Raw genomic sequence first — 144,179 nt, forward strand, 5'->3', positions numbered from 1 at the left:
ACCAGGTTTTCATTTTTTCCTGAAGAAGGAACTGAAACATTAGCTAGGAGTACCGTATATGGTGTAGTCACCAACGGTAGAGTTAAAATTTGTGTAACTTTGGTCTTTGTGTATCACCCGTACTCTCGGTGTTGTGTCACATGCCTGACTATCACCCAAATAATTTTTTGTTCTTCCTATAGATTTTTTCTTTTGTTACTTCCCCTGACCAATGTCGCATCATGCTTAGTTATTGAGATTTTAGCTATGTCCTAGTCCCATTTCTCTTTTTCAAATTCCTTTCACCAGTCAGACCTTTTATTATTATTGATGTATTGTTCAGGTTCACATTTCCAGACTGCAGTGATGTACCAGGGACCCCCATGTTATGTATAATTCCCTTTGATATGACCAGACTGGTTTTCAAGAATTTGCCTTAGGCCTGCTTCAATGTTTTCCAGCCTGACTGTCAGGGTAGCGATAGACATGCCACAATATCCTGCTTAGGAGCTTTTAAAGGTTGTTCCCAACCCTCCTTTACAAGTGTGAGTGGACCCCTAACAGGGTGTCCAAAAAGAAGTTCAAAGGGGCTGAAGCCCACTCCTTTCTGGGGTACCTCCCTGTAGGCAAAAAGGAGGCATGGTAGAAGGATATCCCATCTCCTGCGGAGTTTTTCAGGGAGACCCATAATCATGCCTTTGAGAGTTTTGTTAAATCTCTCCACCAGTCCATTTGTTTGTGGATGATAGGGTGTTGTGAACTTGTACGTTACACCACACTCCTTCCACATGGCCTTTAAGTATGCAGACATGAAATTACTTCCTCTGTCTGATACCACTTCCTTTGGGAAGCCCACCCTGGAAAATATTCCCAGGAGGGCCTTTGCCACTGCAGGTGCTGTAGTGGTCCTTAAAGGAATAGCTTCAGGATATCTTGTGGCATGGTCCACTACCACTAAGATGAATCTATTGCCTGAAGCAGTTGGAGGGTCAAGGGGGCCAACTATGTCAACCACCTACCCTTTCAAAGGGAACCCCAACCACAGGCAGTGGAATAAGGGATGCCTTTGGTGTGCCACCTGTCTTGCCACTGGCTTGACAGGTTTCACAGGACTTACAAAATTCCTTTGTGTCCTCAGACATTCTAGGCCAATGAAACAGGGGAACAAGCCTGTCCCAAGTTTTCATTTGTCCTAGATGCCCAGCTAAGGGAATGTCATGTGCCAGTGTTAGGAGGAACTTTCTGTACTCCTGAGGAATCACTAATCTCCTGGCAGCTCCAGGTTTAGGATCCCTATGCTCAGTGTACAAGAGGTTGTCCTCCCAGTAAACTCTGTGAGAGTCACTGACATCCCCATTAGCCTGTTTGACAGCTTGCTGTCTGAGACCCTCTAATGTGGGACAGGTTTGCTGTGCCACACTCAGCTCCTCCCTGGCAGGCCCCCCTTCACCCAAAAGCTCAGCAGTGTCTGCTTCCAGCTCCTCTGGTGTAGGTTCTGCACAGGGAGGGAATTCTTCTTCCTCAGAAGTAGAATCCAATGTAGAGGGAGGGATAGTAGGAAGTGGTTTGCTTCTACTAGCCCTAGCTTTAGGGAGCACTTGGTCCATTGTTCCAGGTTCCAAGCTTCCCTGTCCTTTTTGCTTTTTGGCCTGAGCCCTTGTCAAAGCAAAAATATGCCCTGGGATGCCCAGCATTGCTGCATGGGCCTCCAACTCCACATCTGACCAAGCTGATGTCTCCAAATCATTCCCTAATAGACAGTCTACAGGTAAATCTGAAGCTACCACAACTTTCTTTGGACCAGTAACCCCCCCCCCCAGTTGAGATTTACAACAGCCATGGGGTGGCTAAGTGTGTTGTTGTGAGCATCGGTTACTTGGTACTGGTGACCAAGTAGGTGTTGTTCAGGGTGGACCAGTTTCTCTATGACCATAGTCACACTGGCACCAGTGTCCCTGTAGGCCTGAACCTCAACACCATTTATTAGGGGTAGCTGCTTGTACTTATCCATATTAAGGGGACCAGCAACTAAGGTGGCTAAATCAATAGCCCCCTCAGAGACTAACACAGCCTCTGTGGCCTCCCTAACAAAGCCAACCCCAACTAAGTTACCAATAGTGAGCCCAGCTACTCCCTTGGATTGGCTATTAGTAGGTTTGCTCCCACCACCACTGCTATTAGTAGGGACACTAGGTGTAGCAGTAGGGGTTGTAGTGGTAGGAGGCTTGGTGCCTTATTTTGGACAACTGGGATCTGTTGTCCAATGGCCTTTTATTTTACATAAATAGCACCATGGTTTCTTTTCCTTGTTTTGATTAGAAGAGGATTTGGGCCCACCACCCCCACCAGAGTGTTTTTGTGGGCCTGATGAAGACTCATTTTTAGATTTGTCCCCACCCTTGTCAGAAGACTTACCATCCTTCTTTTTGTTGCCATCTTTGTCACCCCCTGTATGAACTTTCCTGTTCACTCTTGTTCTGACCCATTTGTCTGCCTTCTTTCCCAATTCTTGGGGAGAGGTCAGATCAGAGTCCACCAAGTACTGGTGCAACAAATCAGACACACAATTATTAAGAATATGCTCTCTCAGGATCAAGTTATACAGGCTGTCATAATCAGTAACTTTACTGCCATGTAACCACCCCTCCAAGGCCTTCACTGAATGGTCAATGAAATCAACCCAGTCTTGTGAAGACTCCTTTTTGGTCTCTCTGAACTTTATCCTGTACTGTTCAGTGGTTAAGCCATAACCATCCAGGAGTGCATTCTTAAGAACTTGGAAATTATTAGCATCATTTTCTTTCACAGTAAGGAGCCTATCCCTACCTTTTCCACTAAATGATAGCCATAGGATAGCAGCCCACTGCCTTTGAGGGACATCCTGTACAACACAGGCCCTCTCAAGTGCAGCAAACCACTTGTTAATGTCATCCCCCTCCTTATAAGGGGGAACTATCTTGTGCAGATTCCTGGAATCATGCTCTTTTGCAGGATGACTATGGGGAATACTGCTGCTGCCACCATGGGTTTCTAAACCCAGTTTCTGTCTCTCCTTCTCTACTTCTAAAGTCTGTCTATCCAAATCCAGCTGTTGCTTCTTGAGCTTCAGTCTGGTTTGTTCCACTCTCAGTCTATTGAGCTCCCTTTCTAACAATCTGTCATCAGGGTGGGTGGGAGGGACATGCCTTGAAACAGAAGTATGGTGAGAATGGACAGAAGGAGACCTGTCCCTTACAGAAGCCACCCTAACAGCTTGGCTAACAGAAACATCACTACCAGTATGGTGAGAATAAATGCTTTTGCTATGATGTGAGACAACACTATTTCTATGGTGTGGCTCATCATCATTACCAACTATGCTAGACTGTCTAGTAATGGGCAGGCTAGGAAGTTTCTTTCCGGAATCTTTTCCTGGGGGGTCCCTGGATCAGATTGAGAACCATTAGCTACTTTTTCTACAGATTGGGCATTTATGGCCTTATCCTGTACTCTAAGCATGTTAATTAACAGTTCTAAGGAAGGATTCTTCCCTACACTCAAACCTCTCTCTATGCAGAGATTCCTTGCTCCTTTCCAGCTAAGGTGATCATATGCAAGTTTGGACAGATCAACATTTTGGCCTGTGCCAGACATTTTTAGAGAGAGTTAAAGTGATAGTAAAAGATAAAAAGTTTGTCAGAGCTTTTAGAAAGACAGAGAAAAAAAACTTTTTAAACTTTTTGAAAGTTTAGAAGTACTTTTCAGCACTTAGAAAAGAGTGAAAAGAGGAAATGCAAAACTTTTTGGCTATGTGTATATATACTGACCTTGTTTTGTATATTTTTCTCTTATGAAAAGTACAATGACAAGAGTGGTAAGTAGTCTCAAAGCACTTATCCCACCGCTGCACAACCAATGTAGGAGGCTGGACTGGCTTGTAGTGAGTACCAAGGGGTACTTGCACCTTGCACCAGGCCCAGTTATCCCTTATTAGTGTATAGGGTGTCTAGCAGCTTAGGCTGATAGATAATGGTAGCTTAGCAGAGCAGCTTAGGCTGAACTAGGAGACGTGTGAAGCTACTACAGTACCACTTAGTGTCATATGCACAATATCATAAGAAAACACAATACACAGTTATACTAAAAATAAAGGTACTTTATTTTTATGACAATATGCCAAAGTATCTTAGAGTGTACCCTCAGTGAGAGGATAGGAAATATACACAAGATATATATACACAATAGTAAAAATATGCAGTATAGTCTTAGAAAACAGTGCAAACAATGTATAGTTACAATAGGATGCAATGGGGAAACATAGGGATAGGGGCAACACAAACCATATACTCCAAAAGTGGAATGCGAACCACGAATGGACCCCAAACCTATGTGACCTTGTAGAGGGTCGCTGGGACTATTAGAAAATAGTGAGAGTTAGATAAATAACCCTCCCCAAGACCCTGAAAAGTGAGTGCAAAGTGCACTAAAGTTCCCCTAAGGACAAAGAAGTCGTGTTAGAGGAATAATGCAGGAAAGACACAAACCAGCAATGCAACAACTGTGGATTTCCAATCTAGGGTACCTGTGGAACAAGGGGACCAAGTCCAAAAGTCACAAGCAAGTCGGAGATGGGCAGATGCCCAGGAAATGCCAGCTGCGGGTGCAAAGAAGCTTCTACTGGACAGAAGAAGCTGAGGTTTTTGCAGGAACGAAAAGGGCTAGAGACTTCCCCTTTGGTGGACAGATCCCTCTCGCCGTGGAGAGTCGTGCAGAAGTGTTTTCCCGCCGAAAGAACGCCAACAAGCCTTGCTAGCTGCAAATCGTGCGGTTAGCGTTTTTGGACGCTGCTGAGGCCCAGGAGGGACCAGGAGGTCGCAAATTGGACCAGCAGAGAGAGGGGACGTCGAGCAAGACAAGGAGCCCTCTCTGAAGCCAGTAGCACCCGGAGAAGTGCCAGAAACAGGCACTACAAGGATGCGTGAAACGGTGCTCGCCGAAGTTGCACAAAGGAGTCCCACGTCGCCGGAGACCAACTTAGAAAGTCGTGCAATGCAGGTTAGAGTGCCGTGGACCCAGGCTTGGCTGTGCACAAAGGATTTCCGCCGGAAGTGCACAGGGGCCGTAGTAGCTGCAAAGTCGCGGTTCCCAGCAATGCAGCCCAGCGAGGTGAGGCAAGGACTTACCTCCACCAAACTTGGACTGAAGAGTCACTGGACTGTGGGGGTCACTTGGACAGAGTTGCTGGATTCGAGGGACCTCGCTCGTCGTGCTGAGAGGAGACCCAAGGGACCGGTAATGCAGCTTTTTGGTGCCTGCGGTTGCAGGGGGAAGATTCCGTCGACCCACGGGAGATTTCTTCCGAGCTTCTGGTGCAGAGAGGAGGCAGGCTACCCCCACAGCATGCACAAGCAGGAAAACAGTCGAGAAGGCGGCAGGATCAGCGTTACAGAGTTGCAGTAGTCGTCTTTGCTACTATGTTGCAGGTTTGCAGGCTTCCAGCGCGGTCAGCAGTCGATTCCTTATCAGAAGGTGAAGAGAGAGATGCAGAGGAACTCGGCTGAGCTCATGCATTCGTTATCTGAAGTTTCCCCAGAGACAGAGACCCTAAATAGCCAGAAAAGAGGGTTTGGCTACCTAGGAGAGAGGATAGGCTACTAACACCTGAAGGAGCCTATCAGCAGGAGTCTCTGACGTCACCTGGTGGCACTGGCCACTCAGAGCAGTCCAGTGTGCCAGCAGCACCTCTGTTTCCAAGATGGCAGAGGTCTGGAGCACACTGGAGGAGCTCTGGACACCTCCCAGGGGAGGTGCAGGTCAGGGGAGTGGTCACTCCCCTTTCCTTTGTCCAGTTTCGCGCCAGAGCAGGGGCTAAGGGGACCCTGAACCGGTGTAGACTGGCTTATGCAGAATTGGGCACCTCTGTGCCCAACAAAGCATTTCCAGAGGCTGGGGGAGGCTACTCCTCCCCTGCCTTCACACCATTTTCCAAAGGGAGAGGGTGTCACACCCTCTCTCAGAGGAAGTTCTTTGTTCTGCCATCCTGGGCCAGGCCTGGCTGGACCCCAGGAGGGCAGATGCCTGTCTGAGGGGTTGGCAGCAGCAGCAGCTGCAGTGAAACCCCAGGAAGGGCAGTTTGGCAGTACCAGGGTCTGTGCTACAGACCACTGGGATCATGGAATTGTACCAACAATGCCAGGATGGCATAGAGGGGGCAATTCCATGATCATAGACATGTTACATGGCCATATTCGGAGTTACCATTGTGAAGCTACATATAGGTAGTGACCTATATGTAGTGCACGCGTGTAATGGTGTCCCCGCACTCACAAAGTTCAGGGAATTGGCTCTGAACAAGGTGGGGGCACCTTGGCTAGTGCCAGGGTGCCCTCACACTAAGTAACTTTGCACCTAACCTTTACCAGGTAAAGGTTAGACATATAGGTGACTTATAAGTTACTTAAGTGCAGTGTAAAATGGCTGTGAAATAACGTGGACGTTATTTCACTCAGGCTGCAGTGGCAGGCCTGTGTAAGAATTGTCAGAGCTCCCTATGGGTGGCAAAAGAAATGCTGCAGCCCATAGGGATCTCCTGGAACCCCAATACCCTGGGTACCTCAGTACCATATACTAGGGAATTATAAGGGTGTTCCAGTAAGCCAATGTAAATTGGTAAAAATGGTCACTAGCCTGTTAGTGACAATTTGGAAAGAAATGAGAGAGCATAACCACTGAGGTTCTGATTAGCAGAGCCTCAGTGAGACAGTTAGTCACTACACAGGTAACACATTCAGGCACACTTATGAGCACTGGGGCCCAGGTTACCAGGGTCCCAGTGACACATACAACTAAAACAACATATATACAGTGAAAAATGGGGGTAACATGCCAGGCAAGATGGTACTTTCCTACACCTCGTGGCTCCCATATTATACACGGCAGCCATTTTTAAAAGTTGCCCTCACATAGGCTTATAATACAGTCAGATTTGATTCCAAGGACACGTACACCTTGATTGACTTTTCTCTGACCTGGGCAAGCTGGAACCATTGCCTCAGGCCAAACCTGTTTGGTCAGTCCCTCTCCCAGTGGCCGAATCAGATAGCATCAAGGCACACCATGCCATAAAACCCTTATCGCTCACACACCCTGCCTAATCTTGCTCACACCTGCACCTGCTCTTTTCTTCTTCTTACTTTACGAGGTGGAGGTGCCCGTTTTTATTGGGGGTCCACACTTATCTGATGTAAAATACTAGGCCTTGCCGGGTAATTTATTATGGGTTGGATGACATGAAATATGAGGTTTCATCATGACACTGTTTTTTCCTTTGTAGTGAAAACATGTGAATGACCAACCAAAATGTCAAGAATGTTTGCCTGAAGCTTAAAAAACTGTATATAAGGAAACCCGACTTTGCATTTAAACACAGTCTCCTGAGAACATACAAACCGTGCTGTTGTACTTCTAGGACGCTTGTCATTTGGTTGCAGCCAATAAATTCGATCTTTGACTTCACCTAGAAGACTCTGAGTTTCTGTGGTCTGAATCAGGAAAGTACCCGAGGTCTTTGGGTGTACCCTGGCACCACTGGGGTACCGGATCAGTACCGGTTCTGAAAAACCCAGTACCTCACTTATATTGTATGCAGAATATCATAAGAAAACACAATACAGAGAGTTACTAAAAATAAAGGTACTTTATTTTTATAACAATATGCCAAAAGTATCTCAGTGAGTATCCGCAGTAAGAAGTTAAGATATATACACAAGTTATATGTACACAAACCAAAAGTAGGTAAGTAATATCAAGAAAAGTAATGCAAACAGTGTAGAATTACAATAGATTGCAATAGGAGCACATAGGTATAGGGGCAACACAAACCATATACTCCAAAAAGTGGAATGCGAACCACGAATGGACCCCAAAGCTATGTGAGCTTGTAGAGGGTCGCTGAGACTGTAAGAAAACAGTGAGGGTTAGAAAAATACTCCACCCCAAGACCCTGAAAAGTAGGAGTAAAGTGCACCTACTATCCCCAGAGAGCACAGAAGTCGTGATAGGGGGATTCTGCAGGAAGAACAAACACCAGCAATGCAACAACAGTGGATTTCCGGACCTGAGTACCTGTGAGACAAGGGGAACACGTCCAATAGTCGCGACAGTGTCCAGGGGGGGCAGGAGCCCAGGAAATGCCAGCTGAAGGTGCAAGGAAGCTGCCACCGGTTGGAAGAAGCTTGGAGTTCTCCAAGAAAGAAGGGGACTAGGAACTTCTCCTTTGAAAGACGGACGTCCCACGTCACTATGAAGCTTGCAGAGGTGTTCCCAGGCAGAAAGACCGCAAACAAGCCTTGCTAGCTGCAAGGGTCGCAGTAGAGATTTTTGGGTGCTGCTGTGGACCAGGAGGGACCAGGATGTCGCCCTTTGGAGGAGGAGACAGAGGGGGTGCTCAGCAACTCAGAGAGCCCTCACAGAAGCAGGCAGCACCCGCAGAAGTGCCTGAACAGGCACTGAGAAGAAAAGTGAACCGGAGTCCACGTGAAGTCACAAAAGGGCGTCCCAAGACGCCGGAGGACAACTCAGAAGGTTGTGCACTGCATGTAGGAGGCTGGACTGGCTTGTAGTGAGTACCAAGGGGTACTTGCACCTTGCACCAGGCCCAGTTATCCCTTATTAGTGTATAGGGTGTCTAGCAGCTTAGGCTGATAGATAATGGTAGCTTAGCAGAGCAGCTTAGGCTGAACTAGGAGACGTGTGAAGCTACTACAGTACCACCTAGTGTCATATGCACAATATCATAAGAAAACACAATACACAGTTATACTAAAAATAAAGGTACTTTATTTTTATGACAATATGCCAAAGTATCTTAGAGTGTACCCTCAGTGAGAGGATAGGAAATATACACAAGATATATATACACAATAGCAAAAATATGCAGTATAGTCTTAGAAAACAGTGCAAACAATGTATAGTTACAATAGGATGCAATGGGGAAACATAGGGATAGGGGCAACACAAACCATATACTCCAAAAGTGGAATGCGAACCACGAATGGACCCCAAACCTATGTGACCTTGTAGAGGGTCGCTGGGACTATTAGAAAATAGTGAGAGTTAGAAAAATAACCCTCCCCAAGACCCTGAAAAGTGAGTGCAAAGTGCACTAAAGTTCCCCTAAGGACAAAATAGTTGTGTTAGAGGGAGAATGCAAGGAAAACACAAATCAGCAATGCAACAACGATGGATTCCTGTCTGAAGGTACCTGTGGAACAAGGGGACCAAGTCCAAAAGTCACAAGCAGCTCGGAGATGGGCAGATGCCCAAGAAATGCCAGCGGTTGGTGCAAAGAAGCTCTTACTAGGCTGAAGAACTGTGAATACTGCAGGAACGACAAGGGCTAGAGACTTCCCCTTTGGAGGATGGATCCCCCACGCCTTGGAGAGTCGTGCAGAAGTGTTTTCCCGCCGGATGGACGCCAACAAGCCTTGCTACACGCAAATCGTGCGTTTGGCGTTTTTGGACGCTGCTGGGGCCCAGGAGGGACCAGGAGGTCGCAAATTGGACCTGCAGAGAGAGGGGACGTCGAGCAAGACAAAGAGCCCTCACTGAAGCAGGTAGCACCCGGAGAAGTGCCAGAAACAGGCACTACGAGGATGCGTGAAACGGTGCTCGCCGAAGTTGCACAAAGGAGTCCCACGTCGCCGGAGACCAACTTAGAAAGTCGTGCAATGCAGGTTAGAGTGCCGTGGACCCAGGCTTGGCTGTGCACACAGGATTTCCGCCGGAAGTGCACAGGGGCCGGAGAAGCTTGCAAAGTCGCGGTTCCCAGCAATGCAGCCCAGCGAGGTGAGGCAAGGACTTACCTCCACCAAACTTGGGCTGAAGAGTCACTGGACTGTGGGGGTCACTTGGACGGTGTCGCTGGATTCGAGGGACCTCGCTCGTCGTGCTGAGAGGAGACCCAAGGGACCGGAGATGCAGCTTTTTGGTGCCTGCGGTTGCAGGGGGAAGATTCCATCGACCCACGGGAGATTTCTTCGGAGCTTCTGGTGCAGAGAGGAGGCAGACTACCCCCACAGCATGCACAAGCAGGAAAACAGTCGAGAAGGCGGCAGGATCAGCGTTACAGAGTTGCAGTAGTCGTCTTTGCTACTATGTTGCAGGTTTGCAGGCTTCCAGCGCGGTCAGCGGTCGATTCCTTATCAGAAGGTGAAGAGGGAGATGCAGAGGAACTCGGCTGAGCTCATGCATTCGTTATCTAAAGTTTCCCCAGAGACAGAGACCCTAAATAGCCAGAAAAGAGGGTTTGGCTACCTAGGAGAGAGGAAAGGCTACTAACACCTGAAGGAGCCTATCACAAGGAGTCTCTGACGTCACCTGGTGGCACTGGCCACTCAGAGCAGTCCAGTGTGCCAGCAGCACCTCTGTTTCCAAGATGGCAGAGGTCTGGAGCACACTGGAGGAGCTCTGGACACCTCCCAGGGGAGGTGCAGGTCAGGGGAGTGGTCACTCCCCTTTCCTTTGTCCAGTTTCGCGCCAGAGCAGGGGCTAAGGGGTCCCTGAACCGGTGTAGACTGGCTTATGCAGAATTGGGCACATCTGTGCCCAACAAAGCATTTCCAGAGGCTGGGGGAGGCTACTCCTCCCCTGCCTTCACACCATTTTCCAAAGGGAGAGGGTGTCACACCCTCTCTCAGAGGAAGTTCTTTGTTCTGCCATCCTGGGCCAGGCCTGGCTGGACCCCAGGAGGGCAGATGCCTGTCTGAGGGGTTGGCAGCAGCAGCAGCTGCAGAGAAACCCCAGGAAGGGCAGTCTGGCAGTACCAGGGTCTGTGCTACAGACCACTGGGATCATGGAATTGTACCAACAATGCCAGGATGGCATAGAGGGGGCAATTCCATGATCATAGACATGTTACATGGCCATATTCGGAGTTACCATGGTGAAGCTACATATAGGTAGTGACCTATATGTAGTGCACGCGTGTAATGGTGTCCCCGCACTCACAAAGTTCAGTGAATTGGCTCTGAACAATGTGGGGGCACCTTGGCTAGTGCCAGGGTGCCCTCACACTAAGTAACTTTGCACCTAACCTTTACCAGGTAAAGGTTAGACATATAGGTGACTTATAAGTTACTTAAGTGCAGTGTAAAATGGCTGTGAAATAACGTGGACGTTATTTCACTCAGGCTGCAGTGGCAGGCCTGTGTAAGAATTGTCAGAGCTCCCTATGGGTGGCAAAAGAAATGCTGCAGCCCATAGGGATCTCCTGGAACCCCAATACCCTGGGTACCTCAGTACCATATACTAGGGGATTATAAGGGTGTTCCAGTAAGCCAATGTAAATTGGTAAAAAATGGTCACTAGCCTGTCAGTGACAATTTGGAAAGAAATGAGAGAGCATAACCACTGAGGTTCTGATTAGCAGAGCCTCAGTGAGACAGTTAGTCACTACACAGGTAACACATACAGGCACACTTATGAGCACTGGGGCCCTGGGTTACCAGGGTCCCAGTGACACATACAACTAAAACAACATATATACAGTGAAAAATGGGGGTAACATGCCAGGCAAGATGGTACTTTCCTACACTGCAGGTCGGAGTGCTGGGGGCCCAGGCTTGTTTGTGCATGAAGGAAATCCTGGAAGAGTGCACAGGAGCCGAAGCAGCTGCAAATCACGCAGTACACATCTTTGCTGTCTAGCGTGGGGAAGCAAGGACTTACCTCCAGCAAACTTGGACTGAAGAGTCACTGGACTGTGGGAGTCCCTTGGACAGAGTTGCTGTGTTCCAGGGACCACGCTCGTCATGCTGAGAGGGGACCCAGAGGACCGGTGATGCAGTCTTTTGTTGCCTGCGGTTGCAGGGGAAAGATTCTGTCGGCCCACAGGAGATTTCTTCAGAGCTCCTGGTGCAAGAAGGAGGCAGGCTACCCTCAGAGCATGCACCACCTGGAAACAGAAAGCTGGCAGGATGAAGCGATACAAGGTTGCTAGTAGTTGTCTGGCTACTTTGTTGTGGTTTTGCAGGCGTCCTGAGCAGTCAGCGGTCGATCCTTTGGCAGAAGGTGAAGAGGGAGATGCAGAGGAACTCTGGTGAGCTCTTGCATTCGTTATCTGGTGAGATCCCCAAAGCAGAGACCCTAAATAGCCAGAAAAGGAGGTTTGGCTACCTAGGAAGGAGGATTGGCTACCAAGAGAGGTAAGAGCCTATCAGAAGGAGCCTCTGACGTCACCTGCTGGAGTGGCCACTCAGAGCAGTCCAGTGTGCCACAGACCCCTCTGTTTCCAAGATGGCAGAGGTTTGGGACACACTGGAGGCGCTCTGGGCACCTCCACTGGGAGGTGCAGGTCAGGGGAGTGGTCACTCCCCTTTCCTTTGTCCAGTTTCGCGCCAGAGCAGGGCTGGGGGATCCCTAAACCGGTGTAGACTGGCTTATGCAGAGATGGGCACCATCTGTGCCCATCAAAGCATTTCCAGAGGCTGGGGGAGGCTACTCCTCCCCAGCCTTCACACCTATTTCCAAAGGGAGAGGGTGTTACACCCTCTCTCAGAGGAAATCCTTTGTTCTGCCTTCCTGGGACAGGGCTGCCTGGACCCCAGGAGGGCAGAAACCTGTCTGAGGGGTTGGCAGCAGCAGCAGCGGAGACCCCGGAAAGGCAGTTTGGCAGTACCCGGGTTCTGTGATAGAGACCCGGGGGATCATGGAATTGTCTCCCCAATGCCAGAATGGCATTGGTGTGACAATTCCATGATCTTAGACATGTTACATGGCCATGTTCGGAGTTACCATTGTGACGCTGTACATAGGTAGTGACCTATGTACAGAGCACGCGTGTAATGGTGTCCCCGCACTCAGAAAGTCCGGGGAATTTGCCCTGAACAATGTGGGGGCACCTTGGCTAGTGTCAGGGTGCCCACACACTAAGTAACTTTGCACCCAACCTTCACCAGGTGAAGGTTAGACATATGGGTGACTTATAAGTTACTTAAGTGCAGTGGTAAATGGCTGTGAAATAACGTGGATGTTATTTCACTCATGCTGCACTGGCAGGCCTGTGTAATAATTGTCAGAGCTCCCTATGGGTGGCAAAAGAAATGCTGCAGCCCATAGGGATCTCCTGGAACCCCAATACCCTGGCTACCTCAGTACCATATACTAGGGAATTATATGGGTGTACCAGTATGTCAATGTAAATTGGTGAAATTGGTCACTAGCCTGTTAGTAACAATTTGGAAAGCAGAGAGAGCATAACCACTGAGGTTCTGGTTGGCAGAGCCTCTGTGAGACATTTAGGCATCACACAAGGAACACATGTAGGCCACAAACTTATGAGGACTGTGGTCCTGGCTAGCAGGGTCCCAGTGACACATCACAAACATACTGACTACATAGGGTTTTCACTATGAGCACTGGGCCCTGGCTAGCAGGATCCAGTGAGACAGTGAAAACTCCCTGACATATACTCAGAAACAGGCCAAAAGTGGGGGTATGAAGGCGAGAAAGAGGCTACTTTCTCACAGTAACTTTGCACCTAGTCTTCAGTAAATGAAGGTTAGACATATAGGTGACTTATAAGTTACCTTGTGCAGTGAAAAATGGCTGTGAAATAGTGTGTGCCCTATTTCCCTCAGGGTGCAGTGGCAATCCTGAAGAAAGGTTTGTATGAGCTCCTTATGGGTGGCAAAAGAAATGCTGCAGCCCATAAGGATCTCCTGGAACCCCAATGCCCAGGGTACTTAGGTCCCATATACTAGGAACTTATAAGGGGGATCCAGTAAGCCAATCCTAATTGGAATATGGAGTCACTAAACTGTAGTGACCAATTTGGTAAGTAGAGAGAGCATAAGCACTGGCGTTCTGGTTAGCAGAACTTGAGTGACAAAGTCAAGCATACTGACAACACATATAGGCCACAAACTAGGAGCACTGGGATCCTGGGTCGCAGGATCCCAGTGAGAAAGGCAAACACACTGACAAACCGGTAGATATTGGGGGTAATATGCCAAGAAAGATGGTACTTTCCTAAAGGGACACCACGTAAGAAAGTGGCCAGCTGCTTCAGTCAACTTAAGTACCGCTGTACTGCGTCCCGGATCAATTACTACACGCTGTATATTTTATCTGCGTCAATACGCTCGCTTCGTTTAACAGTGAGTCCGTGTCTGTGCCATGGTCACCAATCAGTGCAGTTGTCATCTGACCGTATTATTTCTAGCCCAGTCCGTGTAATCCTCCCCTATGCAGAGCGTCGCTTCCCGCCTCCTTCTCCGGATCGCTGGTAGTAAGAGCTGCTACTATTAATAAAAGGAGACTCCCTGAGAGCCAGGCCTAAGAGGGATTCCCTCTGACGTCTTGCTAGGTTACCAAACAAACACACAGCAGAGACAGCACCATATATGGCTATCTACGTCACAGGAACTCCAACAGTGGGCGGGGTTGGGGATCCCTTCTCGGACGCGCCCCTTGTCTCCCGAAAGCCACTGGATACTCTAAATATTCCGTTTCTTCCCCAGCGAAAGCGCAGTATATGTGTAGTGAGTGCATGGCCAGCATATGTTCTCTATACACAAGTCGCGCCATACTCCCAGTTTCCTCGGGTTCCACGGGGATCAAGGAGTACGAAAAATAAAGTGTTTGACGTCACATGGACGGGGGTGTGTTCAGAGCAGTGCATATAAACCCAGGCGCGCCGACAAGATTCATTCATAAGCTTTACAGAGAAGCTACGCCGCGCAACGTGCTGACCTCAGATACAAATTACTACAAATAATAGGCACCGGGGAGTCCACCACTAGAATCCGCAGTCCGAGATTCGGCCTCCACCTCTTCCCACTCCGATGGTCTCAGCAGAGTACGCAGCTGCATTTTTTTAACTGTGCTACTGGATATAACTTACTCCTTGTGGGGAAATTTCAGTTTATCGGATCTTTACTGGGAGGCTAAGCACGTGGATCTGCAAGCCGTTTGTACGACGCTGCTGGGTATCCGATGAGTCTTGGACAGCAGAAAGAGCTGCTCACTCCTTTCTGCACTTGGCTTGAGCACATGACCTACGCGGATACACTGTAGACCATGGAATGAACTCTGCATTTCAATCGTGGGATTAGGAGTGGCACTACTCTGCTATCCACGCTACTTGCAAACTGTAGGAACCGGGGTGGAAGTTCATATTTGCGGTCACCTGACTCATGTAAAAGAAATTACTCCAAGAGACAGGAGTGAAAGTGGACTTCTTGGCTTTGCACATTACGCACATCTGACAGGAAGCTAATCAACATGCCCCAGACAAGAAACCATCAAAGCTCTAATAAGAAATGAGCGATGCTGGGTCACACGAAACACCGCTACCTTTGTCAAATCTAGAGTGACTTGCCATCTGTGATAAGATAAAAAAAAGCCCTTCTTTGAGGTAGGAGAAACGCTCCTGCCCGAGTAAATGGTCCTGTTTATCTAGGATTAAGAGGAAGGCGTGAAGACTTCACATAAAGCCGCACCTTTCAGCTACACGCCTTTCCTCTATTTATCGGTCCACTGAAGGCTAAAACAAATGCAGAGTATCTACCAAGTATAATCAAGACTCCATTTCGATCACTCGGACACCCTAAAATATCCCCTAAACATAGTGGTACTTCGGACACTAACACAAAATAAGATAAGTGATTAACTTTTTTTTTTAATTGAATGTTGACTGCCAGGGAGAAAGTGATCACTGTAAAAATTGAACCGCGTTCTTTGAAAGTAGGCAATATTCTTTCTCAGAGGCAGCTGCTGTACCCTTGGATTCTGCGGCAGCTGGTATACCTGGGATTGTGCATGGCGAGGCAAATGGCAAGGAACTGAGACAGGTACCTGGAAAAACAGATCCAAACAAGTGGGTGCCTCTCTCTGAAACCCATTCTACCACCGGCAAAGGACCCACCCCAACACTTCTCCAGAGTTGGCTTCCGGCAGGCGCCTTCGTCACCCAACCCCCCCGCGCCACCTGGGGACATGTATCAAGGATTTCCCGGAGATTACGACTCTCCTACCCGCTGCAGCTCGTCACCTTCAGCCGAATCTCAGTACCTGTCCTCGGTGGACTCTTTCAGCAGCCCCATCGCCACCGCTGCCTCACAGGTAAGACAAAAGAAAACTTGGTAGGGAAGCATTTGGTACACCTTGGTTCCAGTTGGGAAGGTTTACTAGTGCGAACGTACAGAAGCCTTATTTAGATTAAACTGTGTAGTGAGAATAAATAGCGCGCATCATAGTTCATACATGCCATGCTACGATCAAGCTAATGCTGGAGGCATTTGTGGCCCTACAAAGTCTGTTATAAACATGTCCAAAATAAACCACGGGTAAGTAATTCCAACAGAAAAGGAAAGTTAATTTCTCATCATTTCGGACTGTATATTAGCAGCTTTTCTGCACAGAGGTTAGAATATAATACGCTATAAAGTTACTCCCTCACTTGTACTGTTCCGTTTAGCCGACAATTCCAGAGGGGTAGGTTGTTCATCATTTTACGTAGCGCACGGGGGGTGGGGGGGGGGGCGGAGCGGAGAGTAAGGTTCTGTTTGGTTACGTGGGTCCCCTGCAACACCTCTTTGCTCAAACCTACCGGCGTTATTCATGTTTTGCCGCTCGGGAGACTGTGCGGAATGTGGGGGCTATGCGTAACGGCTGACGTGCTGGAAGTCTCCAAGTGACGCTGGCACGCACAGTGCGCGCTGCCTCCCACCTTTCCGCTGCGCCGTGACGTAGCGCGTTTATTTTGGGCTGTGGTTCTAGTTGCTATAGAGACAGAGCGGATCTAGGAGAGAGGCTGGCCTATGATAACATTACAGTCAAAAGATGGGGTATAATGTGAGTTTACGGGAATCAGTATTTCGCAGATACTCAACAAGCGAAGCTTCTTTAACTCCGTTATCTGCTTTGCAAAGTTTAAACCAGGGCGCTAATTTGAAAATAAACTGTCCACCTGCCCCTGATTCATGTTCGAAATTGAAAGTACTTAATCGCTATCAGTGTCACAATGTATCCGATATACTGAAAATGCAGGTACTATCGCAGACCCCGGAAGTAATGCACATACCAGCCTTGCACACACTTTCTGTTGCGTAGTGCTTATGTTCATGCACGCAGCGCCCATGGGGCTTAAAAGGACTTTAGTTATTCCCGCCGGGAACGTGTTATACCACCCACCCAGATTTTGGAGGTGAGGGGGCACAAGGGTAGTGTGGGGTGAGGGGATCAAATGACACTGAAGTTCAGAAAGAGACAGCGATGCAGTCCCTGTTCAAACTTAATTCTTTTTTCGGAGCATTAAAAGCATGTGGACTGAAAAACCAATGAAGTTTAAACAGGTTGCTGCCTTAAGTTCAGCTTGTCTCTTTTCCGTAACCCAAGCTTACCACGCCCATTGCGCTAAAAGGACTTCAGATAATTGTTTTTTTTGTTTTAGGTCGAGCGTGCAAGCGCTCTGGCCTGTTGTAATCTATCTGTGGGCTTTTAACCACGCCCACTGCACACCCATCAGTATCACTCGTTCATGAGCTTGCCTTTAAAAAATCCTTTATTATTGGTAAATGCTTTAGGTTTGCCCCTCCTTTGGGCAGTTTTGTTACCTACTTGGCCATCAACCCTGTTACATGGATAATTGCACATACGTTTGACTGTGTGCAAACTTTTTTCCTTTTGTGTCTCTCCTTCACGCTCATGCTCATGGCAGCCGTGGCGCTTTGAATCGGCTTGCTTGTGTCAACTGTTTTTAATTTTAATTTTCAATTTATGTGGCAAGAAAATTTCAGATAGGATTTTACAATACTAGTTCTATCTCGAGCAAATGCAAGACCCATTGCATTGCAAATGCTTGTTCCTCTTGCAGACTTCAAATCACCTGCCTCCTGTGTTGTAGACCTTGCTGCTGCAGCCCTCATGACACAGAGGATATGTGTCCTGGACACGAGACCTTCGCATGTCATTCAAAGGCCTTATAAAAATGGAGAAGGCTTTGTTTATAAATTGCTTTCTGAACCCTCTGCGTCTTGGCTTTCTTCAGCCCACTGGCAAGGTGTAAATGAAAGGCTTGGTGGGGACAGATAAACAGGGATGAATGGCTCCATTAGCATATCTATCACCATTGACAAATACACTACAGTAGTACCTTGCCATACTCCAGTACTACAGAGGAGAGGTTATGCAAGTTTCCTATAATATATAAATGAGCAACATAGTTACATCGTATTATTAAATTGGCACTTCAATAGCGCTTTCCTTACCATTGTGAGTCCCAAGGAACTGTTACATAAATATTTATGACAGAATATAAATGTTAATGACTTCTTTTTTTAGTTTCTTAGGGTCTGGGGCAGAATTAGCAATATTTTATGCAGTGCGGCAAGGCACCTTGCTGCGCTGCGTGAAAGGGCAGGAATGCGCTGTATTTATCATTATACGGCGCATTCCTTTCCTTTGCTAGCGCTGGTGCACTTTTGGCTGCCTAGTGCAGGCAACCTTGCAACAGATTATGTTGCAAGGTTGCCTGCAGTGTGGACAGGATTGTTTTTGTGCAGCAAAGGACACCTTCCTGCACATAAACAATCCTAAGAGGCATTTTCCTGCAGAATGCAACACACTTAGAAAAAAAACTGAGAAAAAAAGATATTTATCCTCATCACACCTCACCTGGGGAGGCGTAGCATTTTTATGCATTCCAAGATCTACCACTAATGGTAGCCCTGGGAATTTGCCAAAATCCATGGGTGGCTACACCAATATACAATCCATGGGTGGATACACCCAATTTACTAGACATGGGTGGACACACCCAATTTACTAGACAGGGGACAGGCAGGATCCAGTCACCTATTGCCTCATTGCCCTCCTTGATAGTGACTGTGGCACTGTCTTATGATACACACCTGCATCCGCTGTCTGAGCAGCCGTACCTAAAGTGTGGGATTGGGAAAGCCTGCTTGTCACAAATCATGGCTGTAAGGCTGATGGTCCATGAGATTATAGAGATTAACCCAAAATGGCACTCCCTATCCATGATTACTAATTGAAGGCTATGTGGATACAAAATTAAATCATTTAACCACTTACTCTGCTGCTGCCCTTCGTTGAGGAATGCATGCCACACTTTTTTAAAACCATTTTTGTAAGACATGGTGTAAGAACCTGCGATGAGGCCCGGAATTTGGTCTTAAGTTTGAAAGAACCATCTGACCTGGCCAAATTTAGAAAGTTCTCCTATCAATTACGAAAGCTGTTGAACAATAGTATCAAGATTGGTTAGATTCTGGGCAGACTTCCCTCTATCGTTCTTTGGGTGGTCTCTTTAGACAAGTTAAGTGACTGTTGGGTAGTGGTTGTAGGAAAGTACCATCTTGCCTGGCATGTTACCCCCATTTTTCACTGTATATATGTTGTTTTAGTTGTATGTGTCACTGGGACCCTGCCAGCCAGGGCCCCAGTGCTCATAAGTGTGCCTGAATGTGTTACCTGTGTAGTGACTAACTGTCTCACTGAGGCTCTGCTAACCAGAACCTCAGTGGTTATGCTCTCTCATTTCTTTCCAAATTGTCACTAACAGGCTAGTGACCAATTTTACCAATTTACATTGGCTTACTGGAACACCCTTATAATTCCCTAGTATATGGTACTGAGGTACCCAGGGTATTGGGGTTCCAGGAGATCCCTATGGGCTGCAGCATTTCTTTTGCCACCCATAGGGAGCTCTGACAATTCTTACACAGGCCTGCCACTGCAGCCTGAGTGAAATAACGTCCACGTTATTTCACAGCCATTTTACACTGCACTTAAGTAACTTATAAGTCACCTATATGTCTAACCTTTACCTGGTGAAGGTTAGGTGCAAAGTTACTTAGTGTGAGGGCACCCTGGCACTAGCCAAGGTGCCCCCACATTGTTCAGGGCCAATTCCCCGGACTTTGTGAGTGCGGGGACACCATTACACGCGCGCACTACATATAGGTCACTACCTATATGTAGCTTCACAATGGTAACTCCGAATATGGCCATGTAACATGTCTATGATCATGGAATTGCCCCCTCTATGCCACCCTGGCATAGTTGGCACAATCCCATGATCCCAGTGGTCTGTAGCACAGACCCTGGTACTGCCAAACTGCATTTTCAGGGGTTTCACTGCAGCTGCTGCTGCTGCCAACCCCTCAGACAGGTTTCTGCCCTCCTGGGGTCAAGCCAGGCTTGTCCCAGGATGGCAGAACAAAGGACTTCCTCTGAGAGAGGGTGTTACAGCCTCTCCCTTTGGAAAATGGTGTGAAGGCAGGGGAGGAGTAGCCTCCCCCAGCCTCTGGAAATGCTTTCATGGGCACATTTGGTGCCCATTTCTGCATAAGCCAGTCTACACCGGTTCAGGGACCCCTTAGCCCTGCTCTGGCGCGAAACTGGACAAAGGAAAGGGGAGTGACCACTCCCCTGACCTGTACCTCCCCTGGGAGGTGCCAAGAGCTCCTCCAGTGTGCTCCAGACCTCTGCCATCTTGGAAACAGAGGTGCTGCTGGCACACTGGACTGCTCTGAGTGGCCAGTGCCACCAGGTGACGTCACAGACTCCTTGTGATAGGCTCCTTCAGGTGTTGCTAGCCTATCCTTTCTCCTAGGTAGCCAAACCCTCTTTTCTGGCTATTTAGGGTCTCTGTCTCTGGGGAAACTTTAGATAACGAATGCAAGAGCTCATCCGAGTTCCTCTGCATCTCTCTCTTCACCTTCTGCCAAGGAATCGACTGCTGACCGCGCTGGAAGCCTGCAAAACTGCAACATAGTAGCAAAGACGACTACTGCAACTCTGTAACGCTGATCCTGCCGCCTTCTCGACTGTTTTCCTGGTGGTGCATGCTGTGGGGGTAGTCTGTCTCCTCTCTGCACTAGAAGTTTCGAAGAAATCTCCCGTGGGTCGACGGAATTGTCCCCCTGCAACCGCAGGCAACAAAGAACTGCATCACCGGTCCCCTGGGTCTACTCTCAGCACGACGAGCGAGGTCCCTTGAATACAGCAACTCTGTCCAAGTGACTCCCACAGTCCAGTGACTCTTCAGTCCAAGTTTGGTGGAGGTAAGTCCTTGCCTCCCCACGCCAGACTGCATTGCTGGGAACCGTGACTTTTGCAGCTACTCCAACCTCCGTGCACTTCTGGCGGAAATCCTTTGTGCACAGTCCAGCCTGGGTCCACTGCACTCTAACCTGCATTGCACTACCTCCTAAGTTGTTCTCCGGCGACGTGGGACTCCTTTGTGCGACTTCGGGTGAGCACCGTTTCACGCATCCTCGTAGTGCCTGTTTCTGGCACTTCTCCGGGTGCTACCTGCTGCTGAGAGGGCTCCTTGTCTTGCTCGACGTCCCCTCTGACTCCTGACGCAATTTGCGACATCCTGGTCCCTCCTGGGCCAGAGCAGCATCCAAAAACCCTTACCGCACGATTTGCAGCTAGCAAGACTTGTTGGCGGTCTTTCGGCGGGAAAACACTTCTGCACGACTCTCCACGGCGTGAGGGATCCGTCCTCCAAAGGGAAAGTCTCTAGCCCTTGTCGTTCCTGCAGAAACCTAAGCTTCTACAGTCCAGTAGCAGCTTCTTTGCACCCACAGCTGGCATTTCCTGGGCATCTGCCCATCTCCGACTTGCTTGTGACTTTTGGACTTGGTCCCCTTGTTCCACAGGTACCCTCGACTGGAAATCCATCGTTGTTGCATTGCTGGTTTGTGTCTTTCCTGCAGAATTCCCCTATCACGACTTCTATGTCCTTTGGGGAACTTTAGTGCACTTTGCACTCACTTTTCAGGGTCTTGGGGTGGGCTATTTTTCTAACCCTTACTATTTTCTAATAGTCCCAGCGACCCTCTACAAGGTCACATAGGTTTGGGGTCCATTCGTGGTTCGCATTCCACTTTTGGAGTATATGGTTTGTGTTGCCCCTATCCCTATGTGTCTCCATAGCATCCTATTGTAACTATACATTGTTTGCACTGTTTTCTAATACTATTACTGCATATTTTGGTATTGTGTATATATATCTTGTGTATATTTGCTATCCCCATACTGAGGGTACACTCTGAGATACTTTGGCATATTGTCATAAAAATAAAGTACCTTTATTTTTAGTATATCTGTGTATTGTGTTTTCTTATGATATTGTGCATATGACACTAAGTGGTACTGTAGGAGCTTCACTCGTCTCCTAGTTCAGCCTAAGCTGCTCTGCTAAGCTACCATTATCTATCAGCCTATGCTGCTAGACACCCTATACACTAATGAGGGATAACTGGGCCTGGTGCAAGGTGCAAGTACCCCTTGGTACTCACTACAAGCCAGTCCAGCCTCCTACAGTGGCCATAATAAAATGTCATTTTAACAGATTAGATTTTGCCCACTTGATCTGCTCTGCTCACACCTGCTCTCTTATACTATAAAATAACCACAAGCTGACGATCTGCACCGTTATTCTTCTTTAGCTTTTCATTTTTCTAGTTTTAAAATAATTTTTGTTTAGCTTTTCATCTTTTTAGTTTTAAAACCACAATCTGTTTAATTGCACTGGTTTTATGGGTTGTTTTTAGTTAATTAGATATTTATGACTCATTGCAAAATGTCTCTTATTGGCGATTATTTCCCTTTGGAAAGATTTTGATTAATCATACAATAACAATTTTCACATCACATCTTTTCACTGTGAATATGTGGGACAATTAAAACATTTATTACAGGCCACACATAGTGTAAGATAGACTGTCAGAAAATGTGCAGAAAGACTCAAGAGGAAATTTACTAAGTTTTTTTTTCACCAGGTTTGCCTCAGAAAAAAAGTGGATCAAACCTGGGTAAAAGTGTTGTGCTAGAATTTACTTTGCACCACACATCTGATTTGCGTTGGAAAGCTACCGAACGTTGAGAAAAGTAGAGCTAAGTGCTACTTTGCGGCAGGAGTACTGTAGGAAAGTACCATCTTGCCTGGCATGTTACCCCCATATTTCACTGTATATATCTTGTTTTAGTGTATGTGTCACTGGGACCCTGCCAGCCAGGGCCTCAGTGCTCATAAGTGTGCCCTGTATGTGTTCCTTTCCTACAATGACTAACTGTCTCACTGAGGCTCTGCTAACCAGAACCTCAGTGGTTATGCTCTCTCTGCTTTCCAAATTGTCACTAACAGGCTAGTGACCAATTTCACCAAATTCACATTGGCATACTGGAACACCCTTATAATTCCCTAGTGTATGGTACTGAGGTACACAGGGTATTGGGGTTCCAGGAGATCCCTATGGGCTGCAGCATTTCTTTTGCCACCCATAGGGAGCTCTGACAATTCTTACACAGGCCTGCCACTGCAGCCCGAGTGAAATACCGTCCACGTTATTTCACAGCCATTTACCACTGCCCTTAAGCAACTTATAAGTCACCTACATGTCTAACCTTCACCTGGTGAAGGTTGGGTGCTAAGTTACTTAGTGTGTGGGCACCCTGGCACTAGCCAAGGTGCCCCCACATCGTTCAGGGCAAATTCCCCAGACTTTGTGAGTGCGGGGACACCATTTCACTCGTGCACTATACATAGGTCGCTACCTATGTATAGCGTCACAATGGTAACTCCGAACATGGCCATGTAACATGTCTAAGATCATGGAATTGTCACCCCACTGCCATTCTGGCATTGGGGAGACAATTCCATGATCCCCCGAGTCTCTAGCACAGACCCAGGTAGTGCCAAACTGCCTTTCCTGGGGTTTCACTGCAGCTGCTGCCAACCCCGCAGACAGGTTTCTGCCCTCCTGGGGTTCAGCCAGGCCTGGCCCAGGAAGGCAGAACAAAGGACTTCCTCAGAGAGGGTGTTACTGTGAGAAGGTGACTCTTTCTAGCCTTGTTACCCCCACTTTTGGCCTGTTTGTGAGTGTATGTCAGGGTGTTTTCACTGTCTCACTGGGATCCTGCTAGCCAGGGCCCAGTGCTCATAGTGAAAACCCTATGTTTTCAGTATGTTTGTTATGTGTCACTGGGACCCTGCTAGTCAGGACCCCAGTGCTCATAAGTTTGTGACCTATAGGTATGTGTTCCCTGTGTGATGCCTAACTGTCTCACTGAGGCTCTGCTAACCAGAACCTCAGTGGTTATGCTCTCTCTTTACAAATTGTCACCTACAGGCTAGTGACCAATTTCACCAATTCAGATTGGCATACTGGAACACCCTTATAATTCCCTAGTATATGGTACTAAGGTACCCAGGGTATTGGGGTTCCAGGAGATCCCTAGGGGCTGCAGCATTTCTTTTGCCACCCATAGGGAGCTCTGACAATTCTTACACAGGCCTGCCCTTGCAGCCTGAGTGAAATAACGTCCACGTTATTTCACAGCCATTTACCACTGCACTTAAGTAACTTATAAGTCACCTATATGTCTAACCTTTACCTGGTAAAGGTTGGGTGCTAAGTTACTTAGTGTGTGGGCACCCTGGCACTAGCCAAGGTGCCCCCACATTGTTCAGGGCAAATTCCCCGGACTTTGTGAGTGTGGGGACACCATTACACGTGTGCACTATACATAGGTCGCTACCTATGTATATCGTCACAATGGTAACTCCGAACATGGCCATGTAACATGTCTAAGATCAAGGAATTGTCACCCCAATGCCATTCTGGCATTGGGGAGACAATTCCATGATCCCCTGAGTCTCTAGCTCAGACCCGGGTACTGCCAAACTGCCTTTCCCGGGGTTTCACTGCAGCTGCTGCTGCTGCCAACCCCTCAGACAGGTTTCTGCCCTCCTGGGGTCCAGCCAGGCTTGGCCCAGGAAGGCAGAACAAAGGACTTCCTCAGAGAGAGGGTGTTACACCCTCTCCCTTTGGAAAAAGGTGTTAGGGCTTGGGAGGAGTAGCCTCCCCCAGCCTCTGGAAATGCTTTCAAGGGCACAGATGGTGCCCATTTCTGCATAAGCCAGTCTACACCGGTTCAGGGATCCCTCAGCCCTGGCGCGAGAACCTGGACAAAGGAAAGGGGAGTGACCACTCCCCTGACCTGCACCTCCCCTGGGAGGCGCCCAGACCTCCTCCAGTGTGCTCCAGACCTCTGCCATCTTGGAAACAGAGGTGCTGCTGGCACACTGGACTGCTCTGAGTGGCCAGTGCCAGCAGGTGACGTCAGAGACTCCTTCTGATAGGCTCCTTCAGGTGTTGCTAGCCTATCCTCTCTCCTAGGTAGCCAAACCTCCTTTTCTGGCTATTTAGGGTCTCTGCTTTTGGGAATTCCTTAGATAACAAATGCAAGAGCTCATCAGAGTTCCTCTGCATCTCTCTCTTCATCTTCTGCCAAGGAATCGACTGCTGACCGCGCTGGAAGCCTGCAAAACTGCAAAAAAGTAGCAAAGACGACTACTGCGACCTTGTAACGCTGATCCTGCCGCCTTCTCGACTGTTTTCCTGGTGGTGCATGCTGTGGGGGTAGTCTGCCTCCTCTCTGCACTAGAAGCTCCGAAGAAATCTCCTGTGGGTCAACAGAATCTTCCACCTGCAACCGCAGGCACCAAAGAACTGCATCACCGGTCCTCTGGGTCTCCTCTCAGCATGACGAGCGAGGTCCCTTGAACTCAGCAACTCTGTCCAAGTGACTCCCACAGTCCAGTGACTCTTCAGTCCAAGTATGGTGGAGGTAAGTCCTTGCCTCCCCACGCTAGACTGCATTGCTGGGAACCGCGTGTTTTGCAGCTGCTCCGGCTCCTGTGCACTCTTCCAGGATTTCCTTTGTGCACAGCCAAGCCTGGGTCCCCGGCACTCTAACCTGCAGTGCACAACCTCCTGAGTTGTCCTAGTTCAGCCTAAGCTGCTCTGCTAAGCTACCTTTTCTATCAGCCTAAGCTGCTAGACACCCCTCTATACTAATAAGGGATACCTGGGCCTGGTGCAAGGTGTAAGTACCTCTTGGTACCCACTACAAGCCAGTCCAGCCTCCTACAGTTACACCCTCTCCCTTTGGAAAAAGGTGTCAGGGCTGGGGAGAAGTAGCCTCCCCCAGCCTCTGGAAATGCTTTGATGGGCACAGATGGTGTCCATCTCTGCATAAGCCAGTCTGCACAGGTTCAGGGAACCCCCAGCCCTGCTCTGGCGCGAAACTGGACAAAGGAAAGGGGAGTGACCACTCCCCTGACCTGCACCTCCCAGGGGAGGTGCCCAGAGCTCCTCCAGCGTGTCCCAGACCTCTGCCATCTTGGATTCAGAGGTGTGCTGGCACACTGGACTGCTCTGAGTGGCCAGTGCCAGCAGGTGACGTCAGAGTCTCCTTCTGATAGGCTCTTACCTGTGTTACTAGCCTATCCTCCTTCCTAGGTAGCCAAACCTCCTTTTCTGGCTATTTAGGGTCTCTGCTTTGGGGAATTTCTCAGATATCGAATTCAAGAGCTCACCAGAGTTCCTCTGCATCTCTCTGTTCACCTTCTGCCAAAGGATCGACCGCTGACTGCTCAGGACGCCTGCAATACCGCAACAAAGTAGCAAAGACGACTACTGCAACCTTGTATCGCTTCATCCTGCCGGCTTTCTAGCCTGTTTCCTGGTGGTGCATGCTCTGGGGGTAGTCTGCCTCCTTCTTGCACCAGGAGCTCTGAAGAAATCCCCCGTGGGTCGACGGAATCTTCCCCCTGCAACCGCAGGCAACAAAAGACTGCATCACCGGTCCTCTGGGTCCCCTCTCAGCACGACGAGCGTGGTCCCTGAAACTCAGCAACTCTGTCCAAGTGACTCCCACAGTCCATTGACTCTTCAGTCCAAGTTTGGTGGAGGTAAGTCCTTGCCTCCCCACGCTAGACTGCATTGCTGGGTACCACGTGATTTGCAGCTGCTCCGGCTCCTGTGCACTCTTCCAGGATTTCCTTCGTGCACAGCCAAGCCTGGGTCCCCGACACTCTAACCTGCAGTGCACAACCTTCTGAGTTGTCCTCCGGCGTCGTGGGACTCCCTTTTGTGACTTCGGGTGGACTCCGGTTCACTCCTCTTCTAAGTGCCTGTTCCGGTACTTCTGCAGGTGCTGCCTGCTTCTGTGAGGGCTCCCTGACTTGCTGGGCGCCCCCTCTGTCTCTTCATCCAAGTGGCAACATCCTGGTCCCTCCTGGGCCACAGCAGCATCCAAAAACCCTAACCATGACCCTTGCAGCAAGAAAGGCTTGTTTGTGGTCTTTCTGCATGGGAACACCTCTGCAAGCTTCTTCACGACGTGGGACATCTATCCTCCAAAGGGGAAGTTCCTAGTCCTCTTCGTTCTTGCAAAACACCAAGCTTCTTCCATCCAGTGGCAGCCCCTTTGCACCCTCAGCTGGCATTTCCTGGGCATCTGCCCACTCTCGACACTGTCGCGACTCTTGGACTTGGTCCCCTTGTTTCACAGGTACTCCAGTCCGGAAATCCACTGTTGTTGCTTTGTTGGTGTTGGTTTTTCTTGCAGAATCCCCCTATCACGACTTCTGTGTTCTCTGGGGGTTGAAGGTGCACTTTACACCTACCTTACAGGGTCTTGGGGTGGGCTATTTTTCTAACCCTCACTGTTTTCTTACAGTCCCAGCGACCTTCTACAAGCTCACATAGGTTTGGGGTCCATTCGTGGTTCGCATTCCACTTTTGGAGTATATGGTTTGTGTTGCCCCTATACCTATGTGCTCCTATTGCAATCTACTGTAACTTTACATTGTTTGCATTACTTCCTTTTGCTATTACTGCATATTTTTGGTATTGTGTACATATATCTTGTGTATATTTGGCATCCTCATACTGAGGGTACTCACTGAGATACTTTTGGCATATTGTCATAAAAATAAAGTACCTTTTATTTTTAGTATATCTGTGTATTGTGTTTTCATATGATATTGTGCATATGACACCAGTGGTATAGTAGGAGCTTTGCATGTCTCCTAGTTCAGCCTAAGCTGCTCTGCTATAGCTACCTTCTATCAGCCTAAGCTGCTAGAAACACCTCTTCTACACTAATAAGGGATAACTGGACCTGGTACAGAGTGTAAGTACCCCTTGGTACCCACTACAAGCCAGGCCAGCCTCCTAGATTGGTTGTGCAGCGGTGGGATAAGTACTTGCAACTACTTACCACTTTCTCATTGTGTACTTTTCATAAGAGAATAATATACAGAACATGTTCAGTGTATGTACACCTAACCAAAAAGTTTTGCTTTTCTTCTCTTACACTATCTGCTAAGTGCTGAAAAGTACTCCTAAACTTTCTAAAAGTTTGAAAAAGTTTTTTTTCCTATTCTTTAAAAAGTCCTGAAACTTTTTCTATCTTTTATCTGTCTCTAAACCTTTTTCTATCATGTCTGGTGTAGGAACTCCTCTTAATTTGGTCAGTACAGCTTATGACCACTGTAGGAAAGTACCATCTTGCCTGGCATGTTACCCCCATTTTTCACTGTATATATGTTGTTTTAGTTGTATGTGTCACTGGGACCCTGGTAACCCAGGGCCCCAGTGCTCATAAGTGTGCCTGAATGTGTTACCTGTGTAGTGACTAACTGTCTCACTGAGGCTCTGCTAATCAGAACCTCAGTGGTTATTCTCTCTCATTTCTTTCCAAATTGTCACTAACAGTCTAGTGACCATTTTTACCAATTTACATTGGCTTACTGGAACACCCTTATAATTCCCTAGTATATGGTACTGAGGTACCCAGGGTATTGGGGTTCCAGGAGATCCCTATGGGCTGCAGCATTTCTTTTGCCACCCATAGGGAGCTCTGACAATTCTTACACAGGCCTGCCACTGCAGCCTGAGTGAAATAACGTCCACGTTATTTCACAGCCATTTTACACTGCACTTAAGTAACTTATAAGTCACCTATATGTCTAACCTTTACCTGGTAAAGGTTAGGTGCAAAGTTAATTACTGTGAGGGCACCCTGGCACTAGCCAAGGTGCCCTCACATTGTTCAGAGCCAATTCCCTGAACTTTGTGAGTGCGGGGACACCATTACACGCGTGCACTACATATAGGTCACTACCTATATGTAGCTTCACAATGGTAACTCCGAATATGGCCATGTAACATGTCTATGATCATGGAATTGCCCCCTCTATGCCATCCTGGCATAGTTGGCACAATCCCATGATCCCAGTGGTCTGTAGCACAGACCCTGGTACTGCCAAACTGCCCTTCCTGGGGTTTCACTGCAGCTGCTGCTGCTGCCAACCCCTCAGACAGGCATCTGCCCTCCTGGGGTCCAGCCAGGCCTGGCCCAGGATGGCAGAACAAAGAACTTCCTCTGAGAGAGGGTGTTACACCCTCTCCCTTTGGAAAATGGTGTGAAGGCAGGGGAGGAGTAGCCTCCCCCAGCCTCTGGAAATGCTTTGTTGGGCACAGATGTGCCCAATTCTGCATAAGCCAGTCTACACCGGTTCAGGGGACCCCTTAGCCCTGCTCTGGCGCGAAACTGGACAAAGGAAAGGGGAGTGACCACTCCCCTGACCTGCACCTCCCCTGGGAGGTGTCCAGAGCTCCTCCAGTGTGCTCCAGACCTCTTCCATCTTGGAAACAGAGGTGCTGCTGGCACACTGGACTGCTCTGAGTGGCCAGTGCCACCAGGTGACGTCACAGACTCCTTGTGATAGGCTCCTTCAGGTATTGCTAGCCTATCCTCTCTCCTAAGTAGCCAAACTCTCTTTTCTGGCTATTTAGGGTCTCTGTCTCTGGGGAAACTTTAGATCACGAATGCAAGAGCTCATCCGAGTTCCTCTGCATCTCTCTCTTCACCTTCTGCCAAGGAATCGACTGCTGACCGCGCTGGAAGCCTGCAAACCTGCAACATAGTAGCAAAGACGACTACTGCAACTCTGTAACGCTGATCCTGCCATCTTCTCGACTGTTTTCCTGCTTGTGCATGCTGTGGCGGTAGTCTGCCTCCTCTCTGGACCAGAAGCTCCGAAGAAATCTCCCGTGGGTCGACGGAATCTTCCCCCTGCAACCGCAGGCACCAAAAAGCTGCATTACCGGTCCCTTGGGTCTCCTCTCAGCACGACGAGCGAGGTCCCTCGAATCCAGCGACTCTGTCCAAGTGACCCCCACAGACCAGTGACTCTTCGGTCCAAGTTTGGTGGAGGTAAGTCCTTGCCTCACCTCGCTGGGCTGCATTGCTGGGAACCGTGACTTTTGCAGCTACTCCGGCCCCTGTGCACTTCCGGCGGAAATCCTTTGTGCACAGCCAAGCCTGGGTCAACGGCACTCTAACCTGCATTGCACGACTTTCTAAGTTGGTCTCCGGCGACGTGGGACTCCTTTGTGCGACTTCGGGTGAGCACCGTTTCACGCATCCTCGTAGTGCCTGTTTCTGGCACTTCTCCGGGTGCTACCTGCTGCTGAGAGGGCTCCTTGTCTTGCTCGACGTCCCCTCTCTCTCCTGGTCCAATTTGCGACCTCCTGGTCCCTCCAGGGCCACAGCAGCGTCAAAAAACGCTAACCGCACGATTTGCAGCTAGCAAGGCTTGTTAGCGTTCTTTCGGCGGGAAAACACTTCTGCACGACTCTCCACGGCGAGAGGGATCCGTCCACCAAAGGGGAAGTCTCTAGCCCTTTTCGTTCCTGCAGAAACCTCAGCTTCTTCTGTCCAGTAGATGCTTCTTTGCACCCGCAGCTGGCATTTCCTGGGCATTTGCCCATCTCCGACTTGCTTGTGACTTTTGGACTTGGTCCCCTTGTTCCACAGGTACCCTAGATTGGAAATCCACAGTTGTTGCATTGCTGGTTTGTGTCTTTCCTGCATTATTCCTCTAACACGACTTCTTTGTCCTTAGGGGAACTTTAGTGCACTTTGCACTCACTTTTCAGGGTCTTGGGGAGGGTTATTTTTCTAACTCTCACTATTTTCTAATAGTCCCAGCGACCCTCTACAAGGTCACATAGGTTTGGGGTCCATTCGTGGTTCGCATTCCACTTTTGGAGTATATGGTTTGTGTTGCCCCTATCCCTATGTTTCCCCATTGCATCCTATTGTAACTATACATTGTTTGCACTGTTTTCTAAGACTATACTGCATATTTTTGCTATTGTGTATATATATCTTGTGTATATTTCCTATCCTCTCACTGAGGGTACACTCTAAGATACTTTGGCATATTGTCATAAAAATAAAGTACCTTTTATTTTTAGTATAACTGTGTATTGTGTTTTCTTATGATATTGTGCATATGACACTAAGTGGTACTGTAGTAGCTTCACACGTCTCCTAGTTCAGCCTAAGCTGCTCTGCTAAGCTACCATTATCTATCAGCCTAAGCTGCTAGACAACCTATACACTAATAAGGGATAACTGGGCCTGGTGCAAGGTGCAAGTACCCCTTGGTACTCACTACAAGCCAGTCCAGCCTCCTACATTGGTTGTGCAGCGGTGGGATAAGTGCTTTGAGACTACTTACCACTCTTGTCATTGTACTTTTCAGTTATACTAAAAATAAAGGTACTTTATTTTTATGACAATATGCCAAAGTATCTTAGAGTGTACCCTCAGTGAGAGGATAGGAAATATACACAAGATATATATACACAATAGCAAAAATATGCAGTATAGTCTTAGAAAACAGGGCAAACAATGTACTGTATAGTTACAATAGGATGCAATGGGGAAACATAGGGATAGGGGCAACACAAACCATATACTCCAAAAGTGGAATGCGAACCACGAATGGACCCCAAACCTATGTGACCTTGTAGAGGGTCGCTGGGACTATTAGAAAATAGTGAGAGTTAGAAAAATAACCCTCCCCAAGACCCTGAAAAGTGAGTGCAAAGTGCACTAAAGTTCCCCTAAGGACAAAGAAGTCGTGTTAGAGGAATAATGCAGGAAAGACACAAACCAGCAATGCATCAACTGTGGATTTCCAATCTAGGGTACCTGTGGAACAAGGGGACCAAGTCCAAAAGTCACAAGCAAGTCGGAGATGGGCAAATGCCCAGGAAATGCCAGCTGCGGGTGCAAAGAAGCTTCTACTGGACAGAAGAAGCTGAGGTTTCTGCAGGAACGAAAAGGGCTAGAGACTTCCTTTGGTGGACGGATCCCTCTCGCCGTGGAGAGTCGTGCAGAAGTGTTTTCCCGCCGAAAGAACGCTAACAAGCCTTGCTAGCTGCAAATCGTGCGGTCAGCGTTTTTGGACGCTGCTGTGGCCCTGGAGGGACCAGGAGGTCGCAAATTGGACCAGGAGAGAGAGGGGACGTCGAGCAAGACAAGGAGCCCTCTCAGCAGCAGGTAGCACCCGGAGAAGTGCCAGAAACAGGCACTACGAGGATGCGTGAAACGGTGCTCACCCGAAGTCGCACAAAGGAGTCCCACGTCGCCGGAGACCAACTTAGAAAGTCGTGCAATGCAGGTTAGAGTGCCGTGGACCCAGGCTTGGCTGTGCACAAAGGATTTCCGCCGGAAGGGCACAGGGGCCGGAGTAGCTGCAAAAGTCGCGGTTCCCAGCAATGCAGCCCAGCCAGGTGAGGCAAGGACTTACCTCCACCAAACTTGGACTGAAGAGTCACTGGACTGTGGGGGTCACTTGGACAGAGTCGCTGGATTCGAGGGACCTCGCTCGTCGTGCTGAGAGGAGACCCAAGGGACCGGTAATGCAGCTTTTTGGTGCCTGCGGTTGCAGGGGGAAGATTCCGTCGACCCACGGGAGATTTGTTCGGAGCTTCTGGTGCAGAGAGGAGGCAGACTACCCCCACAGCATGCACAAGCAGGAAAACAGTCGAGAAGGCGGCAGGATCAGCGTTACAAGGTCGCAGTAGTCGTCTTTGCTACTATGTTGCAGGTTTGCAGGCTTCCAGCGCGGTCAGCAGTCGATTCCTTGGCAGAAGGTGAAGAGAGAGATGCAGAGGAACTCGGATGAGCTCTTGCATTCGTTATCTAAAGTTTCCCCAGAGACAGAGACCCTAAATAGCCAGAAAAGAGGGTTTGGCTACCTAGGAGAGAGGATAGGCTACTAACACCTGAAGGAGCCTATCAGCAGGAGTCTCTGACGTCACCTGGTGGCACTGGCCACTCAGAGCAGTCCAGTGTGCCAGCAGCACCTCTGTTTCCAAGATGGCAGAGATCTGGAGCACACTGGAGGAGCTCTGGACACCTCCCAGGGGAGGTGCAGGTCAGGGGAGTGGTCACTCCCCTTTCCTTTGTCCAGTTTCGCGCCAGAGCAGGGCTAAGGGGTCCCCTGAACCGGTGTAGACTGGCTTATGCAGAATTGGGCACATCTGTGCCCAACAAAGCATTTCCAGAGGCTGGGGGAGGCTACTCCTCCCCTGCCTTCACACCATTTTCCAAAGGGAGAGGGTGTAACACCCTCTCTCAGAGGAAGTTCTTTGTTCTGCCATCCTGGGCCAGGCCTGGCTGGACCCCAGGAGGGCAGATGCCTGTCTGAGGGTTTGGCAGCAGCAGCAGCTGCAGTGAAACCCCAGGAAGGGCAGTTTGGCAGTACCAGGGTCTGTGCTACAGACCACTGGGATCATGGGATTGTGCCAACTATGCCAGGATGGCATAGAGGGGGCAATTCCATGATCATAGACATGTTACATGGCCATATTCGGAGTTACCATTGTGAAGCTACATATAGGTAGTGACCTATATGTAGTGCACGCGTGTAATGGTGTCCCCGCACTCACAAAGTTCAGGGAATTGGCTCTGAACAATGTGGGGGCACCTTGGCTAGTGCCAGGGTGCCCTCACACTAAGTAACTTTGCACCTAACCTTTACCAGGTAAAGGTTAGACATATAGGTGACTTATAAGTTACTTAAGTGCAGTGTAAAATGGCTGTGAAATAACGTGGACGCTATTTCACTCAGGCTGCAGTGGCAGGCCTGTGTAAGAATTGTCAGAGCTCCCTATGGGTGGCAAAAGAAATGCTGCAGCCCATAGGGATCTCCTGGAACCCCAATACCCTGGGTACCTCAGTACCATATACTAGGGAATTATAAGGGTGTTCCAGTAAGCCAATGTAAATTGGTAAAAATGGTCACTAGCCTGTTAGTGACAATTTGGAAAGAAATGAGAGAGCATAACCACTGAGGTTCTGATTAGCAGAGCCTCAGTGAGACAGTTAGTCACTACACAGGTAACACATTCAGGCACACTTATGAGCACTGGGGCCCTGGGTTACCAGGGTCCCAGTGACACATACAACTAATACAACATATATACAGGGAAAAATGGGGGTAACATGCCAGGCAAGATGGTACTTTCCTACACAACCCCCCCCAAACGAAGGACAATAAGACTAGCCATGACCTGATGAGTCTTCATTGTCTAGATAACTTGGCCTGGTGCAAGGTGCAAGTACCCCTTGGTACTCACTACAAGCCAGTCCAGCCTCCTACATCCACCTTAACTTTAAGAGTCTAAGGAGTCTCTGCATTGATCGAGGTTTAGTGGTAGGAAAGAACCCTTCTAGAGAATTATTGTCTAACATGCTCATTGAGAATGATAAGGCCTTAGCTGGCAGTTCAATTGAGAAGTTAGGAGATAGCTCACACTCTGACTCAGGGGAGCCCCTTGAGAGAGTGGTACAGGGTTCCCTTCCTAATCTGCCCCTTAGCAGAACACCTAGCATAACTGGTAGTAATAGAAGCTCCCATCATAGTAGGGATGGTTTTATTCCTGTAGGCCAGGTTGGTAGGGTGCCAACTGTTAGGGACAGCTCTCCCTCTGCTCATTCCAATTTTTCTTCTGTGTCAAAATATTCCCAACCCACCCACCCTGATGACAAAATGTTAGAAAGGGAACTCAATAAGTTGAGAGTGGAAGAGACCAGGCTGAAGCTTAACCAGCAACAGCTGGCTCTAGACAGGGAATCCCTAGACTTAGAAAAAGAGAGACAGAGGTTGGGGTTTGGACCCCATGGTGGCAGCAGCAGTATTCCTGATAGCAATCCTGTTAAAGAGCATGATTCTAGGAATCTGCATAAAATAGTTCCCCCTTACAAGGAGTGGAAAGGCATTAACAAGTGGTTTGCTGCACTTGAGAGGGCCTGTATGGTACAGGGGTCCCTCAAAGGCAGTAGGCTGCTATCCTATGGCTATCTTTCAGTGGAAGAGTAGGGATAGGCACCTTACTGTTAAGGAAAGTGATGCCAATAATTTTACAGTTTTGAAGAATGCACTCTTGGATGGATTTGGCTTAACCACTGAACAATACAGGATTACGTTCAGAGAAACCAGAAAAGAGTCCTCACAAGACTGGGTAGACTTAGTTGACTATTCAGTGAAGGTCTTGGAGGGGTGGTTATATGACAGTAAAGTTTCTGACTATGAAAGCCTGTACAATCTAATCCTGAGAGAGCATATTCTGAATAACTGTGTGTCTGATTTGTTACACCAAAAGTGGAGTCAGATCTGACCTCTCCCCAAGAATTGGGAAAGAAGGCAGACAAATGAGTCAGAACAAGAGTGAACGGAAAAGTTCATACAGGGGGTGACAAGGATGGCAAGAAGAAGGATGGTAAGTCTTCTGACACGGGTGGGGACAAATCTAAAAATGAGTCCTCATCAGGCCAACAAAAACCCTCTGGAGGGGGTGGTGGGTCCAAATCCTCTTCTAATCAAGTAAAAAAACCATGGTGCTATTTATGTAAAGTAAAAGGCCATTGGACAACTGATGCCAGTTGTCCAAAGAAAAGCACCAAGCCTCCCACTACCACAACCCCTACTGCAACCTCTTGTGCCCCTAGTAATAGCAGTGGTGGTGGGAGCAAACCTATTAATAGCCAATCCAAGGGAGTAGCTGGGCTCACTTCTGGTAATTTAGTTGGGGTTGGTCTTGTTAGGGAGACCACAGAGGCTGTGCTAGTCTCTGAAGGTTCCATTGATTTGGCCACCTTGGTTGCTTGTCCCCTTAATATGGATAAGTACAAGCAACTTCCCCTAATCAATGGTTGTAGGAGGCTGGACTGGCTTGTAGTGAGTACCTAGGGGTACTTGCACCTTGCACCAGGCCCAGTTATCCCTTATTAGTGTATAGGGTGTCTAGCAGCATAGGCTGATAGATAATGGTAGCTTAGCAGAGCAGCTTAGGCTGAACTAGGAGACGAGTGAAGCTCCTACAGTACCACTTAGTGTCACATGCACAATATCATAAGAAAACACAGTACACAGTTATACTAAAAATAAAGGTACTTTATTTTTATGACAATATGCCAAAGTATCTCAGAGTGTACCCTCAGTGAGAGGATAGGAAATATACACAAGATATATATACACAATACCAAAATATGCAGTAGTAGTCTTAGAAACCAGTGCAAACAATGTATAGTTACAATAGGATGCAATGGGGACACATGGGGATAGGGGCAACACAAACCATATACTCCAAAAGTGGAATGCGAACCATGAATGGACCCCAAACCTATGTGACCTTGTAGAGGGTCGCTGGGACTATTGGAAAATAGTACGGGTTAGAAAAATAGCCCACCCCAAGACCCTGAAAAGTGAGTGCAAAGTGCACTGAAGTTCCCAAAGGACAAATAAGTCGTGATAGGGGAATACTGCAGGAAAGACACAAACCAGCAATGCAACAATGATGGATTTCCAGTCGAGGGTACCTGTGGAACAAGGGGACCAAGTCCAAAAGTCACAAGCAAGTCGGAGATGGGCAGATGCCCAGGAAATGCCAGCTGTGGGTGCAAAGAAGCTTCTACTGGACAGAAGAAGCTTAGGTTTCTGCAGGAACGACAAGGGCTAGAGACTTCCCCTTTGGAGGACGGATCCCTTACGCCGTGTAGAGTCGTGCAGAAGTGATTTCCCGCCGAAAGAACGCCAACAAGCCTTGCTAGCTGCAAATCGTGCGGTTAGAGTTTTTGGATGCTGCTGTGGCCCAGGAGGGACCAGGATGTCGCAAATTGCGCCAGGAGACAGAGGGGACGTCGAGCAAGACAAGGAGCCCTCTCAGCAGCAGGTAGCACCCGGAGAAGTGCCAGAAACAGGCACTACGAGGATGCGTGAAACAGTGCTCACCCGAAGTTACACAAAGGAGTCCCACGTCGCCGGAGACCAACTTAGAAAGTCATGCAATGCAGGTTAGAGTGCCGTGAACCCAGGCTTGGCTGTGCACAAAGGATTTCCACCGGAAGTGCACAGGGGCCGGAGTAGCTGCAAAAGTCGCGGTTCCCAGCAATGCAGTCTGGCGTGGGGAGGCAAGGACTTACCTCCACCAAACTTGGACTGAAGAGTCACTGGACTGTGGGGGTCACTTGGACACAGTTGCTGGATTCGAGGGACCTCGCTCGTCGTGCTGAGAGGAGACCCAAGGGACCGGTAATGCAGCTTTTTGGTGCCTGCGGTTGCAGGGGGAAGATTCCGTCGACCCACGGGAGATTTCTTTGGAGCTTCTAGTGCAGAGAGGAGGCAGACTACCCCCACAGCATGCACCACCAGGAAAACAGTCGAGAAGGCGGCAGGATCAGCGTTACAGAGTTGCAGTAGTCGTCTTTGCTTCTATGTTGCAGTTTTGCAGGCTTCCAGCGCGGTCAGCAGTCGATTCCTTGGCAGAAGGTGAAGAGAGAGATGCAGAGGAACTCGGATGAGCTCTTGCATTCGTTATCTAAGGAATCCCAAGAGACAGAGACCCTAAATAGCCAGAAAAGAGGGTTTGGCTACCTAGGAGAGAGGATAGGCTAGCAACACCTGAAGGAGCCTATCAGGAGGAGTCTCTGATGTCACCTGGTGGCACTGGCCACTCAGAGCAGTCCAGTGTGCCAGCAGCACCTCTGTTTCCAAGATGGCAGAGGTCTGGAGCACACTGGAGGAGCTCTGGGCACCTCCCAGGGGAGGTACAGGTCAGGGGAGTGGTCACTCCCCTTTCCTTTGTCCAGTTTCGCGCCAGAGCAGGGCTAAGGGGTCCCTGAACCGGTGTAGACTGGCTTATGCAGAAATGGACACCATGTGTGCCCATGAAAGCATTTCCAGAGGCTGGGGGAGGCTACTCCTCCCTTGCCTTCACACCATTTTCCAAAGGGAGAGGGTGTAACACCCTCTCTCAGAGGAAGTCCTTTGTTCTGCCATCCTGGGCCAGGCCTGGCTGGACCCCAGGAGGGCAGAAGCCTGTCTGAGGGGTTGGCAGCAGCAGCAGCTGCAGTGAAACCCCGGGAAAGGCAGTTTGGCAGTACCAGGGTCTGTGCTACAGACCACTGGGATCATGGGATTGTGCCAACTATGCCAGGATGGTATAGAGGGGGCAATTCCATGATCATAGACATGTTACATGGCCATATTCGGAGTTACCATTGTGAAGCTACATATAGGTAATGACCTATATGTAGGGCACGTGTGTAATGGTGTCCCCGCACTCACAAAGTCCGGGGAATTGGCCCTGAACAATGTGGGGGCACCTTGGCTAGTGCCAGGGTGCCCACACACTAAGTAACTTAGCACCCAACCTTTACCAGGTAAAGGTTAGACATATAGGTGACTTATAAGTTACTTAAGTGCAGTGTAAAATGGCTGTGAAATAACGTGGACGTTATTTCACTCAGGCTGCAGTGGCAGGCCTGTGTAAGAATTGTCAGAGCTCCCTATGGGTGGCAAAAGAAATGCTGCAGCCCATAGGGATCTCCTGGAACCCCAATACCCTGGGTACCTCAGTACCATATACTAGGGAATTATAAGGGTGTTCCAGTAAGCCAATGTAAATTGGTAAAATTGGTCACTAGCCTGTTAGTGACAATTTGAAAGAAATGAGAGAGCATAACCACTGAGGTTCTGATTAGCAGAGCCTCAGTGAGACAGTTAGTCATAACACAGGTAACACATTCAGGCACACTGGCTGGCAGGGTCCCAGTGACACATACAACTAAAACAACATATATACAGTGAAAAATGGGGGTAACATGCCAGGCAAGATGGTACTTTCCTACAAGTACCCCTAGAAATAGCTGGGTCTCTTAGTTGGAGAAGGACAGTAGTCAATGCAGACCTTCCCCCCGACTGTCTCCTTGCAAATGACCTCCCAGAGGTTGGTCAGAGCCCAAAACAGGAATTGGTCAATATCCAGTCCTTTCCTAAGGGTTCTGGAGGTGTTGAACCTGTAGTTAGTGCATGTAGGCCTCAGAAGAAAAGTAAAAGGAGAACATGTAGAAAAGGTAGGCAACTTTTAGCCAAAGCTCTAGTAAGCCAAGGAGTTTCTGCTCCAGTAAGGAAGAACTCCAAAGTTGGTACTGGTGAAGCCCGACCTGATACACAGGAAGTCCTGACTAGTCAGGCAGCTGTTAAGCATGAGATGGTGGCTCCTTAGCTAACAGAAGGGAGTAGAAGAAGGGTGTTTGCTACAGGATGTAGTAACCCCCTACTCTAAAACAGCAGCCAGGCCCCCTGAACCCAAAGAAGCCTGTAGGTTAGCCCCTTCGCCTGTCACTGAAGAGCTAAAGGTGTGGTTCTGGGCACTGACCACTGTAAGTGGCCTCTGCTGGGTGTTAGCCGTTATGGCTGCACTGTCCCTGGCATGGTGATCTGACCCCATGTAAAACAGCAAGTAAACCCCCTAACCCTGTTAGTCATGGTGGAGTTGCTCAAGTTGTGAGTGACCTTTTTAGGTAAGCTAGGGGTTGCCCTGGCTAAGATCTGGTTAGCAAAAGTGAACACCTCTCATCTCAAGTCTCTAGTAAATGGTATCTCTGGTACCTAGGGCACAGGTACTAAAGAATGTCCCTAAAAGCTGCAGCATAACGTGCGCCACTCTAAGGGACGCAGCACCAACTCATACAGACTGCCACTGCAGGCTGTGTGGCAAGGTGCTCCAAAAAGTGAAAACACAACATGGCACACACTTGTGTGCCATGTCCCCTGACATTGCCTGTAATATTTGTCACCCCTATAGCAGGCATTACAGGCCTAAGGCAGGATGCATTATATTACAGGTGAGGGCATATCTGCATGAGAAAAGTTGCCCCTGCTGTTTCTTTGTCGGTTCTTAGACATGGTAAGTTAACAGGGAAACCATTTTAAATTAATGTGCTGGACACTGGTCAATACGAGTTCCAGAGCTACATGATGGCTTCACTGAAAATAAGGATGTTTGGTATTAAATGTTCAGTAATAATAAACCCTCACTGATTCCAGTAATGGATTTATTAATACATGCACCCAGAAGGCACCTTAGAGGTTACCCCTGAAAACCTACCAAATGCTGTTTGGCTGACTGACTAGTTTCCACCAGTTTTTCACCAACAGATGTGTTTCTGTCCTCCAAGGCTGAGGGCCTTTGCTCTTGTGTGGTCAGGAACAAAGCTTGCTCTGGCAGGGGTGTTAACACATCCTTCCCAACAGGATGACCTGCTAATCTGCATTCCAAGTCAGGAGAGCTTCAAAGAAGCCCACTGCCCTTTGTCTGAAGATCTGACTTCCATCAGAAGGGAAATGCCAAACCACCTTCCCCAGGCCCCATTTGGCACCTAGACAGTTGGGAAAATTAGCTATGTAGGGGGCATGTTGCATTTTCAGGCTGGACACACCTCTAGGGTAACCAGCCTGAAATGAACACAGCTTTAGTAATTCCGCCATCTTCTGTATGGTGGAATTAGGAATTTTGAGACCGGGTGATGGCCACTCCCCAGAGGAAGTGGTCATCTTTGGGGCATAGTGACCCCAGGAGTAAGTAGCCCAATGGCTACTACCCTTTACTCTCCTTAACACATGTAAATTGAGTATTAAGGGAACCCCTGGATATCAGGACCTCAGTTTTGCTGGACTACAGAAGAAGAATGACCCAAAGAGCAGTGATGAGCAAGAAGTGAGGAGCATCAACTCACTTGGTCCTAAACTCACCGGCCTGTCTGCTATCCTTGACAATTGCACCGAAGATGACTCGTCCTGCAGCTGTTCTTCCTCCAAAAGCCTGGGAGGACTGCTAACACTTTGAGAAGTAATCAGGAACTCCCGTGGAGTAGTAGAGCTACTACCCTGCACACACCAAAGAAGACTGCCGAAACCTGATACTGGACAGCACCACTGCATCCGTGGCTCCTAGCCCAAATTGAAGAGGGCCAATAGGGCCAGTGTGGTTCCCAAGCCATTCAGAGCTAAAACCCACCTTGGACTTCCCAATTCCTCCGGCAGCCTTTCTCCGTGCCCTCTCTGACCGCGAGTACCCCTGCACCGGAATCCAATGCCAAAAAGACACCACTGCTTCCATGCCCCACAGCCCAGGAGGTTTGGGCTAATGGTGTCCCTATGTGCCCAAGGATCTCAAGGATCAAGCCCTCTTGTGGGTTCCCCCGGACTGGCCACCAAGTCCCTGCTTGCAGCCTCTTTCTAACCAGACCGATCTCCATTGAGGTGAATGGGACACCGACGGAGTAACACCTCTGCACCCAAACGCCCCAGACCCTCCCAAGGCGAACTGTTGATGTGGCCTTAGACCTTGCCCCATACTCACCTCTAGTCCAGAAGAACAGTCCTATAAGTCGTTGGTAAGTACCCATGTGCAGTGTTTTTCTTTCCCATGGGAAAACATTAGGGCACCGGAGGCTGAAACCACCTCTGCACCCGGATGCCTCAGTGTCTCCTGAAGTGACCTGTTGGTGCTGCTTCATACTTTGTCCCTGTAGGAGGCTGGACTGGCTTGTAGTGAGTACCAAGGGGTACTTGCACCTTGCACCAGGCCCAGTTATCCCTTATTAGTGTATAGGGTGTCTAGCAGCTTAGGCTGATAGATAATGGTAGCTTAGCAAAGCAGCTCAGGCTGAACTAGGAGACGGGTGAAGCTACTACAGTACCACCTAGTGTCATATGCACAATATCATAAGAAAACACAATACACAGTTATACTAAAAATAAAGGTACTTTATTTTTATGACAATATGCCAAAGTATCTTAGAGTGTACCCTCAGTAAGAGGATAGGAAATATACACAAGATATATATACACAATAGCAAAAATATGCAGTATAGTCTTAGAAAACAGTGCAAACAATGTATAGTTACAATAGGATGCAATGGGGAAACATAGGAATAGGGGCAACACAAACCATATACTCCAAAAGTGGAATGTGAACCACGAATGGACCCCAAACCTATGTGACCTTGTAGAGGGTCGCTGGGACTATTAGAAAATAGTGAGAGTTAGAAAAATAACCCTCCCCAAGACCCTGAAAAGTGAGTGCAAAGTGCACCAAAGTTCCCCTAAGGACAAAATAGTCGTGTTAGAGGGAGAATGCAAGGAAAACACAAATCAGCAATGCAACAACGATGGATTCCTGTCTGGAGGTACCTGTGGAACAAGGGGACCAAGTCCAAAAGTCACAAGCAGCTCGGAGATGGGCAGATGCCCAAGAAATGCCAGCGGTTGGTGCAAAGAAGCTCTTACTAGGCTGAAGAACTGTGAATACTGCAGGAACGACAAGGGCTAGAGACTTCCCCTTTGGAGGATGGATCCCCCACGCCTTGGAGAGTCGTGCAGAAGTGTTTTCCCGCCGGATGGACGCCAACAAGCCTTGCTACACGCAAATCGTGCGTTTGGCGTTTTTGGACGCTGCTGGGGCCCAGGAGGGACCAGGAGGTCGCAAATTGGACCTGCAGAGAGAGGGGACGTCGAGCAAGACAAAGAGCCCTCACTGAAGCAGGTAGCACCCGGAGAAGTGCCAGAAACAGGCACTACGAGGATGCGTGAAACGGTGCTTGCCGAAGTTGCACAAAGGAGTCCCACGTCGCCGGAGACCAACTTAGAAAGTCGTGCAATGCAGGTTAGAGTGCCGTGGACCCAGGCTTGGCTGTGCACACAGGATTTCCGCCGGATGTGCACAGGGGCCGGAGAAGCTTGCAAAGTCGCGGTTCCCAGCAATGCAGCCCAGCGAGGTGAGGCAAGGACTTACCTCCACCAAACTTGGGCTGAAGAGTCACTGGACTGTGGGGGTCACTTGGACGGTGTCGCTGGATTCGAGGGACCTCGCTCGTCGTGCTGAGAGGAGACCCAAGGGACCGGAGATGCAGCTTTTTGGTGCCTGCGGTTGCAGGGGGAAGATTCCGTCGACCCACGGGAGATTTCTTCGGAGCTTCTGGTGCAGAGAGGAGGCAGACTACCCCCACAGCATGCACAAGCAGGAAAACAGTCGAGAAGGCGGCAGGATCAGCGTTACAGAGTTGCAGTAGTCGTCTTTGCTACTATGTTGCAGGTTTGCAGGCTTCCAGCGCGGTCAGCGGTCGATTCCTTATCAGAAGGTGAAGAGGGAGATGCAGAGGAACTCGGCTGAGCTCATGCATTCGTTATCTAAAGTTTCCCCAGAGACAGAGACCCTAAATAGCCAGAAAAGAGGGTTTGGCTACCTAGGAGAGAGGAAAGGCTACTAACACCTGAAGGAGCCTATCACAAGGAGTCTCTGACGTCACCTGGTGGCACTGGCCACTCAGAGCAGTCCAGTGTGCCAGCAGCACCTCTGTTTCCAAGATGGCAGAGGTCTGGAGCACACTGGAGGAGCTCTGGACACCTCCCAGGGGAGGTGCAGGTCAGGGGAGTGGTCACTCCCCTTTCCTTTGTCCAGTTTCGCGCCAGAGCAGGGGCTAAGGGGTCCCTGAACCGGTGTAGACTGGCTTATGCAGAATTGGGCACATCTGTGCCCAACAAAGCATTTCCAGAGGCTGGGGGAGGCTACTCCTCCCCTGCCTTCACACCATTTTCCAAAGGGAGAGGGTGTCACACCCTCTCTCAGAGGAAGTTCTTTGTTCTGCCATCCTGGGCCAGGCCTGGCTGGACCCCAGGAGGGCAGCTGCCTGTCTGAGGGGTTGGCAGCAGCAGCAGCTGCAGTGAAACCCCAGGAAGGGCAGTCTGGCAGTACCAGGGTCTGTGCTACAGACCACTGGGATCATGGAATTGTACCAACAATGCCAGGATGGCATAGAGGGGGCAATTCCATGATCATAGACATGTTACATGGCCATATTCGGAGTTACCATGGTGAAGCTACATATAGGTAGTGACCTATATGTAGTGCACGCGTGTAATGGTGTCCCCGCACTCACAAAGTTCAGTGAATTGGCTCTGAACAATGTGGGGGCACCTTGGCTAGTGCCAGGGTGCCCTCACACTAAGTAACTTTGCACCTAACCTTTACCAGGTAAAGGTTAGACATATAGGTGACTTATAAGTTACTTAAGTGCAGTGTAAAATGGCTGTGAAATAACGTGGACGTTATTTCACTCAGGCTGCAGTGGCAGGCCTGTGTAAGAATTGTCAGAGCTCCCTATGGGTGGCAAAAGAAATGCTGCAGCCCATAGGGATCTCCTGGAACCCCAATACCCTGGGTACCTCAGTACCATATACTAGGGGATTATAAGGGTGTTCCAGTAAGCCAATGTAAATTGGTAAAAATGGTCACTAGCCTGTCAGTGACAATTTGGAAGTAATGAGAGAGCATAACCACTGAGGTTCTGGTTAGCAGAGCCTCAGTGAGACAGTTAGGCACCACACAGGGAACATATACATGCACACCTATGAGCACTGGGGCCCTGTGTGACAGGGTCCCAGTGACACATACATATAGGCCACAAACCTATGAGCACTGGGGTCCTGACCAGCAGGATCCCAGTGACACATAACAACCATACTGAAAACATAGTGTTTTCACTATGAGCACTGAGGCCTGGCTATCAGGATCCCAGTGAGACAGTGAAAACAGTGACAAACATCCTGACATACACTCACAAACAGGCCAAAAGTGGGGGTAACAAGGCTAGAAAGAGGCTACCTTCTCACAGTCCCATAATAACCTTAACTCCAGAAGATGAGTCCTTTGTTTTGCTGCTAAGTACCCGTATGCAGTATAGGTTTTTCCTTAATGGCCCAATGGATTAACATTTTCGCTCCAAAAATTGCACTGTCAACTTTTGAAAACTGTACAAATTCATAACTCGAAAAGTACTCACCCAATTTCAATGCTCTTGGTATAAAAATTTATATAAAAGTATGTGTTTTTTTAAAATAAATTGGTGTCTGATTTTTTTGAGTGTGTCTCTCTTACTGCTTTTGTGTGTGCAATACATGCTTAGCACTACCCTCTGACATGCCTAACTGCTCTCCCACACTACTACAAAAGAGAGCATTTAGGGTATAATTTGTGCCTCTGTAATTCCTATGGGGTTTGCTTGGACTCTTTACACAGTGTAACACTTTTTGGTCCACTGTATAAAGAGCCAGCTTCCTACAGCAGTTAGCACCAATTTATTTTTGGACTTTGACATTGTTTGCCCGTCTGAAGTGCTGTATTTAAGAGATTGTTAAAAGAAGGTTTATAATTACCAAATGCTGCTGTACAGGGTCCATACATTTAGGTGAAATTATAATTCTCCTAAGATTGGCATCCATATAGATTTATTGGTTGATGTTTAAAGCGTGTGGAAATAGGCAGTAATTGTATTTTCCTAAAGGAAGCTGTAAATGTTTATTCCAGTGAGAAAGTAATGATCCAACCACATAATTAGTATAGCAGACTCTAAAGTGATGGAGTTAAGATTAGGAGACAGCCACTGTATATCCTTTTATATATGTAGCTGTCTGAGTACACAGTGAGGAACACATCTGTCATTGTGGAGCGGAGCTGCACAATGGCAATTTAAATCCAGGTTTACGTTTCCCAAAATAGAGCAGTAGGTTGAGCCAATGCCAATGTCAAGGGGTCTGTTTATGCTAAAAACGTTGTGTAGTATTGGTAAATTGTGACTGAAAGGTTCCTAGAGTATCTCACAATTATCAATACTTCCTTATTGGTTGTCCCAACCCAAACATTCCATTGACCCAAATGTTCCACAGCATATGCCAAATTCTCATTTTCTTGATACACTGCACTATGAATGAGGGAACATCGAAGTTTTACTTTGTGGATTTTATCCACAAGAATAATGACTTCAGAATGCTTGAAGAGTTGAAAATCTTAGATCTGACTGAAATGGCTTCATGATCCTTCTCAGCTTGTGACACCATCAAAGAGACAAAATCCTTTATATATCCATAAACACTGTCAACATTTAAAAACCTATGCCATGACAAAGGACAAAGTGCTTTTGTGTTGGGTCCCTATTGTTTCCATGAGTCGGGTAATATTAACATTGGTTATTTGCAGTACTATGGAATGCTATTTAGATTTTCATATTAATAATACTAACACTTTAAAAGACTTATATATTGGTATTGTTTGTAATTTTCAGGAGTGCTCTGGTCTTGGTGACATGCCGGGATCTTTTGTGCCAACAGTAACTGCTATAACTACAAGCCAGGATTTGCAGTGGCTTGTTCAGCCAACCCTGATTCCTTCCATGGCGCAGTCTCAGGAGAAACCGATATCTCAACCACAGCCCACACTTGATCTCTACGATCTCCCAGGGACCAGCTATTCCACCCCAGGGATGAGCACTTACACTAGATCAGAAGAAACCATATCTGCTGAGACCTCCACATCCAGCAAGGCTACTCGGACTCGGTCCAAGAAACAACGCGAGGAAGCAGTAAGTGAGACTAGCAATAAGAAGTGGACCAGAGCAATGATGATTAAAACTTCATCTTGAAGCATTTTGTATTCAAAGATCTCTATGGCTTCCTTTAACACCATGAATCTCTGAGCTTCTCACATGAATGTACAAATCCCACTGTTATCACAAACTAAGAGCACAAGTTAGAGCCCATCTGGTGTTTAATGAAGATACACATGACAGCTTATTTGAACCTAGTGGGCATATTCTGATCAGTAGTACACATACACCACATCCCATAATACCTAAAAACTATTGTACATCTCATGGCAACTGCATATGTGCAACTGATACTTTATACACAATTTATGCCAGTTGAAGATGCACTCCACAGATCATGATAAGTGAAAACACATGCAACATATGATGCAAATGAAAGACCTTTGCCATAACTGATACTAACTCTAAATCTGTTTCAGAAACTGTACTAATTAATTATATACATCATCAATTGCATTCGCTAAGGACCCTTACCATAACACATCCTAACTGAAGATAAATATTTCAACTTTTACAAGCTAAAGACACATACCAAACCTGATAATAATACACATACCACAGCTCATGCTGCCTAAATACATATCACAACTACCACCAACAGACATATAGCACCGCTCATGCTGCCTAGATGTACTAAACTACATACTGTTAAGAAATTCTGAGTTTTGTGCAAAAATTGGGGCATAACGTACATTTTGGTGCTTACCACAGAATTCTATCCTAGGCATTTTCTCCTTGGAAATATCAGCAGGTCTGTCCTCCTGACATTTACCTAGGAAAAACTGGAGTGGTGAGGTGTTTGTTTCAAAATTCCATTTCCATGTGTGTGCTAACGGGTTTTACAAAATGAATTGGAATTAACCAGGGCACTTGTAATCAAGGCCTTGTAATAACAAACACAGACTACATTTCATTCTAATTAAAAATACAGCAGCTCTAACAAACTAAAACCCCTTATCATGGTTTGCACCAGGTGGCTCCAACCAGTAGGTCACGAGCTACCAGTAGCTCACAAACCCTTTCAGAGTAGCTTGCAGCCTTGACTTCATTTTTAAATAAGCATAGGGTCATATTTCCTTTTAGAGTTAAGGGAAATGAGTGTTTATTTTACATTATTATCATGGGGGTGCAGATAGCAGGACTTGACTTTGAGCAGTGCTCAGTCATATATATGACCCTTGATGGGACACAGAAGTGAAGAACTGAAACACAGGTGAAGAACTGAAGCACTGAGGTATTTAACTCCTTGTCAACTCAATATTGGAGCTGAGCACAAAATGATGTTTTTGACTGCTTTTTAAATAGAACATTAAAATGAAAAGTTATCTTAATGATTATGTTAATTCTTAATTTTAATTTTCTCCTATTTCAAAGTGTCACATTTACAAATGGCAGGCCTCTTGCTGTCAATGGCCAGTAGACACTGTGATATATTAGTAACTGAAAAATACAGTCATTTTGAATGGGAGAAATGTAAAGTGAAGAAAAATATTTCTAGGAAACAATCAGTCTTAATGTCTGTCTCTTCTTTCAATTAAGCCAATTTTGTCTTAAGTGTTCATGAAGCACAGTATTTCAATTTAAGTTCCTTTAATTTAATAAAGGGCTGTATGTATCTGTTATAAATATAGAACAGTGTCCATGGGCCGGGAGTAGGATGCCTGCTGTTTGTAAATGTGGCTCTTGGAATTGCGATAAAATGTATATGATATATTTCTGGATCCATGTAAACACAAAGTTAACTCTGAAGTTTAATATTCCCCCATCTCAAAGTGATGGCTTTACGCACAGCAGGCATTTTGCTCCCACTGGCTGGTAGACACTGCATATTTATAACTGAGAAATACAGCCATTATTTCAAGTGGGAGAAGTTTGAAGTGCAGAAAAATGTTTCCTATTATGAACATTTTTGTAGAATATTTTTCGCCACTTTACATTTCTCCCATAAAAATGGTTATATGTTTGTGTTATACATGGCACTGTGACTCATGGCAAAAGGTATGTTCTGTGCCACAAGTAAATAAGACAAAGGCCCTTAGTTAGTTACCCAACACATATAACCCATTCATATGCACACATGTTCATATTTTGCCAAAGACCACACTCTCACTGGCATACATGGTAGTCCTGCCATAGTGCCCCTAGCCAAAGTATTTTGTTCCTATCAGAATACCTGGCTCTATGGACATTAGGCTTAAAGTCAATGAAGCTAGGTGTGGGTATGTCTGGTAACAATGCGCAAGTTGCTTAGCCTCCAGTAGCTCACAATGATTTTCACTGATCAGAAGTAGCACTCACTTCAGAAAAGATTAGAGACCACTGGTTTACACATTAAATAAGATATGTACCATAAATCAGACATACAAAAGACACCGACCCATAACCCTAACATAACATTTACTCCATAAAGTACAAAAAATGAAGACGCATGCCATATTCATTATCTAATGACACCCACCAGTAGGTAATTATAGTTAGGACCTAGTTTCCATGGGAAAATCATTTTTTGTTTTGCTAATAAGTTTGGCACCATTTGACCAATCTTCACTAAGTTTTCAAAACTAGTTTGCCACTCACTTAAGCTGCTGTCTAGAAATTTTTGGGGTGATTTGTGAAGCTGTGGCTGAGAAAAAGGGGGGTCCCAAAACACATTTTCCCCATGCAATTTCCCATAGGGATTTTAGACACAACTATAGTCCAAACCGCTGAACGGAATCAAACCAAATTTGGCAGAAAGCTAGATATTGGTCGACAAAGATCTTTTTGTAATTTGGTGTAAATCCATTCAGTAGTTTTGGGAGTTAACAAAGAAACTAGATTTATGTATAGCTAATGATGTGGATTCACCATGGTAGATCTATGCTCCAACAGCAGTGTTGTGATTGGCTTCCAGCAACCTGACAGGAAAGATGCAGCCGCCATTTTTGTCAATTGGGACATGCTTTCCTGGGGGGTTGGGGATAATAAACTGTAAATAGGATATCAGGATAGAGGTATCCGGACCCCATGGAACTGATGCAGGTGTCTCTGAGGGACCCTTCTTAGATAAGAAATTGGCCAAAACATTTTTTTATGGCACACAAGGGTCTGCAGATCCTCCACAGCACTCAGCGCGTTGCCCGGGGTGAATCTGCAACAGATCCATGGATCCAGAGCCTAATTAAAAAAAAATACACCCACCCACACATTCACTCACATTCTTTTACGCAATCACTTACACACCCATTCACACACTCATTCACAAGCCAACAAAGCCATTACCACACCCACTCACACACCCACTCACACACCCATACAGACACTTCTACACTTAAACATCCTCACAGCCACTCACACACCTACTCGCAGACCACAAAAAATACGCATACTCAGTCACAGACCCACACAGCCACTCAGGCATGCGTACACCCACTTACACACACACACACACACACACACACACACACACACACACACACACACACACACACACACACACACACACACACACACACACACACACACACACACACACACACACACACACACACACACACACACACACACACACACACACACACACACACACACACACACACACACACACACACACACCCCCCCCCCCCCCCCCCAGTCACAGAACCACAGCGTTTGACTGCAGGCCCTGCTGCTCACCCCCTTGCTACACATGGCTAAAAGCCGTGTGCAGCTTGGGGATGGCTGCATGCGGAGGTTTGGCCGCAGGGCCTCCCGGCCAAAAGCATGTGCAGCAGCAAATGGATTAACATATGGTAATTAAATATTACTTCACATTAAAAAAAACTAGAAATTCACTGAAGAATCCTATGGTTACAGGTTGTTATAGTTAGGAAAGAGAATTTAAAAAAATCTTAGAAATTCACTAAAAAAACAAAGGTTTCAGAAACATTATAGGTATGTTCAGATTTTGCACACACAAAACCATAGAAATTAAGCAGTAGTTATACTTCTATGACATCATTAATAATATCATTGCAACATTTGCAATACAAATATTGATGAGAAAACTGTGCATGGCGGGGGCACAAGTTATAGTTACCTTAGGGAACGACTTATAGTATCTAGATATAAGTAGAACTATAACTGCTGAATTTCTATGATTTTGTGGGTGTAAAATCTGAACCTAACTATAATGTTCCTCAAAACTTTGGTTTTTCAGTTAATATTAATTATAAGCACTTACAATAGCAAACTAAATAAAAACATATACTATAAATCATAATCGTTCAACAGACATATCACTAATATTTCTCATTAACGACAGATACCACAAATCCTAATAACTAACTGCTGCTTTCTTATAGCTAACGCCAGAGGAGGAAGAAAAAAGAAGGGTTCGCCGGGAGAGGAACAAGATGGCAGCCGCCAAGTGTCGAAACCGACGGAAGGAGTTGACAGACCGGCTGCAAACAGTGAGTACCCTTCTGGAATTGATGTGCCAAGTTTGTCCAGTTTTAGGGTAACACGTCCAGGCCATTTGTCCTAAAGCCAACCCCTTTTGTTTGAATATGTGTAAATTAGATCATTTTGCTTGACTGTGCATTAACCTCTATGTTCAGGTAATCCATAGAAGCATGGGTGCGCAAAGACACCATGACATATTTGTGCTGTGACCAAAATGAGTGTTGTTGTCACTTTCATTTCCCCGATGTCGGTCATTGTGGAAATAAGGCAGACAACAACACTCATGTGGTCACATGTGTCAATCATTGTTGAAAGTTTGGCCTATAATTTAAGCATGTGCTCATTTCTCCTCGCTCTATGCTGCCCAGGGCTGCTGCATTCGAGTCCAAGGGCTGCCTGTATCATTCTTGTGGATGCTGTGTATGAGAGGAGCTATTCCCTCTTCTGCCTCCTTGCTCTATAGTGCAGAAAGGCGCTGCACTGATTTGTATAGCATTACACAGCTAACGTCTCATCTCCCTCTCTATCGTTTCCATAGGATCAACATTTTGGTTTAGCTGTTTTTTATCGTGCAGGGTGCCTGCAGTGACCGTGTCATAGATGACAGGTGCACGTGTGTTCCATATGGCATGCATAATGTTAAGTGCCTTGCATAGATGTCTGTGATTGACATGTGCAATGGTGGCGCTGCTGAGACACCTGTGATGATTCTGAGATTTCTTCTGGTCCAAACTTTGTTGGAAGGTGTTGCAATATTTAAGACAGGTCTTAGAGGGAGTGCAGAGCATATACCACATCCAGGTCTAAGGGGAGTGCTCACTGCATACCATTAGAGTAAATGAGCAGTGGAGACTCCACCAGGAGGGACTGGAGGAGAGGACAGAGTAGATATATCAGACATGAGAGGCTAGATAAGAGGAACCTGCAAAGATCTTTGTGTGCTCAGCAGTTTTTAGGGGATAATGTTAGCAAGAAATATTAGGCTGGTGGTTTATGTACTTGGGGAGATCTGTGTTTTGTCTAGTAACTGTTCTGACTTGTTATAAAGTATAACCGATGGTTACTGTGCCTGCTGCAAAGCACAGCACATAACATGAAGAGGACACATTTGTATTTTATGTAGATAGCTCAGTAGGTTACTGCTTTTGTCACAGAGATATGTTTGTTGCTTGCGGTTTCTAAGTTACAATCCTTCAGATATAGCACTGTGAACTTTATCAAAGAGCTGCATGTAAACTACAAGGCATAATGTTAGAACTTTATATATATTTTCTCACCCCTTCACTATCCTAAGGTTGCAAAACAGGATGTGTTTGGGAAGTAATACATTGTCTTTAGTACAGACAACCCCAACCATTGTGGCACGTTTTAAATTCTGCCTTAGTGTTTTTCCAGACCAGACACTCAACATAGAATGCCTACCAGTTTGAATGACACGTGACTCCTACACCTTGTGGCTTTCATTGTCTTATGTAACCTTTCAAGCTGATGTACATACTTGTATGAGTCATTGTTTCTGTATAATGTGTGTGATGTAAAGCACTCTGACACAACACTGGGATGAATAGAGCTATAAAAGAAATTAAATGTAAGAGACAAAAGTTGTAGAGATGAGGGGCATTATAGGAGGATGGTAATGAAGGAATACATTGAGAAAGAGGTCATGGGGAGGGTATAGCTTGAAGAATTTATCACAAATCCGCATCCAACACTAATGCTGGCCCTGTTGTGTACAGAGCTAAAACAAATATGGGACTAGAGCCCCTAGATTACTGTTTGGTCTCTGTCTTGTTTACAGACAGCTGAATTAACTGAAAGGCGATGAGTAATGCTCTGCAACACCTCTTTAATTAAGATGAATACTAGTGGCACTGGTGATTTTTTTTTTTTTTTTTTTAAAGTGGTGGGGCGTAATACCAGCCAGGAGTTTATCCCATTTGTTTAAAAATGTGCTTCTTTTATGCTCACGCCCTCTCATATTTACTCTTTTCCTCTCACTCAATCTAACTCACATTTTCTCGCCTACATATTCTCACTCACAATCACCTGTTACTCACACACAAACATACTCCTACTCACTGGTTCTGATTCTCACCTACTAACACACTTACATACACTCACTGACTCTGGGCCCTGATGCAATTGCACCTGCTGCACCAAGAAAGCTACACCAATGACTCACTTCCACTCCCTCTCACCACCTCCAATCAATCCCTTCTTCTAACACATTCACAGTCCTTCACTCAGTCCCTCATACTCACTTTCACTTATTAATAAACTCTAACTCCGATTTTCACTCACTTTTACTCTCATTGGCTCTCTCAAACATACACACACACTTTCACTCAATCCCATTCACTCATAATCACTCACAAACACATACACAAAAAAAGAAATATATATATTTTACTTACCTTGCTCACTTAGCTGGCAACTCGGACGCTCCATGGCAGTAGCAGAGCAGGAATCTGGTGCTGGGCATTGAAACCAGCAAGCCATGATTCCTAGTTGGAAGACAGATGGAACAGCAAGGGCAGGGTTGAAACTGGGAAGAGCCACCTCCATTCCTCTCCCAGCTTCTTGATACGACTGGAAGCACAGCCCTATAGGAAGCTGGTATAGGGCTATCGAGTCTTCCCCTACCCCCCAGCAACTATGTGTGACATCTCATTGGCCTCAGGAATGCACTGATATGCTCCCAGATACACACATTTTAGCAGATATACTGTGGTGCCTGAGGCATGTGCAGTATGTATGCTAAATAAAATGAATTGCTGCCTAAGTGAAGAGATAGTTGAACTACACCCCCAGGCATACACAATCCAGCTAGAGTGTTGTGTTTTAATAGCACTCTGTAGCTAAATGTTGCTTCAGCCCCCTGAAACCATCTCTCTTCTTTTTCCTCCCTTCATCATGAGCCTGGAGATGAGGTATAGAGGACTGACCTGCCAATTTTGAAAAGTATGCAGGGGGGTGAGGGGGGGAAGCTGTGCCCGAAGCCCCCGACAAGGAGCTGCTGCTGATAAATACATAACCTTTGGGCAAAAGAAGCTGGGACAGAGCAGGAGGAAATGTTACGGATTACTGAATAAGAGTCACTCATAGCATAAAATTGAACGACAAATTATGGAAAAGAAACCACAGACGGGAGACATGCAGGAACAGACAAACCTAGAAGTCTGAAAATTATCCGAGATGAAATGTACTTCCCCATCCATCGCATCAGATATTAAATACATGTGTACTAATTAGGAAACTTTGTAGTACCAAAACATATTGATGAACAAACGGTGAAAAATCTCCTTGTGAAAACTTCAAAATGGCAGAAGGCCTGCAGAATAGCTGGCAGCATACTGAGATGAAGCTTCGAAATATCGTAAGAACATGATTCTCTTGGGCACCCAAATGCCCATAGGTGTACAACGGCGCCTGCCACAAGCTGGACTGAGACCTGTGTCCTGTAATGCATAATGTATGCATGCAATTGGTAATACACCAGAAAATAATTAAAAAGCCTTAATGAAATCAATTAGTCCTCACTCCACACACCTCATTTTATTTCAAACATCCTATTAAAAAAAGGCTATTCATTTTAATACTTGTTTGCAATCTGCTGGTATACAAGCAATTGCAAAATCACATTTTAGTTGCTTTTTTAAGTTGTAAACAAGACCTAATGGCTTTGTGAATTATTTTTTGATTTCGCAGCGATTGTCAGTCTTTTTTAGTGATGGCAATTGAACGAAATCTGCCTGCCTTATATTGCCCCACAGGCCCCTCCACTGCCTCCTCTTTCTCCACCATCCTGCTTTGGGTTCTCAATCTCAATGTGCCAACGAGGGAAAGAAAGAAAGAGAAAGCAAAACACTTTATGTGCTCCCCAGGATAAGTGTGTCACAGTGCAGTGCATGATGTCACACTGCTAAGTGGGGCCAGGGTGAATCGTATCAAATGGTGTCCATGAAGCTCAATGTTCTGTCAAAGCCTTGGATACAAATTGTGGGAGCGCTGCCCCTTGCAGACATCACTGCTGTGCACCTGTTCCATCTCAGCCTACATTCTTCCCGCACTGCTAAAAGCCCACAATGCATCTTGGGGATAAGACTACCTCATGAGCGGCATCGGTCCCTCATTAGGTTGGATGAGAGTGCAGGCCATAGCAGAAGCTGCCAAAGGGCTTACCTAGTTGCAGTGGAAGCTGGCGTTGTATTTTGATCGAGGTAAAAAATAATGGGGTGTATCCACTGCCAACGTTGTACCATCCATAGCTGTACTGGAAAAGAACAGTTCGTGCTTACCAAAAAATCAAATAAATCAAGCTGCATGCACAAAAGTATAAATTAACTAGAAGAACTACTTCAACCTCTTCAAGCTACAATTGCAAACAAAAACGTCAAACGTACATGTGTGAAATGTCGTGATGGGGGGCTCATTCAGCAAATGGCTCAAGGGCGCTCACACAAACAAGCAAATGGATATCTAAAGCCCTATCTGTCTGGTATGTGTGTTGACAATAGAGGCCTGATTCAGAGTTTGGCGGGGGGGTTACTCCATCACAAACATGACAGATATCATGTCTGCTGTATTATGATCCCATAATAGTCTATGCAGAGACGTTTTAAGGCACGGGCAAAGTGAGCTCTGGCCCAGGGCCCCAGCCTTTCAAGGGGCCCCTGGGATAGAGCCAGCTCTGTCCTGTAAAGACTCTTCCCGCAACATTCATAAAAATTGTTTCTTTTAGAGCAAAACATATGAGAAATGGACGGGGCACAGATTGTTTGCAGTATTCTTTGTGAGCTGCTGTTGTGTATTAATATTAAAAACCCACATGCTATCCCTGATTAACAGCTGTAAACACTTTTACATTTTGGACAAGTGGGCCTGTGCACTGTCAGTCACCTGACCAAAGAGTGCATGAAAGAGCTGACACTAGACTATACATTTAAAGCTGTTCCGAACAGGGCCCCCCAAACACACATTTGGCCCAGGGCCCCCCAAATCTTTAAGATGGCCCTGAGACTATGGAGATTGTAATACAGTGGATGGGATGTCCGTCATGTTTGTGATGGTGTAACCCATTCGCCAAAGTCTAAATCGGGCCCTAGGACTTGTCAAACTGCTACATTTGTCTGTAGTCAGTCCGAAATTGACGTATCACTAATAAAGCAGCAATAAATGTCCACTCTTCTGTCCCAAAAAATACTAAACCTCTCTTGAGGACTAATGCCTCTGCTAAAAAAAAAAAAGAAAAGAAAAAAAAATGTGAATAGAAGACCTCAGGCAGCCCACCAAGAAACAGAAGAGAAAAGGAGCTTCCCAGTCTTAAAAGGTGCACATACATTTGGAATCCTCCACTGAATTATCTTCCTAGACTCCAAATTTATTGACAACCTAGTTGAGTCAAACAGCACCCGAGTAAAAATTACGAAAAGAGGGTGTCAATGTTTCATACTGGTTGCATTCAAAACCAGAGCAAGGCTTATGTTTTAATATAAACCAAGGCGTGGAAGCAATCTGCCCTGAGCGTCTCCTTTACATGAAGCGTAAATTATCCGAATCCGTTCTTTGCATTTTGTTTATCATGCAAAGTAGTAGCCTATTGGGGCCCATTATTTAAAATAAATAGATTTTATGTGCAACTGCGCTTTGGTAGCGCAGACCTCTTTAGATATATCCGTACACTTTTTTTTTTTAATGTAATGGTTGGGTGTAATCTCTGAACTAGGTTTTGGAGTGTACTGGCACTGTTAGGAACATGGTCGAGCAGGAATGCCACACCTAAAGGGAATTGTGGCCTTTTATTACCTATCCACGGAGCTGTGTTACAAAGTTGTGAAAAAATATCAAGGTGTAGTGTGATGGTTATGGCATACAACTTCGAGTTACAAAGTTGACATTTATAACACATACAGTGTTATTTCAGACAAATAACACCTTCCTGTCGCAGTAAGCTGCTGACACACTTTGATACCTCTTTAGCTGATTTCAGGTGATGTACCATGTAGTTCCCAAAACAAGACTTTCTCTTTGGATTATGTATATCCCTTAAGGGGACCATGGAGTCAAAATAAACGCTGCAGTTCTCCTTACTCTTGAAAACTAGATCTAAAGCAAGTGGTGTCACGACAGGTATACATTCTTTTTGGATGCTAATTTGTTTCGCTATTGAGTTCATTTGATGCTAAGCAATTTACTCTTCTCATTTCTGGTGGCATTTACAGTACTTAACTTGAGCCGGTGGGGCCCACCGGATCTTATTTTTGGGAACCAGCACTTATTTTTCCTCATAAGATATTTGCTGAACTCACAAGAGGGAAAAACGCAAAGATCGAAAAGACGGAGGAAGAGAGACGGCAAAACTGTCACAAAGTGAGAAAACTGGAACCTGCTACAGTGTGATACATGGGGAAGGAGTGTCTGGTAGTGGATTGAAGAGGCATAAAGTGGATTTAAGACTACAATCATTGGTACTCTGTGTGCAGAGCAGAGTTTGGGGCACCGGCACTCTTTCTTTCACAAATTATAGCACTGCATATTTGTCTTTATGGAGAAGAACAGCCACCAGCTGAACATACTCAAGATCAACACGTTGAATGCATTGATTTCACTATACATCTCAGATCTAGGAAAAATACAAGAATACATTTCAAGACCTTCTGTTACACTGATGATATGGATTGAAAAAGATTCAATCCGGATTGCTGATGGATTGCTGTGTTACAGCATTAGGGAATGTTTTTGAAGGTAATTTAGGAAAATGGTGATCTTCACCAAGAGTCAAATATCAGAAAATAACTTAATTGTGTTTAGGACAACACAAAACGTACATTATTTCAGAGTATATACATCTACACCTTACTCTTAAAAGTAAACTATTTTGGAATCTGTAGCCAAGAATTTCTGCTTTTCATGCCTGCTCCAAGCTCAAGGCAGTATTACGTTTTCATTCAACAATGTGTTACAATTATACCCTTACACTAAATAAAATTGTCTAAAATTCTACCAAATTCTTTATGGAATCAAATGTATTCCAGTGGTCCTGGCAAGTCAACTTGACTGAACTAAAAACATAACTCAGAAAAAGTTGCTGATACAGGATTTTCAAATAGAATCAGTGGTGACTGGGATTAAATTTGAGATGTATAATTTCATTTTCTGCTCACATTACCGCCATAACCTTGCCAAGTTCACTACTGTGCAAGTTATGACAAGTGATGTGTTTACAAACATGAATCAGAGGAATGGAACCTTTATAAAAAATGTTTTAAAAGTGCCCCTTCAGTTATATTATCAATAGCCTCTTTAACCTGTTCTGTGCTGGGGACGTAATGGTTACGTCCGCCGGCACAGTGCTCCTGTGCCGGGATGCAACCATTACGTCCTGGCACCGGAGCTCAGAGGGAGCGCTAGCGTTCCCTCTGTGGGCTTCCCCCCCGCACCCTCCATGGCAAGGCTGGAAGGGAAATCACTTCCCCTTCCACCCCCCAGTGACGTCTGATGACGTCAGCACGCAATTGCGTGCTGACCTCATCAGAGGTCCCCTCCCATCGCGCTGGAAGCATGCTTCCAGCGTGATGCAGAAGATAAATGCTCAGCATTTCTCTTCCACTCTGGAGGAGGGGGCCAGCAGAGGAATGAAAGGAAAGGCCTTTCCTTTCATGTCTCTGCAAGCATTTCTGCTGCCTGATCGCAGGGAGTATTTTTCTTCTGGTAATTGTCAATGTAGGAGGCAGGCCTGGCTTATAGTGGGTACCTAGTGGGTACCTAGTGGTGCTTACACCTGTGCCAGGTCCAGTTATCCCTTATTAGTAGAATAGAGTTGTTTCTAGCAGCTCAGACTGATAGAAGTTAGCTATGGCAAACCAGCTTAGGCTGAACTAGGAGACATGCAAAGCTCCTACTATCCCACTTATATCATATAGCACAATATCATAAGAAAACACAATACACAGATATACTAATAATAAAGGTACTTTATTTTTATGACAATATGCCAAAAGTATCTCAGTGAGTACCCTCAGCTAGAAGGTAAGTAATATACACAAGTTATATGTACACAAACCCAAAACAGGTAAGTAATAGTAAGAAAAGTAGTGCAAACAATGTAGAATCACAATAGGATACAATAGGTGAACATAGGTCTAGGGGCAACACAAACCATTTACTCCAAAAGTGGAATGCGAATCACGAATGGAGGCGTCCTGGAGAAGTCAGCGGTCGATCCTTGGCAGAAGTCGAAGAAGGAAGTGCATAGGAACTCTGGTGAGCTCTTGCATTCGTTATCTGAGGAATAGCCCAGAGGAGAGACCCTAAATAGCCAGAAAAGGAGGTTTGGCCACTAAGAAAGGAGACTTGGCTGCTGAAAGAGGTAAGCACCTATCAGGAGGGGCCTCTGACGTCACCTACTGGCACTGGCCACTCAGAGCAGTCCATTGTTCCCCAACACCTCTGAATCCAAGATGGCAGAGGTCTGAGACACACTGGAGGAGCTCAGGGCACCTCCCCTGGGAGGTACTGGTCAGGGGAGTGGTCACTCCTCTTTCCTTTGTCCCGTTTCGTGCCAGAGCAGGGCTGGGGGATCCCAGAACCGGTGTAGACTGGCTTATGCAGAGATGGGCACCATCTGTGCCCATCAAAGCATTTCCAGAGGCTGGGGGAGGCTACTCCCCCCCCCCCCCCCCCCCAGCCCTTCCCTCCTATTTCCAAAGGGAGAGGGTGTAACGCCCTTTCTCAGAGGAAATCCTATATTCTGCCTTCCTGGGACTGGGCTGCCCAGACCCCAGGAGGGCAGAAACCTGTCTGAGGGGTTGGCAGCAGCTGCAGTGGAAACCCCGGAAAGGCAGTTTGGCAGTACCCGGGTTCTGTGCTAGAGACCCGGGGGATGGTATTGGGGTGACAATTCCATGATCCTAGACATGTTACATGGCCATGTTCGGAGTTACCATTGTGACGCTACACATAGGTAGTGACCTATGTTTAGTGCACGTGTGTAATGGTGTCCCCGCTCTCACAAAGTCCGGGGAATTTGCCCTGAACAATGTGGGGGCACCCTGGCTAGTGCCAAGGTGTCCACACACTAAGTAACTTGGCACCTAAACTTCACCAAGTGAGGGTTAGACATATAGGTGACTTCTAAGTTACGTATGGGCAGTTGAAAATGGCCATGAAATAACGTGGACGTTATTTCACTCAGGCTGCAGTGGCAGTCGTGTGTAAGAATTGTCCGAGCTCCCTATGGGTGGCAAAAGAAATGCTGCAGGCCATAGGGATCTCCTGGAACCCCAATACCCTGGGTATCTAGGTACCATATACAAGGGAATTATAAGGGTGTTCCAGTGTGCCTATGAGAATTGGTAAAATTAGTCACTAGCCTGCAGTGACAATTTTAAATCGGAGAGAGAGCATAAACACTGAGGTTCTGATTAGCAGAGCCTCAGTGATACAATTAGGCACCACACAGGGAACACATATAGGCTATAAACTTATGAGCACTGGGGTCCTGGCTAGCAGGATCCCAATGACACATATCAAACACACTGACAACATAGGGTTTTCACTATGAGCACTGGGCCCTGGCTAGCAGGATCCCAGTGAGACAGTAAAAACACCCTGACATATGCTCACAAACAGGCCAAAAGTGGGGGTAACAAGGCTAGAAAGAGGCTACCTTCCTACAGTCAAGAGGGGAGCGGCCCCTTCGGCAACGGTCGCTCCCAGGGGTGCCAAATTATTATTAGGCCATTTCTGCCCTCCCTGGGGGCATATCAGCCTAATTCTATTAGGCCGATCTGCCCCGGGGGGGCAGAAGCCACTAGACACCACAGATTTTCTTTTTTTTTTTATACTAACGCATCAGGGGAGCGGCACCTTGAGCAAGGGCAGCTCCCCAGGGGGGTGGGGGGTGGCAGATCGGCCTAATTTAAGTAGGCTGATCTGCCTCCGGGGGGGGGGGGGGGCAAAAACCTCTAGACCCCAGGGATATATATATATATATATATATATATATTTTTTTTTTTTTTATGTACTTTGTTTTTATGTATGAGGAGCAACCCCTTAGGCAAGGGTCGCTCCCCTGGGGGGGGGGCAAATTGTATTTAGGTCATTGCTGCCCCCCTTTTTGCCAGATCAGCCTATTTTTGTTAGGCGCCTGGGATTGGTGTGTGTGTATGTGTGTGTTTTTTTTGGGGGGGCTGCCCCTTGGTCAAGGGTCGCTCCCCATGGGGGCACATTACTGTTGGCCATATCTGCCCCCCTTGGGGGCAGATCGGCCTTTTTTTTTTAAGGCCCATCTGCCCCCAAGGGGGGCAGAAAGCCCACCAGAGACCAGGGAAGATATTTTTTTCAAAATACGAGGGTGTGAATATGGCCATACCCCCACTCCAAATAATTGGGGCCAGAGTTGTTCTGTCCACCTGTGGCCAGGTGCGGCAATTACCCCTGACCCACACCTCGGGGAGCAGAAAGTCCACTAGATGTCATGGAAGTTAAAGAAAAATAGTGGGGTGGTGGCTACCAACCAGTATGGGTCTGGTTATGCCCCCACCCCAACAGAAGGGGGTAACAGTCTTTCAGCTCTTCCCCGCACACTAAAACATCTTATCCCATGGCAAGCAAGAGGACATTTGATTATTTTGGGTTTTGGTTTTACATTTGGGCCATGAGTGCTTTGTAACTCTCAAAATCGGCCCACTTGGAATGGTGAGGGCTGCCCTTTTTTGACTTCGGGACGTTGCCATGTACAAAAATCCATAAGACCCACACACATCTGAAAACTAAACATCTGGGTGACTCCAGGGTGGTGTCCTTCACATGCACCTGCACCAGTTTCTTACCCACAATGCCCTGCAAACCTCCAACTTTGCTGGAAATCACACATTTTTCCCACATTTTTCTGATGGAACCTTCCGGAATCTGCAGGAATCCACATAATTCCTACCACCCAACATTGTCTCATTTATACCAATAAAAATTCTGCTGCACTTGTCAGCCTAAAAATGTTTTTTTTCAAACTGCCCTTTTGGACCCGCTTTGGTCCCCCCTCAATTTCAACATGTTTTTGGCTCTTCCCTGTCACAGGCACTTGGCCCACCTACACAAGTGAGGTATCATTTTGACCGGGAGACTGAGGGGAACGTTGGGTGGTAGGGAATTTGTCCTGGTGCAGTGATACCACACATAAATGTGGGGAAAAGTTTTTTTAGCTAAATTTGAGATTTGCTGCGGATTCTGGGTAAGAAAACATTGGGGGATCCACACAAGTCACACCTCCCTGGACTCCCCTGGGTGTCTAATTGTCAGAAATGTCTGGGTTTGATAGGTTTCCCTAGATGGCTGCTGAGCCCAGGACCAAAAACGCAGGTGCCCCCCGCAAAAACAGGTAGTTTTGTATGTGATCATTTTGATGTGTCCAGATAGTGTTTTGAGGAATTTCCTTTCGCGAGCACTGGGCCTACCCACACAAGTGAGGTACCATTTTTATCGGGAGACTTGGGGAAGCGCTGGGTGGAAGGAAATTTGTGGCTCCTCTCAGATTTCAGAACTTTCTGTCACTGAAATAAGAGGAAAAGGTGTTTTGTTTACCAAATTTTAAAGGTTTGCAAAGGATTCTGGGTAACAGAACCTAGTCAGAGCCCCACAAGTCATCCCATCTTGGATTCCGCTAGGTGTCTAGTTTAAAAAAAATACGCAGGTCTACTTTGTTTCCCAAGGTGCCGACTGAGCTAGAGGCCAAAATCCACAGGTAGGCACTTTGCAAAAAACACCTGTTTTCTGTCAAAAAATGTGATGTGTCCACGCTGTGTTTTGGGGTATTTCCTGTCGTGGGCGCTAGGCCTACCCACACAAGTGAGGTACCATTTTTATCGGGAGACTTGGGGGAATGCTGGGTGGAAGGAAATTTGTGGCTCCTCTCAGATTCAAGAACTTTCTGTCACTGAAATGAGAGGAAAAAGTGTTTTTATTTTTTTGGCCAAATTTTTATGTTTGCAAAGGATTCTGGGTAACAGAACCTGGTCAGAGCCCCACAAGTCACCCAATCTTGGATTCCCCTAGATGTCTCGTTTTTAAAAATGCGCAGGTGTGGTAGGTTTCCCTAGGTGCCAGCTTAGCTAGAGGTCAAAATCTACTGCTAGGCACTTTGCAAAAAACATGTCAGATTTCAATGTAAAAATGTGATGTGTCCATGTTGTGTTTCCTGTCGCGATTATTAGGCCTACGCACACAAGTCAGCTACCATTTTTATTGGGCGACTTGGGGAGAAAACAAAATAGCACACAAGTGTTATTACTCCTTATCTTTCTCCACATTTTTTCATTTTCAGGGCAAAAAAACACAAGTCTTCTTCTGCAGCCCTTTTTTCCCATTTTTGTTTAAAAAACGAAATGTTTGCTGTCTTTTGGCTAATTTCTTGGTCTTCTTCAGGGGAATCCAGAAGGTCTGGGTGTAGGACCCTGGCCTGGCTTGTAGTGGGTACCAGAGGTATTTACACCTTGTGCCAGGTCCAGTTATCCCTTATTAGTGTAGAAGAGGTGTTTCTAGCAGCTTAGGCTGATAGAAGGTAGCTATGGCAAAGCAGCTTAGGCTGAACTAGGAGACATGTAAAGCTCCTACTATACCACTGGTATAATCTGCACAATATCATAAGAAAACACAGTACACAGAAGTACTAAAAATAAAGGTACTTTCTTTTTATGACAATATGCCAAAAGTATCTCAGTGAGTACCCTTAGTATGAGGATAAGTTATATACACAAGATATATGTACACAAACCAAAATTATGCAGGTAATAGCAAGAAAAGTAATGCAAGCAGTGTAAAGTTACAATAGATTGCAATAGGAGCACATAGGTATAGGTGCAACACAAACCATATGCTCCAAAAGTGGAATGCGAACCACAAATGGACCCCAAACCTATGTGAGCTTGTAGAGGGTCGCTGGGACTGTAAGAAAACAGTGAGGGTTAGAAAAATAGCCCACCCCAAGACCCTGAAAGGTAGGTGTAAAGTGCACCTACTACCCCCAGAGAGCACAGAAGTCGTGATAGGGGGATGCTGCAGGAAGAACAAACACCAGCAATGCAACAACAGTGGATTTCCGGACCCGAGTACCTGTAACACAAGGGGTCCAAGTCCAAGAGTCGCAACAATGTCGAGAGTGGGGAGATGCCCAGGAAATGCCAGCTGAGGGTGCAAAGAAGCTGCCACCGGATGGTAGAAGCTGTGGATTCAGCAAGAATGAAGAGGGCCAGAAACTTCCCCTTTGGAGGATGGATGTCCGACGTCGTGAAGAAGCTTGCAGAGGTGTTCCCACGCAGAAAGACCGCAAACAAGCCTTGCTAGCTGTAAGGGTCGCGGTAAGGGTTTTTGGGTGCGGCAGTGGCCTAGGAGGGACCAGGATGTCGCCACTTGGAAGAGGAGACAGAGGGGGCGCCCAGCAACTTAGGGAGCCCTCAAAGAAGCAGGCTGCGCCCGCAGAAGTACCTGAACAGGCACTTGGAAGAAGAGTGAACCGGAGTGCACCCGAAGTCAGAAAAGGGAGTCCCATGACGCCGGAGGACAAATCTGAAGGTTGTGCACTGCAGGTTAGAGTGTCGGGGATCCAGGCTTGGCTGTGCACAAAGGAAATCCTGGAAGAGTGCACAGGAGCCGGAGCAGCTGCAAATCATGCAGTACCCAGCAATGCAGTCTAGCGTGGGGAGGCAAGGACTTACCTCCACCAAACTTGGACTGACGAGTCACTGGACTGTGGGAGTCACTTGGACAGAGTTGCTGAGTTCCAGGGACCACGCTCGTCGTGCTGAGAGGAGACCCAGAGAACCAGTGATGCAGTCTTTTGGTGCCTGAGGTTGCAGGGGGAAGATTCCGTCGACCCACGGGAGATTTCTTCAGAGCTCCTGGGGCAGAGAGGAGGCAGGCTACCCCCAGAGCATGTACCACCTGGAAACAGTCGAGAAAGCCGGCAGGATGAAGCGATACAAGGTTGCTAGTAGTCGTCTTGCTACTTTGTTGCGGTTTTGCAGGCGTCCTGAGCAGTCATCGGTCGATCCTTTGGCAGAAGGTGAAGAGGGAGATGCAGAGGAACTCTGATGAGCTTTTGCGTTCGTTATCTGGTGATATCCCCAAAGCAGAGACCCTAAATAGCCAGAAAAGGAGGTTTGGCTACCTAGGAAGGAGGATTGGCTACCAAGAGAGGTAAGAGGCTATCAGAAGGAGCCTCTGACATCACCTGCTGGCACTGGCCACTCAGAGCAGTCGAGTGTGCCACAAACACCTCTGTTTCCAAGATGGCAGAGGTCTGGGACACACTGGAGGAGCTCTGGGCACCTCCCCTGTGAGGTACAGGTCAGGGGAGTGGTCACTCCCCTTTCCTTTGTCCAGTTTTGCGCCAGAGCAGGGCTGGGGGATCCCTGAACCGGTGTAGACTGGCTTATGCAGAGATGGGCACCATCTGTGCCCATCAAAGCATTTCCAGAGGCTGGGGGAGGCTACTCCTCCCCAGCCCTCACACCTATTTCCCAAGGGAGAGGGTTGTTACACCCTCTCTCAGAGGATGTCCTTTGTTCTGCCTTCCTGGGCCAGGGCTGCCTGGACCACAGGAGGGCAGAAACCTGTCTGAGGGGTTGGCAGCAGCAGTAGCAGCTGCAGTGGAGACCCCGGCTGTACATAGGTAGTGAACTATGTACAGTGCACGCGTCTAATCGTGTCCCCGCACTCACAAAGTCCGGGTAATTTGCCCTGAACGATGTGGGGGCACCTTGGCTAGTGCCAGGGTGCCCACACACTAAGTAACTTTGCACCCAACCTTCACTAGGTGAAGGTTAGACGGATCGGTGACTTATAAGTTACTTAAGTGTCGTGGTAAATGCCTGTGAAATAACGTGGATGTTATTTCACTCAGGCTGCACTGGCAGGCCTGTGTAAGAATTGTCAGAGCTCACTTTGGGTGGCAAAAGAAATACTGCAGCCCATAGGGATCTCCTGGAACCCCAATACCCTTGGTACCTCAGTACCATATACTAGGGAATTATAAGGGTGTTCCAGTATGCCAATGTGAATTGGTACATTTAGTCACTAGCCTATTAGTGACAAATTTGGAAAGCAGAGAGAGCATAACCACTGAGGTTCTGGTTAACAGAGCCTCGGTGAGACAGTTACGCATCACACAGGGAACACATACAGGGCACACTTATGAGCACTGGGGCTCTGTCTGGCAGGGTCCCAGTGACACATAGACTAAAACAACATATATACAGTGAAATATGGGGGTAACATGCCAGGCAAGATGGTACTTTCCTACACTGGGTACCTCTAGAATCCCTAGGATGTTGGAAAGATAAAGTTGCAAATTTGGCGTGGGTAGCTTATTTGGACAAAAAGTTATGAGGGCCTAAGCACGGACTACACCAAATAGCCAAAAAACGGCTCGGCACAAAAGGGGAAAAGGCCTGGCAGCGAAGGGGTTAATGTTGACTAAAACGCATTTCTGATTATTTCTAAGAGATGTGGCTTTCATATCAAAAGAAGGGCTTTCCTGGCCTAAGCCACTGAATAAAATTCAGAGACTACAAGGATAAGTGTGTTGTCATTGTCCAAATTAAAAATCGTTTTGTTTGCAAATAGTTCGCAATGTGAGGTGTTTTATAACTCATTTTGAAGTAAGTCCGCTAAAAACGATACGGAACATAAATGGGAGTTCCACTTGAGAACCGAACATGCATTTTTAAAAAATAGAAGTTCAGAATATTTTACATATACTGTAATATTGTTTAACTCAGTGTTCTAGGTCTCACCTGTGGGTGTGCTATTGGCTGTGTAATTTCGGTGGGCGTGGACAACAAGAGGGCGGGTGGGAGGAGGGAATGGGACAGTAAAACAAAAACAAAAAAAAGATCATATGGCTCTTTCAGTGCTGTCCACGTCATAGCACTTTTCTCCCCTTATAGCCATGAGGGGCAGGGAATAAGCAAGAGGAACAATGAGGGGATGGATGGGAATTAAGCAACATGGCAGAGGGTGCTAAGGGGAATAAGCAGCATGACGGGGGTAGAGGAATAAGCGACATAGACAGGAAGTGTGAAGGGAAAGAATAACATAGATTGAAGGGTGGGAGGGAAGGAAGTAACACTAAGAGCTTTGTGGGAGGTGAATAAGCAATGCGGACCGAGGGGCGAGAGTGGAAGAAGGAACACTGACAAGGGGAGTTTGGAGAGGGAAGTAGCAACATGAACAGAGAGGGGATGTAGCAACATGGACAGGAGGAGAGCAGGGCAAAAAGCGCCATGGACAAGGACGGCAGGGGAAGAAGAAAGAAAAAGAAAATAGTATCCTGATCATTGCTTCATGTGGATTAGGGTACTTCCACTGCAGATGCTATCAGTAGTTGGTCCATGCTCCAGCTAAGGGAAGAGTAACTGAAGCCAGCTCACACTGACCAATTAGAAAGCAGCTCATAGGAACAACAGTGAAGCGCATGAATGGTAAGCAATGGGGGAGTTCCAAGCCCCTTGTTGAACAAAATATCTCTCACAAATTGACGCAGGTGAGACTTAAAAGTGGGCGCCAAAAAAAGGAGTCATAAATGTGAACTTATGTTTTCATCTTTACTTATTTTTAGGCCTCCCCTAGTAAAAGATTTAGCTCTTGTTAAGCCCTCATCACCTATTGGTCTGTTCAAGTGCCAATCACATTTTACTCACAACAGCTTAGACAGTGGGGCAATTCACATTTTGCTTCAACTCACCACAGCCTGCAGAATGGGGGAAATGGGTCAGCCCTCCTCTGTCTTACACGGTGAGTGATGGCATTTTTCCTTCTCATACGTGCATAGAATTAAAAAAAACTGCACAGCATTGCCATGGCAGATGGGCCTGTTCTGATGTGCTACTCATTCTCTTTTACATTTTTTCTATTTTTACATACTGCATGTATTCTCAACATTTTATCACACGTGGCAAAGCAAGACCCATTGGCTTGCCAGTACTTGTTTTATATGCTTTTAGGTGTAAAGAAAGAAAGCTGAATGTAAAGAGCATTGTGGAACTTAGGTTTTTTCAAATTTAGCTGTATGCAGACCCATTCTAATTTTACAATGTTGAGCATCAGTTAGCTTCTTAGAGTGTTATCTGCATGCAAGATAGGTTTTCCTTCTTGTGCTGATCACTAGGTTTCTAATCTTAAATTGTTCCTTAAGCATCTTCAGAGAGGCTTACTCAATAGGTCACTATCCTTGTTGTTAATTCTATGGTTGGGCAACCATCATTAAGGGGTCCGCTTATATCCAAATCCCTCCAGCAAAATTGCAATGGAAATATTGAAGGGGCCTGAATCTAATAAGAAATGTTATGGTAGGTGGTGTCACCAGAATCTCTTAGAAGCAAAATTCATTTGAGACCCAATTCCTGAACCCTGAGGAAAATGTTTGCCCAGGGTTTAAACATGCGCCTTCTTTTCAGTCATATTACAACCCACAATCCATCATAATAGACAACCCCTATGTCAAAACAGAAATAAACCTTCCACAGTATTGCTTTTTGAGAGCTTGAGCCAACATTTGCCTGTATAGTGTTTAAAATCAGTTTAAGCTGTGCATTGATGCTGCTACCTGAGCTAAAGAAACCTCATGTTGGCTTCTCCAAATTAAGGATCAATTAAAAACCATCCCATCGTACGTTATCACTGAATTCGTTTGCAGGGGTGAAAATCGGTTTGCATTCATCTTGCTTCCTTATCTAACAATAGGAACACAATTTCGGCGGATATACAACATTGTGTGAATGGCACTGAAGCGATAACAAGTATACTTATATTTCAAAAGGGATCCTGAAGTCCTCGTATAAAACACAGTATTATTTTCTTATCACAGTCTAGATTTGACATCAGTAGTCACCTGTAATAAGAAAGTAATAAAGCTGCTTATCTTTAATAACTTACAGTTAAGCTGTAACGTCATAAATTCTTGCTGCCCGAGCCAGCAGTCAGGGTGAATTGCAGGTCACAGAGCAGAATTGCAACTGATGTTTAAACAATTAACACATTAGCAGAAAGGATTAATTTATTGCAGAATTATTTTTGTGACATTATAATTCATTATATGAAATAAGGAATCTACCACATGTATACTTCGAAAGGGACATTCACTGAACTGGCTATTATGTTTTTTACAGTGAGTTACTAAATGTATATTGTGAGTTTAAATTTGCACTAAAAGTTCTACTTGGATGCTGTGTATTTGCAACCATGCTAACTCATAAGAAGGAGCAAGAGACCAAGGATTTAAGTCCTTTTGGGAACCTTAATAGTGTGATTATGACTTATAAGAAATAAAATGCCCTTTGCCATGCATTTAAAAAGGACGCTGCAAGTTACTTTAGAGTTCCACGACTCTATAAAGGAACTCCTTCTTGTGGAAACAGCATAGAAATGATGTTTCGACAGAGCTTCACTTTGGCCCAACGGTTAATCAGTAAAACCTTCATGAAAACTAGAACAGAATCAGAACTTTCAAAATTGCAATCTTGTTCATTGCTAGCTGGACATTTCAGGAGAAGCTTGAGACATTTCTGAGCTTAGCAATTGTTAATTGTTTAATTAGCAGTCTATTTGAGAAAGCATATCAATTCCAGAACACGAAAAATGCAATCATAGCCCTTTGTTAGACGAACATTGCACGAGCACCTTCAAAAATCTTAGAATAGCGAATGAATAATGTTCAATCAAAAGTCTATTTATGAAAGCTGAAAATTGTAATTGGAATGAGGGCACATTGTTAGGTCTGCCTTGCTAGCAATAACTTAAAAGATATCTGATTTCCATTACCAGATTGTGGTTTGTTTTAAAGAAAGTAAATCATCTTTTACCTGAAATCCTTAACTAGGTGAGTAAATATTTTTGTATCTTTCCTACAAACAATATAGTCCAGTATTTCACTTACAGTATCATTAAATCTTTCAGAGTTAGAAAAAACATTATTTCCATGCTAACTGAACCAAAATATGAATGTGATATAAAAATGCATAATAACTCGGATAATATCATCCTATATTGCCATCTAAGGGTTCTGGCAATATTTACAATACAAACCACTGTGTCGTCAGCCTTGTGGTTTATGATCTCCCACATCCCCCGAGAGGGCAGTATTGAACCACATTACACTGTTACCATTATAAAGTCTATCTATTGGTATCCTTATATTTATAGAGAGAGAGAGAGAGATCTTTCAACATTTGAAAATGTGGGCCAGTCCTTTAATACCATTGCAGTAGGTGCCATCATTCATAAATGGAATATTGACGACAAATTGATTGGCTGTTTCGTTGACGTGTTAAATTGGAAATAAAAAATAATAATTTTCCAAACAGGAAAGCTTCTTACCCTTTTGTCACAATATTACTGTGGCCATTATTTTGATATAGTTAGGGTTATTGTTCTCTACTTGTTAAGACAGTATTTCAGAAATAATGAAAATGGTGACAACTGTGAGACACCGCTTCATGTACCATGGAGCGACAGCAAATTCCTAAGATGGCACCTTAGAAATATAGTTGGTCCAGAATTAATTAAATGTTCGCAGGCTGTCTTCTTGTTCCTCCGTCCACGCCCCTTGCTAAATACAGAAAGTACTAAATGTAAGTGGCAGAGAGAAGAAAGAACTGTGACAGGGCGAGTACATGTTTTCTGCGAGGCAGGCCCGTGATTTATGGGTAGATTAAACAAATGTTTATGAAATCCCACATGGAACATGAATGGAGGGTAGAGCCGTGCTCTTCATTCAAGAATCCGCAGAATAGTGTAATTTTGTTAACATTTTGACTCTTCCCTTCCTTAAGCAGTCTGTTTCATTCCACATGGCAGGAGACTGACCTCTTGGAGGAAGAGAAGGCGGAGCTAGAAGCAGAAATCGCTGAGCTACAGAAAGAGAAGGACCGCTTGGAATTTGTCTTGGTGGCCCATAAGCCGAGCTGTAAAATTCCATATGAAGAGGAGCCACTCGACCTGAATCAGGCCAGCACGTCGACAGAGGTGAGCTGCTTGGGCATGGTGGCTCATGGGAAGGAAGACCCATTTGGGCCATCTGGCTACCTATCCATACCCCTCCATTTCCAGCAGAACCTTGGCATCTCAGCCCAGGGCCACGGAACAGCCGAGGTAGCGTTTTCTAGTTCTTTCTATGCACACAGTGAACAGCCGAGTGACCAATACCCTGTTAACCCTTCGTATACATCTTCGTTTGTGTTCACCTACCCAGAGGGATCCACATGTGGCGTTACACACCAGCGCAACAGCAGCAGCGAGCAATCCTCCGACTCCTTGAACTCTCCCTCTCTTCTCGCTTTGTGAAAATAACATAAAACACACTACAAGGAGCCACAAATCCAAGAGAAGGGACATAAGGGCTGCAGATGGGTGGGGCAAAATGCGAGTTCAAAAACACCTACATTGACAAATTCGTAGTTTCACCTTCTGCTCCAAGACTAGGTTTCTTTTTTTTGTTTTTGTTTCGCAAACTTTACAAGTGGCAAAATCAAAGGTGAACTTTTTTGTGAGAAATTGCTGAAACCTCGCCGAGTTCAAGGAGCCAAACGGAAGCGAGACGAGTGTTGAAGCAGAACAAACTCCCACTAGCCAGTGAAGGGCACGACGGATGCAATTCTGGTATGAACATTTTCTACTGCTCCAACAAACGTGGATAGAGGAGGCGTTGCCAAACTCTGCATATATTTACATCATTATGTACTCACGGACCCATCTTCACCATTGCTGCCAGCTCCATTCAACTGTGCAAGAAGTGAAATACACCTCATTATGCCTAGGAAGCACTTGCGATTTCCCTTTTTCATTTGAAATGTGTTTCTATTATGAAATTGTCTTTACAGAAAAACTTTTTTGATCTGATCCTTCTGGAACCCTGGCCAACTTTTTTACTTGCCAGTACTGAAATTCGTTTTTTAATAATTCATTTTGGGTCAAAAAAGCTTCCAGCAGAATCATGATTCGAAACGAGCCTCAACCGTGTGAAAGAGCATCCACATGCACAAAAAAAGTTACATGACTCCCATTGTTCAGACACTCCTGGTCCCATATATCTTTGTTGGGAGAAAGGCTGAAAGTGATCTTGTCCTCTCTCTTTGGGCATTCCAGAAACACTTGTCGATATGCCTTCTAAATCACTGCCTTTTCTTTTCTAAGCCCATGGCAGACAGCCTGACCTCACTGAGCTATGGCAACTATCAACCGAACCACTTCCTTTTGATTAGGAGCGGGACACGAATTATGTTATTATTTTCTTGACTCAGTTTTCCCATGATAGAGCCATCAAGTTGAGGAGTGTACTGATATATATCGTTTTTAAATGTTGCATATGTCTGAATTTTGTGGTGTCCCTATCCTATTTCTTCCTCCAAACAAGATTTTAAGTTCTCACATTCTCATAAGCAGCTGAAATGCAACTTGTTCTCTCCATTACTTCTTTCTTACAATACTGTGAAATGTACTCGTGTCCACTTTTTACAGACATTTGTGTTTTTCTATTTGTGCATACTCTGCTTCTCCGTACCCTGTGTCTCTGTTTTTATTAGTTTTATCTGTGCAACAGACCTTCACTCTAAAAAAAACCTCATCATTCACCTTCCCTAGACCTGCCTTTCAGATTGAAGCACCATCTTATTTTGTAATGTCCAAGACAGTTAGTTCTGGGGTTTTAAACTGAGGGCAGCACTGTTATAGGAGTTACTTATATACACTGTTTGATATGGGAAATGTGCCGAATTAATATATTGATCACTCTATAACCCCTCTTCCCTTGGGAACCCCTAAGATGATCCCTTGCATTATTTCTGGGACAACATTCGGTAGTACAGACCGAAGGAGAGGCAGCACAGTGCTTAATTTGAGCAATTGGTTGCTTTTGTGGCACGCAGGTCGGGACTTTGCACTTACTTTTCCTCATCAAGCTTGACCCAGAGCAAGAGAGAGAAAACCACACAAAGGGGAGAGAAGGAGGAAGGGAAATATGGAAAAACAGTGACCGAGAAAGCAGGAATGAAAAATAACCTGCAAGAGTGAAATAAAGAAGCAGAGAGCATACAGTGGGAGAAAAGAGGCATGAGGTGGAATCAAGGCTACGCAGCCTGGGTATTCCACAATCTTGACATTCATCAGCACCAGGTATGGGAGTCTAAGAAAAACTTTGGGTACCAGCATTAATTGTTTTACAAATTTACCACTGGGTAAGCAACACCCTGCAGAACTCTCATTGTCTCACTAAATGCTAGTCTGTTTTCACAGATCAAAAATGCCAAGGAATTCTTTCAACATCAGATCTCTTCAGAGAGCAGCATAAACACAGCAAGACATGCCAGGTTGTGCTCATTGTGTGTATTCTCATCCCATATGGTACATATTGGAAAGCTTTAGAGCAATGGTTCCCAACCTTTTGACTTCTGTGGACCTCCACTTTTATCATCTCTGGAATCATTATTGTAACCCGGGGACCCCCCAATGAGTCATTACTGAAAGCTAGGGACCTAATCTGTTCATATTTTTTAATTTTCTAAGCAGTCGCGGACCCCCTGAGGAGGCTTTGTGGATCCCTAGGGGTCCCCGGACCACAGGTTGGGAACCACTGCTTTAGAGCTCTGCAGGATCTTAATAGTCTGCTCCTGCCTCTTTTTTTTCCTTTGTGCCATGCAAAATAAAGCATCTGAAAAACTGTGCTCTCACTTACCCACAAAACTAGTAATCTGTATTATTTCTTCTGAGAAATTGGGTTGTTGGTTGACTGGGGTATGAGCCCTGGCCAAGCAACAGCCACAATCCCTTGCAGGGTGAACCCCAAACCATGACTAATTTAACCCATGCTTAACCCTGGGTAGCTTGGCATAAAAAGCAGTCAGGCTAAACTTAGCGGCAATGTGTTAAGTATTTATTATGCAGTACACAAACAGCAATGCAGTGAAAAAACAACACAATCAAAATCCCATACCAATTTAAAAGACTAGAGATTTTAATAAATTGACACCAAAACCATGAAAATCCAATTGGCAGAACTGGAGTTGAGAATTTTTAAAGTTTAAAGTTCAAAATAGTATGTCCTCAATTTTGGACAATGGCCACCTGGGCAGCTTTAGTGCCACAACTGAGGGTCCAGGAGTGGATGGAGACCTCTTGGGGGTGCAATACACACTCAGGCTGGGTCCAGGTGCAAGTTAAATATGGTGGGAGCCTATTAAGTTTCCGTCATGCCCCTGTGGCTCTGAACAAAGGGCCAACTTACCTAGCCTTTGGAGTCACTTCTGAAGTGCTGGGTGCAAGTGAAGATTCAGAGCTCCACTGCTGGACTGGCCTCTGAAGGTTCAAGGCAGGCTCCACAAAGCAAATCAGTCCTTTCAGGTAGAGCAGCCACCTGGTAGAATGCATAGCAGATCACCGCAGCAGGCAGTCCTCTGAGTTCTTCGGCAGGTCCAGTGGTGAACTGAGGAGCAGGTCTGATATAATATTTTTATACCCTGGTGTCCTGCGCCTAGAAGTTGGGAGACATTTTCAGAAGGATTCTCTGAAGTTCCAGAAATGTCCTGCCTCCCCTGCCCTGGCTCCTAGCTGGCTGCACTGACAATACAAGGTTGGTGATCGTATTGTGTGGTGGCAGAGTTCAGCCTTTTCAGCTGCAAGTGGGTCTGTGCTTAGCTCCACAAAAATCAAGTCAGTTAATGGATTAGCAGAGCCTGAATGGGCCTTCTATTGTGTGACTGGGGTGAATTCACAAAGTCTCAACTGTCAGTTACACCCAGTCATGTGATCTCAGGCAGGCCACAGGTACAGAGGCCTAAGGGCAGGAAAATGCCAACTTTTTAAAAGTGGCATTTCCAAACTTGTAATGATAAATTCGACTTTACCATTAAAGAGGATTTATCCTTACAAGTTCAAAGATACCAAATATGAAATACCTACCACCTCTGGTTTAGGAATTACAGCATATTAAATATAATAAGGAATCCCCATATGTTATTCTATGGGAGGGGTAGGCCTCACAGTGGTGAAAAAACAAATTTGGGTGTTTTTCACTACTAAGACATGCCAAACTAAAATGTACATGTCCTACCTTTTAATTACACAGCACCCTGCTCTATGGGCTACGTAGGCCCTACCTTAGGGGTGACTTATATGTTAAAAAAAAGGGAAGGTTAAAAGCTTGGCAAAGGGTTTTAAATGGCAAGTCGACATGGCAGTGCAACACTGCCTTCAGGCTGCTGTGGCAGGCCTGTGACAAGCTTTAAGGTGCTACTTAAGCAGGTGGCACAATAAGTGTTGCAAGCCCACTGTACCATTTAATTTACAGGCCTGGGATATATGGTTTACCACTCTACAAGGGACTTAAATTTAAATTAAATATTCCAATCCGATATATGCCAATCCAGCATGTTTAAGGGAGTGAGTACAAGCACTTTAGCACTGGTAAAGTGGACAGAGTCCTAAGGCCACCAAACAAAAATAAAACCAAAAGTAGGAAGAGAAAGGCAAAAACTTTGGGGGTGACCCTGTAGAGAGGGCCGTTTCTAATGGCCATTTCCAACAATGCTATTACCAGAAAAACATTTCTGCTGGGTCTTACCTAAAGCTGTTGTTGGTTGCACACCCCCTCAATTGCAGCCATCACCCTTGTATTTTTAAGATGTTCAGTATATTGTATGTCAGCCTTCAGGGCTTGCTCTCTGCTTAATTCTGCTACCTGTTTGTTCTCTTCAGAGTCTTTCGAAAGATCTTGAAGGATCTTAGCTGTTCTAGCATTTTTTACAAGATTACTACCTTCATTCTTAACTCTTCTCAGACAATACTGTGGGGTATTTCCAGCCTTGAAAGAGATGTCTGCTCCCCCTAATTCGTGCCCCATTCTGTAGTGTTCTGTTGACGAGACAGACCAAATCCTCCCAGTAATCATCACATCCACGCTTTCAGTCTCTTCCGTCTAAAGATGCTTCTTTACTAAAAGGTCCATCTTTCCCATAACCCTACTTTTTAGACTGAGGCAACACCCATAAACAATATTCCAAGCTCTTTGAGACCCAGGGGACAGAGGACCACAATCTCAAAATTATTTAAACCCATGTGCAAACAGTTAGGTGAAACTCTGACTCACCAGAGCGACAATGGCACCATAACAGTACAATACATAGATACATGGGAAATCAGAATAATTTCCCAGGTTTGGTTTGAAACCTGGGACAGCACCAGAAAGTCTTGTCGTGCAAGGGCAACTTTCCCACTCTCATGATGCTCCCTGTAACAATAATTCACAAATCTGTTGTATTTCCTTTTCAAATTTCGCCTTGAAAACGTTTAACATAAATAGATGTTAGAACCGCTGCTGCCAAACCTCCTTCTGGAATTAGCCACATGTCTATTGCATTCATCATTTTGTGGGATATATGAATTGGAGATTTGTCAGCTGAGCTTGGCCCTTTCCCTGACTACCAAAGGCATCAGAGTCCATCCCTAGGTATATGCCCAACCCACTTAGCCTGGCAAGACAAGAGGATTATCGCTCCTATTGGACCCCTCAATCCTGCATTTTTTAATTTTGTTTTGTAAACCAGAGGATTCCAGTACCGTGCCCTTTTCTCCTCCTGTTCCAATTCTTCGCCATCCCGATAAAATAAAATCTCTCAAACGTTCTAGATTTACATGTAAAGAGGCCAGATATATTCAGGAGGATAAGTCTTTGGGAAGCCACTTTTTATCTCTATGTGCCTCAGATAAAACAGCAGTACTATAGAAATAGACCAAACCAACGATCTACTTTAGACTTGTGTTGCCAGAATTATTTCTGATCTCTGAGTGGGATTCAACATTTTAAATGTTGCACTGTTTTTATTTTGCCTTTCCTATATTCCCAATTTTTATATTGCGTCCTTCGCCCAGTAGAAAGGACCAAAGCTTACCAGTGGCCCTATCTCCTGCAGCTCATCTTATAGTCGCACAACCTGTTGACCCTTAACCTAATTACAACTTATTGACGTTTGACTGTTCTGTCTGTTTCTGAGAAAACATCTATCCTATTAGAGACTGCAGTTTATTGAAGGTTCAAGAAAGCTTAATATATAATTGTTGTAGTAAAAAAAAATATAGGCCCTCATTATGACTTCAGTGGTCTTTTCTTAAGACCGCCGAAGCCACGGGTGCCAGAAGACCGCCAATGCTGGCGGTCTTCCGCCTGCCATATAATGGGTACTGCCAGATTCCCGCCACACTGTGGGCGGATATCTGGCAATAGCCATGCTGACGGTCGGAGGCACCTGGGCAGTGCTACCACCTGCACCGCCCCCGCCAGAAGGACGCTGACAGCCTTACTAAAACCATTAATACGGCCTGGCCGTGTCCTGCTGGCGGAGCACTGCTGGTGCTAGAAGCACCCCTTCCCGTTCCCTGCTGGATGACCTCCTCGCCAGTCAAGGTAAGTCGGGTGTCGAACAGGGGAAGGGGGTGGGAGGGTGGGGGGTGTTGTGTGTGGTGTCTGCTTGTGTGTATGAATGTATGTGTGTGTGTTGATGCGTCTGTGAATGTTGTGGTGTATGCATGGTTGTATGCGTGTGAGTGAATGTGTGTATGAATGTTGCAGTGAGTGCATGTCTGCATGTCAGTAGGTATGCGTGTGAGTATGTTTGTGTGGATGTGTGCCTGAATGTGTGTATGGATACGGGTATGGGTGAGTGTGAGTGGATGCGTGTCTGAAAGTGGAGGTGAATGGGTGTGTGCATGTAGGTGTGTGTGCGCATGTATGCTGGGTGTAGGAGGCTGGCCTGGCTTGTAGTGGGTACCAAGCGGTACTTACACTCTGTACCAGGTCCAGTTATCCCTTATGAGTGTAGAAGAGGTGTTTCTAGCAGCTTAAGCTGATAGAAGGTAGCTATAGCAGAGCAGCTTAGGCTGAACTAGGAGACATGCAAAGCTCCTACTATACCACTGGTGTCATATGCACAATATCATAAGAAAACACAATACACAGATATACTAAAAATAAAGGTACTTTATTTTTATGACAAAATGCCAAAAGTATCTCAGTGAGTACCCTCAGTATGAGGATACCAAATATACACAAGATATATGTACACAATACCAAAAATATGCAGTAATAGCAAAAGGAAGTAATGCAAGCAATGTAAAGTTACAGTAGATTGCAATAGGAGCACATAGGTATAGGGACAACACAAACCATATACTCCAAAAGTGGAATGTGAACCACGAATGGACCCCAAACCTATGTGAGCTTGTAGAGGGTCGCTGGGACTGTAAGAAAACAGTGAGGGTTAGAAAAATAGCCCACCCCAAGACCCTGAAAAGTAGGTGTAAAGTGCACCTATAACCCCCAGAGAGCACAGAAGTCGTGATAGGGGGATTCTGCAAGGAAGACCAACACCAGCAATGCAACAACAGTGGATTTCCGGACCTGAGTACCTGTGGAACAAGGGGACCAAGTCCAAGAGTCGCAACAATGTCGAGAGTGGGCAGATGCCCAGGAAATGCCAGCTGAGGGTGCAAAGAAGCTGCCACTGGATGGTAGAAGCTGTGGATTCAGCAAGAATGAAGAGGGCTAGAAACTTCCCCTTTGGAGGATGGATGTCCGACGTCGTGAAGAAGCTTGCAGAGGTGTTCCCACGCAGAAAGACCGCAAACAAGCCTTGCTAGCTGCAAGGGTCGCGGTTAGGGTTTTTGGATGCTGCTGTGGCCCAGGAGGGACCAGGATGTCGCCACTTGGATGAGGAGACAGAGGGGGCGCCCAGCAAGTCAGGGAGCCCTCACAGAAGCAGGCAGCACCCACAGAAGTACCGGAACAGGCACTTTGGAAGAGGAGTGAACCGGAGTCCACCCGAAGTCAAAGAAAGGAGTCCCATGACGCCGGAGGACAACTCAGAAGGTTGTGCACTGCAGGTTAGAGTGTCGGGGACCCAGGCTTGGCTGTGCACGAAGGAAATCCTGTAAGAGTGCACAGGAGCCGGAGCAGCTGCAAATCACGCTGTACCCAGCAATGCAGTCTAGCGTGGGAAGGCAAGGACTTACCGCCACCAAACTTGGACTGAAGAGTCACTGGACTGTGGGAGTCATTTGGACAGAGTTGCTGAGTTTCAGGGGCCACGCTCTTCGTGCTGAGAGGGGACCCAGAGGACCGGTGATGCAGTCTTTTGTTGCCTGCGGTTGCAGGGGGAAGATTCCGTCGACCCACGGGAGATTTCTTCAGAGCTCCTGGTGCAAGAAGGAGGCAGGCTAACCCCAGAGCATGCACCACCTGGAAACAGTTGAGAAAGCCGTCAGGAGGAAGCGATACAAGGTTGCAGTAGTCGTCTTTGCTACTTTGTTGCGGTTTTGCAGGCGTCCTGAGCAGTCAGCGGTCGATCCTTTGGCAGAAGGTGAAGAGAGAGATGCAGAGGAACTCTGGTGAGCTCTTGCATTCGGTATCTGAAGAATTCCCCAAAGCAGAGACCCTAAATAGCCAGAAAAGGAGGTTTGGCTACTTAGGAAGGAGGATAGGCTAGTAACACAGGTAAGAGCCTATCAGGAGTCTCTGACGTCACCTGCTGGCCCTGGCCACTCCGAGCAGTCCAGTGTGCCAGCATACCTTTGAATCCAAGATGGCAGAGGTCTGGGGCACGCTGGAGGAGCTCTGGGCACCTCCCCTGGGAGGTGCAGGTCAGGGGAGTGGTCACTCCCCTTTCCTTTGTCCAGTTTAGCGCCAGAGCAGGGCTGGGGGATCCCTGAACCGGTGTAGACTGGCTTATGCAGAGATGGGCACCATCTGTGCCCATCAAAGCATTTCCAGAGGGTGGGGGAGGCTACTCCTCCCCAGCCCTGACACCTTTTTCCAAAGGGAGAGGGTGTAACACCCTCTCTCTGAGGAACTCCTTTGTTCTGCCTTCCTGGGCCAGGCCTGGCTGGACCCCAGGAGGGCAGAAACCTGTCTGAGGGGTTGGCAGCAGCTGCAGTGAAACCCCGGGAAAGGCAGTTTGGCAGTACCCGGGTCTGTGCTAGAGACTCTGGGGATCATGGAATTGTCTCCCCAATGCCAGAATGGCATTGGGGTGACAATTCCATGATCTTAGACATGTTACATGGCCATGTTCGGAGTTACCATTGTGACGCTATACATAGGTAGTGACCTATGTATAGTGCACGCGTGAAATGGTGTCCCCGCACTCACAAAGTCTGGGGAATTTGCCCTGAACAATGTGGGGGTACCTTGGCTAGTGCCAGGGTGCCCACACACTAAGTAACTTTGCACCCAACCTTCACTAGGTGAAGGTTAGACATATCGGTGACTTATAAGTTACTTAAGTGCAGTGGTAAATGGCTGTGGAATAACGTGGACGTTATTTCACTCAGGCTGCAGTGGCAGGCCTGTGTAAGAATTGTCAGAGCTCCCTATGGGTGGCAAAAGAAATGCTGCAGCCCATAGGGATCTCCTGGAACCCCAATACCCTGGGTACCTCAGTACCATATACTAGGGAATTATAAGGGTGTTCCCTTATGCCAATGTGAATGGGTGAAATTGGTCACTAGCCTGTTAGTGACAATTTAGAAAGCAGAGAGAGCATAACCACTGAGGTTCTGGTTAGCAGAGCCTCAGTGAGACAGTTAGTCATCACACAGGGAACACATACAGGGCACACTTATGAGCACTGGGGCACTGGCTGGCAGGGTCCCAGTGACACATACACTAAAACAACATATATACAGTGAAATATGGGGGTAACATGCCAGGCAAAATGGTACTTTCCTACACTGGGGGCAGGGGGTGCTATTTGTGTAGGGAGGGTGGGGGGTGTCAGGTGCTTGCTGTGGGGGTGGGGGTTCCTTCCCTGTCACCGGTAACCCTACCCCCATGGTTTTTGTGTTGGTGCTACCGCTGCGGAAACCATGGAGGTAGGCCGGCTCATAATGCCGCTGTCGGTCTGCTGTGGACCGCCAGGTCGGAGATGTACATCTCTGGCCCGGCGGTTCATACCGCCATGGCGGTATGAGTGGAAATGTGGCAGATTGGCAGGGGCCAACCCGTCACACTCATAATGTGGCGGTATACACCACCAGCCTGTTGGAGGTGATACCGCCACATAAACCCTGGCAGTCAAAAGACCGCCATGTTCTTAATGAGGGCCATAGGTTCTTTAGACCATAGTCTGTAAAATGAAATAAATATATCACTGATACATTAAAACAAATTATAACAGTCTAAGATAACAATACCATGAGCTGAGGGCTTACATCGAAAAATTCCATGTTAAGCATATTATGGGCCTGATTACAACTTTGGAGGAGGTGTTAATCCGTCCCAAAAGTGACGGTAAAGTGACGGATTTACCACCAGCCGTATTACGAGTCCATTATATCCTATGGAACTCGTAATACGGCTGGTGGTATATCCGTCACATTTGGGACAGATTAACACCTCCTCCAAAGTTGTAATCAGGCCCTATGTCTCTATACTGTATCTTATAGTTTATATATTTTACCTGCCAGGTGAAAAATCTTAAAACTAACTGTTTTAAACAATCAAACAATAAACATACATTAAATATTACTGCGTAGCCCACAGGTCATTTTAGATACTTTGGCTTTGACCCTTGTAACACATTTCATTTCACTATTAGAAATTTCCATGGAGCGAAAGGTTGAGATTGTCTGCACAAGAGTTTTTACCCCAAAATAACAAACTTGGTTTCCATGACAGGAAATTCCAGGACTGTATTTCTAATTCTACTCCTAAAGCCTGAGCCATTACACCATTTGGTAAACCAACTCGTTTTTTTAAACATTTGCCTTCACTCTTATCTCAGTTTAGAGTTGAACCTAGGCATATGAGTTGTGTCCCATATAAGTATTGTGGGGACACCATAGGCCTGAATGCTGGAGTCAACAAAGGACCACCAAATTCTTTTTTTTTTTTGTTAATTACATTACCTCCCCCTCCCCCCCCCACCAACTCCTATAAAGCCCTGGATTTCATAACTCCCCAGTGTAAAATCAAGTTTAATTTTTAATTCAATGTCATACCCAGGAACTTAAAAATGATGGCCACTTCCACAGCCTTATCTCCCAGTGACCACATAAATGGCACGGCTTCTCCCAAATTTAACAGTTTTCTTTTTTCCATGTTGATGCTTAAATTATTTGTCACACAATACTCGCCAAAGACCTCAAGATTTCTTTAAAGCCCCACCTGTGTCAAATCCAATACTGCCTAATCATCGCCATATAGAAGATACAGTATATGTTTACTCACCATCTTTGGTGTGAAGGCCTTGTACTCCAAAGCCTTGGTAGGTCAGCAAGGAACAGGGAGAATAGAGTTTTAGACAACATAAACCCTTTTCGAAGGCAGTTCTCGAAAGCAATTCTCCTTGATACCGATCTCTTCAGGTCCATTTCCACCACAGCCCAATTATCCTGATAGGGTTCTTCTAAAATTGCAAAGATATACCTGGGAATACCCATGTCCCTCAGCTTGGTCCACATAATCTTATCATTCATGAGGTGAAAATCTGAGCAGATATCCTCAAAGCAAAAAAAATAGAATGCCTGTAGTTTGTGGCCTTCTGCCCCATAACCCACGTGCTAAAACAGTGGTTGATCATTGAATGACCCTATTTAAAACCACCTTGTTCCATGGGCACCACACTATGACACTCTGTTCACTCCTTCATATAAGGCAAAATTGCTTTAGAGTAAAGCTTGGCCCCAACATCTACAAGGCCAATCAAACTAAAATTACTAGAGTCAGGTGAGTAATTTTTTGATGATGGATTCATTACCACACCTTTCCAACGTCCAGGCAAAATTTCAATTTTGGCTTTGGAAGTAAGTACCTTTGAGAAGAAACTTGCCCACCAGACAGTATGACTTTAAAATAACTGCTATGAGGTTACCTGGACCGGCTGCCCTTGCCCTTGTCCTATTGAGGGAAGATATAAAAAAAATTCAATGAGGATTCACTTGGATAACTTAGCAGGGTCACATCTGGGTAATCCCTTGCACTTCTACCTGGGGTTTGTTGCCTCACAAATATTACCTATATACATATCCCAAACTTCCTCAGGAACCATACACCCTATTATTATATTTTCTTTCTTACAACCTCACTGCACTAAATTCCAAAATGTTTTCTTTTGCAGTTATCACACCAAGGGCCAGATATAGGAAGATTCCAATTTGCTACTTGCAAATTGTGAGTCAGAGCGACTCGCAATTTGCGACCCGCAAATTGGAATGTAGGATGGTGTCCCTGACACCATCTGCGACTCGCAACGGGGTCGCAAAGGCCCACCTCATTAATATTAATGAGGTGGGTCGCAATTTGTGACCCCCTTGCGAGTGGCGGCATTCACAGGGATGGTGGCATGCTGCGGACAGCAGACCACCATGTCTGTGACTGCTTTTAAATAAAGAAAGTTTTTTTTCTTCGTAATGCAGCCCGTTTTCCTTAAAAGAAAACGAGATGCATTACAAAAACGAAAAATCAAACGTTTTTGTTTCATTTTTTCAGAGCAGGCAGTGGTCCATGCTTGCAGTTCCATTCACAAAGAGGAAGGGGTCCCATGTGGACCCCTTCCCTTTTGCGAATGGGTTACCACCCATTTCAAATGGGTGCAAACTGCAATTGGTTTGCGCCTGCGTTCGCGGTCACAAAGCAATCTGGCATTGCACTGCGACTCACAATTAGGAAGGGGACTCCCCTTTCTAATTGTGACTCGCAAACCCGTTTTGCGATTCGGTAACCAGGTTACCGAATCGCAAAATGGGTTTTGTGCATTGCATAGTACAGTTTGCACATCCAAACAACGAAAATCTGTTTGCTACGTGCAAACTGTTACCTACATCTGGCCCCTAGTGTTTCAACCCAATTTGTTTTATAAGAGCTATGATTTATTGCTTTTATCAAGGCAACAAACCCAATCTCAGCCTTAACAACCTTTTCCCACTTCTCAGGGACACTTGGGAACCCCTTGTTGCAACTCTATTTCTGAAGCCTTTTTTTAAACTCTTGAAACTGACAGTCAAATCAGGGTTGTTTTCTTTGAAAAGGGGCGCTCTTCTTAAGGAGGAGGCATTACACTTCAGTCATTGGAATCAGGCAGTCTTCACCTCCACTATCGTACTATTATATCATTTTTTTAAATCAGCCAGATCTTTGCAGAAGAAACATTAGATACGTCATATCAGGCCAATAGTACCATATACTTGTCGTCTATTCATGTTGTAATACGTTCGGGGAAAGACGTTTCTAAAGGATCACAGTTTCCTTTTGTAAGGCAACAGAATGAAGTACTACTCTTGGTCCCCAAAGACCACTACCCATTATTTCTAATACTGTAAAATCCTTGCAAGGTCAAAGAAACATGCTTGAGTAAGTATATAATCCAATGAGTACTTCTGATTACCATGTGCATACGTTTGTGCTGGAGGTATATCACCATTAAAGCAGCCATTTAAACAAATCAACCCTGATTCTGCTAAATACTTTGTCCACATCGGAACCCTTCTAGTTTTGAACAACGTGGGAACAATGCCTAAAGTACTTTATATGCTTTGAGAATTTTGCCATGTATATCATCCACCCCTACCAGGGAAAGACGTTAGTTAAAGGCTCCCACAATTAATATGGGAGAAGTTTGAGGAAGCCCCCCCCCCTCCCCACACACACACACCGATAAACCACATCGTTGCCAAGGAGCTGCCATTGCTTGTCATTGTAAGAGTCCGACCCAAGGCTCGCGTAAATATTATTCACAATGAAAGTCTCCATGGCCAGGAAGCTATCATACAAAATAAAAAAACAAGCCAGCACTCAATCATGCTGGTCTGACTTAACCTGGCATTTATCGCACATTTCATAAAAATTCAAGTTAAAAGCACCCCAGATGGGCGCCCAGCTCCCAATTCTATAGCCTGTTTCGAAAATTGCATAAAACAGATTTGAATCCGTTTTTCCCCAGATAACCATTTCTCCTAGAGGCAAATTATTTAATTATCTATTCATACGTTGTAATATAAACTGGCCTACATAAACTATCTACACCATGAACATTCTGTGTTCCCGTTTATAATGTGCAACTCTCTACAGTTCATTTTTTTCCAAGTTACCATCACCTCTTTTTTGATATATTTAAGACCAGGGGTGTTACAGAAGCTACTCACAAAAATGTGTCTATATTGTATACATATGTAGGAGTGTTTGGACGCACAGTGCAAATTGTAGTGTGTATTTTAAAAACACTGACCTGTAATTCTATAATATTTCCCTCAAAAGGAAACCTATTCTTTGTGTACACATGATGGAACACAACTGTCAGTCTGTCAAGTGCAGTTTTTTTGATACAGATATAGATTTATATATAAGTATTTGTATATATTTTTATTTGAGTTCTGAAATTTCATTCCAATTAATGTGGTTAAACATTAACCTTTGACGACCTGTTTTCACCCTTTCTCCCCAAACTCGCAATTGCTTACTAGCTTAAAATTTTTATTTAAGAAATTGTTATTGTTTTCAATGCAAACCTAATAAATGGTGTAACTGTGATCACACTTCTTAAAACCTGCTGATTTCTGTTGGTAGTGCGTTCTTAAAAGTAGCACACATATTTTGTGTCAGAATGTAATAATAGTTACTCTTGCTTACATTGTTATTGTAGTCTATTTTCCTTCAGTACATTGCAGAGTAAGGTATCTAATCATGATCTGATGGTTTTTGCTTCCCCTAATACTGTCTGGCACACCTGCACACAATTCACCCACATGTATTGTGGTAAATGTAGTATTGCAGTGCATAATAACACTCACTTAAGCTGAAAATGTTTAATATCCACTTATGCTGCTAGGCCAACCCTGGGTATCTCTAGACATTTGTTTCAGGATAGTTGTCATTTTTCAACAGAGAGCAACACCCTAAATTTGAGGGTGCTGGCACTGCTGCTCAGTGTCCTAGGTTTCAGTACCACTCCCAGAGCACATGTGGACGTCAATAAGCTCGTCAGCCCAATAACGCAAAGAAGCCAATCACAGAAGGGGGCATTCAGCACGCTGCCTGGCATACATGCACACAATTCTATGTCAGGACTGGAGGCAAGGATTATGCTTTCTTTCTTCATTTTATTTGATTCTGCATGACACACCCTGAAAGTGGAATTAGGGGAAGCAAAAACCCTCAGATCATTTTATTTTTAACAGCAGCCATTTTATTCCATTTAAATATTTCAAAACAAAAAAACATCCTGTCCCGAGAACCTTTGGGAGTGGTTCAACAATCAACTAATCGAGTAATAACAGTCTCAGCAGTGACCAATCAGGGGAAAACACATCCAAGGTAGTCCATCATTGCCCTCCTGACCTCCTCTTTCTTTGCTGCTCACAGCCCAGGTAAGTCACACTCTTTCCTTTATCTTTCTTGTTGTGCGCTTCTGGAGTTTTTCTCCCCTTCATTGTGTATGATTTAGCATGTGTGCGCTGATCACTTAAACAACAACAAGAACAAGTCTGCTCTCCTTCGCGGCTGATTTTGAGGTACAACTTTACGCCATGGTCCGCCACCTGACTGGTGGAGCTCTTCTGTGCACGATGCTTGCTACACGATGAGCGACTGCGTCAGTTTCTTCTCAGTCAGAGTCAGACTTGTGCGCCGCATAGCCTTCGCACTGGACTCTTTCCCTGGAGACTTGAATGCCCCCTGCTGGGGGGGGGGGGGGAAGTCTGTATTACCTTCTGTCCTTCTCTTGATGCCCTGTTCAAGGTCGATACTGTTTGGCGATAGAATACGTACCCCGGGGGCATTATACAAGCCGCACAGGCCTATGAGGGGAACACATTCCCAGACAAGATTTCCTCATACAATACACCTTTTGCACCACAGGGAGGGTGTTCCTGGGCCCTGCCCTTAATAATGCGGCTCTGCCCACATGGAAAATCTTGACTGAGACCCAGTCACCCTTATCGGCAGCAGTCTGACTGCTAACCTTGTTGATTGTGGTGTGCTTTCAACACCTTTAATCGATCATTGAGCATGCTTCAAGAGCCCTCTCACAGCTCCTGCCTGCTCATACCAGCCTTAGTACAGCCCCCTCCATACATTTACATTTCCTTAGGCTATTTATTTCTATCCATGGAAACCTCCAATGATGAGCTCACATGGGAGATCTCTTCTCTTATGTGCCTTGGGATGAAAAGTTTTATGAGGCAGTGGATGCCTATATTTATAGAGAAGTTGGAGAGGCCATGAATCCCTTGGAACAGTGCCTTACGCAGCAAATTGGGAGTGAATGTGTCAATATTCCCCAAGAGGCTCAGGAGGTTTCCAGCTCCTCCCCATCCCCCAACCCTCCCAGATTCAGAGGCATTGCCGGCCAAGGGCCACCACGAGGAGGCTGTGGACAAGGGTGCTTTTGTGCGACTAAAACAGGTCCTTCTGTCTCAGAATCTCCCTGCCTTGCCCCCTCTAGGTACAGTGGAACCACAGGATCCCTTTCCCCTCCCACCCTATCCCCAGGACAATGATTTTGCAATTAGACAAATCTTGTTCTTCTTAGACCGTCGTCCTTCCCCACTCCCAGGGTGCCTTCTACTTCACCTGCAACTTCTGACATGCTAGACCCCGATGATATAGTTTATCCCTGCACTTTGGAGTGGGTCCCCAGGGAGAAAGTAGCCCACTATGTAGCCAAATCCTCTGCAAACTACTTGAGAAAGAGGCGAGGAGTCACCTTCGAGCGGTATGCCCCAGACCAACCTTAGACAGTAAAGTCACTTGAACCCCCCAGAAATTGACCCTAAGATGGGAACATTCCTGGAAAAATTAATAAAAGACCCCAACAAGGGCATAGATCTGTCCTGGAGAGCTTGCCAGGATAAGCTGTTGGATGCCGTTGCCCCCCTCAGGTGAATCTTAGCTATGCCACAGGATGTCAAGTCTTCAGGAGCTCTGATCTCTCCTGGGGTCCTCCAGGGATGGGCACCGAGGGCGATTATCTTTTTAGGTAATACCAATGTTGCACTTTCTACAGAACTGTAGCACTGCTACTAATCAAGGTGGACCCAAAGCTTGGAAACCTCGGGTCCTCAGAGGTGGGGGCTATGGCCCAGGGAGCACTCTTTGTGCAACCCTTTATGAAAGAACTGAGCAAGTTTGTTAACACCTTACATCATTGGACAAAACCCAGTCATCCGTAAACATTTTTTTTATCCTATGTTTTCCCAAGGGGCCCGTCGTGGTAGGGGCCGGTCAACCAGTCATGGTGCATTCCAACCTCCCTCCAGAAGACAAGGCTCCAGGCAAGGCTACTAATGGGACCAGATGCGCTTTGCCAGTTTCTACAGCACCAGGGGTCAGCTGTTCTGAGGCAGAGACTTCAAGGGATATTCTAACCCCACCAATTCTGGTCAGTGTTCATTATTCTTCTTTAGTACAGGTGGGGCGGGGGGCAGACTGGCGCTATTTTTCCACAACTGGAGGACTATCATGTCAGACATGTGGGTTCTTCAAACGGTACAAGGATTCCAAATAGAGTTTTTTTTGGTACCCCATCTCCTCAACACTTTTCTGCTCTAGAGGCTGAGTTTATTAACAAGGAGGTTTATTCTCTCTTGGCAAAAGGTGCTATTCAGCCAATCGTAGTCTACCTGCGCGGCTTTATCAGCAACCTTTTTCTGGTGGACAAAGCAGATGGGGACAAGCACCCTGTTATCAATTTGTGAGATTTCAATAAATGGCTGGTTTACCACCATTTAAAAAAGGAGGGTATTCACCTCCTGTGGAACGTGCTATGTCCATCCAACTGGATGGGCCGATTCGATCTAAAGGTTGCCTATCCGTCTATCTTAATCTTCCTGCCCTACAGGAGATTCCTCCCGTTCCTGTGGTACAAACAAGTGTTAGAGTTTGCAGTCTATCTTTTGGACTCTCCTTTGCCCCTTGGTGCTTCACCAAGGTTCTCAAACCAGCAGTGGAGCACCTTCGGCACAAGGGGTGCTCCTCATCATATATCTGGATGACATGCTCCTCATGGCTCAGTGTCCTCGCAAGCAGGCAAACCAACAGCAATCGGCTATCGACCTTCTGGAGAGCTTTGGGTTCATGAGACAAGGCAAAATCCCTCGTGGCCCTGGCCCAAAAAGCACCTTTTTAGGATTTGTCACCAACTTCACCACATCCACTTTGAGTCTTCCCTCTTGGAAGATTACAAAAATCAGACACGAGCTGAGGAGCATCCAGGTGAAGCCACAATCGTCATTGCAGCGGATCGCGCGCCTAGTGTGGCTTGATTCATCCTCCATCCAGGTCATTTTTCCCAGTCTGCTTCACTACTAGGCTCATCAGCGACTCAATGCCTGTCATCTGAGGAAGGAACTCATGTATTCCCAGATGATTTCTGTTTTGGACAAGGCCAAAGAATAGATCTCCTGGTGGTTGTCTCACATGGAGGCATGGAATGGGACAGCAATTTTTGGTTCAGCTCCAGACTTCGTCATAGAGTCTGCCAGCAGATCAGGCTGGGGCACAAGATATGCAGAGTTTTCCACTGGGGGTTTGTGGTCTTCTCTAGAGTAGACTTTGCATATCAATTGCTTGGAACTCCTCGCTGGGTTGTTCGCCATCTGGTGCTGGACAAGGGACAGGATCCAGTTGTGTGTTCTCCTCAAGATGGACAATGTTTGAGCAGTCTGATACATCAATCATCTGGGAGGCAAAAGATCCAAAATTCTATCCAACTTGGTGACCAATTTTTGGCAGTACTGCCTAGAGCACCAGATTTTGATCACTGCGGAGTATCTTCCCCGTCGGGGCGAATCAGGTGGTGGATTAGCACTCCCATCATCTTCGAGATTTCAGTCTGTGGAAGCTCCACTCAGAAGTGTTCACCACTCCTCAGGCTCGGTGGGGGCCATTTTTGATGGACCAGTTTGTGTCTCGCCTGGATTTTCAGCTTCCCAGGTTCTTCAGCTAGAGATCGGATCTGCTAGCGGTGGCGATAGATGCTTTTTTACAGGATGAGGCTATGGAGTAGGGTTACGCGTTTCCCCTGTTCGCAATGATCATGGGGGTCTCTGCCTAGATCTGGCAACAGGCAAAGGTGGTGCTGATCACTCCAACGTGGAGATCTCAAGTTTGGTTTCTGGTTCTTCTGGAACTTTCCTAGTATTCTCCTGTCCTACTCCCCTGGTTTCCTCATCTTCTTCTCAGTCCGGATCAGCTTCCACACCCTGATGGTGTTGGAGGGCTCGCTAACCTTGATGGCATGGTGGGTTACAGTAGACAGTGGTCAGTCCTGAACCTTTTGAGACCAGCTTAGGAGCTATTGTCCAGAGCTTGGTCAGACAGTACCATCAAGCACTACAAGTCAGCCTGGACTCGATGGACACATTGGTGTCTGATGGGATGAAGATCCTGTGGTTGCAGATGTAGTTCAGATCTTCAATTTTCTGGCTAGCCTGGCATCCAAAGGTTTTGACTACCACTCTATCAACACGTTCCGTTCCACCATTTCGGCAGGCCATGTCCTAGTGGAGGGTGCACCGGTGGTGGAACATCCCTTTGTGTGTCGGCTTCTCAGAGGAATTTGTTTGTCTCTCCCACCGGCACCATGGAATTCGGTGCTCTTGCACATGAACCGTGCTCTGACTCTTATAATCCTGTCAACCGAACAGAGTTCTCTTTCATAAGGTACTTTCAGTGAAGCTGGCCATGTTGTTATACTTAGAATTTTGCAGATGGGTCTCCAACTTCGGGCCTTGATTTTAATGGGAAGAATGTTTTCACACTCTGGGGTGTCCTTTACTATTACTAGATGGACAAAGCCTAATACTCGGACTATTTCTTACCCGGCCTTCAGTTCAGACCTCCCAGAGAGAAACAACTCCTTATTGCTTTGCATAAGCTGCATGGGCAATGTCTGCCTCCACCATTGCCAGAAGAGTCTGATGGGTGATGCAGGAAGCGGGCATTGACCTGAAGATTTTTGGGGCTCATTCTACTCAAGTAGCTATAGCTTCTAAGGCCTTTACTTTGGGAGCACATTTAGAGTATATATAAATGCGGCAGATTTGCTCTCAGATTCGACCTTTAAAAAGTTTTACTTCAAGCCGGTGTTGGATATGGCTCAGGTGGAGATGAGCAAGCTTTGAACTAGCTTAATTCTCACCTCCTGGTCTTGACATAGAATGTCATTTTTCCCTAATTAACGTGTAGGAAAGTTTCTGTTCTATTAAGGACACAAAGGCGAGGATTATCACACTCCACGAGCTTCTCCTAGGATCCCGCCGTTTCCTAGTAAGTATTGGTTTTAAGATGACAGGTCAGAGACAGTGTGGAGTATATTTTGTAGATGATGTTATTTACAGAGAAAGTTTTGCTGACACAAATTTATAGGACATTAGAAGATTGGTACTGATGCCTCTCTTTGTTCATAGGTTTGGAGGTTATAAAACAAGATCAATGACGACAGTGCTGAGACTTGAGCGATGAAAGAGAGGTCACAAGGGCAATATGGGCTACCTCGGCTGATTGGTTTATTGTTGCACCACACCCAGAGCCTCTTGGGACTGGTAGTTTTTTTGTTTTGAAATATTAAAATAGAATTAAATGGCTGCTGTTAAAAATAAAGTGAAGGAAAAAAGCATACTCCTCGTCTCAGTGTCCTTATTAGAATTGAAACTTTCCTACATGTTACGAACACTTTTCATTCACCCAGATGACGTGGCAAATCCAGTGCATGATAATACTCACTTTTGTTGGACGTCCTTTGGATTCACCATTGTTGGTGCAACCAATGCTGGGTACCTCTAGACAATTGTTTCAGGATATTTGTCTTTTAGTAGAGAATACCAACTCAATTGTTTCGTCATCCCAAGAAATGATTTCAACCAGAAGCTGTTGCCCCAGAAAAGGGTAATCTCCTAACATATCTGCCTCATCCACAAACCCTAATATCATAAAACAGTTCTACTCTAGAATTCACTTATGAGTAGGTACATGAGTCATTCTAGCTTTATAGTCCAAAGTTTAACAAGCATTGGCAAAACCAATAGATCTGGTGTTGTCATGCTGTGTGAAGTTTATTTTTGGATTTTTCTTGCGAGCTTGCGCAACAAATATATATAAAGAAATAAAATAAGCTAAAAATATACTGCCACCTAAAAGTGATGAATATAGGCTTGCAATACAAAAGTTTCATTTAAAAACATTCACTGATGGGACTTTTTTAATAAAACTAAAAAACTTTTCATTCATGAGTTTTCTCCCATAGTGTAGCGGTCATTCTTTTATTTTTACATTCCTTCAATTCCAGGCTTTACTGACACAGATGCACAAGAAAAAACCCGCTCTCAATTGGTCGGAAGGCTGCAGCAGATATGAACACTGAATAGATCAAGTATTCCAGGGATTTGATTTACCTAGTGTGGAGTGCAGGCAATCTGTAACCAGACCCCAGGCATACCAGAAATGCTGGCCAAGAACCGAATGAGAGGACAGCACTGGTACAAAGAAATGTACAATAAGGGGAATAACGCCAACAACAACACAAATCTCAAAGTCAAAGAGGGTTAGGAATGTGCGAACTGAGGAGAGGGAAAAACAACAAAAGTGTTGTGGGGTGAGCTAAAGTGTGAGTGAGGGAGTCATAACAGCTGTTGTTGCCACACACCTGCTTAAGAGCTTGGGAGCTCTTTATACAACTGTGCCTAGATTGACCTGGAAGGGTTTCTCGTTACCTACAGTTGCTAGTGTAGCATTGTAAGAAGGTGGCTTTCTGCTAGCATGGTTACCCCATTTGTGGCCTGTCAGTGTGTTTTTACTGTCTCACTGGGATCCTGCTAGTCAGGACCCCAGTGCTCATAGTTTGTGTAGGAGGCTGGCCTGGCTTATAGTGGGTACCTTGTGGTACTTACACCCTGTGCCAGGTCCAGTTATCCCTTATTAGTAGACTAGAGGTGTTTCTAGCAGCTTAGGCTGATAGAAGGTAGCTATGGCAAAGCAGCTTAGGCTGAACTAGGAGACATGCAAAGCTCCTACTATACCACTTATATCATATAGCACAATATCATAAGAAAACACAATACTCAGAGTTACTAAAAATAAAGGTACTTTATTTTTATGACAATATGCCAAAAGTAGCTCAGTGAGTACCCTCAGTAAGAAGGAAAGTAATATACACAAGTTATATGTACACAAACCCAAAACAGGTAAGTAATAGTAAGAAAAGTAATGCAAACTGTGTAGAATTACAATAGGATGCAATAGGTGAACATAGGTCTAGGGGCAACACAAACCATACACTCCAAAAGTGGAATGCGAATCACGAATGGACCCCAGACCTATGGGAGCTTGTAAAGGGTAGCTGGGACTGTAAGAAAACAGTCAGGGTGTCCAAGATACCCCACCCGAAGACCCTGAAAAGTAGGAGTAAAGTACACCTACTACCCCAAAAGGACACAATAGTCGTGATAGGGGGATTCTGCAAGAACAACAAACACCAGCAAAGCACTGAAGACGGATTCCTGGACCTGAGGACCTGCAATGCCAGGGGGCCAAGTCCAAGATTCGCGATAGTGTCCAGGGGGGGCAGGAGCCCAGAAAACCCCAGATGAAGGTGCAAGGAAGCTGCCTCCGGATAGAAGAAGCTTGGAATTCTGCAACAACGAAGAGGACTAGGAACTTCTCCTTTGGATGGAAGATGTCCCACGTCGTGCTGAAGGTTGCAGAAGTGTTCCCACACAGAAATACCACAAACAAGCCTTGCTAGCTGCAAGGGTCGGAATAGAGGTTTTTGGGTGCTGCTGGGGACCAGGAAGAACCAGGATGTCGTCCCTTGGAGGAGGAGACAGAGGGGGTGCTCAGCAACTCAGAGACCCCACAGAAGCAGGCAGCACCCGCAGAAGTACCAGAGTAGGCACTTAGAAGATTTGTGAACCAGAGCTGGCTTAGAGTCACAAAGGAGGGTCCCACGATGTCGGAGGCCACTCAGCGGGTTGAGCACTGCAGGACGGAGTGCTGGGGACCCAGGCTAGGCTGTGCACAAAGGAAATCCTGGAAGAGTGCACAGGAGCCGGAGCAGCTGCAAATCACGCAGTACACAGGTTTGCAGTCTAGCGTGGGGAGGCAAGGACTTACCTCCACCAAACTTGGACTGAAGGATCACTGGACTGTGGGAGTCACTTGGATAGAGTTTCTGTGTTCCAGGGACAACGCTCGTCAGGATGAGAGGGGACCCATAGGACCGGTGATGCAGTCTTTTGGTGCCTGCGTTAGCAGGGGGAAGATTCAGTCGACCCACAGGAGATTTCTTCTTGGATTCCAGTTCAGGGTGAAGGCAGATGACCCCCAGAGCATGCACCACCAGGAAACAGTCGAGAAAGCTGGCAGGATGAGGCGCTACAGTGTTGCTGGTAGTCGTCTTGCTACTTTGTTGTGGTTTTGCAGGAGTCCTGGAGCAGTCAGAGGTCGATCCTTGGTAGAAGTCGAAGAGGGAGATGTAGAGGAACTCTGGTGAGCTCTTGCATTCGTTATCTGAAGAATTGCCCAGAGGAGAGACCCTAAATAGCCAGAAAAGGAGGTTTGGCTACCAAGAAAGGAGGATTGGCTACCAAGAAAGGTAAGAGCCTATCAGAGGGGGTCTCTGATGTCACCTGCTGGCACTGGCCACTCAGAGCAGTCCATTGTGCCCCCAACACCTCTGTTTCCAAGATGGCAGAGGTCTGGGACACACTGGAGGAGCTCTGGGCACCTCCCCTGGGAGGTGCAGGTCAGGGGAGTGGTCACTCCCCTTTCCTTTGTCCAGTTTCGCGCCAGAGCAGGGCTGGGGGATCCCTGAACTGGTGTAGACTGGCTTATGCAGAGATGGGCACCATCTGTGCCCATCAAAGCATTTCCAAAGGCTGGGGGAGGCTACTCCTCCCCAGCCTTCACACCTATTTCCAAAGGGAGAGGGTGTTATTCCCTCTCTGAGGAAATCCTTTGTTCTGCCTTCCTGGGCCAGGGCTGCCTGGACCCCAGGAGGGCAGAAACCTGTCTGAGGGGTTGGCAGCAGCTGCAGTGGAATCCCCGGAAAGGCAGTTTGGCAGCACCCGGGTTCTGTGCTAGAGACCCGGGGGATCATGGAATTGTCCCCCCAATACCAGAATGGTATTGGGGTGACAATTCCATGATCTTAGACATGTTACATTGCATGTTCGGAGTTACCATTGTGACGCTATACATAGGTAGTGACCTATGTATAGTGCACACGTGTAATGGTGTCCCCGCACTCACAAAGTCCGGGGAATTTGCCCTGAACGATGTGGGGGCACCTTGGCTAGTGCCAGGGTGCCCACAAACTAAGTAACTTGGCACCCAACCTTCACTAAGTGAAGGTTAGATATATAGGTGACTTATAAGTTACGTATGTGCAGTGTAAAATGGCTGTGAAATAACGTGGACGTTATTTCACTCAGGCTGCAGTGGCAGGCCTGTGTAAGAATTGTCTGAGCTCCCTATGGGTGGCAAAAGAAATGCTGCAGCCCATAGGGATCTCCTGGAACCCCAATACCCTGGGTACCTAAGTACCATTTAGAAGGGAATTATATGGGTGTACCAGTGTGCTAATGAGAATTGGTAATTTTAGTCACTAGCCTGTAGTGACAAATTTAGAAAGCAGAGAGAGCATAAACACTGAGGTTCTGGTTAGCAGAGCCTCAGTGATACAGTTAAGCACCACACAGGGAACACATACAGGGCACATACTATGAGACCTGGGGTCCTGCCTAGCAGGGACCCAGTGACACAGGGGCTAAAACATACATACATACATACATACATACAGTGAAAATGGGGGTAACATGCCAGGCATTTTCCTACAGTTTGTGGCCTATATGTCGGTATGTTTTACTGTTTTGTCAGTATGCTTAACTGTGTACCTGGAGTCCTGCTAACCAGAACTCCAGTGCTTTCTCTGATTCCAAATTTCTACTTGCATACTGGTAACCCAGTATTCCACTCCAGATTGGCATACTGGACCCCCTTATAAGTCCCAAGTATAGGGTACCCAGGGCATTAGGGTTCCAGGAGATCCTTATGGGCTTGAGCATTTCTTTTGCCACCCATAAAGGAGCTCATACAAACACTTTTTCAGGACTGCCATTGCAGCCTGAGTGAAATAGTGTAAGCACTATTTCACAGCCATTTTCACTGCACCAGGTAACTTATAACTCCCCTCTATATCTAACCTTCAGATCCTGAAGGCTAGGTGCAAAGTTACTGTGTGTGAAGGCACCCCTGCACTATCAGAGGTGCCCCCACGTCGTCCAGGCTCATTTTCCCAGACTTCATGAGTGCAGGGACAGCATTATAAGTGTGCACTACATATAGGTCAACACATATATGTAGCTTCACAGTGGTAACTCCAAATATGGCCATGTGAGGTGTCTAGGATTGAGAAATTGTACTCCCAATACAATTCTGGTATTGGAGGGCCAATTCCACCACCCTGGGGGCTCCACCAAGGACCCCCAGTACTGCCAAACCAGCTCTCTGAGGTTTCCACTGCAGCCCCAGCTGCTGCCACCTCACAGACAGGCTTCTGTCCTCCTGGGGCTTGGGCAGCCCAAACCCAGGAAGGCAGAACAAAGCATTTCCTTTGGGAGGAGGGTGTTACACCCTCTCCCTTTGGAAATAGGTTTTACAGGCTTGGGAGGGGTATCCTCCCAGAGCCCCTGGAAATGCTTTGAAGGGTACAGATGGTGCTCTCCCCAATCTACACCGGTTCAGAGACCCCCAGTCCCAGCTCTGGCGCAAAACTGGACAAAGGAAAGGGGAGTGACCACTTCCCTGTCCATCACCACCCCTCGGGTTATTCCCAGAGCTCCTCCAGAGTGTCCCTGGGTTCTGCCATCTTGTTTTCAGGATGGTCAGGGAACTCTGGGAGCAGCTGAGTGGCCAGTGCCAGCAGGTGATGTGATAGACCCCTCCTGATAGGTGCTTACCTGGTTAGGTGACCAATCCCCTTCTCAGGGCTATTTAGGGTCTCTCCTCTGGGTGTTTCCTCAGATTCAGATTGCAAGACTCCAGCAGGACTCCTCTGCATCATTTCCTTCACCTTCTACTGACGGATCAACCGCAGAGCTGCTCCAGGAACTCTACAACTGCAACAAAGTATCCTGGAAGGCTACTGCAACTCTGTAACTGCAGCTCCTGCCAGCAACTGCAACAGTTTCCAGGTCGTGCACACTGAGGACTGCCTGGCTTCATCCTGCATCAGAAGAATCAAAGGAATCTCCTGTGGAGTGACGGAGTCACTTCCCTGCTTCAGCAGGCACCTCAATGCATCGACAACCAGTACTCTGGGTCCCCTCTCCTGATGACTAGCATCAATCCTGAAACACAAGTGGTAGACCGAAGTGACCCTGACTGTCCAAAGGTCGAGCTGTCCAAATTTGGTTGAGGTAAGAGCTTGCCTCCCCGAGCCAGACAGTACCCCACGTATTTTGCAGCACCTAGGTCTTCTGTGCGCTTCTCCAGGAAATCCTTGATGCACTGCGTAGCCCATGTCCCCAGCACTTTATCCTGTGACATTCAGCTTCGTGAGTTGTTCTCTGGCGGCGTGGGATCCTTTTGTGTAGTGCTGAAAAGACTGCCATTTGCAACTCTTTTATCCCCATGTTCTGGGACTCCTGTTGGTGATACCTGGTCTTCTGAGGGGTCTCTGAAGTACTGAGAGCCCCCTCTGTCTCCTCAGTCCGAGTTGAGACCCCCAGGTCCCTCCTGGGTCCAGGTAGCACCTTTTCCCTGCAAATGCGTCTTTTGCCTGAGCCAAGGCTTGTTGGCGGAATCTGTGAGAAAGTAGCGTCTTTCTAGCATGGTTACCCCCACTTTTGGCCTATTTGTGAGTGTGTGTCAGTGTGTTTTTACTGTGTCACTGGGATCCTGCTAGCCAGGGCCACAGTGCTCATAGATTAAAACCTATATGTCAGTGTGTTTTGCCTGTCTCACTGGGATCCTGCTAGCCAGGACCCCAGTGCTCATAGTTTGTGGCCTAATGTGTATGCCTGTGTAGTGCCTTACTGTGTCACTGTGGCGCTGCTAACCAGAACCTCAGTGCTTATGTTCTCTCTGCTTTTAAATTTGTTACTGTAGGCCAGTGACTTCATTTACCAATTTCAATTGGCATACTGGACCCCTCTTATAAGTCCCTAGTATATAGTACCTAGGTACCCAGGGCATTGGGGTTCCAGGAGATCCATATGGGCTGCAGCATTTCTTTTGCCACCCATAGGGAGCTCAGACAAACCCTTACACAGGCCTGCCATTGCAGCCTGTGTGAAATAACGTACACATTATTTCACAGCCATTTTCACTGCACTTAAGTAACTTATAAGTCACCTAAATGTCTAACCTTCACTTGCTGAAGGTTAGGTGCAAAGTTACTAAGTGTGAGGGCTCCCTTGCACTAGCAAAGGTGCCCCCACATAGGTCAGGGCCATTTCCCCAGACTTTGTGAGTGCGGGGTCGCCATTACACACGTGCACTACATATAGGTCAATACCTATATGTAGCTTCACAATGGTAACTCCGAATATGGCCATGTAACATGTCTAAGACCATGGAATTGTCCCCCATTCGAAATCTGGTATTGGGGAGCCAATTCCATGCATCCTGGAGGATCCACCATTGACCCCTAGTACTGCCAAACCAGCTCGCTGAGGCTTGCACTGCAGCTACAGCTGCTGCCACCTTACAGGCAGCCCTCATGGTTCAGCCCTCCTGGGGACAGAACAAAGCATTTCCTCTGAGAGCAGGGTGTTACACCCTCTCCCTTTGGAAATAGGTGTTACAGGCTGGGGAGGGGTAGCCTCCCCCAGCCTCTGGAAATGCTTTGAAGGGCACAGATGGTGCCCTTCTTGCATAAACCAGTCTACACCGGTTCAGGGACACCCTTCCCCCGTGCTCTGGCAGGAAACTGGACAAGCGAAAGGGGAGTGACCACTCCCTTGTCCATCACCACCCCAGGGGTCTTGCCCAGAGCTCCTTCAGTGTTTCCCAGACTTCAGCCATCTTGCTTTGCAAGGTGTGGGGGCACTCTGGAGGGCTCTGAGTTGCCAGTGCCAGCAGGTGACGTCAGAGACTCCTTCTGATAGGCTCTTACCTGTCTTGGTAGCCAATCCTCCTTTGTTGGTAGCCAAACCTCCTTTTCTGGCTATTTAGGGTCTCTGCTTTGGGGAATTCTTTAGATAACGAATGCAAGAGCTCACCAGAGTTCCTCTGCATCTCCCTCTTCACCTTCTACCAACGGATCGACCGCTGACTGCTCAGGACGCCTGCAAAACCCCAACAAAGTAGCAAGACGACTATTAGCAACCTTGTATCGCCTCATCCTGCTGGCTTTCTCGACTGTTTCCAGGTGGTGCATGCTCTGGGGGTAGCCTGCCTTCACCCTTCACCCTGCACCAGGAGCTCTGAAGAAATCTCCTGTGGGTCAACGGAATCTTCCCCCTACTAACCCAGGCACCAAAAGACTGCATCACTGGTCCTCTGGGTCCCCTCTCATCCTGACGAGCGTGGTCCCTGGAACTCAGCAACTCTGTCCAAGCGACTCCCGCAGTCCAGTGACTCTTCAGTCCAAGTTTGGTGAAGGTAAGTCCTTGCCTCCCCATGCTAGACTGCATTGCTGGGTACCGCATGATTTGCAGCTGCTCCCGCTCCTGTGCACTCTTCCAGGATTTCCTTCGTGCACAGCCAAGCCTGGGTCCCCGGCACTCCTTCCTGCAGTGCACAACCTTCTGAGTTGTCCTCCGGCGTTGCAGGACTCCCTTTTGGTGGACTGCGGTTCACTTTCCTTCCAAGTGCCTTTTCAGGTACTTTTGCGGGTGCTGCCTGCTTCTGTGAGGGCTCCCTGACTTGCTGGGCGCCCCCTCTGTCTCCTCCTCCAAGTGGCGACATCCTGGTCTCTCCTGGGCCACAGCAGCACCCAAAAACCTCTACCGCAACCCTTGCAGCTAGCAAGGCTTGTTTGCGGTCTTTCTGCGTGGGAACACCTCTGCAAGCTTCATCGCGACGTGGGACATCCGTCTTCCAAAGCAGAAGTCCCTAGCTCTCTTCTTTCTTGCAGAACTCCAAGCTTCTTCCATCCGGAGGCCGCTTCCTTGCACCCTCAGCTGCCCACTCTCAACACTGTCGCGACTACTGGATTTGGTTCCCCTTGTCTTACAGGTACTCCGGTCTGGAAATCCACTGTTGTTGCATTGCTGGTGTTTGTTCTTCCTGCAGAATCCCCCTATCAAGACTTCTGTGCTCTCTGGGGGTAGTAGGTGCACTTCACACCTACCTTTCATGGTCTTGGGGTGGGCTATTTTTCTAACCCTCACTGTTTTCTTACAGTACCAGCGACCCTCTACAAGCTCACATAGGTTTGGGGTCCATTCGTTGTCCGCATTTCCACTTTTGGAGTATATGGTTTGTGTTGCCCATATACCTATGTGCTCCTATTGCAATCTATTGTAATTCTACACTGTTTGCATTACTTTACTTGCTATTACTTACCTAATTTTGGTTTGTGTGAATATATATCTTGTGTATATAACTTATCCTCATACTGAGGGTACTCACTGAGATACTTTTGGCATATTGTCATAAAAATGAAGTACCTTTATTTTTAGTAACGCTGTGTATTGTGTTTTCTTATGCTATTGTGCATATGACACCAGTGGTATAGTAGGAGCTTTACATGTCTCCTAGTTCAGCCTAAGCTACTTTGCCATTGCTACATTCTATCAGTCTAAGCTGCTAGAAACACCTCTTCTACACTAATAATGGATAACTGGACCTGGCACAAGGTGTAAGTACCTCTGGTACCCACTACAAGCCAGGCCAGCCTCCAACACACTGTCAGTTAGACTAAAGGCACCACGAGAGCTCGGTATTGGGGTGAGACACGACTTGTTCAAACAGACAGGTATAAATATCTTGGAGTTGTTATTGACAAATCAGGGAACTTGGTGCACCAAAAAAAAAGCCTAATGGGGGAAAAAAGCCTAGCCATAGCGCTATCCCAAAAAAGACTAAAACCCTTCCTGAATGGGCCCTCGTACACACCCCTCTTAAAAGTGCTAAAAGCCAAGCTCCTCCCAACAAAACATACAGGAGTGAAGTACAAAGAGGCAGCGACTCTGATATCTTAAACCATGCAGTGAGCAAAGTTTACTGGACGATCTTTAACATCCCCAGATACACCTCACCTGCCCAACTGAGACTGGACTTTGGTCTGCTGAACCCATCCCTGGCTTGACGTGTTGCCTACATAAACCTCTGGAGCAGAGCCCATGGTGCCTCCCAGGGCACTCTTAAATACCATATGTGGCAAGAGCTTGAACGCAAGAACACCTCCCTGTTCAGAATCCACTTAGATGATTCACTTAAGAAGACCGGGCTCACCGACTTGTGGAGGACCCCAATTCCACCCAACGCCTTCAAGAAAGCAGCTGGGAAATAACTTAGGCTTCAGTCACTACTGGAGAACAAAGCAGCCTTCTCATGGAGGTCTTATGCATGGATGACTTTGCACACCTACACGTCCTTGACACGACAGTCATACCTAGGCCAGGGCTTCTCGAGACGAACAAAGGACACATTCTTAAATTATCGACTAGGTCTCCTACCACTTGCTTTAAATGCGTTCCCCTGGCTTAGGGAAATAACCAACTCTATCTGCCACCTGTGTGGTGAGGACACGGAAGACCCCCTCCATGTCCTCTGCTCATGCAACCATCTTGTACTAGAACGAAAAGCCCTACTAAAGATCAAATTTAATGAAAAAGGTACACAGAGACAAACAGTGATAGCGTGCTTTGCACCTGGGGACCTGCAGTTGAACTGTGCTTTGGTGAAGTTTCTAATGCAAGTGTCACAAAAGCAAGATTTAATTATTCAGCACCGCCCCCCCGTGATCCACAGGAGGTCAGCTCACAGCTCAAAGCCTGACAATGGACTATAATGTCATCAAGCGATGCACTACTCACACAGGAGCAAACAAAATCTTAAGTAGCAACAGTCTATTAAGTTTTTAAAACAAGCTCCTAAGGAGCTCAAATTGAAACGACTGGACAAGGTGTATAACACCTCGATGAATGCTTGGTAACATCAGAATTTTATTTTTATTTTTATTTTTTTTAAATAGTGTTTATCTCCTTTTTCACCTTTTTTACTTTTTGTTATGGTTTTAAGTGACTAAACAATACATCTTACTTACTTTCTTACAGGGCTCTGGCAACAGTAATCCCTGGCCCAATTGGTGTGTAAGTGGCGTCACCAACACTGATGCAAATTGAGCTGATGCAACTTCAGTTTCAGACGAGGAACCTATGGTGAAACTGCAGTGCTCGCAGCTCATTTATGTCTCTGGCCCAAACACGAAAAAATACCATTTGAACAAAGTAAGAGTTTGTTGTCCTTTGAAGAATCCCCTCATCAGGTATGATTCTACTCTGGCCCTCTTAATTCTTGTTCTTGATCCTTACCATGGTGATCCGTGGGCAATGGGTTGATCTTCTGTCAGTACCATTTGGTTTACTGTCATTTGTTTGGTTGGGACACTTTCCTTGCTACAAGTTACTTGACACCCTTGAAACACAGAGGGTCGGAAACTATTTCTACTACAGGGTTAAGTCGTGAACTTTGGCCAGCCCCCTCACAGCATAATGCAGGGTCTTTCTGGAGGCTATACCAGTCGCGGCTCGCGGGAGGTACAGGGGGCGGGGTGGCGCATGAGGGGGGCTTTGAAGGTTAATAAAATTAAATAAAACGTACTGCCTCACAGCTGATCCTCGTCTCAGCAGCAGGCAGGCACAGGCTCCCAGCGTTCCCTGTGGCCAATCTTGATGCCTCTCAAAGCAGCGTTAGGATTGGTTGGGAGCACCCAGCCAGGGCGTTCAGAGGCAGACTGGGAGCCTGTGACTGCTCTCTTCAGCCCGGCAACACAGTGCCGGGCTGGAGAGAGCATGGTGCACATGGGTGTTCGGCTGGCCAAACATACATAATCACTGAGGGGAGTGCACAGTGGACTCCCCTCAGTGTTCTGCATCCCCAATGTCCCACCCCTTTAACAATGAAAGGATAATAAACTTTGTTTATTATCCTTTCATTGTTAAATGGTTTGCAGTGCTTGCTGCTGGTGAGGGGAAAGCGCTCCTCCGCCATAGCGGAGGAGCTGCCACTGGACTCCACAATTCATCCATGAGAGTGTGTGTTCGCCAAGAAGTGAGACCAGTTTTAGATTCCCTAAGGAGGGCTGTGAGATTATCAATTGGGCAGAGCCGAAGATTAGGGAAGAGTCCAATACTTAGTAATTGGATGCCCCCTCTTGACCATTTAAAGGGTAAGGTGGATTACAGATGCGTCACTAAAGGCTGCCCCCAGATAGCACCGTGCCATCAGACTTATTTAAAATTTCATCTGCAAGGACTGTGAGTTTGTATGCGTCTACCCACAGATTAACCCCCTTAAAGGAATATTCCTGATTTTATTTTGTAGGAGGGGCTCTATGGTGAGGATAAAAGGTGCGATGGGTATCCTTAGTGCCCCTCCCCCCAACAGATGTCTGTGCCCCCTAATGTAATCTGTTTATTCCAATTCTGGCCAAGAAGGAGTTATTGGGGTCCCATAAAGCCTTTACCATGGAGCTCGTTACTCCCTGGGTGCTGTCAAACCTGGTAAAAACTTCCGAAAAGATCCATACTAGTTGACGTGCAAAGGCCTTATAGAAGGGAACAAAGAAGCTGTCTTGTTCTGACGTTTTAGCCACTTTCATGCTTCCAATTGCATTCAGCAGAACCTCTTTGGTTATTGGCTTTTCAAGATGCTCCGCCTCTTTCTTGATGAATCAAGCAAGGGATTAATATGAACTTCTGGCCAGCGCTAGAAGAATTTGATCCATACACCTTGTGATGGGAAACCCAAAATGCTTTTATGCTGGCATAGACCTGGGATAGTTTTTTTTTTTTTTTTTAGTTTTTTTTTTTTACTTGAATCCCATTTAACTCCTTTCTTGTCTCTGATCTCCCTGATAAAGCTAGGTTATTGGCATGCCTATGGTTTATTTGCTAGAAGTTTGCTGGCTTGGATGTCCCCCACACCTCTAGTAGAAGAACACCCCAATCTGGCTTCCATGTAGTAGGGGGGTGAATGTTTGATTTGTTCATCATTCCATCCATCATCTGTTCTTTTTGCATTTGTCGCCCTAAGTGGGAAGGGTTTGCACAGATGTCCGTCCCCTGCTCGCTATGCCACTAGATTCAAGCTAGCCTAGCTGATGAGGAGTGATACCCCAAAACCAGTCCCAGGATGCTTGTTGCTGGTCCAGGGAGGACCTGGCCTGGCAGTTCAGGCTGGACTGCTTCCACTGGGAGCAGGGTCCATATTGATTTTATTTGTTCCACATTCTGTCCATCATCTGTTATTTTGCAGTTGTTGCCCCAAGTGGGAAGGGTATGCCCAGACGGGGGTCCCTGCTTGCTTTGCCCCCAGATTTAAGCTAGCCTGACTGATGAGGGGTGATACCCTGAAACAAGTACGAGGATGCTTGTTTCAGGTCCAGGGAGGACCTGACTTGGTCCAAATTGGAATGGTGTGGTGATAAAATAAACTGGTGGATTGAACCTAGATCTGTGATTGGGGGTTGAATGTTTGATTTGTTGCACTTTCCGTTGATTATCTGTTCTTTTTGGAAGTAAATGAGGCACAAACCATCAACACAGAATGCACTGAAAGGAAAAACCAGCATTGCAGCGTCACCCCACTTGCTCCTGGGAAACTTACTTGGGAATGTATGTGATCCTGTGTGTAACCCTTACCACTGAAAGCGGCTCAGGGGAGCTTGGGTGGTTGCCTACATGATCCTTGAGGGACCCTACCAGAAGAGTCGGCTTTGGTGCACTGGTTGGTGGTCACATGAGAGGGCCACAGGTGTATTGTAGCACAAACCTTACCCGAAGGGGTCCACGTACAGTTGGAGGTGGCGTCAGCCGGCTAAATAGGGCAGGGTGGATGTGGCTAGGCTCAAATGTGAATACGTCTGTATTAGGGGTCACCATTTTATAAGGACCCACAAGCCAGCGTGTAAACAGCACAAACCTTACCCAAAGGGGTCCGCGTACAGTTTAATGCAGCAGCAACCGGCTAAATAGGGCACGGCGGAGGTGGCTAGGCTCAAAAGTAAAAATATCTGTATTAGGGGTCGCCATTTTAAAAGGACCCACAATTCAGCATATAAACTCTATACATGGGAAGTCTAAAAGGATTTAAAAAAAATATACAGAGGCCTATAATTGTATTGCTAGAGGCACTAAAAAAATGACTAAATCCAGGCACATGATCAGTACTGTAAAAAGTCTCATGAAAAATGCTTTTGAAATAATAATAAGGTGATGCGTTGGTTTCCAGGAGCACAGCCTTAGTTCCTCACTGCGATGAGGGGATATTTTGATGCCCAGGGATGATGCGTGGTATAGGAGGCTGGCCTGGTGTATAGTCGGTACCGAAGGTGCTTACACCTTATACCAGGTCCAGTTATCCCTTATTAGTGAAATGTAGGCAGTGTCTAGCAGCTTAGGCTGTCTAGAGGTAGCTGTAGTAGCACAGCCAAGGCTGAACTAGGAGATATGCAAAGCTCTTCCAATACCACTGTAGTCACACAGTACTCACACACAAGAAAGACAATACTCACTGTTACCAAAAATAAAGGTACTTTATTTTAGTGACACAAGGCCAAAAATATCTTCGAGGTTATACTCCTTCTGGAGGTAAGTATTATACACAATATATACACTAGACACCAAAATAAGGTAAGTACACAGTAAGAAAATAATGCAAACAGTGAAACACTATAGGTTGCAATAGGCCTAGGGGCAACACAAACCATATACTAAAATAGTGGAATGCGAATAACGAATTCCCCCCAGGCAAGTGTTGTGTGTAGAAGGGCGCTGGGAGTGTAAGAAAACACCAAGGGTAAGTAAAATACCCCATCCCAGAGCTCAGGAAAACAGGAATAAAGTACAGCAAGTTTCCTCAGGACACATTACCAGTCGTGATGAAGAATTATGAAAGGACCAAGCAAGACTGCAAGCAACAAACAATGAATTCCTGGACCTGAAGACCTGTGGCGAGAGGAGACCAAGTCCAGAAGTCGATGAAGAGTCCAGGAAGAACAGGAGCCCCTGCCAACCTAGAAGAAGGTGCAAAAGTTGATTCTCCGGTTGGAAGAAAATTACAGAAATGCACCAAAGAAGATAGCTGCAGGTTCCTGCTTGGTGCAGGAGATGTCCCACATCAAGTAGTTGGGTGCAGGCTGTTTGCGTCACTGGATTCTGCCAACAAGCCTTGGTTCACACAAGAACGTAATTTGCGTCAAAGAGGAGCTACCCAGGAGGGACCTGGGGGTCTCAACTCAGACTGAGGAGTCAGAGGGGGCTCTCAGGACTTCATAGAGCCCTCAGAAAACCAGGAAGCACCCACGGGAGTCCCAGGACACGGGGACAAAGGAGTTACAAAGTGCGGTCATCGCAGGACTACACAAAAGGATCCCACGCCGCTGGAGAACAACTGGGGGGCTGAGCATCACAGGATAGAGTGCTGGGGACCTGGGCTATGCTGTGCACAAATGACTTTTGGAAGAAGTGCACAGAAGCCCAAGGAGCTGCAAAGGACGCAATGCAAAGGGGTACTGTTTGGCATGGGGAGGCAAGCCCTTACCTCCACCAAATTTGGACAGCTGGACCTTTGGACAGTCAGGATCACTTCGGTCCACCACCTGTGTTCTAGGATCACGCCCGTCGACAGTAGAGGAGTCCTAGAGTACCGGTCGTCGTTGCAGAGAGGTGCCTGCTGAAGCAGGGAAGTGACTCCACAGGAGAATCCTTCGGTTCTTCTGGTGCAGGGTGAAGAGAGGCTGTCCTCAGAGCATGCACACCTTGGAAACTGTTGCAATTGCTGGCTGGAGCTGAAGTTGCAGGTCACAGTGGCCTTCCTGGATACTTTGTTGCAGTTACAGCTGTTCCTGGAGCAGTCTGCGGTTGATCCGATGGTCAGAAGCTGAAGCTGAGGATGCAGAGGAGTCCTAGAGGAATCTTGCACACCGAATCTGAGGGATCACCCAGAGGAGAGACCCTAAATAGCCCTGAGAGGGGGATTAGCTACCTACCTCTGACGTCACCTGCTGGCACTGGCCACTCAGATGCTCCCAGAGGGTCCCCACACCTTGGAATCCAAAATGGCTAACACCAGGGACACTGTGGAGGAGCTCTGGGCACCACCCCTGGGGTGGTGATGGACAGGGGATTGGTGAATCCCCTTTTCTTTGTCCAGTTTCATGCCAGAGCAAGGACTGGGGGTCCCTGAACTGGTGTAGACTGGATTATGCAAGGAGGGCACTGTTTGTGGCATTCAAAGCATTTTCAGAGGCTCTGAGAGGCTACCCCTCCCATGCCTGAAACACCTATTTTCAATGGGAGAGGGTATAACACCCCTCTCCTAAGGGAAATGCATTGTTCCGCCTTCCTGGGTTTGAGCTGCTCAGTCCCCAGGAGGGCAGAAACCTGTCTTTTAGGAGGCAGCGGCTGGGGCTGCAGTGGAAACCTCAGAGAGCTGGTTTGGAAGTACCGGGGGTCTATGGTGGAGCCCCCAGGGTGCATGGAATTGGCCCCCAGTACCAGATTTGGATTGGGGGTTCAATTTCACAATCTTAGACACCTCACATGGCCATATTCAGACTTACCATTGTGAAGCTACATATATGTATTGACATATATGTAGTGCACGCTTATAATGGTGTCCCCGCATTCACGAAGTCTGGGGAATTGGCCTTGGACAACGTGGAGGCACCTTTGCTAGTTTAAAGTGAAAATTACTCTCCTGTCTAATATACTAAAGAAATATATTTTTTATTCATTTATGAAATACAACTTAAACATGAAAAAACAAATCCAACACCTCTTTTTAATAACAGACCAATTAAAGAATTTCAGAATCACAAATAACATACAAGACAAATGACACTATACATATAACAACACAACACAGACACACAATCAGTCAGACAAAATGGAACATTATCTATAAACAACAACCAAACAAAACAATTATCCTAATATCATAACATATATATATATATATATATATATATATATATATATACACAACAAATAGATATATTGAATAATCTTCACAAAGTTTTCACACAAATAATCTTTGACATGTGTTCATCAACATCAATTCTCTGTTGACTACTTTAATACTACACTGTCATCCTAGATTTTTGGGATCTTAAAGACAGTTCCACATCCCCATGTTGTCTGTACTTAAGATAATCCAAGAATGATAGCCCGTGCTTGGATATATGAACCATTAATTTTCCATTGACCACTTTGGTACTTCTTAGCCAACGTGCCTAGTGTTGGTGTAAGGGTGCCCTCACACTTAGTAACTTTGCAGGTAACCTTCAGCAAGTGAAGGTTAGACATATAGGTGACTTATAAGTTAGTTAAGTGCAGTGAAAATAGCTGTGAAATAGTGTGTGCAAGGGTTTGTCGGAGCTCCTTATGGGTGGCAAAAGAAATGCTGCAGCCCATAAGAATCTCCTGGAACCCCAATGCCCTGGGTACCTAGTGTAGGAAGGTAGCCTTTTTCTAGCATTGTTACCCCCCACTTTTGGCCCGTTTGTGAGTATATGTCAGGGTGTTTTTACTGTCTCACTGGGATGCTGCTAGCCAGGACCCCAGTGCTCATAGTGAAAACCCTATTTTGTCAGTGTGTTTTATATGTCTCACTGGGACCCTGCTAACCAGGACCCCAGTGCTCATAGTTTGCCTGTATGTATCCCTGTGTAGTGCCTAACTGTGTCACTGAGGCTCTGCTAACCAAAACCTCAGTGCTTATGCTCTCTCTGCCTTTAAAATTGTCACTATAGGCTAGTCACCATTTTCACCAATTCTAATTGGCACACTGGAACACCCTTATAATTCCCTAGTATATGGTACCTAGGTACCCAGGGTATTGGGGTTCCAGGAGATCCCTATGGGCTGCATCATTTATTTTGCCACCCATAGGGAACTCAGACAAATCTTACACAGGACTGCCACTGCAGCCTGAGTGAAATAACGCACATGTTATTTCACAGCCATTTTACACTGCACTTAAGTAACCTATAAGTCACCTATATGTCTAGCCTTCACTTGGTGAAGCTTAGGTGCAAAGTTACTAAGTGTGAGGGCATTCTGGCACTATCCAAGGTGCCCCCACATAGTTCAGGGCAATTTCCCCGGACTTTGTGAGTGCAGGGACACCATTACAAGCGTGCACTACATTTAGGTCAATAACTATATGTAGCTTCACAATGGTAACTCCGAATATGGCCATGTAACATGTCTAAGATCATGGAATTGTCCCCCCATGTCAAATCTGGTGTTGGGGTGCCAATCCCATGTAATGCTGGGGCTCCACCATGGACCCCGGGTACTGCCAAACCAGCTCTCTGGGGTTTTCTTTGCAGCTACCACTGCTGCCAACCCACAGACAGGGTTCTGCCCTCCTGGAGTCTGGGCAGCCCAGTCCCAGGAAGGCAGAACAAAGAATTTCCTCTGAGAGAGGGCGTTACACACTTTCCCTTTGGAAATAGGTGTAAGGGCTGGGGAGGACTAGCCTCCCCCAGCCTCTGGAAATGCTTTGAAGGTGCCCTCCTTGCATAAGCCAGTCTACACCGGTTCAGGGAACCCCCAGTCCCTGCTCTGGCGTGAAACTGGACAAAGGAAAGGGGAGTGACCACTCCCCTGTCCATTACCACCCCAGGGGTGGTGCTGAGAGCTCCTCCAGTGTGTCCCAGACCTGTGCCATCTTGAATCCAGAGGTGTGAGGGCACAGTGGAGGCCTCTGAGTGGCCAGTGCCAGCAGGTGACATCAGAGACCCCTCCTGATAGGTGCTTACCTGACTAGGTGGCCAATCCTCCTCTGAGAGCTATTTAGGGTCTCTCCAGTGGGCTTTTCCTCAGATAACGACGTGCAAGAATTCACCAGAGTTCCTCTGCATTTCCCTCTTCGACTTCTGCCAAGGATCAACCGCTGACTGCTCCAGGACGCCTGCAAAACTGCAACAAAGTAGGAAGAAGACTACCAGCGACATTGTAGCACCTAATCCTGCTGGCTTTCTCGACTGTTTCCTGGTGGTGCATGCTCTGGGGGCTGTCTGCCTTCACCCTGCAATGGAAGCCCAGAAGAAATCTCCAGTGGGTCGACGGAATCTTCCCCCTGCTCCAAGAGGCACCAAACTTCAGCGTCACCGGTACTCTGGGACCCCTCTCGTCCTGACGAGCATGGCCCCTGGAACACAGGTGGGGGACCCAAGTGACCTAGACTGTCCAGTGGTCCAACTGTCCAAATTTGGAGGAGGTAAGTCCTTGCCTCCCCTTTCCAGACAGTAATCCTGTGTACTGTGTGAACTGCAGCTGCTAGGGCTTCTGTGCACTTTTGCAAGGAATCTTTCATGCACAGCCTAGCCGAGGTCCCTAGCACTCCGTCCTGCATTGCTCAACTTGTTGAGTTGACCACCAGCTTTGTGGGACCCTCTTTTGTAGTGTTGAGACGGCCGCCATGCTCAGTTTTCTTGAACCTGTGTTCTTGTACTTCTGCGGGTGCTGCCTTCTTGTGCATTGGCTCTCTGTGTTGCTGAGGGCCCCCTCTGTCTCCTCTTCCAAGTGACGACCTCCTGGTCCTTCCTGGGCCTGGGCAGCACCCTTTTTCTTCAACCACGACTTTTGCAGCTAGCAAGGCTTGTTTGCTGTCTTTCTCCAAAGAAACAACGCTGCATCCTCCAGCACTCCGTGGGACATCTTCTGCACAAAGGAGAAGTTTCTGGCACCTTTCGTCGTTGCAGAATCTTCAGCTTATTCCATCTGGAGCCAGCCATTTTGCACCTTCATCTGGGGTTTAGCGGGCCCCTCCCCCCCCCCAGACACGTTCGTGACTCTTGGACTTGGTCCCCTTCCTTTACAGGTCCTCAGGTCCAGGAATCCCTCTTCAGTGCTTTGCAGTCTGTGTTGTGGTCTTTGCAGAATCTGCGATCACAACTTTCTAGAGAAGTAGTATCACTTTACTCCTACTTTTCAGGGTCTTGGGGTGGGTTATCATGGACACCCTTAGTGTTTTCTTACACTCCCAGTGACCCTTTGTGTTGCCCCTAGGCCTATTGCATCCTATTGTATTCTACAGTGTTTGCACTACTTTTCTAACTGTTTACTTACCTGATTTGGGTTTGTGTGTATATTTTGTGTATTTTACTTACCTCCTAAGGGAGTATATCCTCTGAGATATTTTGGTACATTGTGTAGGAAAGTACCATCTTGCCTGGCATGTTACCCCCATATTTCACTGTATATATGTTGTTTTAGTGTATGTGTCACTGGGACCCTGCCAGCCAGGGCCCCAGTGCTCATAAGGGTGCCTGTATGTGTTCCCTGTGTGATGACTAACTGTCTCACTGAGGCTCTGCTAACCAGAACCTCAGTGGTTATGCTCTATCTGCTTTCTAAATTGTCACTAACAGGCTAGTGACCAATTTCACCAATTCACATTGGCATACTGGAACACCCTTATAATTCCCTAGTATATGGTACTGAGGTACCCAGGGTATTGGGGTTCCAGGAGATCCCTATGGGCTGCAGCATTTCTTTTGCCACCCATAGGGAGATCTGACAATTCTTACACAGGCCTTCCACTGCAGCCTGAGTGAAATAACGTCCACGTTATATCACAGCCATTTACCACTGCACTTAAGTAACTTATAAGTCACCTATATGTCTAACCTTCACCTGGTGAAGGTTGGGTGCTAAGTTACTTAGTGTGTGGGCACCCTGGCACTAGCCAAGGTACCCCCACATTGTTCGGGGCAAATTCCCCAGACTTTGGGGCCACCATTTCACGCATTCACTATACATAGGTCACTACCTATGTATAGCGTCACAATGGTAACTCCGAACATGGCCATGTAACATGTCTAAGATCATGGAATTTTCACCCCAATACCATTTTGGTATTGGGGGGACAATTCCATGATCCCCCGAGTCTCTAGCTCAGACCCGGGTACTGCTAAACTACCTTTCCCGGGGTTTCACTGCAGCTGCTGCTGCTGCCAACCCCTCAGACAGGTTTCTGCCCTCCTGGGGTCCAGCCAGGCTTGGCCCAGGAAGGTAGAACAAAGGACTTCCTCAGAGAGAGGGTGTTACACCCTCTCCCTTTGGAAAAAGGTGTCAGGGCTGGGGAGGAGTAGCCTCCCTCAGCCTCTGGAAATGATTTGATGGGCACAGATGGTGCCCATCTCTGCATAAGCCAGTCTACACCGGTTCAGGGATCCCCCAGCCCTGCTCTGGCGCGAAACTGGACAAAGGAAAGGGGAGTGACCAGTCCCCTGACCTGCACCTCCCAGGGGAGGTGCCCAGAGCTCCTCCAGCGTGCCCCAGACCTCTGCCATCTTGGATTCAGAGGTGTGCTGGCACACTAGACTGGTCTGAGTGGCCAGGGCCAGCAGGTGATGTCAGAGACTCCTTCTGATAGGCTCTTACCTGTGTTACTAGCCTATCCTCCTTCCTAGGTAGCCAAACCTCCTTTTCTGGCTATTTAGGGTCTCTGCTTTGGGGAATTCTTCAGATAACGAATGCAAGAGCTCACCAGAGTTCCTCTGCATCTCCCTCTTCACCTTCTGCCAAAGGATCGACTGCTGACTGCTCAGGACGCCTGCAAAACCGCAACAAAGTAGCAAACACGACTACTGAAACCTTGTATCGCTTCATCCAGCTGGCTTTCTCGCCTGTTTCCTGGTGGTGCATGCTCTGGGGGTAGCCTGCCTCCTTCTTGCACCAGGAGCTCTGAAGAAATCTCCCGTGGGTCGATGGAATCTTCCCCCTGCAACCGCAGGCAACAAAAGACTGCATCACCGGTCCTCTGGGTCCCCTCTCAGCACGACGAGCGTGGTCCCTGGAACTCAGCAACTCTATCCAAGTGACTCCCACAGTTCAGTGGCTCTTCAGTCCGAGTTTGGTGGAGGTAAGTCCTTGCCTCCCCACACTAGACTGCATTGCTGGGCACCGCGTGATTTGCAGCTGCTCCGGCTCCTATGCACTCTTCCAGGATTTCCTTCGTGCACAGCCAAGCCTGGGTCCCCGGCACTCTAACCTGCAGTGCACAACCTTCTGAGTTGTCCTCTGGCGTCGTAGGACTCCCTGTTCTGACTTCGGGTGGACTCCGGTTCACTCCTCTTCTAAGTGCCTGATCCAGTACTTCTGTGGGTGCTGCCTGCTTCTGTGAGGGCTCCCTGACTTGCTGGGCGCCCCCTCTGTCTCCTCATCCAAGTGGCGACATCCTGGTCCCTCCTGGGCCACAGCAGCATCCAAAAACCCTAACCACAACCCTTGCAGCTAGCAAGGCTTGTTTGTGGTCTTTCTGCATGGGAACACCTCTGCAAGCTTCTTCACGACGTGGGACATCCATCCTCCAAAGGGGAAGTTTCTAGCCCTCTTCGTTCTTCCAGAATCCACGGCTTCTACTAACCGGTGGCATCTTCTTTGCACCCTCAGTTGGCATTTCCTGGGCATATGCCCACTTTCGACATTGTCGCGACTCTTGGACTTGGTCCCCTTGTTCCACAGGTACTCAGGTCCGGAAATCCACTGTTGTTGCTTTGCTGGTGTTGGTCTTCCTTGCAGAATCCCCCTATCACGACTTCTGTGCTCTCTGGGGTTATAGGTGCACTTTACACCTACTTTTCAGGGTCTTGGGGTGGGCTATTTTTCTAACCCTCACTGTTTTCTTACAGTCCCAGTGACCCTCTACAAGCTCACATAGGTTTGGGGTCCATTCGTGGTTCACATTCCACTTTTGGAGTATATGGTTTGTGTTGCCCCTATACCTATGTGCTCCTATTGCAATCTACTGTAACTTTACATTGCTTGCATTACTTCCTTTTGCTATTACTGCATATTTTTGGTATTGTGTACATATATCTTGTGTATATTTGGTATCCTCATACTGAGGATACTCACTGAGATACTTTTGGCATATTGTCATAAAAATAAAGTACCTTTATTTTTAGTATATCTGTGTATTGTGTTTTCTTATGATATTGTGCATATGACACCAGTGGTATAGTAGGAGCTTTGCATGTCTCCTAGTTCAGCCTAAGCTGCTCTACTATAGCTACCTTCTATCAGCCTAAGCTGCTAGAAACACCTCTTCTACACTAATAAGGGATAACTGGACCTGGTACAGAGTGTAAGTACCCCTAGGTACCCACTACAAGCCAGACCAGCCTCCTACACATTGTCACTAAAATAAAGTACCTTTATTTTTAGTAACTCTGAGTATTGTGTTTCTTGTGATATAGTACCTATATGATATACGTGGTATAGTAGGAGCTTTGCATGTCTCCTAGTTCAGTCTAAGCTGCTCTGCTATAGCTACCTCTATCAGCCTAAGCCTGCTAGAACACTGCTAATCTACTAATAAGGGATAACTGGACCTGGCACAAAATGTAAGTACCATCAGGTACCCACTATAAGCCAGCCCAGCCTCCCACACCTAGGTACCTTATACCAGGGACTTATAAGGGGGACCAGTGTGCCAATCAGAATTGGAATATGGAGTCACTAAACTATAGTGACAAATTTAGTACACAGAGAGAGCATAAGCACTGGATTTCTGGTTAGCAGAACTCCAGTGACACAGTCAAGCATACTGACAACACATATAGGCCACAAGCTATGAGCCCTGGGGTCCTGACTTGCAGGATCCCACTGGGACAGTAAAAACACATTGACAAACAGGTAGAAATTGGGGGTAACATGCCAAGAAAGATGGTACTTTCCTATATATGGGAAACCAAGAATGTGTTGAACAGAGGCAACAGGAACTGCATTGATTCAGCAGGTGATGCAGTTATAGGTCAGCCGCAGAGCAAGCCCTGTGTCAATCCGGCAGGTGTTGATTCAAATTTCGCAGGTGTTGCATCGAGTTTCCGATGTGCTGGATTTTCTTCTCTTTGTTGAAGTCTTTGATAGACCTGAGATCTCAGAATGGGAGGCAAGCTCAATCTAAGGCTTTGGAGAGCACTTGAGGAGGAAGGCAGATTCCTTCCAGCAGAGTCAGGAGGTCAACAGGCTGCAGAGCAATAAGCAGGCCAGCAGTCCTTCCAGCAATGCAGTCCAAATGAGTCCATTGGGCAGCCAGGCAGTCCCTCTGACAGAGTCCAGTTGTAAGTCCAGAAGTGTCTGATTTGGTGGGGTCACAGACCCATTATATATACCCAAAAGTGCCTTTGAAGTGGAGGAATCTTCAAAGAGTGGTTTTGAAGTGCACAAGTTCCTCTTTTAGCCCAGCCCTGTCTGCCAAGGATCAGTCCTTTGTGTGAGGGCCGGCCACTGACCTTTGAAGTGTGAGAGCCCCTCCACCCTTTCTGCCCAGAAACCCATCTGTATGCAGGTAAATGCAGATGCAGCTGAGTGTTCTGTGTTTATAGTTGTCTGGGTGGAATGCACAAGGGGATCTGTCAACCAGCACAGACCAGACGTGGATTGGAGACAGGCTGTAAGACAGACAGCAGTAAGTGCAGAGAAATGCCCACTTTCTAAAAGTGGCATATCTGAAATAAAAATGTAGAATCCAGCTTCACCAGTAAGTAGGATGTCTCACTACCATTCCAACCATACCAAATATGACAAGGCTATTCTTCTCAGATCGGAACTTACCACTTAAGATCATATAAGGGAATCTCTAATGCTGGCTTATGAGAGGAGCAGGCTTCACAGTAGTGAAGAACAACTTTGGGAGTTTTTCCTCTACCAGGTAATGTAAAACTTATAAGTACATGTCCTGCCTTTTATTTACATAGCACCCTGCCATATGGTTTACCTAGGGGCCTACCTTAGATGTGACTTATCTGTAAAAGAAAGGGGAATTTAAAGCTCGACAAGTACTTTTAAATGCCAAGTCAAAGTGGCTATAAAACTGCACACACAGGCCTAGCAATGGCAGACCTGAGACATGGTTAGGGGGCTACTTATGTGGTTGGCACAATCAGTGCCGGAGGCCCAATAGTAGCATTTTATGTACAGACCCTAGGCACATCTAGTGCACTTCAGTTAGGACTTGCAATATGTCAGTTGGTTATGAGCCAGTGTTACCATGTTTAGGGGAGAGAGCATAAGCACTTTAGCACTGGTCAGCAGTGGTAAACTGGGCAGAGTCCTAAACCAGCAAAAAGGAGATCAGAAAAATGGAGGAAGGCAGGCAAGAAGTTGGGGGAAGACCAGCCTAAGGTTGCCAGGTCTAACACTGTGCAAAGCATAACAAATGAAATGCTTTAAACAGTCTCAAAAAGGAGACTACGGCCTGGCTATTGGGCCAAATATTGTGAAAAGCTATTGTTTTAGTGGGTTAGTAAAGAAAACTTGATATAATGTAAAGGGTGCTTGTGAGAAAGTAGCCTCTTTCTAGCCTTGTTACCCCCACTTTTGGCCTGTTTGTGAGTGTATGTCAGGGTGTTTTCACTGTCTCACTGGGATCCTGCTAGCCAGGGCCCAGTGCTCATAGTGAAAACCCTATGTTTTCAGTATGTTTGTTATGTGTCACTGGGACCCTGCTAGTCAGGACCCCAGTGCTCATAAGTTTGTGACCTATAGGTATGTGTTCCCTGTGTGATGCCTAACTCTCTCACTGAGGCTCTGCTAACCAGAACCTCAGTGGTTATGCTCTCTCTTTACAAATTGTCACTAACAGGCTAGTGACCAATTTTACCAATTTACATTGGCATACTGGAACACCCTTATAATTCCCTAGTATATGGTACTGAGGTACCCAGGGTATTGGGGTTCCAGGAGATCCCTATGGGCTGCAGCATTTCTTTTGCCACCCATAGGGAGCTCAGACAATTCTTACACAGGCCTGCCACTGCAGCCTGAGTGAAATAACGTCCACGTTATTTCACAGCCATTTTACACTGCACTTAAGTAATTTATAAGTCACCTATATGTCTAACCTTTACCTGGTAAAGGTTGGGTGCTAAGTTACTTAGTGTGTGGGCACCCTGGCACTAGCCAAGGTGCCCCCACATTGTCCAGGGCCAATTCCCCGGACTTTGTGAGTGCGGGGACACCATTACACGCGTGCACTACATATAGGTCACTACCTATATGTAGCTTCACAATGGTAACTCCGAATATGGCCAGGTAACATGTCTATGATCATGGAATGGCCCCCTCTATGCCATCCTGGCATAGTTGGCACAATCCCATGATCCCACGGGTCTCTAGCACAGACCCTGGTACTGCCAAACTGCCTTTCCCGGGGTTTCACTGCAGCTGCTGCTGCCAACCCCTCAGACAGGTTTCTGCCCTCCTGGGGTCCAGCCAGGCTTGGCCCAGGATGGCAGAACAAAGGACTTCCTCAGAGAGAGGGTGTTACACCCTCTCCCTTTGGAAAATGGTGTGAAGGCAGGGGAGGAGTAGCCTCCCCCAGCCTCTGGAAATGCTTTCATGGGCACACATGGTGCCCATTTCTGCATAAGCCAGTCTACACCGGTTCAGGGACCCCTCAGTCCTGCTCTGGCGCGAAACTGGACAAAGGAAAGGGGAGTGACCACTCCCGTGACCTGCACCTCCCCTGGGAGGTGCCCAGAGCTCCTCCAGTGTGATCCAGACCTCTGCCATCTTGGAAACAGAGGTGCTGCTGGCACACTGGACTGCTCTGAGTGTCCAGGGCCAGCAGGTGACGTCAGAGACTCCTTCTGATAGGCTCCTTCAGGTGTTGCTAGCCTATCTTCTCTCCTAAGTAGCCAAACCCTCTTTTCTGGCTATTTAGGGTCTCTGCTTTGGGGATTTCCTTAGATAACGAATGCAAGAGCTCATCAGAGTTCCTCTGCATCTCTCTCTTCACCTTCTGCCAAGGAATCGACTGCTGACCGCGCTGGAAGCCTGCAAAACTGCAACATAGTAGCAAAGACGACTACTGCAACTCTGTAACGCTGATCCTGCCGCCTTCTCGACTGTTTTCCTGGTGGTGCATGCTGTGGGGGTAGTCTGCCTCCTCTCTGCACTAGAAGCTCCGAAGAAATCTCCAGTGGGTCGACGGAATCTTCCCCCTGCTACCGCAGGCACCAAAGAACTGCATCACCGGTACCCTGGGTCTCCTCTCAGCACGACGAGCGAGGTCCCTTGAATCCAGCAACTCTGTCCAAGTGACTCCCACAGTCCAGTGACTCTTCAGTCCAAGTTTGGTGGAGGTAAGTCCTTGCCTTTTTTAGACTGCATTGCTGGGAACCGCGACTTTTGCAGCTACTCCGGCCTCTGTGCACTTCCGGCGGAAATCCTTTGTGCACAGCCAAGCCTGGGTCCACGGCACTCTAACCTGCATTGCACGACTTTCTAAGTTGTCCTCCGGCGACTCCTTTGTGCAACTTCGGGTGAGCAATGTTTCACTCCTCTTCGTAGTGCCTATTCCGGCACTTCTGCGGGTGCTGCCTGCTTCTGAGAGGGCTCCTTGTCTTGCTGGGCGCCCCCTCTGTCCCCTGACGCAATTGGCAACATCCTGGTCCCTCCTGGGCCACAGCAGCATCCAAAAACGCTAACCGCACGACTTGCAGCTAGCAAGGCTTGTTGGCGGTCTTTCTTCAGGAAAACACTTCTGCACGACTCTCCACGGCGTGGGGGATCCATCCTCCAAAGGGGAAGTCTCTAGCCCTTGTCGTTCCTGCAGAATCCTCAGCTTCTACTGTCCAGTAGCAGCTTCTTTGCACCCACAGCTGGCATTTCCTGGGCATCTGCCCATCTCCGACTTGCTTGTGACTTTTGGACTTGGTCCCCTTGTTCCACAGGTACCCTCGACTAGAAATTCATCATTGTTGCATTGCTGGTTTGTGTCTTTCCTGCAGAATTCCCCTATCACGACTTCTGTGCTCTTTGGGGAACTTTAGTGCACTTTGCACTCACTTTTCAGGGTCTTGGGGTGGGCTAATTTTCTAACCCTCACTGTTTTCTTACAGTCCCAGCGACCCTCTACAAGGTCACATAGGTTTGGGGTCCATTCGTGGTTCGCATTCCACTTTTGGAGTATATGGTTTGTGTTGCCCCTATCCCTATGTGTCCCCATTTCATCCTATTGTAACTATAAATTGTTTGCACTGTTTTCTAATACTATACTACATATTTTTGGTATTGTGTACATATATCTTGTGTATATTTGCTATCCTCATACTGAGGGTACTCACTGAGATACTTTTGGCATATTGTCATAAAAATAAAGTACCTTTATTTTTAGTATATCTGTGTATTGTGTTTTCTTATGATATTGTGCATATGACACTAGTGGTACTGTATGAGCTTCACACGTCTCCTAGTTCAGCCTAAGCTGCTCTGCTAAGCTACCATTATCTATCAGCCTAAGCTGCTAGACACTCTGTACACTAATAAGGGATAACTGGGCGTGGTGCAAGGTGTAAGTACACCTAGGTACTCACTACAAGCCAGTCCAGCCTCCTACAGTGCTCTGGTATCCCAGGGTACCCATAGAGACTGGAATATAGAGACTAAAAACTGCATTCCAAATGTAAGTAATACAAACCATATATACCTGAAGAAACGTGTAGGGACCATAATGCTAACTGAATACTCAAAACAAAGTTATGGTACCACCAAAGAATGTCATCTAATACTATAGCTTGACAGGAAGTACTTTTAGGCTTATACAGTATAAGGGCTTTAAGTATAACAGTGTAGTACGAGAAACCATAAATGTGCACACAGTATGGCAGGGTGGTAGTTGAAAACAGTGCAAGAAGTTTTTGCAGGGTATATAGGGGCTTATGTGCTAATGAGTGCCCATAGTTCGTCATGTTCATTCAGACCTTTATTATGGGTGTGGACTTTTTCGATGTATTTGATCTCTGTAGTAATGGAGATTCTATTGAGCCCCCTCTCGCATCAATACTTGCCACAAAAAGTACAGACCATTTTATATTGTTCTCTGAATTTTGTATTGGCTCAATGTTCTACTAGCAGGGCACCTGTTGACTTGCAACAAATCTTAGATCTGGGTTGCAGAATTCTGCTTTTGACTGGTTGGCTAGTTTGTCCTATGTAACATCTTTTGCATGGACATCATATACAATAAACAACATTCTTAGTATTACAGTTGAAAAATGTATGTTGTATGTGTTTGATTCCATTGAAGTAACTTCTTTTGAGGTAGAAGTAAAGTTGAAGGCTGTGCATTGTCCGCATTTGTGGTGGCCTGTAACTGGAGGGATTTGAGAAATCCAAACAAGTCTTTGGATTCTACTTTGTATGCTTAACCAGGTGTTATTGTATTTTTTTGCCCCGCTTAAATGAGAACAGTGGTTTGGGGACTGGCATGATGCCAATATTTTACAGTTTCTTTTTATGACTTTTTTTTTATCTCTAAGAGGAGTCAAATCATTTCTGTTATTTGGTGAACCAGGATCTTTTCAAAGAGTTCTTAACTAGTTTTTTTAGGGTAGCCCGAGCTGTAAGTATGCTGTTTAGAATTTCTCTGTTATGGAAGCAATCTTCCTTCTGGCTACAGTTTCTGTGGATAAGCAGAAATTGTCTGTTTGGGAGATTATATTTCAATAATTTTGAGTGGCTGCTTGTGTAATGAGGAAGGGTATTACGATAAGTGGGGTTGGTACATAAATTGGTATACATCTAGCCTTCCTCATTTGATACCCATAAGTTAAGGGCAATAGTGAACTTCAGATCAAGGGACCTGTTATTCAGCTAGCTGTAGAACTTTGTGAGGTGGTCTGTGTCCCTGCCAAACCAAGAGGACATCCTCTATATTGTTAGAAATGGGGTCTCTAGAAGGCACTGGTTTATACCCTGTCCAAGTAGGGATCCTCCCTCTAGTCAGGGTAAGGGAGACACACAGCTAAGATAACCCCTGCTCACCCATTTGGTAGTCTGGCACAAGCAGTCTGGCTTATGTCAGATCCAATGTGTAAAGTATTTGGACACACACACAGTAACACAGTGAAAACATCACTCCACACCAGTGTAGAAAAAAGCCAATATTTAACTGAGTAAAACAGAACACAAACCACAAAAATCCAACATACACAAGTAAAGATACAATTTTTCAAAGATTAAATCTTAGTAAAGTGCTTAGAAACATAATAGCTCCAACTGGGGATATCATGGCATCTTGACGGAGTGGTTCCTAACAGTCCGACACCACTCATGAGGGATCAAGGCTGGTTACGGAGTCGCATGGACCTCAGGTACAGTACCTTGGAAAAAGATGAGGAAACAAAGACATTGCAATGAGTCTGGGGGGGGTGAGGCATTGATGGAGCTGATGTGGCATTGGTTCATAATTGCTACGCGGGAGGTGAGGTGTTCGTTCATTACTGCTAGGCAGGGGAGGTGAGGCGTCATTTCCTTACAGTTGCAGGGGAGGTGATGTGGCATCGGTGACAAGGCGTCAGTTCCTTATCACCTGATGGGGGGGTGTTGATGAATCCAGCAGGTCATGAGGCAAGGAGTCGACTTAGCGGTGTCGCAATCACACCACAGGGCCACAGGTGCTGCGGCAGAGCTGGAGTCAGGTGTCACGGATGTCGGTGAAACGGCACTCAGGACTCACGCTGTGGTGAGACTTCAGAGGCCGTGCTGTGTCATCGGCGCTGTGTTGCAAGTTGTGGTTGTTGCCCTCAGAGGGGACCATGGCGCAGGTGGCGATGTGGAGTTGGAGAACAGTGCCGGTTCCGAAGTCACTCCGGAGTCGATGTGCTTAGTTTCCTCTTAGTTGTACCAGAGCTCACTTCCAAGGGCCAAGGAGCAAGTCGGGACTCTCAGCAAGAGTCCAGGCACTGGAAGGTGAAGTCTTTGATGGTCCTGAGACTTCTTAACAGGAGGCAAGCTCAGTTCAAGGGCTTGGAAAACTTTGGAAAGCAGGATGCAGAGAGCAAAGTCCAGTCCTTTCACTCCCAGGACAAAAGCAGCAAGCAGCAGGCCAGCACTACAAAGCAACATGCGGAGTGGCAGTCCCTCTTATAGCATCTAGCTCTTCCTGGCAGAATGTCCTTCATCCAGAAATGTTCTATGTGGTGTCAGAGGTCCAGTACCCATTTCAGTTTTTTGAAGTAGGGAAACTTCAAAGAGAAGTCTTAGTGGTGGGCAAAACCCTGCCAGGGGATGAAAGCTGCTATCTGCAAGCACAAGCACAGCCCTATTAATATGCAAGTGTCTACTCCTCCCACCACTCAATCTCAAGAAGACCCATCAGCCTGGTGATGGGCCATCAAGATATATAGGGCACATCTCAGCTCCTTTTGTGCGATTGTCTAGAGTGAATACACAGACAGCCTAATTTTTATCCTGACCCAGATGTGTATTCAGCAGACAGACAGAGGCACAGAATGGTTAAGCAAGAAAATGCCCACTTTATAAAAGTGACATTTTCAAACCTACAATTTAAAAAACAACTTTACCAAAAGATGCATTTTTAAATTGTGAATTCAGAGACCACAAACTCTAGATCTCTATCTGCTCTCAATGGGAAATTACACTTAAAAGATACTACAAGGCAATCTCCACGTTACCCTATGAGATAGATAGGCCTTGCAATAGTGAAAAAGAAATTGGTAGTATTTTCAGAATATGTAATACACACCAGTACATGTCCTACCTTTTAAAACACAAGCTCTGCCACAGCAGACCTAAGACATATTTACAGGGGTACTCATGTTGGTGGAACAATTAGTGCTGCAGGCCCACTAGTAGTATTTGGTTTACAGGCCCTGGGCACCCATGGTGCACTATATTAGTGACTTACTAGTAAATCAAATATGCCAATCATGGATAACCCATTAACCAATACAATTTATACAGAGAGCATATGTACTTTATCACTGGTTAGCAGTGGTAAAGTGCCCCGGGTCTTAAAGCCAACAAAATCAGGTCAGAAAAAATAGGAGGAAGAAGCCAAAAAGTTTGGGAATAACCCTGCAAAAAGGGCCAAGTCCAATATTTATAATGGTATCAGGTTTTAATATTGGATGCATATATGTTATCAGTACCAAAGATCCATTTCTCCTCAAAATGAGCCATAAAGGTATTGGCTATCTCTGGCACAAAAGAACAGCCTTATCTACTCCATTCACTTGAAGGTATAGGTCATTCTTAAAGGTGAAGAAATTTGTCTTCAAGCATAAGGTTGCAAGATCTACCAGGATTTTTGTAATGATCTGCACCCTGAGATGATTGGTCATCCTGGAGGCTTTTGTGGAGTTTTATAGATCATAGGTAGTATGTTACTAACATTCTGGGATATTTATTAATAAGGAAATCAAATTACTTATTGCTTATCCAGTTATTTGTATTAACCTTCTCTGTAATGGACAGAGTCTGATGTTTGAGTTCTGAGAGGGGATCCTGACTTATTAGGTGGTAGTGTTCCAGATTGCTAAGTTGGCGATGTACCTCCTTGTTGTATTGTTTGGTATCTAACACTACAATTCCTCTGCCTTTGTCTGCTGGTTTCACTATGATTTTAGGATTTTGTGAAAGGGACTTTAATGCTTGGAACTCTTCATATGAAAGATTTCTAGGTACAAATGAATGTTTTTAAAGTAGCAAGTCTATTTCATAGACAATGCTTTCATCAAAGGCCAGTACTTGGGTGGCATCTCTATGGTAGGGGGACAAAAGCTATACTAGTTCATGAAGCCGGTGATTCATTTTTCACTGGAATATTCCTTATTGGCAAAGTATACCTCTAGGCGTATTTTCCTGAGGAATTATAAGATGTCTATTTTGAAATGTATGGGGTCTTAAATGTTCACAGGGTTAAATGACAGATCCTTACTGAGAAGGGATTTTTCAGCTACTGCAATGGTATGAGATGAAATATCGACAGAAATATAGGTGTGGTCTACCATCTATTAGTTTTTCTCCATGATTGTAATTCCCTAGAGGAGCTCTTCCTCTGCCCCTGTCTCTGAATCTGCCTCAATTGTCTCTCCTTCTCGCTAAATAGGACCCAGTTCTTGATGTGAAGGGGGTGGTTGATTGTTGTTAGAAGTCTCTTCTAGTGACTCAGAACTCGAATTTGAAGAAGTTTCTGAAAAAGTGATGAAACCCCTTCAAGATCTTCTGTAGTTTGGGGTGTATGAATTGTTAAAAGTTTTGCTTTGAAAGAAATCTTCCTTAAGGTAGGGGTAGGTAACCTTGATGTTTTAATTTTTCTACCTTGGTACCTTTTTGGTTAATGGTGAAAACCTTGAACTCATTAATCCGTTTGATAACTGTAGGAGGCTGGCCTGGCTTATAGTGGGAACCAGAGGTACTTACACCTTGTGCCAGGTCCAATTATCCCTTAATTGTGTAGAAGTGGTGTTTCTAGCAGCTTAGGCTGATAGAAGGTAGCTATGGCAAAGCAGCTTAGGCTGAACTAGGAGACATGTAAAGCTCCTACTATACCACTGGTGTTAAATGCACAATATCATAAGAAAACACAATACGCACAGCTACGAAAAATAAAGGTACTTTATTTTTATGACAATATGCCAAAAGTATCTCAGTGAGTACCCTCAGTATGAGGATTAGTTATGTACACAAGACATATGTACACAAACCAAAATTAGGTAAGCAATAGCAAGAAAAGTAATGCAAACAGTGTAGAATTACAATAGATTGCAATAGGAGCACATAGGTATAGGGGCAACACAAACCATATACTCCAAAAGTGGAATGCGAACCACGAATGGACCCCAAACCTATGTGAGATTGTAGAGGGTCACTGGGACTGTAAGAAAACAGTGAGGGTTAGAAAAATAGCCCACCCCAAGACCCTGAAAGGTAGGTGTAAAGTGCACCTACTACCCCCAGAGAGCATAGAAGTCGCAATGGGGGGGATTCTGCAGGAAGAACAAACAACAGCAATGCAACAACAGTGGATTTCCGGACCTGAGTACCTGTAAGACAAGGGGACCAAGTCCAATAGTCGCAACAGTGTCGAGAGTGGGCAGGAGCCCAGGAAATGCCAGCTGAGGGTGCAAGGAAGCTGCCACCCGTTGGAAGAAGCTTGGAGTTCTGCAAGAAAGAAGAGGACTAGGAACTTCTCCTTTGGAGGATGGATGTCCCACGTCGCGATGAAGCTTACAGAGGTGTTCCCACGCAGAAAGACTGCAAACAAGCCTTGCTAGCTGCAAGGGTCTTGGTAGAGGTTTTTGGGTGCTGCTGTGGCCCAGGAGGGACCAGGATGTAGCCACTTGGAAGAGGAGACAGAGGGGGCGCCCAGCAACTCAGGGAGCCTTCACAGAAGCAGACAGCACCCGCAGAAGTACCTGAACAGGCACTTGGAAGAAAAGTGAACCGGAGTCCACGCAAAGTCACAAAAGGGAGTCCCACGACACCGGAGGACAACTCAGAAGGTTGTGCACTGCAGGAAGGAGTGCCGGGGACCCAGGCTTAGCTGTGCATGAAGGAAATCCTGGAAGAGTGCACAGGAGCCGGAGCAGCTGCAAATCACGCGGTACCCAGCAATACAGTCTAGTGTGGGGAAGCAAGGACTTACCTCCACCAAACTTGGACTGAAGAGTCACTGGACTGTGGGAGTCACTTGGACAGAGTTGCTGAGTTCCAGGGACCACGCTCGTCAGGATGAGAGGGGACCCGGAGGACCAGTGATGAGGTCTTTTGGTGCCTGCGTTAGCAGGGGGAAGATTCCGTCGACCCACGGGATATTTCTTCGGAGCTTCTGGAGCAGGGTGAAGTCAGGCTACCCCCAGAGCATGCACCACATGGAAACAGTCGAGAAAGCCAGCAGGATGAGGCGATACAATGTTGCTAATAGTTGTCTTGCTACTTTGTTGTGGTTTTGCAGGCGTCCTGAGCAGTCAGCGGTCGATCCTTTGGTAGAAGGTGAAGAGGGAGATGCAGAGGAACTCTGGTGAGCTCTTGCATTCATTATCTGAAGAATTCCCCAAAGCAGAGACCCTAAATAGCCAGAAAAGGAGGTTTGGATACCAGGTTAGGAGGATTGGCTACCAAGAGAGGTAAGAGCCTATCAGAAGGAGCCTCTGATGTCACCTGCTGACACTGGCCACTCAGAGCAGTCCACTGTGCCCCTAACACCTCTGTTTCCAAGATGGCAGAGGTCTGGGACACACTGGAGGAGCTCTGGGCACCACCCCTTGGAGGTGCAGGTCAGGGGAATGGTCACTCCCCTTTCCTTTGTCCAGTTTCGCGCCAGAGCAGGGCTGGGGGATCCCTGAACCGGCGTAGACTGGCTTATGCAGAGATGGGCACCATCTGTGCCCAACAAAGCATTTCCAGAGGCTGGGGGAGGCTACTCCTCCCCAGCCCTTCACACCTATTTCCAAAGGGAAAGGGTGTAACACCCAATCTCAGAGGAAATCCTTTGTTCTGCCCTCCTGGGCCAAGGCTGCCTGCACCCCAGGAGGGCAGAAACCTGTCTGAGGGGTTGGCAGCAGCAGCTGCAGTGGAGCCCCCGGAAAGGCAGTTTGGCAGTACCCGGGTACTGTGCTAGAGACCCGGGGGATCATGGCATTGTCCCCCCAATACCAGAATGGTATTGGGGTAAAAATTCCATGATCTTAGACATGTTACATGGCCATGTTCGGAGTTACCATTGTGACGCTATACATAGGTAGTGTCCTATGTATACTGCACGCTTGTAATGGTGTCCCTGCACTCACAAAGTCCGGGGAATTTGCCCTGAACGATGTGGGGGCATGTTGGCTAGTGCCAGGGTGCCCACACACTAAGTAACTTTGCACCCAACCTTCACCAGGTGAAGGTTAGACATATAGGTGACTTATAAGTTACTTAAGTGCAGTGGTAAATGGCTGTGAAATAACGTGGACGTTATTTCACTCAGGCTTCAGTGGCAGGCCTGTGTAAGAATTGTCAGAGCTCCCTATGGGTGGCAAAAGAAATGCTACAGCCCATAAGGATCTCCTGGAACCCCAATACCCTGGGTACCTCAGTACCATATACTAGGGAATTATATGTGTGCACCAGTATGCCAATGTGAATTGGTAAGTTTAGTCACTAGCCTGTTAGTGACAAATTTGGAAAGCAGAGAGAGCATAACCACTGAGGTTCTGGTTAGCAGAGCCTCAGTGAGACAGTTAGGCACCACACAGGAAACACATACAGGGCACGTACTTATGAGCACTGGGGCCCTGCCTGGTAGGGTTCCAGTGACACATAGACTAAAACAACATATATACAGTGATATATGGGGGTAACATGCCAGGCAAGATGGTACTTTCCTACACAACACCCCCACCCCCCAAAACAAAGGACAATAAGACTATCCATGACCTGATGAGTCTTCATTGTCTAAGTGGAAATATCTGGAGAGTCCATCTGCATTGGAGTGAGTACTCCCAGGTCTATGTTCCACTGTATAGTCCATTCCCTGTAGAGATATGGACCACCTCAACAATTTAGGGTTTTCACCTTTCATTTGTTTTAGCCAAAGTAGAGGTTTGTGGTCTGTCTAAACAATAAAGCGAGTGCCAAACAGGTATGGCCTCAACTTTTTCAGTGCCCAGACCACAGCAAAGGCCTCCCTCTCTATGGCAGACCAACGCTTTTCTCTAGGGGTCAACCTTCTGCTGATAAAAGCAACAGGTTGATCCTGGCCCTCAGAATTCAGTTGTGATAAGAATGCCCCTACCCCTAATTCAGATGCATTAGTTTGAACAATGAATTTCATGGAGTAACATGGGCTTTTTAGGACAGGTGCAGAGCACATGGCCTGTTTGAGCTCCTCAAAAGCTTTCTGACAGCTGGCTGTCCATAATACCTTTTTAGGCATCTTCTTGCTAGTGAGATCATTAAGAGGGGCTGCTATGGAGCCATAGTTTTTAATTAATCTCCTGTAATACCCCGTGAGGCCTAGGAAGGCTCTCACCTGGGTCTGAGTTCTAGGGTGAACCCAATCAATGATTGTCTGGATTTTCCCCTGAAGTGGTGCAATCTGTTCTCCACCTACCAGGTGTCCCAGATAAATCACCTTACCCTGCCCTATCTGGCACTTTGAGGCCTTGATAGTGAGGCCTGCCTTTTGCAGGGCCTCCAAAACTTTCCAAAGGTGGACCAGGTGCTCATCCCAGGTGGAGCTAAAGACAGCTATATCATCTAGATATGCTGCACTAAAAACCTCCAACCCTTGCAGGACTGTGTTCACCAACCTCTGAAAAGTGGCAGGTGCATTTTTCAAACCAAAGGGCATCACTGTAAATTGGTAGTGCCCTCCTATAGTTGAAAATGCAGTTTTGGGTTTAGCATCCTCAGCCAATTTGATCAGCCAATACCCTGTAGTCAAATCAAAGGTGCTAAGATACCTGGCAGATGCCAGTGTATCAATAAGCTCATCTGCCCTGGGTGTAGGATGAGCATCAGTTTTTGTTACCTGATTGAGACCTCTGTAGTCTACACAAAACCTCATCTCCCTTTTTCCATCTTTTGAGTGAGGCTTTGGTACAAGCACCACAGGACTCGACCATGGGCTTTCAGAAGGTTCAACCACTCCTAGATCAAGCATTTTCTGCACCTCTTGTTTTATGCAGTCCCTGACATATTCAGGCTGCCTATAGATTTTACTTTTGACAGGCAAGCTGTCTCCAGTATCCATTGTGTGTTCACACTAGGATGTGGTACCTGGCACAATTGAAAAGAGGTTAGAGAATTGTCCAAGGAGATTGATGCAGTTGTCTTTCTGTTCTGCAGTCAGACAATCTGCCAAAACGACTTCCTCCACTAAAGCATCAGTTTCAGTGGTGGAAAAGAGATCAGGGAGAGGGTCACTCTCTTCTTCCTGTCCCTCATCTGTTGCCATGAGCAGGGTGAGATCAGCCCTGTCATAGTAGGGTTTTAGGCAGTTGACATGAATCACCCTAAGGGGACTCCTGGCAGTGCCTAGTTCTACCAGATAGGTAAATTCACCCTTTTTTTCAACAATGATATGGGGTCTACTCCATTTGTCTTGGAGTGCTCTTGGGGCCACAGGCTCCAATACCCACACCTTCTGTCCTGGTTGGTACTGGATCAGAACAGCCTTCAGGTCATGCCATTGCTTCTGGAGCTCCTGGCTGACCTGAAGGTTTTTACTGGCCTTGTTCATGTACTTGGCCATTCTGGATCTTAGGCCAAGTACATAGTCCACTATGTCCTGTTTGGGAGCTTTTAAAGGTTGTTCCCAACCCTCCTTCACAAGAGTGAGTGGACCTCTTAGAGGGTGTCCAAATAGGAGGTCAAAGGGGCTGAAGCCCACTCCTTTTTGGGGTACCTCCCTGTAAGCAAAAAGGAGGCAAGGTAACAGGACATCCCATCTCCTCCTGAGTTTTTCAGGGAGTCACATTATTATACCTTTGAGAGTTTTAATAAACCTCTCTACCAGTCCATTAGTCTGTGGATGTTAAGGAGAGGTGAACTTTTAGGTAACACCACACTCCTTCCACATTGCTTTCAAGTATGCAGACATGAAGTTGCTACCCCTGTCTGATCAAACATCTTTAGGGAAACCCACCATGGAAAAGATTCCCAGGAGGGGCTTTGCTACTGCAGGAGCTGTAGTGGTCCTTAGAGGAATTGCTTCAGGATATATCGTGGCATGGTCCACAACCACCAAGATAAACCTATTGCCTGAAGCAGTAGGAGGGTCAAGGGGGCCAACTATGTCAACCCCTACCCTTTCAAAGGGCACCCCAACCACAGGCAGTGGAATAAGGGGAGCCTTTGGAGTGCCACCAGTCTTGCCACTGGCTTGGCAGGTCACACAAGACTTGCAAAAATCTTTAGTGTCCTCTGACATCCTAGGCCAGTGAAACAGGGGGAGAAGCCTTTCCCATGTTTGGACTGGCCCAAATGCCCAGCCAAAGGAATGTCATGTGCAAGAGTTAGGAGGAACTCTCTGTACTGCAGGGGAATGACCAATCTCCTGGCTGCTCCAGGTTTTGGGTCCCTTGCCTCGGTGTACAAGAGGTTGTCCTCCCAGTAAACTCTATGTGAGTCACTGACATCCCCATTTTGCTGTTTGACAGCTTGCTGTCTGAGACCCTCTAGTGTGGGACAGGTTTGCTGTGCCACACTCTGCTCTTCCCTGGCAGCCCCCCTCCACCCAAAAGCTTAGCAGTGTCTGCTGCCAGCTCATCTGGTGAAGGTACTGCACAGGGAGTAAATTCTTCTTCCTCAGAAGGAGAATCATCTGTAGAGGGAGGGATAGTGGATAGGGATTTACCCTTGCTACCCCTAGCTTTAGGGAGCACTTGGTCCATTGTTCCAGGATCCAAGTTACCCTGTCCTTTTTGCTTTTTGGCCTGAGCCCTTGTCAAAGCAAAAATATGCCCAGGAATGCCCAGCATTGCTGCATGAGCCTCCAATTCCACTTCTGCCCAAGCTGATGTCTCTAAATCAATTCCTAATAGACAGTCTACAGGTAAATCTGAGGCAACCACAACTTCCTTTGGACCAGTAACCACCCCCCCCCCCAACCAGTTGAGAATCACAACAGCCATGGGGTGGCTAAGAGTGTTGTTATGAGCGTCTGTCACTTGGTACTGCTGACCAAGTAGGTGTTATTCAGGACATACCAGTTTCTCTATTACCATGGTAACACTGGCACCTGTGTCCCTGTAGGCCTGAACCTCAACACCATTTATTAGGGGAAGTTGCTTGTACTTATCCATATTAAGGGGACAAGCAAACCGAGGTGGCCAAATCAATGGCACCTTCAAAGACTAACACAGCCTCTGCGGTCTCCCTAACAAGACCAACCCCAACTACATTACCAATAGTGAGCCCAGCTACTCCCTTGGAATGGCTATTTGTAGGTTTGCTCTCACCACCACTGCTATTACTAGGGGCACTAGAATTTGCAGAAAGGGTTGTGGTAGTGGGAGATTTGGTGTTTTTCTTTGGACAACTGGCATCAGTTGTCCAATGGCCTTTGACTTTACACAAATAACACCAAGGCTTTTTCGGTTGATTATTGGAAGAGGATTTGGACCCTCCACCCCCACCAGGGGATTTTTATGGGCCTGATGAAGACTCATCTTTACTTTTGTCCCCACCCTTGTTAGAAGACTTACCATCCTTCTTCTTGCCATCCTTGTCACCCCCTGTATGAACCTTTCTGTTCACTAATGTTCTGACCCATTTGTCTGCCTTCTTTCCCAATTCTTGAGGAGAGGTCAGATCTGAGTCCACTAGATATTGGTGTAACAAGTCAGACACACAGTTATTCAGAATATGCTCTCTCAGAATAAGATTATACAGGCTTTCATAGTCAGATACGTTACTGCCACGTAACCACCCCTCCAAGGCCTTCACTGAACAGTCTACAAAGTCTGTCCAGTCTTGTGAGGACTCTTTCCTGGTGTCTCTGAACTTAATCCTGTATTGTTCAGTGGTTAAGCCAAATCCATCCAAGAGTGCATCCTTCAAAACTGTACAATTGTTAGCTTCACTTTCTCTAACAGTAAGGAGCATATCCCTACCCTTTCCAGGGAAAGATAGCCACAATACAGCAGCCCACTGCCTTTGAGGGACCCCCTGTACTATACAAGCCCTCTCAAGTGCAGCAAACCACTTGTTGATGTCATCCGCCTCCTTGTAAGGGGGGACTATCTTGTACAGATTCCTGGAATCATGCTCTCTAACAGGATTACTATCAGGAATACTGCTATTGCTGCCACCATGGGGTCCTAACCCCAATCTCTGTCTTTCCTTCTCCAGGTCCAGGGACTCCCTATCTAAGGCCAGCTGTTGCTGTTTAAGCTTCAGTCTGGTCTCTTCAACCCTCAACTTTTTGAGTTCCCTTTCTGACAAGTTATCCTCAGGGTGGGTGGGCTGGTAATGCTTTGACACGGATGACAAATTGGAAACAACAGAGGGGGATCTGTCCCTAACTGACTGGACCCTAGCAACTTGGCCTCTAGGAATAAAGTCTTCCCTACTGTGGGAACCTCTATTACTACCAACATTACTAGGTGTTCTGCTAGGGGGCAGATCCTGTTCAGAACCCTCCCCACCTTCCTCAAGGTGCTCCCCTGAGTCAGAATGGGAACTTTCTATTAACCTCATCTTATGTGCCTGCTTGGGACTCATCATTTACAATAAGAATGTTAAACAGAAACTCTTTTGTAGGGTTTTTTCCTATCACTAAACCTCTATCTAAGCAGAGACTCCTTAGGCTCTTGTAATTCCAATTGTCATAAGTTGTATTGACCATTTTAAGAGCTGACTCTACTATAGCCATGATAGCAAAAGGTTTAGAGACAGTGAGAAGGAAGAAAAAGTTTCAGAACTTTTTAAAGAACAGAGAAAAAAACTTTTTCTAACTTTTAGAAAACTTTTAGAAGTTTTAGCAAACTTTTCAGAACTTTGAAAAAAGTTTTAGAGGAGAAAAGCAAAACTTTGTGATTAGGTGTACATATACTCAACTGTTTTGTATATTATTCTCTTATGAAAGTACACAATGACAAAGTGGTAAGTAGTTATAAGTACTTATCCCACCGCTGCACAACCAATATAGGAGGCTGGCCTGGCTTGTAGTGGGTACCAAGGTACTTACACCTTGTGCAAGGTCCAGTTATCCCTTATTAGTGTAGAAGAGGTGTTTCTAGCAGCTTAGGCTGATAGAAGGTAGCTATGGCAAAGCAGTTTAGGCTGAACTAGGAGATATGCAAAGCTCCTACTATACCACTGGTGTCATATGCACAATATCATAAGAAAACACAATACACAGAGTTACTAAAAATAAAGGTACTTTATTTTTATGACAATATGCGAAAAGTATCTCAGTGAGTACCCTCAGTATGAGGATAAGTTATATACACAAGACATATGTACACAAACCAAAATTAGGTAAGCAATATCAAGAAAAGTAATGCAAACAGTGTAGAATTACAATGGGAACACATAGGTATAGGGGCAACACAAACCATATACTCCAAAAGTGGAATGCGAACCACAAATGGACCCCAAACCTATGTGAGCTTGTAGAGGGTCGCTGGGACTGTAAGATAACAGTGAGGGTTAGAAAAATAGCCCACCCCAAGACCCTGAAAGGTAGGTGTAAAGTGCACCTACTACCCCCAGAGAGCACAGAAGTCGTGATAGGGGGATGCTGCAGGAAGAACAAACACCAGCAATGCAACAACAGTGGATTTCCGGACCTGAGTACCTGTAAGAGAAGGGGACCAAGTCCAAGAGTCGCGAGAGTGGGCAGGAGCCCAGGAAATGCCAGCTGAGGGTGCAAGGAAGCTGCCACCGGTTGGAAGAAGCTTGAAGTTCTGCAAGAAAGAAGAGGACTAGGAACTTCTCCTTTGGAGGATGGATGTCCCATGTCGCGATGAAGCTTGCAGATGTGTTCCCATGCAGAAAGACCACAAAGAAGCCTTGCTAGCTGCAAGGTTCTCGGTAGAGGTTTTTGGGTGCTGCTCTGGCCCAGGAGGGACCAGGATGTCGCCACTTGGAGGAGGAGACAGAAGGGGCGCCCAGCAACTCAGGGAGGCCTCACAGAAGCAGGCAGCACCCGCAAAAGTACCTGAACAGGCACTTGGAAGGAAAGTGAATCAGAGTCCACGCAAAGTCACAAAAGGGAGTCGCACGACGCTGAGGACAACTCAGAAGGTTGTGCACTGCAGGAAGGAGTGCCGGGGACCCAGGCTTGGCTGTGCACAAAGGAAATCCTGGAAGAGTGCACAGGAGCCGGAGCGGCTGCAAATCACGCGGTACCCAGCAATGCAGTCTAACGTGCGGAGGCAAGGACTTACCTCCACCAAACTTGGACTGAAGAGTCACTGGACTGTGGGAGTCACTTGGACAGAGTTGCTGATTCCAGAGACCATGCTCGGCGTGCTGAGAGAGGACCCAGAGGACCGGTGATGCAGTCTTTTGTTGCCTGCGGTTGCAGGGGGAAGATTCCGTCGACCCACGGGAGATTTCTTCTGAGCTCCTGGTGCAGAAAGGAGGCAGGCTACCCCCAGAGCATGCACCACCAGGAAACAGTCGAGAAAGCCGGCAGGATGAAGCGATACAAGGTTGCAGTAGTCGTCTTTGCTACTTTGTTGCGGTTTTGCAGGCGTCCTGAGCAGTCGGCGGTCGATCCTTTGGCAGAAGGTGAAGAGGAATATGCAGAGGAACTCTGGTGAGCTCTTGCATTCGGTATCTGAAGAATTCCCCAAAGCAGAGACCCTAAATAGCCAGAAAAGGAGGTTTGGCTACCTAGGAAGGAGGATAGGCTAGTACGAAAGGTAAGAGCCTATCAGAAGGAGTCTCTGACGTCACCTGCTGGCCGTGGCCACTCAGAGCAGTCCAGTGTGCCAAGACACCTCTGAATCCAAGATGGCAGAGGTCTGGGGCTAGCTGGAGGAGCTCTGGCCACCTCCCCTGGGAGGTGCAGGTCAGGGGAGTGGTCACTCCCCTTTCCTTTGTCCAGTTTCGCGCCAGAGCAGGGCTGGGGGATCCCTGAACCGGTGTAGACTGGCTTATGCAGAGATGGGCACCATCTGTGCCCATCAAAGCATTTCCAGAGGCTGGGGGAGGCTACTCCTCCCCAGCCCTGACACCTATTTCCAAAGGGAGAGGGTGTAACACCCTCTCTCTGAGGAAGTCCTTTGTTCTGCCTTCCTGGGCCAGGCCTGGCTGGACCCCAGGAGGGCAGAAACCTGTCTGAGGGGTTGGTAGCAGCAGCAGCTGCAGTGAACCCCCGGGAAAGGCAGTTTGGCAGTACCCTGGTCTGTGCTAGAGACTCGGGGATCATGGAATTGTCTCCCCAATGCCAGAATGGCATTGGGGTGACAATTCCATGATCTTAGCCATGTTACATGGCCATGTTCGAGTTACCATTGTGACGCTATACGTAGGTAGAGACCTATGTATAGTGCACGTGTTAAATGGTGTCCCCGCACTCACAAAGTCCGGGGAATTTGCCCTGAACAATGTGGGGCCACCTTGGCTAGTGCCAGGGTGCCCTCACACTAAGTAACTTTGCACCTAACCTTTACCAGGTAAAGGTTAGACATATAGGTGACTTATAAGTTACTTAAGTGCAGTGGTAAATGGCTGTGAAATAACGTGGACGTTATTTCACTCAGGCTGCACTGGCAGGCCTGTGTAAGAATTGTCAGATCTCCCTATGGGTGGCAAAAGAAATGCTGCAGGCCACAGGGATCTCCTGGAACCCCAATACCCTGGGTACCTCAGCACCATATACTAGGGAATTATAAGGGTGTTCCAGTATGCCAATGTGAACTGGTGAAATTGGTCACTAGCCTGTTAGTGACAATTTGGAAAGAAATGAGAGAGCATAACCACTGAGGTTCTGGTTAGCAGAGCCTCAGTGAGGCAGTTAGTCATCACACAGGGAACACATACAGGGCACACTTATGAGCACTGGGGCCCTGGCTGGCAGGGTCCCAGTGACACATAACAAACATATTGACAACATAGGGTTTTCACTATGAGCACTGGGCCCTGGCTAGCAGGATACCAGTGAGACAGTGAAAACACCCTGACATATACTCACAAACAGGCCAAAAGTGGGGGTAACAATGTAGGAGGCTGGACTGGCTTGTAGTGAGTACCAAGGGGTACTTGCACCTTGCACCAGGCCCAGTTATCCCTTATTAGTGTATAGGGTGTCTAGCAGCTTAGGCTGATAGATAATGGTAGCTTAGCAGAGCAGCTTAGGCTGAACTAGGAGACGGGTGAAGCTACTACAGAACCACTTAGTGTCATATGCACAATATCATAAGAAAACACAATACACAGTTATACAAAAAATAAAGGTACTTTATTTTTATGATAATATGCCAAAGTATCTTAGAGTGTACCCTCAGTGAGAGGATAGCAAATATACACAAGATATATATACACAATAGCAAAAATATGCAGTATAGTCTTAGAAAACAGTGCAAACAATGTATAGTTACAATAGGATGCAATGGGGAAACATAGGGATAGGGGCAACACAAACCATATACTCCAAAAGTGGAATGCGAACCACGAATGGACCCCAAACCTATGTGACCTTGTAGAGGGTCGCTGGGACTATTAGAAAATAGTGAGAGTTAGAAAAATAACCCACCCCAAGACCCTGAAAAGTGAGTGCAAAGTGCACTAAAGTTCCCCTAAGGACAAAGAAGTCGTGTTAGAGGAATAATGCAGGAAAGACACAAACCAACAATGCAACAACTGTGGATTTCCAATCTAGGGTACCTGTGGAACAAGGGGACCAAGTCCAAAAGTCACAAGCAAGTCGGAGATGGGCATATGCCCAGGAAATGCCAGCTGCGGGTGCAAAGAAGTTTCTACTGGACAGAAGAAGCTGCGGTTTCTGCAGGAACGAAAAGGGCTAGAGACTTCCCCTTTGGTGGACGGATCCCCCTCGCTGTGGAGAGTCGTGCAGAAGTGGTTTCCCGCCGAAAGAATGCCAACAAGCCTTGCTAGCTGCAAATCGTGCGGTTAGCGTTTTTGGACGCTGCTGTGGTCCAGGAGGGACCAGGAGGTCGCAAATTGGACCAGGAGAGAGAGGGGACGTCGAGCAAGACAAGGAGCCCTCTCAGCAGCAGGTAGCACCCGGAGAAGTGCCAGAAACAGGCACTACGAGGATGCGTGAAACGGTGCTTACCCGAAGTCGCACAAAGGAGTCCCACGTCGCCGGAGACCAACTTAGAAAGTCGTGCAATGCAGGTTAGAGTGCCGTGGACCCAGGCTTGGCTGCGCACAAAGGATTTCCGCCGGAAGTGCACAGGGGCCGGAGTAGCTGCAAAAGTCGCGGTTCCCAGCAATGCAGTCTGGCGAGGTGAGGCAAGGACTTACCTCCACCAAACTTGGACTGAAGAGTCACTGGACTGTGGGGGCCACTTGGACAGAGTTGCTGGATTCGAGGGACCTCGCTCGTCGTGCTGAGAGGAGACCCAAGGGACCGGTAATGCAGCTTTTTGGTGCCTGCGGTTGCAGGGGGAAGATTCCGTCGACCCACGGGAGATTTCTTTGGAGCTTCTGGTGCAGAGAGGAGGCAGACTACCCCCACAGCATGCAGCACCAGGAAAACAGTCGAGAAGGCGGCAGGATCAGCGTTACAGAATTGCAGTAGTCGTCTTTGCTACTATGTTACAGTTTTGCAGGCTTCCAGCGCGGTCAACAGTCGATTCCTTGGTAGAAGGTGAAGAGAGAGATGCAGAGGAACTCGACTGAGCTCTTGCATTCGTTATCTAAAGTTTCCCCAGAGACAGAGACCCTAAATAGCCAGAAAAGAGGGTTTGGCTACCTAGGAGAGAGGATAGGCTACTAACACCTGAAGGAGCCTATCAGAAGGAGACTCTGACGTCACCTGGTGGCACTGGCCACTCAGAGTAGTCCAGTGTGCCAGCAGCACCTCTGTTTCCAAGGTGGCAGAGGTCTGGAGCACACTGGAGGAGCTCTGGACACCTCCCAGGGGAGGTGCAGGTCAGGGGAGTGGTCACTCCCCTTTCCTTTGTCCAGTTTCGCGCCAGAGCAGGGCTAAGGGGTCCCCTGAACCGGTGTAGACTGGCTTATGCAGAATTGGGCACATCTGTGCCCAACAAAGCATTTCCAGAGGCTGGGGGAGGCTACTCCTCCCCTGCCTTCACACCATTTTCCAAAGGGAGAGGGTGTCACACCCTCTCTCAGAGGAAGTTCTTTGTTCTGCCATCCTGGGCCAGGCCTGGCTGGACCCCAGGAGGGCAGATGCCTGTCTGAGGGGTTGGCAGCAGCAGCAGCTGCAGTGAAACCCCAGGAAGGGCAGTTTGGCAGTACCAGGGTCTGTGCTACAGACCACTGGGATCATGGAATTGTGCCAACAATGCCAGGATGGCATAGAGGGGGCAATTCCATGATCTTAGACATGTTACATGGCCATATTCGGAGTTACCATTGTGAAGCTACATATAGGTAGTGACCTATATGTAGTGCACGCGTGTAATGGTGTCCCCGCACTCACAAAGTTCAGGGAATTGGCTCTGAACAATGTGGGGGCACCTTGGCTAGTGCCAGGGTGCCCTCACACTAAGTAACTTTGCACCTAACCTTTACCAGGTAAAGGTTAGACATATAGGTGACTTATAAGTTACTTAAGTGCAGTGTAAAATGGCTGTGAAATAACGTGGACGTTATTTCACTCAGGCTGCAGTGGCAGGCCTGTGTAAGAATTGTCAGAGCTCCCTATGGGTGGCAAAAGAAATGCTGCAGCCCATAGGGATCTCCTGGAACCCCAATACCCTGGGTACCTCAGTACGTATACTAGGGAATTATAAGGGTGTTCCAGTAAGCCAATGTAAATTGGTAAAATTGGTCACTAGCCTGTTAGTGACAATTTGAAAGAAATGAGAGAGCATAACCACTGAGGTTCTGATTAGCAGAGCCTCAGTGAGACAGTTAGTCACTACACAGGTAACACATTCAGGCACACTAATGAGCACTGGGGCCCTGGTGAACAGGGTCCCAGTGACACATACAACTAAAATAACATGTATACAGTGAAAAATGGGGGTAACATGCCAGGCAAGATGGTACTTTCCTACACAACCCCCCCCCCCCCCCAAACGAAGGACAATAAGACTAGCCATGACCTGATGAGTCTTCATTGTCTAAGTGGAAATATCTGGAGAGTCCATTTGCATTGGAGTGGCTACTCCCAGGTCTATGTTCCACTGTATAGTCCATTCCCTGTAGGGATATGGACCACCTCAACAATTTAGTATTTTCACCTTTCATTTGTTTTAGCCAAAGTAGAGGTTTGTGGTCTGTCTGAACAATGAAGTGAGTGCCAAACAGGTATGACCTCAACTTCTTCAGTGCCCAGACCACAGCAAAGGCCTCCCTCTCAATGGCAGACCAACGCTTTTCTCTAGGGGTCAACCTCCTACTAATAAAAGCAACAGGTTGATCCTGGCCCTCAGAATTAAGTTGTGATAGGACTGCCCCTACTCCTAATTCAGATGCATCAGTTTGGACATAGAATTTTTTAGAGTAACAAGGGCTTTTCAGGACAGGTGCAGAGCATCTGGCCTGCTTCAGCTCCTCAAAAGCTTTCTGACAGTTTGCTGTCCATAATACCTTTTTAGGCATTTTCTTGGATGTGAGGTCATTAAGAGGGGCTGCAATGGAGCCATAGTTCTTAATGAACCTCCTGTAATACCCAGTGAGGCCTAGGAAGGCTCTCACCTGAGTCTGAGTAGTAGGGGGAACCCAATCAATAATTGTTTGGATTTTCCCCTGAAGTGGTGCAATCTGTTCCCCACCAACAAGGTGTCCCAGATAAACCACCTTACCCTGCCCTATCTAGCACTTTGAAGCCTTGATAGTGAGGCCTGCCTTTTGCAGGGCCTCCAAAACTTTCCATAGGTGGACCAGGTGTTCATCCCAGCTGGAGCTAAAGACAGCTATATCGTCCAAATATGCTGCACTGAAAGCTTCCAGCCCTTGCAGGACTGTGTTCACCAACCTCTGAAAAGTGGCAGGTGCATTTTTCAAACCAAAAGGCATTACAGTAAACTGGTAATGTCCTCCAATGGTTGAAAATGCAGTCTTAGGTTTAGCATCTTCTGACAATTTGATCTGCCAATACCCTGCAGTCAAATCAAAAGTGCTTAGATACTTGGCAGATGCCAGTGTATCTATGAGCTCATCTGCCCTGGGTATAGGGTGAGCATCAGTTTTGGTTACCAAGTTGAGACCTCTATAGTCTACACAAAACCGCATTTCCTTCTTTCTATCTTTGGAATGGGGTTTTGGTACAAGTACCACAGGAGAAGCCCATGGACTGTCAGAGTGCTCAACCACTCCTAGTTCTAACATTTTCTGGACCTCTTGCTTTATGCAGTCCCTGACATGGTCAGGCTGCTTATAGATCTTACTTTTGACAGGCAAGCTGTCTCCAGTATATATAGTGTGCTCACACCAAGAAGTGGTACCTGGCACAGTAGAGAAGAGTTCAAAAAATTGATCTAGGAGGTTTATGCAATTGTCTTTCTGCTCAGCAGTAAGACAATCAGCCAAAACTACACCTTCCACCAGAGCATCTTGTTCTGTGGAAGAGAAGAGATCAGGTAGAGGATCACTGTCTTCTTCCTGTCCCTCATCTGTTGCCATGAGCAGGGTGAGATCAGCCCTGTCATAGTAGGGTTTCAGGCGGTTGACATGGAGCACCCTGAGGGGACTCCTTGCAGTGCCTAAGTCAACTAAATAGGTGACTTCTCCCTTCTTTTCAACAATTGTGTGGGGTCCACTCCATTTATCTTGGAGTGCTCTTGGGGCCACAGGCTCCAAGACCCACACTTTCTGTCCTGGTTGGTACTGCACCAAAACAGCCTTCTGATCATGCCATTGCTTCTGGAGCTCTTGGCTGGCCTGAAGGTTCTTACTGGCCTTTTTCATATACTCAGCCATCCTTGATCTGAGGCCAAGTACATAATCCACAATATCCTGCTTAGGAGCTTTTAAAGGTTGTTCCCAACCCTCCTTTACAAGTGTTAGTGGACCCCTAACAGGGTGTCCAAAAAGAAATTCAAAGGGGCTAAAGCCCACTCCTTTCTGGGATACCTCCCTGTAGGCAAAAAGGAGGCATGGTAAAAGGATATCCCATCTCCTGCGGAGTTTATCAGGGAGACCCATAATCATGCCTTTGGGAGTTTTGTTAAATCTCTCAACCAGTCTATTTGTTTGTGGATGATAGGGTGTGGTGAACTTGTAAGTTACCCCACACTCCTTCCACATGGCCTTTAAGTATGCAGACATGAAATTGCTTCCCCTGTCTGATACTACTTCCTTTGGGAAGCCCACCCTGGAAAATATTCCCAGGAGGGCCTTTGCCACTGCAGGAGCTGTAGTGGTCCTTAAAGGAATAGCTTCAGGTTATCTTGTGGCATGGTCCACTACCACCAAGATGAATCTATTGCCTGAAGCAGTAGGAGGGTCAAGGGGGCCAACTATGTCAACCCCTACCCTTTCAAAGGGAACCCCAACCACAGGCAGTGGAATAAGGGGTGCCTTTGGGGTGCCACCTGTCTTGCCACTGGCTTGACAGGTTTCACAGGACTTACAAAATTCCTTTGTGTCCTCAGACATTCTAGGCCAATGAAACAGGGGAACAAGCCTGTCCCAAGTTTTCATTTGTCCTAGATGCCCAGCTAGGGGAATGTCATGGGCCAGGGTTAGGAGGAACTTTCTGTACTCCTGAGGAATCACTAATCTCCTGGCAGCTCCAGGTTTAGGATCCCTATGCTCAGTGTACAAGAGGTTGTCCTCCCAGTAAACTCTGTGAGAGTCACTGACATCCCCATTAGCCTGTTTGACAGCTTGCTGTCTGAGACCCTCTAATGTGGGACATGTTTGCTGTGCCACACTCAGCTCCTCTCTGGCAGGCCCCCCTTCACCCAAAAGCTCAGCAGTGTCTGCTTCCAGCTCCTCTGGTGTAAGTTCTGCACAGGGAGGGAATTCTTCTTCCTCAGAAGTTGAATCCACTGTAGAGGGAGGGATAGTAGGAAGTGGTTTGCTTCTACTAGCCCTAGCTTTAGGGAGCACTTGGTCCATTGTTCAGGGATCCAAGCTTCCCTGTCCTTTTTGCTTTTTGACCTGAGCCCTTGTCAAAGCAAAAATATGCCCTGGGATGTCCAGCATTGCTGCATGGGCCTCCAACTCCACATCTGACCAAGCTGATGTCTCCAAATCATTTCCTAGTAGACAGTCTACAGGTAAATCTGTGGCTACCACAACTTTCTTTGGACCAGTAACCCCCCCCCAGTTGAGATTAACAACAGCCATGGGGTGGCTAAGTGTGTTGTTGTGAGCATCGGTTACTTGGTACTGGTGACCAAGTAGGTGTTGTTCAGGGTGGACCAGTTTCTCTATGACCATAGTCACACTGGCACCAGTGTCCCTGTAGGCCTGAACCTCAACACCATTTATTAGGGGTAGCTGCTTGTACTTATCCATATTAAGGGGACAAGCAACTAAGGTGGCTAAATCAATAGCCCCCTCAGAGACTAATACAGCCTCTGTGGCCTCCCTAACAAGGCCAACCCCAACTAAGTTACCAATAGTGAGCCCAGCTACTCCCTTGGATTGGCTATTAGTAGGTTTGCTCCCACCACCACTGCTATTAGTAGGGACACTAGGGGTAGCAGTAGGGGTTGTAGTGGTAGGAGCATTGGTGCTTTTCTTTGGACAACTGGGATCTGTTGTCCAATGGCCTTTTATTTTACATAAATAGCACCATGGTTTCTTTTCCTTGTTCTGATTAAAAGAGGATTTGGGCCCACCACCCCCACCAGAGTGTTTTTGTGGGCCTGATGAAGACTCATTTTTAGATTTGTCCCCACCCTTGTCAGAAGACTTACCATCCTTCTTTTTGTTGCCATCTTTGTCACCCCCTGTATGAACTTTTCTGTTCACCCTTGTTCTGACCCATTTGTCTGCCTTCCTTCCCAATTCTTGGGGAGAGGTCAGATCAGAGTCCACCAAGTACTGGTGCAACAAATCAGACACACAATTATTAAGAATATGCTCTCTCAGGATTAAGTTATACAGGCTGTCATAATCAGTAACTTTACTGCCATGTAACCACCCCTCCAAGGCCTTCACTGAATGGTCAATAAAATCAACCCAGTCTTGTGAAGACTCCTTTTTGGTCTCTCTGAACTTTATCCTGTATTGTTCAGCGGTTAAGCCATAACCATCCAGGAGTGGATTCTTAAGAACTTGGAAATTATTGGCATCATTTTCTTTCACAGTAAGGAGCCTATCCCTACCTTTTCCACTAAATGATAGCCATAGGATAGCAGCCCACTGCCTTTGAGGGACATCCTGTACAACACAGGCCCTCTCAAGTGCAGCAAACCACTTGTTATTGTCATCCCCCTCCTTATAAGGGGGAACTATCTTGTGCAGATTCCTGGAATCATGCTCTTTTGGAGGATGACTATGGGGAATACTGCTGTTGCCACCATGGGTATCTAAACCCAACTTCTGTCTTTCCTTCTCTAGTTCAAAAGACTGTCTATCCAAATCCAGCTGTTGCTTTTTAAGCTTCAGTCTGGTTTGTTCCACCCTCAACTTATTGAGTTCCCTTTCTAACATTCTGTCATCAGGGTTGGTGGGAGGGACATTCCTAGATACAGAGGTATGATGGGAATGAACAGAAGGAGACCTGTCCCTTACAGAAGCCACCCTAACAGCTTGGCTAACAGAAACATTACTACCAGTATGGTGAGAATAAATGCTTTTGCTATGATGTGAGACAACACTATTTGTATGGTGTGGCTCATCATCATTACCAACTATGCTAGACTGTCTAGTAATGGGCAGGCTAGGAAGTTTCTTTCCTGAATCCTTTCCTGGGGGAGTCCCTGAATCAGTTTGGGAACTATTAGGTACTTTTTCAACAGATGGGGCACTTATAGCCTTATCTTGTTCTCTAAGCATGTTAAGTAACAATTCCAAGGAAGGATTCTTCCCTACACTCAAACCTCTCTCTACACAGAGACTCCTTGCTCCTTTCCAGCTAAGGTGGTCATATGCAAGTTTGGACAGATCAACATTTTGGCTTGTGCCAGACATTTTTAGAGAGAGTTAAAGTGATAGAAAAAGAGAAAAAAGTTTTCAGAACTTTTTAGAAAGACAGAAAAAAAACTTTTTAAACTTTTAAGAACTTTTTGAAAGTTTAGAAGTACTTTTCAGCACTTAGAAAAGAGTGAAAAGAGGAAATGCAAAACTTTTTGGCTATGTGTATATACACTGACCTTGTTTTGTATATTTTTCTCTTATGAAAAGTACAATGACAAGAGTGGTAAGTACTCTCAAAGCACTTATCCCACCACTGCACAACCAATGTAGGAGGCTGGACTGGCTTGTAGTGAGTACCAAGGGGTACTTGCACCTTGCACCAGGCCCAGTTATCCCTTATTAGTGTATAGGGTGTCTAGCAGCTTAGGCTGATAGATAATGGTAGCTTAGCAGAGCAGCTTAGGCTGAACTAGGAGACGTGTGAAGCTACTACAGTACCACTTAGTGTCATATGCACAATATCATAAGAAAACACAATACACAGTTATACTAAAAATAAAGGTACTTTATTTTTATGACAATATGCCAAAGTATCTCAGAGTGTACCCTCATTGAGAGGATAGGAAATATACACAAGATATATATACACAATAGCAAAAAATATGCAGTATAGTCTTAGAAAACAGTGCAAACAATGTATAGTTACAATAGGATGCAAT

At 46.7% G+C, this 144,179-nt stretch overlaps 1 protein-coding gene across 2 annotated transcripts; it reads left to right on the top strand.

Moving 5' to 3' along the window:
• The first annotated feature begins 14,661 nt into the window (after window positions 1-14,661).
• FOSB (FosB proto-oncogene, AP-1 transcription factor subunit) lies at window positions 14,662-91,504 on the top strand. 2 transcript variants are annotated; one of them, XM_069207793.1, is made up of 5 exons: window positions 14,663-16,080; window positions 46,117-46,413; window positions 50,760-50,867; window positions 70,708-70,875; window positions 91,294-91,504. In XM_069207793.1, exons 1-5 carry the CDS (start codon window positions 15,955-15,957, stop codon window positions 91,306-91,308), a joined length of 714 nt encoding a protein of 237 aa, XP_069063894.1. In that variant the 5' UTR covers window positions 14,663-15,954; the 3' UTR covers window positions 91,309-91,504. The 2 variants fall into 2 exon arrangements, with proteins under 2 accessions (XP_069063893.1, XP_069063894.1); XM_069207792.1 differs by lacking the exon at window positions 91,294-91,504 and having other exon boundaries at window positions 14,662-16,080; window positions 70,708-77,314.
• The last annotated feature ends 52,675 nt before the right edge of the window (window positions 91,505-144,179 follow it).

Source organism: Pleurodeles waltl, chromosome 9 (assembly GCF_031143425.1).
Source record: "Pleurodeles waltl isolate 20211129_DDA chromosome 9, aPleWal1.hap1.20221129, whole genome shotgun sequence".
Lineage (NCBI taxonomy): Eukaryota > Metazoa > Chordata > Amphibia > Caudata > Salamandridae > Pleurodeles > Pleurodeles waltl.

Excerpts from the sequence above, each read along its gene's own strand:
- FOSB (XM_069207792.1), top strand. The coding sequence starts at position 15,955 with ATGTATCAAGGATTTCCCGGAGATTACGACTCTCCTACCCGCTGCAGC. Across the intron at positions 16,081-46,116 it reads TCGCCACCGCTGCCTCACAG|GAGTGCTCTGGTCTTGGTGA; the intron begins GTAAGACAAAAG and ends TGTAATTTTCAG. Across the intron at positions 50,868-70,707 it reads TGACAGACCGGCTGCAAACA|GAGACTGACCTCTTGGAGGA; the intron begins GTGAGTACCCTT and ends TCCACATGGCAG.